Below are 144,179 nucleotides of genomic sequence, written 5' to 3' on the forward strand. Positions count from 1 at the left end.
GCATTAATAAGGCCTCTTGGGTAAACCCACAAGTTAATTCAGTTTAAAAAAAAGTGTGTAAAACCAAGTAGTACTTAGAGAAGAGCGAGCACTGTGTAACACATAGTTACTGAGATACAATTTATATATTTAATGTGTGAAAAATAAAGTGCTTTTTATCAGGTCTCAATGCAGGGACACTATAAAACTTTTCAACAACTGTAAAACAAATGGATACATAGAATACTGAATCAAACATACATTAAAACATTGAACATCCTATCTGATTGATGCCCCAAGACATTCCTTCATATACATGGTATATACATATATATTCCTCTTTACTCAATATATTATAACAATATATATAAATTTTGTTAGAGTCTAAAAAAAGAATCGTACAAATATGCAACAAGGATCAAGCACAGAAGTCCAAGACTGACAAAGAATTTGCTATCCCTGCCCACACCATCATCTCCACTCCTGGGAAAGATATGCCAGCGCTCTTTGCTGGGGTGCAGTGCCTCCACATCCTGCAAGGCACTGTGAGCAGCAGCTGTGAAGTTGTCATCGCCAGTGGTGAGTAGATCAAATACACACGAATAAAAATAGATGTCCTTCACAAGCATCTTCTCATGGCATTTGGTGGTGGCTGTTTCCAGTGTATACCCTGACTGGGGATGAGATGCAGCACCCCAAGGAAGCAGCTTTCCCATCACAGGCAATGGCAAGTGGCCACTCGGATCAATACGTTCAGTGGAAGGGCAGCCGTTCACACACAGCTGCAGATCCTGGTTCTCCTCAAAGGCCATGACCAACTCTTGGGGCATGCGAATGGCCAGGGTCAGGTAGTGCCCAAGCTGACGGATATACACTGTGGTTCCGATGTACCTTGCGTGCATCTCAATATATTTGCCATTGACTTTCTCCACAATGTGCAAGCTCCTGGTGTTCTCATCTCCTCCACTTGTTGTGCCATCAACAAAAGCTGCAGGCAAGTCATCAGTCATTGCTTGATATACTTTCTGATCTGTGCAGTCTTGGTATGATTTAAAGATAATAGTTATCTGTGGGGGAGGGAGGAAAAAAGGCAAAGTTAGTGGAAAGAAATCATCATCTCAATCCCTTTTCCATTTTGTAACTGAGTATGTCTGGAACTGCCCACTATCTTAAAACCCGACAGTTGTCCACAATTCATGCCTAAGGAAAACAGCCTATACACATGCTTAAAGCAGTATTTTACTGGATGGCAAATGTTAAATTTGTTTTTTTGTTGGTGTGGAAGTAAGACTATTAGCATGTGGCAACAGCCTTAAGGTCAGGAAAGGAAAAGACTATATTTAATTAAGCGTAACAACTACTGCCTCACAGTTTCTTAACACTTTGGAATGCATCCTGCAATGACAGAGAAGCATAAGGACCGAGTAATTACCGCAATTGTGGCAACTATGGCAAAACCAGAATGAGACAACGCAAAATCAGGGAAAGGTATAATCAGAACCAAGAACAACAACTAGACAAATAACAGCTTAGGGATTCTGGATACATTACTCCTAGGAACTAGGAGCTTTGACACTCTGAGTTCACTGTGCTAGAAAATGTGCCCACAAAAGAAACAATTCAAGACTGAAAGACACTGAAAGATGTGCCTCTGTGATGTTGACTTTCAACATCAAAATCATTAGCATAAAACATATTTTTTTTTTAAGATTAGAACTAGCCTTTTAAACCTTTCTACTTGTTGTAGGTCACAACAAAAGAAAAAACAGGTCTTCCAGTCTTACTTGAAGGGAATAACTAGGCTATATGGCAGACCAAGTTTGGAGTGTCTAGCAGCTTTCCTAAAAAAAAAAATTAGCATGAGAATTCACATCCAGGTATTACAAACAGATATGCTACTTCCTTTAGAGGAAGAATGACTAGAGGGGAATAACTTCTTGAAAAGGTCAAAAGACATTTTGCATCAAGAATAGATATTTTAATAGTTATTTTAATCATTGATTGATTATATTAAATTATTTACAGTCTATGATTTAAGTAGTCTGCTATGAGACTCACATTACTTCAAAACATATCAGAAGGGATTTTTAAACTAAGGTTAAACTTAAAATCTGTTCCACAGCAACCTCACATTTTAGTTTCAATTAACCACCACACTTCTGCACAACTTTCATTTCTGCCTCTCTGTTTTAAAGAGCAAGTGGTTAAATCAAGAGCCAGTTACAAACAATTTGAATAAAAACTCTGCCCTCATTAGCCTCACATCTCTACACCACTTGTGTAAGACATAAGTCTTCCCACCTCTCTCCTTCCATTGCAACAATTTCTTCTTCGGAGTATGCAGACATATCCTAAACAGTATTACATTTATTTTCAATATTTGGTTTATCTCAGGTGGTTGATGCTTTGTCAGTGTTTGTCTCACAACGTGGACACTACTTACTATTTTGACTTCATATGTTCTCACCAGTGCTGACTGGATTTTTCCAATGGTTCTTCCTTGCAATAATCAGTTATACAGCATGAGATGTATCAGCTCTATACCTTGAGACCATCTGTAGTCAAGTAATTTGGTCAGGTGATGATTGTGAACCACAGCCGAGCTGGAATGCTTATGCCCAAAATCCAGAAAAGGCACAAGTCCCCCTGTTGCTGTACAGATGACCTCACAGCTTTGTTCTTAGCAAAGTAAGCTCAGCAACCAGCAGAGAAGAAACTTGAGGACTCCCAAATGATTAGTATTTCTGCATATAATCCAGGCCATAATGCAGTAAAAGACCTTTTATTTTGTGTAACACAGTTTGGATGAAACAGACTTCTATCTCAGCCTGCTCAGACAAAGAAGCATTGCTATTTCCTTAAGCACATTTGCATTGTACTGCCAGGAAAGAATGATTTACACACCTACAGAAGTAAAGTCTCCTTACCACTTGAACAAGCCTGGAGCCAAAAAGAAGTCTCATACTTTTAATGAGGCACTGAACTGGCTGCTTGTATAAATATTTAAGCAAGGCACCTGGCAAAATTTATCAGGAAGCAGTTACCAAATTGCTCTCTCCAGAACTCCCTCATTTACTAGAATGAAATGCACACAATTTCAGAACACAGAGAAGAAATAAGAAGCCTTCACCCTAATTTAAGATTAGCAATAACAATGGATGCTGAATGAGAGCTGAAAGACTATTAGATGAATAAAGGCCTCCATATACATTGCAAGAACACTCTAAACAGAGACCATTAAGATTTTCCAAGGACATACTTGTATTTAAACATTGCAGCTCAACACACTGATTTTTAATATACTATTGTCTGTTGGGTGACATCCATCTAATCCACGCCAAATCAGTAAAACCAGAGTGCTGCATGGGCTTTGCCTTATCACACATTCCTTTATCAGTATCATGCCCTGGTACTAATAGAACCTGTTGCAAAGGGAGATGAAGCAAAATGTCATTGCAGAGCTTTCTAACTTTAAATTCCCAAGGTATCAGAGAGTATTAAAAAGTGAAAATGGTTATTTCTAACAAACTCAACATGTGTTACATATGTTTATGTACCTACAGTATTTTTCACATTCTGTCTGGTTCCCAAGAACTCCTTCACAAAGCAGCTTTTGCAGTACTGTTTACAGACTAGAGATTAGCTACCCTTTCTAAACTTAGGATGGAAAAATCCAAATGCCAAAATCTTCACATAAAGAAAGATCTTTGAAAACTATCAGTGTATCAGCCTTGTTCTTTGGACATATACAGAGGTCTTCTGCAGTGAGGCACCCTGAAAGGTGAAAAGAAAGGTTTCCAGAGGCTTATCTGAGGATACAATAAACAAACATCAGGTATAGTAAGATTACTAAACCAAAGAAATCCCACATATAAAATTTACACATTTCATTCTGGACTTCATCCTCTCACTCCTACTGATGCCAGTACTGATGAGTACACTGCTCAAAAAGCTTTCTTAAATTCCACTGCACATACAAAAACTTTAAAAGATGGTGCTACTGAGCTGTAAAACTATCATTTCTAGAGAAGACCCTAATGTGTTCTTAGAAGGTTTAAGGCTTGTGTGCCTTAAACAAAAACACTTTCAACTCTTGAGTTCTTGTACTTATCTTCCTGTGGGAATCAGACACATAAGGGTTTGATCTGCAGCTGTAGAAGCTTAGCTTGATGAAAAAATACAATACACACAAACTAAGCAGAAAAATCATAAACTTGTATTTCTATAGTTGTAGGTGAGAATATGCCTTAAGTAAGTGAAAAACTGTACTGGTAAGATGGTGAAGGGTTTATAATGTAGGGGTGTGGTTTTATGGAATAAGCTAAGAATTTAAAAGTTATAATAGAAGCATGTGTGTGCCTGTGAGTTAGAAGCCCATTCGATAAAAGTATGCATAGTGCAGTAAAAGTAAGTAAAGGTGACAGGTTAGAAAAGTAGAATAAATCCTCTGGCAACTGTCTATTGGTTTAATAAGTCATATATTGCCTTGTAAGAAAGAAACTTGTGACTACTTTGTGTTACAGCTGACTGCCTGCTCCTCTACATTCTCACAGCCTCTGAGACTTATGTTTATCTGAGCAATAAATTGTTCTTAGCCTGATGGTAGTCCCATCCCTACATTTCTAGCAGCGACAATGGTATCTTCCCCAGTGCCACACTGCAATTACAATGATGAAGGTATCACTATGTTGTTATTTTACTATGCATTTCACAGAATTCTAGAATTGTCTGGGTAGAAAAAGACCTCTAACATCATTAACTTCAACCTTTATTATAACACTGCCAAGCCTGGGGAGGAGTGAGTGAAAAAGTGCCCAGTGGAAAAGGACCTAGGGATGCTAGTTGTTCAGCCGGCTGAACATGAGTCAGAGTGGGCCTAGGGGGCCAAGGAGACCAAGGACATCTTGCCTTGGGTCAGACAAAGTGCAGCCATATGGACCAGGGCAGGACTGTACCTGATACTCAGCACTGCTGAGGTGACACCTCAAATCCTGTGTTGACCCACCAGAAAGACACTGAGGTGCTGGAGCAAGTATGGTATGCTGGGGAAGATCTGAAGCACAGGCCTGATGAATAGAGGCTGAGGGAGCTGGAGGCATTCAGCCTGGAGAAAAGGAAGATCAAGGGAGACCTCACTGCTCTCTACAAGTTTCTAAAAGGAGGTTGAAGCCAGGTGGGAGTCAGTCTCTCCTCTCAAACAGCAAGTGACAGGATGAGAAGAAATGGCCTTAAGCTATGCTGTAAAGATTTAGATGTAATATTAGAGAAAATTTCTTCACTGAAAGAGTTGTCAAGCACTGGAGCAGGCTTCCCAGCCTCTTGAGTCATCATCCTCAAAAATGTTTTAAAGGCATGCAGACACAGCACTTACAGATCACCTTTAGTGGTGGATAGTTCTCAACTGGACTCAATGATCTTAAAGGTCTTTTCAAACCTGAATGATTTTTTGCAGCCTCCAATGAAACTGTAGTATAAAGCTACTTCTAGGTAATAAGACAAATTAATCTCTACATTAAGCAAAATGTCCATAAAGATGAAAAGAATAATAACATGTGACAAGTTACCTGATCCTTCTACTTCTTAAAACATTTAGAACATTTACCTTCCTATTACTTTTTAATTATTTTTCTATTACAGTGTGCTCTCTGTGCAATAATTTTCTGCAAAAATGAAACCGTGCTACAAAAGAGAGATTTAAAGTGTTTTGGCTCTGGGTAAAAGAACATTTATCCCCCAAATTCCTTTACCCTGCTGACAGCACCAGTTCCCAGGTTCTAAGGTTTATACCAAATAAATCACTACAGTAAAAAGCTCTGTAGTTTTTTTCCTTCTCTGTGTCATTAAATTCACTCTCTCACCCTCAAGCTATCTATTATAAAACACCTGGAAATGGAAAACTCCCATTTCTAATTAATGCAAACAAGAAGACACCTCCAAACAAGAAGGAAAGCTTTCCATTGGCAAGCCTAAGCATCTCTACCTCAGTTCCTATTCAGGGGCAATTGTGATATCCAGGGCAGTAATATCCAGAATACCTGTCACAGGCACAAAAGGCTATAAAGACTTTGTACTCCTCCAAATAAAGCCCACAATAAATAAAAATTTAAAAACCTCAATGTTCTATTTAATGCACTATACAATACCCTTCCTACCTGCTCCCTGTAATAGACATTTATTGTCAGGGAATTGCAAAACTCCCTCCAAGACACGGAAGCTCTTTATCTTTATCTACAGCTGCAGAAATCTAACATGAATAATGCCAGTGACCTACTCAAAACACACGCAGGAAGTCTGTCAAAAAGAAAAAAAGAGCTTAAACTTTAACTCAGTTTCCCAGTTACTTGCTGATGATCTCCCTTTTCCATCTGAAAGGCCCTACAATCTTATGCCATAAGCACATCAGGCAAGCTCAAAAAACTGGAGTTTCGAAGTTTCAGCTAGACCACAGAATGTAAAATAGCTCTGCTCATGGTGAAAAACATATGTTATTATGAGTAACACAAATGTGCAAAACACCTACAAACAAACTGTCAAGAGCATTTTTGTAAGTACATAACTCTCACAAGATGTGCTCTTCCAATTAAGGGCTTTAAGGGAACTTTTTCCTGCTTTTCATACTTTCATGCCAGATGGAAGGTGAGGGGTAGGGAGAAACAACATGCATTTATTCCTCACATTCTTACTTGAAGTGTCCTCCTGGCATTCTCTTGTCCTTTACGAACTTACTGGATAGTCCTCAGCCTGCTAGGGTTCCCATAGTCTCTTACATTTTGGAGAGAGAAGAAAACTTCACACATAAGGTTGCCTTAATTATCAACTCCCTTAAAGACTGGTACAGCAGAAAGCTGGGATCAAAGTGAAAAGTACTAACTCCCTACTAGGGCAAGGGAAGGTTTGCATCTTTCAAAAGGACAATGGGCTGATGATTAACCATCCTGTTTCTATGGCTTCTTAACCCACTTCCCCGAAAAATGCCTTCAGGAAAAACCAAATCTTCTACTCGTGTTGTCCTTCCTTTCATTAGGCCTGCTTTAGACAGGACTAATTAGGTTAGTATTTGCTTGGGCTTCTGTACAATTTAAGTTCAGCATATACCTTTGTTTTTATTTCCCATTAAACACCTATTTCAAATATGCGCAATGAAAGAACAGCTAGACTAACAAAAAGGAACAGTCTGAAAACTTTTCATATGATGAAGGTAGAAGACCTGTTGGCATGCTCTCAGCTAGGGATTACTCTATGTAGATAACTGTTACTGAAGTGTAGCTCTTTAGAAGTCATTTAAGCTACCTGGTGGCCAAAACAATTAAAGTACATCCAACAGCAGTCAACCACAGTTAAAATCGAATACTTGCAGAGGAAAATGTTACTGGAGTGAATAAGCTACACAGAAGTAGCATAGCTTAACAGGTCTTTTCTATTTCATTATAGTAGTTTGAGAAATAAGAGTCAAGGGCATGCATTAGACATATTGCATATCTTCTAAGTCACTTGAATATTCAAACAACCTTCCTTGCCTACAACAGGTGTGCTAAATTCTGTTATCTATCAAAAAAAAGAAAAAAATTCAAGGACTGTGGAACTGTTGTGTGGTTTTCAGCTTTATTGTTTTTAGTTCTGTGCTTCAACTTGTTAGTAACGTCCTGTTCTATGTACCCCTACATTATTCCCTAGTTGGTTTCACCTACGTTGTACCAACCCCCTCTTTCTATCCATCACCTTGCTCCTGCCTCTTCTTCCTGACACTTTGATGTCAATCCCTATAATCCTGCTGCTACAGCCTGTCAATCTTGGTAATCTTTGTCCCTTCGTCTAGATTCTTCCATGTCAGTTATCTACTTTCCCTCCTCTTATTAGTTACATCTGTTCTCCTCCCCTCTCCTATTCCATTGGCTATATGATAATTTAGTCCCTCCTTATGCCCCTCCCCAGTTGTTAACCACTGGTTGTTAGGCTGACTCTTCCCCAGAGTCAGCCCCCCCTTTACAAGTTAATGTATCTGTGGTCTCCTTGCTCCTCTGTGCCAGTTCCCTCCCAGTTTCCTTCTTTGTTATCATCTGTGGTCTCCTTCCTCAGGGAAGGAATATAAGCAACTTAGAAACTGCAGCAAGAGCGTCCCTCTCTCCTAAACCACTTCTGCTCCACGAGGATCCCTTTGGTCGCCTGCTCGGCCAGGTCACCAAAGGGGTTCCTACTAGCGGCTGAATTGTCACCCCTGGCCCTAGCCTGTGTCTCAGGCGGGGAGCGGCCACTCGGGGGCGCTCGCCGAGGAAGGGGGTCGGAGCTAGCCGGCAACCAGCACCAGCATCACCCCCTCTCCCGAGATTGGTGCCGCAGCGTCATGCAACATCTAAGTTATATCAGCATTAGAAATATTACTAGTATCATAAACCATAGATCTTGTTTTATTTAATTGCTTCTGCACACTTAGCTGCACTTGGGCAGGGATTACCAGAAGAGAAGAAAAAAATATTTTACCCAAATCACAGGAAAAAAAACCCCAAACCTACTTGAGAATAAATAAAGGCAGAAGGCACACTTTTTTAAATAATGCTTTCCTTCAGTATATACATATATTTACTCCTGGTGTTCTCCTCTTTATCTCTTTGAAAAGACATATACCAGCACCATGTGCTACTATAGTCAATAATTTTTCGAATGTGGCTAAAGTCAAGATCACCTATCAACTACAACCACACCCTAGCCATCCGAACAATTTGTATACAAGAATCTCAACTTTTTCCTCTACTACTATCTGGAACAAGGAAAATAAAGAAAAAATCAGCAGGAGTTTAGCAAAACTGAGCATAAAAGCTTACTGCAGATTATGAAATGGAGTTTTTTTCTTCCACTTTAGAAAAAGCCACTGGAGGAGATTGCAGGAGATAGAAGTCTGTTTTAAAAAGCATACTCACATTAAGTCTCATTCCCTTATTTTATACACCTTTAGAACTCGTTCAAAATGAACTGTTTCTGACACTGGCATAAGTTAAGAAAATGTAATTCTGAACTTTAGTCCAATCTCTGTTCATTCATCCAAGCACTGCCATTACTTCAATACTTCAGAACCCAGCAAACTTAATAGTAAAACTGATTTTCCTATATTAATACTACTGCCCAGCCGACTCCACAGAAGATGTGTAGCCTGTACTCTACTGTGACAGACAACTCCTGCTTCTGACTCCAGTAATTAAGAAAACATACGTCCAGGCTTAACAATACAGTGAAAATTCTCTGGTGGAAATGTCTTGAAGCCGTGTAAACATAGCCTGACGTAGCTTGACAATACAAGAGCTACCCTACTACAATTTTTAAAAAAGCCCTTTTACTCCAGAAGAGATATGTGACAATATCAGCTTCAAATGCATGACTAAGTAATTGATGGGCACACTTGCTACCTGCATTCAGCAGGAAGAGACAAGGACTTTTCTAAAGTTAAAGAAATAGCATCAGTTATTAAATACTAGTGGATATATTCCTATTCAAGACTCCTCAAAGTATCTGAGAGGCGTGCAATTTAAAGTTTTGCCCTCAACAAGGGTTTAATATTCTTGGCACAACTTTAAGGCCACTCCTTGTTTAGTAAAGCTGAGGTACTAAGTCCTTGTCACAAACATTTATCTTGCTACCTCCTCTCAGTTCTCTGCAGTTCACCCTCTTGTTTTGGCTCTGAATCATCAGTGTTTTGGTAACCAGTTTTTTGAGCCAGTCTCAGTATTGTCTGTTTTCTACTGTTTTAGCTGTGAAGTTTAGAAAATTAATAAAAAGCAGACACATACATTCTTTCCATCTTTAAATTCCCTTCCAACACAAAGCATTGTATGATTTTTTAAACTTCTAATTAGTGCAGAGGCAGTCACAGATGTACAATAATTAATAACTATTTTAAAGTGTTACATCAGTATCATTACAGGCTTGCATGGAGATACGCACAGGTTTTCTTGTCTTAAGTAGGAACAGAGGGAAGAAAAGAACCTATTTTGTTTGCTCATTAAGATGCTAAGAGTTTTACTTTTTTATACTACTGCATAGAAGATTTTCAAGCTAATATACTTCTTCACTGTTAAGGGCTAAATGACTTAACTGTTTTGGTCTTTTATTTCTGCATGCATGCACAGTGCACAAAAATAATCTGTACCTTATTTGTAGCAGTAGCGCTGGATCCTGGGACCACAGGCACATTGGTCACTTGCACTGATAAGTATTTATTGTCTATGAGGGGCCAAGCGCCTTCCACTTTGCATGTCTGGAAGCGGTCTTTAAAAGTCCTCAGATGAGGATCCCCAAACAAGCCACAAAACAAGTACGTAGGAGGAGGTGTCTTCTCTCCCCTTTGATGTTCTCTTGCTTCTGTGTGGCCACTGTAATTGCAAGGATCATGGGTCATTTCAGAGTTGGTGGAGGATGTGGGTCCAGTTTTGGTACAGTTTCTCTGGGTCATGAGATCACTGATCCCAAGCACTGCAGAATGGTAGACTAGGTTTCCACGGCATACTTTGGAATTGCGATAGGTACACACAGAGTATGCCCGCAGGGCCTTGCAGAATTCCAAATCAAAGTCCTCAAGAGCTGTGTTTAGATGTGAAGTAAAGGACACAAAATCAGTGGTGCACTTCTGGATTCCACAAGATGTGTGCAGCTTACAGTCACCTAAGCATGAAATAAACAGCAGAAAGACATGAAGCAAACCTCCTGGGTGGCAAAACCCCTTTCCACTCCCACAAGTACCATAGAAAACAAAAGAAACGAAAAAGTGCTCACCCATTAGGGAAACACTGCATTTTAGAAAAAAAGAGGTTGAAAGATAGCAAGATAACAATGGAGACTATTTCAGAGGCTGACAGGACTCATGATGTCTTAATCCATTACCTCATATTGTCTAGATGAAAATTAAGAGCACTAAGTCCTGTCAAGTACAAGCCAAACATTTCTTTCTAGATACCAAGGTGATGATGCAATTCTGTGTTTAAATTAATCACTTAGTCAGTAAGGAAGTCTCCATTTAGTTTTTAAGTGCTTTACACAATTTACTGAATTTTTATATAGAATTCTGTCCCTCCAAAGGCAACAATGCAATGTTGTTTAGACATTGTATAGATGTTAGACATGTCGAATGTCTAAAAATGTTTAGACAAAAACTAGACTGAATAAAGCAAAAACCAAGTTCTCTTCTTGAACCAGGGCGGGGAAGAATGGGTAGGTAAGTGGACAAGCAGTTTGCTTTATTTCCCTGGCACTGCCATAGCTAAAGCTTCACTGCTCATTTTTGCAACTAAAGCACAAAAAAACCCAGTTGTCTGAAGTGCAAGTTTTCAGCTAACGCACCTGTACATTGCAGTAGCTGTACCTTTCAGAGCACAATTCAGTAATAAGACAGGGGGGAGAGAAACTCTCTCCCACAAAAGCAAACCAGACAGATTTTATCTGATTACCTGATTTTCATAAAAAAGCAGTTAACATCCTTGCAAGCAAACCGAAGTTTTAGTTTTCTCCTCCACAGTTCTCACACATATGATCTGAAATCCTTCCAGATTCTCATGGCAGTTAGCAGCTTTCTGAAGGTACCTTTTACCAAAGAACTTACAAGGGGCAAAAATTAAATGAACAAGACAAACTAAGGGCAACAGAACCACTTTTCACACAGGTTAGAACCAGGAGGACCCCAATCGAGGAGAGATCACATTTCCTGCCATCCAAAGAGAAAATGGACCTTCATAAAGAATAGGTGCACAACTTCATGTAACAGCTGTCCAAGCCTGCAAAACTATCTATGAAAATTATCTGTGGGAACATTTATCTGTCATAAAGCAGGTTTTGAATACCACAAAGATGCATGGAAGAATTTTAAAAAAAGGGAAAAAACATATGAGAAACTCCTGAGCCATGAGAAGTGGAAAATAGGTTGAATAACAATATTTTTCATTTTTAAATAGCTGTTTTTGGCAATGCACCCAGTGATAAGAGGATATCAGCAATTTTTTTTTCTGCCCCTTAGCTGACCTTCCTGAGTCAGTATTTACGTGACTTACTCTGAATACCCAAACCATGAATTTATAAGAGCAATATGTTTTGCCAGTGATGTGTAGCTAACACAAATCTGTCAAAATCCCAAGACAACATAGGAATGAGGAATTCCTCACCTACAGCTGAAAATTTCTTTTTGCAAGCCATACACACCTTTGCAGAATACAGAAAAAAAACCCTGACAACAATCAACTTCTGTATTTTCAGATATACAAAAAAGACCCATGCCAAGCAAAATGACAGAGGGAATACTGGGTTTAGAGCCAGACTTTCAAAGCATCAAAACTTTTATTTCCCTTCAGTTGTATTCATAATATTATTTTAATAAAAAATAAATCAGACTAGCTGAGCAAATCTGTCAAGTTATCAAACAGTCCAATAAATCACAGAATCACAGAATTTTTAGGGCTGGAAGGGACCTCTGGGGAACATCTAGTCCAACCCCTCCTGCCAAGGCAGGATCTCTCGGACCAGGTGACACAGGAACGTGTCCAGGTAGGATTTGAATGTCTCGAGAGAGGGAAACCCCATGACTTCTCTGCCAGCCTGTTCCAGTGCTCTGCTACTCCTAATGCAAAGAAGTTCTTCCTAATGTTGAGGTGAAGCTTTTTGTGTTTCAGTTTATAGCCATTGTTCCTCTTCCTGTCGCTCGGTACCAGTGAAGAAATCTGGCACCATGCTCTCGGATGGAGATATTTATACGCATTAACAAGATCCCCTCTCAGTCCTCTCTCCTCTGGACTACACAGGCCCAGCTCGCGAATCCCTCCTCATGAAAGGCTCTACCGGTCAGTAAAGGACCCGCCAGCATCTCGCGTCTGCGCGCACACGGCTGCGCTCCTGTCCCTCCCAGCCCCACACTTCCAGTACCTGCGCGAAGCAGCAGGAGCCCCAGTGCGGCGAGCAGCCGCCGAAAAGCGGCGAGGGGCGCCTCAGCCCTGGGGGCGCGGGAGGGTACAGCGCTCCCCATGCCCGGCCATGCAGGTCGCCGGGCCGGCGGCAGGACGACGCCACGGCATGAGGCGGCGGCGGCGCGGGCGGGCGGACGACGTTTTCCACGATGCCTCCCCCCTCCTCTTCCAGCTCCCGCGGTGCTACCGCAGCTACGGCAGCGGGGCGTGACGCGACGGGCACAAAGGAACGGACCCCCGATGGGCGGGGGGGGTGGACACTGGCGGCGGCGCCTGCGGCGCCGCTCCCGCTGCGCCGCCTCCTATTGGCTACCTGAGCTATCCGTCACGGCTGGCGCCGGCGCCCGACGCCCCCTGACGGCAACGACCCGCCCACTGCGGGCCCCGCCCCCGCCGCGTCACTGACGGCTGAGTGCGCCCGCCCAAAGAGCTGCGTCCCTGAGACGGGACGGGTCGGGAGAGGTCATCAGGGGGCATTTCCGGGACAGGGCAGGGAACAGCGCCGGGATAGGAATGGAAACCCCCCGGAACTGGGTGGGGAACACCGCCAAGAGAAGAGAGGGAGCCCAGCCGGGATAGGTCAGGAACACCAAAGGGATAAGAAAGGGGGCACCGCCAGGAGAGGGCAGGCGATGGCTAAGACCTCCGGCGCAGACAGGGGACACGGCCGGAGAGGGCAAATGGCAACACCGGTGGACTCTACTGGGAACAGGGCAGATGGTGGGTGACAGAGCACCGAGACAGAGCAGGGGACATCACCGGGGTGAGAATTAGGAAAAGAATCTGCAGGAAAAGATAAATGCCATCATGTCAGGATATTTTTTGAGCATCCAAACGTAAATTTGAATATGTCATTAAGAAAGTAACAGGAGGAACTACAGCACATCTCAGATGTAAGTAAAAATACTGCTTTCAGTATTTTTACTTACATGTTTGTTTTTTCAATCTATTTGATTGAAAAATACTTGTTTACTTACATCTGTTTGTTTTTTCAATCTATTTCTCCTTTTTAGCAAACATATTTCATACTGCTAAGACTAGACTGGCTGGGGTTCAGTAGGGCCAGGTGCTGGGTCCTGCCATTGGGTCACAATGCCTGCTGTGCTGCTGGCTGGGGAAGTGGCTGGAAGGCTACATGGGGAAAAGTGCCTGGGCATTCTGGCTGGCAGAGCTGAACATGAGCCAGCATAGACCCAGGAGGCCAAGAAGGCCAATGGCATCCTGGCTTGGGTCAGCAGTAGTGTGGCAAGCAGGACGTCCCCCTGTACTCACGACTGGTGATGTCACACTTCAAATCCTTTGTTTAGTTTTGGTCTGCTCACATCCAGAAAGACATTGAGGTACTGGAGAGAATCCAGAGGAGAGAAACAAACCCTGGTGAAGGGCCTGAAGCACAAGCCCTCTGAGAAGCAGCTGAGGGAGCTGGGGGCATTCAGCCTGCGGGAAAGGAGGATGACTTTCTTGCTCTTTACAACTCCTTGAGAGGAGGTTGTTGCCAAGTGGGGATGGGTCTCCTGCTATGTCTCAAATGAAAGGACAACTGAAAATGGTGTTAAGTTGCACCAAGGAACCAGCATTGGTGATTCTGTGATATGGTTCTTCGGGAAAAGCATGGACAATGTACAAAATACTGTACACAAATAAGAAAACCATAAATAGAAAACAGACAAACTGATTCCCTTGGTTTTCTCTTTATTAGAAAGTTTCTGGAAAATAAATACCCCATAAACTGTTCATTTTATCAACCACATCAGAAAAAACCCCAACCAACCAACCAAAACCCCCAAACCCCAGCAAAAATCTGAGCTTAAATAGCCATTAAAACTAATGTAAATTGCCACAACCTAGAAAGCCCTTTAGTTTTCTCCTGTAGGTCACATAGTATTCATTAATCTAGCTGGAGCTCTGAGAACTATCATCTTTGGTTTCCTTTTTCTTCAGTGCTTTTAGAGAAATATTTCTGCTGTTCACTTCTAAGAGACAACACTCTTCCTTTTAATTTCATATTGCTCTAATTTAATTTTTATAATGTAGTAACAGCTACTTGCATTCCTTGGAGCTGTCTTTGACTGTGACATTGTCACAGCACGGGTACATGTACATGCTTCTTTTGGAGGCTCATAGAACCTCACCCTGTCTGTTCTCCCTCTGTTCCAGAAGTTGAGTAGCTGTATTAGTGCAGATGATTTCCTGTCTATCTTCTGTCTCAAAGGGGTTTATCCTCACAAGATCCATGCCACAGCAACACGCCTGGCCACAGGCTTTGTTTGGGTTCTGGCTGAACTGTGGCTATATCTGAGCAGAGGCAGAATTTTCTCATGCTGAACTACATAGTATACAAAGTTCTACAGCCTTAGATGTTCATGATCTTGTTCTTACCATTTAGCTCTATAAATAGCTTACCTAAGAAGATACTTCATTACAGGTCATACAGCATATTTCTTTTCTCTTAGGATCTAATATTGTTACCTACTATGGACTTTTTTTGCTGGAGCAAAAAGTACAAAGAAAACAATAGAACTGACAGGGTGATATATATATAATTATGTTCCCTTAACTAGTGCTGATTCATTCTACAAGCATAGCTACTGATTTATGTAACCAGATTATGTTCTCCTATATCGTGCTGCTTTATGTAAATCAGAACTAAAACTGAGTGCTTTTACCTGTATCAAGAAATTTTTGTCATGATCTATAATATTCCTGAAGATTTTTAAAGCATTCAAATACCCAGCTAATGCAGTAAAAATTCCCTGGGAGTAGGAGAATGGAGAGCTTGTAAGGGGTTTTAGAAGCTGAGGCAAATCTCTGTATTCTTTGTCTGAAACTGTCTGAAAAGTGCTCAGGGCCATATTTTAAAAATAATTTCTCAGAGAGTACACAAATCTACAAATACATTGTGGACCGCACAAAGAATCTCTTGGACTCCAAAGTAGTAACAGGTGTAAATATACCTGAAGAGTTAATACACAGGATGTGGGGTTGATTTATGTTCATCTGCTTATTGTGTGAGAAAATAGTGGTGGCCTGAAAGAAATAAGATGTCCTCTTGGATTGGGGGTTTCTTTCCCTTTCTCAAAGTTACACTTGGAATTGTAGCTTTCCTTAGCAGGCCCTTGCAGTGAGTTTTCCCTGAATGTGTGGCTCCACTACCTATCCAAACCCTACAGTTTCTTTCCCTGCCTTTTTGGAACTGCGGGATCTGTGGGGCATGCCTGCCTATTTTCCCCCAGCCCCTATTGCCAAAATCCTCCTGGATCCTAAGGTGCACATCTGCTAATTGCTTCAAATACCACAATTCAATACCCCATTCAGTTTAAAAATTTCTTTGATTATACAATGCTTGCAACCGTGGTGCAGCCAGTTTCATTTAAGAGCTTACTACAGATTGGTACAAATGCTCTGACCATATATAAAGATACAAATATCACTTTCAGTTCATACAATCAAATGTATTGCAGGTTACAAAGTAATGCCTACATATGTATATATACAAAGAGACAAAAATCAACTGAACTATCTAAACATCCACAAAGCAATAACTAAACTATCACAATGAATCATGTGAGACTCTGTAGTGGTTTGAATTTTTTTTTTTTTTTGATTCCTTGTTAAGTTGTTTGTCTTGTTTTACCTCCATGTTCTCCCCGAGTTGGTTTACTCTTGGGTTTACCCTCCCTCAAAGCTGTCCCTCATGCCATTCCCTGCCTCTTGTTCCAGCTCTTTCCCTGCCTGTCAAGGAAACCCAGCCCTTGATTCCCAAACCTTCTCTGCCACCTTAACCTCAGGCCAATCCCTGTCTGCAACACCCATTTGGAATTCCCCTACTCCTTGAAGCCCCATTGGCCCATGTGACCCATCTTCTCCATCCTCCTACCCCAGTTGGCCCCAGACACTTGTAATCCCCTCATTCCTCCCCTGAGGATTCCCTATTGGTTAGCTGTTTGTATCCACCCCCTGAATTGTATCTGTACAAAACCCCTTGGACAATACAGCGAGGGGCTTTTTGTCCTGCTCCCTTCACCTGGAATAAACCTTGCTCCTTGTGGAATCTCAAAACAGAGAGCCTCTTCCTTTTCTCCTCTGCCTGGTCCCTGTTGTGGCTTGTGTCTTGCACCTTAGAGCAAGTGGCTCTAAAGGTTCTGCCTCTGGTAAATCCTCACACTGAGGCAGTTCCCCATTCCTGGTGTGGTGCTGGAGTTCTGAGGGCTAGTCTGGGTTCCAGCAGCCACCTCAAGATTCCATTTTTTTAATGCAGGAAAAAAGCCCATTCTTCATTCACTCAACACATTTTTACACAGTTTTTACAGACCTTGTGTGCAATTTTAATTGGTTAATAGCTTTCTTGATAATTACTCTGCTGGTTAGTAAAAGGTATTTTACTTGTCCATCAAATCTCTCTATTTTTAAATTGTTTATATATCTTCTTTGCTAAGTCTCTGGAATAGATTTAATGTTTATGCAGGTGCTAGTTGTTTTTTCACCCAGGAATAGATTATTATGTTAATGAACTATTCATACCAAGATTGTTTTTGCAAGGGAACTTGAAGTACTAGGTGCACTTACAAGAAATGACTGGCTAGCCGTCGATCTAGTAGAGCAGGCCTGATTTTATGAGGCTTTTCTTCCATAATTTTTCTACCTGACTTCACACTAAATTGTACAACTCTACACAGCTTTACATGGAACTCCATACATATATAAGCATAACAATCTATGGTATATAAATATATTGACATCTGTGTAAATATAACAATTTACATGGTGAGCTTGTGCATAAATATGTAGATACTAAAGTACCTACCTAAATCTCTGTATACTGTAACTAAGTAAGTATAATGGTATATAATTTGAAAAACAACTCTTGACATATAGAAACATAGGTATAGAAACATAGAAACATAGCTGAGTATAGATATAGAGAGAACACAATATAGACAGAACCCAGCTGGCACATTTCCCCATGATTTCCCTCAGTCGCTTCCTCCTGTGCAGAACAGTCCTTCTGGAAACAGAGCAGACAGAGATTTAGGAAGCAAAGGAAATAATGAGTCATCTCCACAACGCCCTTAGCCTTGCCAAAGTCTCAGCACACGTGCAGCTCCCCCAATCCCTTCAGATCCTCCAAGCCCATCAACCCCCACAGTGCTGCCATCCCCCTCAGTGTCCCCAGTGCCCCGAGCCCCACCACCCTTCTCAGCCCATGCCATTTCTCTGTCCCCTCAGTCCCTGCCATCACTATCAGCACCCCAGACCCCTCAGTTTCACTGCTTCCTCTCACCCCCCACAGCCTTACCGTACTCTCAGTGCCATCACCACAGCAGCACCATGCCTTCAGTGGTGCTGTCCCCTGTTGCAACCTTGTTACTCTCAGCTGTATTGGCCCTTCAGTGGCTCCCTGGTGGCTTGAGCCCAGATACTCCCCAGGGGGTCGGTGCCTGGTGCCTCTGGTGGTTCCTTCCACTCTTGTCAGGTGTGGGCAGCAGGGACCTGGGGCTGAAACTGCTTCTCAGCCTGGCCTGCCAGCCCAGACCCCAGTATGACAAGAGGGGACAGAGGCAGTAGACTGGGGAAAGAGATAAAAAAGCTGCATATAACTCTACAAATATCAGTAGATTGCCTAAATATCTGTAGACATAGAACTCTGGAAATACAGGCCTCTAGAATTATAATCTCACTTTTCAGGAGTGCTGATGTGATGCGTACATCAGATGGGGCTGTACTCTGCCACAGATGGCTACATAGCATGTAGCTCACATGCTGTCAACTCTCTGGAAAGTAGCTTCTGTTGTGGGTCTTTGCTGGTGCAGGACAGCCAGCAGCTCCTGCAGCAGACACAGGATGCAGGGACTTGTCTGAGGAGCTGCATTCAAACAGCAATGACCCACAAGTGTCTCTGAGTCCTCTGAGAATTCCCTTCCACAATGTGCAGAAACATCCAGGTTCTCATGCCTCCAGTTGGAGGGGGGAGAAATGCATGGTTTTAGTGGTAGTACAAAATTGGGGACTATCACAGCTAAACCATGAAAGTCAGAAGAGAAATAGATGAATGTATGCACTGAAAAGACTCTGATATTCTTTTACTGTAGAAAGAAAAGCTACTCATAGTCTAAGTGTACATCTTATGCACACAATTAGTAAGGAGAAGAATTTCAGAGTTGTATTGTGTTACACAAATCTGTTGTGCTGTTTGGCAGCCCCACGGTGTCTCAATGACTCACCTACCTCGAAAATTCTCCTGCTTCCAGGCACACAAACAGGACTACCTCTATCCAGGGTCTGAAATCATGTTATTTACCTGCTGCCTTCTCCTCTCACCTGTGACACTGGCATCAGTTTGTTCTTTTCAGTAGCACTTTATTTTGACATCTAGAATTTAATAGCAGAGGAAAATTCCATACAAAACTGCACTTTCTACCAACAGTGCTTCCCTTTTTTGCTCCTTGCAAATGTCCACTGTAAAAATTGAAGTTGTGACTCAGTGAGAATTAGTTATCTCAGAAATTTACTCACCTTCTGTGGGCTGGATTCCAGAGTCCAGCAAATAATTTTAAAATGTGCCTCTGGTGCTTTTAAATCTCTGCCCCGTCCATGATGGATCTGTGCTGCTGTCCAGCACATATCCATCATGGATGGGACAGAGATTTAAAAGCAATGTCTGCTGAGGGATCTGATGCTGCAGATTCCCACCAGCCAAAGGGAATTTTCTTTTTGCAAAGGCACCAGGAGTCCAATGCTGGGTAGGTGTTGGGGAAGATGAAACAGAAAAGCCTTATAAATATGATTGCCTGGCAAAAGATTCTGAGAATATGGACACTATAGTGGGACACCAAGCCTTAATTGCTGAACAACTGGAAAACAACAGTAACCCCTTGAAAGTAATCCCCTTTTGAATAAATAATACCCTCTGCTTGCAGACAGGTCTAAGGGTCAGAGCAGACCCTAGTAGCTTGGCAGAAGGGGTTCAAAGAGTAGTTTTTAGGGTTTAAAATGTAACACAGTATGGTAATGTAATGATTCTTGTAGATGCTACAGGATTTGTATCTTGTACTAGATTGGTTAGTGAAAATTGGAATATTCAGTACAGAAGATTTATTGTATTGTAATGGGAACTTCGCTCTTTTGCTCTCTTTTGTCCACTCTTGTTCCTCTCTTTCGTTCTCTCTTTTCCTCTTGCTCTCTCTCTCTCTTTCGGGCTCCTCTTTGGGGCTACTCTTTTGGGCCTGCTCCGAACTGTGGCTGGCAGCTCCAAGCACGGCCCCTGCGCCCATGCCCTTTGCAATAAAACGCAAGTTCCAAGACCTGGCTTCAGACATCTCTTGTCTCTGTCTGTCCCAACCATCCTACCCACCCTTGCTCCTACAGACAGGGAACTTTTTTTTGAGAAGGTCTGACTTTTGAGGCTGTAGGAAAGATGGTCAAAGTGGGGAAAATGGGCAGATACACCTAAGGGTGAATCCACATTCTGATGGCTGCTTCAAAGACACCCCCTGCCGTGCTCAGGGCAGGTGCAGGAGCCTCAGTTGTGAGGGTACTTGTGATGTTATATGTGGCACAGTTCCTCATAGTAAATACTATACTGTCTTGCCTGTAATAGTGATTAGCAGCCAACTACTTAATTCTAAAAATATCACCATCAGGACAAGCCTAGTCTGAGTTATCCCCAAACTACACCTCAACTGTATGCCTGCTCCACTCTTCCCTTGAGCTGGAATGCCTCTTGAGTTTAGAAACACTTTACCTGAGATAGAGAGGTTGTTCTTTATCCAAGGCAGAAAGATTCTTTACCCATGACAAATCCTCAATAAGTGACTGATCAGATAACTACAATGAAAATTACTAATCCATTTAGCTACTCAAAACTATAATAAACTTTGTATGGATAATTTCATCAGGCATAAATCATTGTCCAAATCTGAGACTGATTGCACCTAACTGCACCAAGGTTTCTTAAGGAGTTTAAAAAGCAAGAGGATTCATCATGAGCAAGAAGATCCCTTGTGACTCAATGGGAATTTACTCCTTACTCTTTCTGTCTGTGGTCTCTATGTGAATCATTCTAACTCAATTCTAGTGACTGGTTTTGAAGTTCCATACATTCTCATTTATTTAGCTAAACAACTTCAAAATCAGGTGCTTTGTCAACCCTTACTGAATTCCCCCACTTTACTCTAATTCATTATTTTTCATTCTGCTCACTTCAAGATTTTTAAAACTTCATCTCTACGTTCTCTCAAGGTGTTCCTCTCTGCTTCTGTACTATGATCCCATTTTGGGATAACCATCTTTGGCTATGCTCCTGGATAGCATAGCCCATCTGCAGACAACCTTTGATTATGCTCCTGGATTCATTCACACATCCAGAGCAAGCACTCATTCAAGCAATTGATGGAAATCTGCCCAAGTTGGATCATATGGTCTGAGAATACCCCAGAATGTCTAGCCCAGAAAGGACTATCTTTTTGCAGTCATTTTTGAGCCAAGGATTTGTTGTTGCCATAAAAATAAACCATTATGGCTAAAAGGTACAGAAACAGTTCTGAAAGTCAGATGTGGGAGCAAACAAGGTCTTGACACTGTGTGCTTATTGTTCAGCTATAGCTCAAACAGTGTTGTGCTAGTGACACTTGTTTGGTCACAAATCCAAAACTTGGGTTGTAACCCAAAGGGAGGTCCTACACTTCATCGTAATTGAACCTCATATGATTTACCTCAGCCCATCAATCCAGATCTCTCTGGAGACCCTTGATCCCCTCCAGCAAATCAACACTCCCACCCTTGATGGCATCTGCTTATTTACTAAGGGTGCATGCAATCCTCTCATCCAGGTTGCTGATAAAGTTATTAAAAACAATACTGTCACACCCTACTGGCCAGAGTGCTGGGGAACATCACTAGTGACTGGCCACTAGCCGTATGCTGCCTCCATTCACCACTACTCTCTAGGATCAGCCATCCAGAGGCAGTGTTTTAATCAGGGAAGAGTGCAGCTACCTGCCATGAGCAGCCAGTCTGTCCGGGAGAATGCTGTGGGAAACTGTCAAAAAATCTTGATTAAATTCCAGGTAGAAACATCCACATTTACATTTCCCTTATCCAGTAGGCAGGTCACCTTGTCACAGAAAATCATGACCTGCCTTTTCTAAACCCCTGCTGGCTGGAACTGGTAGTCCTGTAGGTGCCTTGTGATCACACTCAGGATGATCAGCTCCATAACCTTACCCAGCACTGAGGTCAGGCTGACAGGCCTGTAGTTCCCCAGATTCTCCTTCCAGCCCTCTTGTAGATGGGCAACACATTTACCAACCTTTGGTCAACTGGGACTTCCCTGGGTAGCTCCAGACAGTAAATGATGAAAAGGTCCTCACAGAGCACTTCTGTCATCTCCTTCAGTACCTGATTCCATCAGGTCCTATAGACTTGTATGTCTGGTACCACATCACTGACCATTTCCCCTTGGTTTATAGGGGCTTCATTCTGCTCCCCATCCCTGTCTTCCAGCTCAGGGTGAAATAGAGATTTTTGGAATTCACTTGAGTTAGCAAAATGAATTAAGCATTTAAAGTTTAGCCTTGTCATGGTTTGAGCTTGGCACAATGCCAGTGCTCCTATGAAAATGCCTTTTTTCTGGTGTCTGCTGTGAGATGTGATCAGAAATAGAGCAAAGCAGGCTCCAGCTTAGGAATAAAAAGGAAAAAAAAATATTAACCTAACCTACAACTATAAAAGAAAACACACAGAACTCGGGATGAAAACTTTCTAAAAACATTCTTCCTCCCCCCCCACTAAATTTCCAATACATTCACCCCTTAGATCACCAACTCTCAGTCCAGCACCACCCTTCAGATAATCAATTCTCAGTTCATCGAGAAGGGAGGAGCCCCTCTTATACCATAGGCTTCCCCAGGAAACACAGTTGAAACCTCTTGTGTTTCCATGTCACACATGGCGATGCCCGGAGAACATTTGCCATGGTGACATCTTCCTTCCAAGCACAGTGCTCTCACCACTGCACATGGACCAGAGCTGATTCTAGGGCTCCTCTTTTAAGAATGCTATGCCCAGTTCCAAAAAAAAAGCACAGTCTCTCACTTTCGGGACACCTGTCCCCCCCTGTTTCACCCTCTGGGGCCGAGGGGTCTCGAGAACAGAGATCTTCTTCTCCACTGAAGATTGAGGGCACCACCACCCTCCTCACCCATCGTCTCTGTTCACGCACTCCTTCACATAACATCACTGCACTCTCTTGGCTCCAAGCCATTGCCTCCCCCTAAATGCAGTCTCTGTGTCACAGGAAAAATGGTTCTGTCCATGGCAATACACGAAAAGTCCAGCCAAAGGCCACTCCATCATCTCCTCCCACCTAGAATTCTTCTCAACTTCTCTTGTGGCCCATTTCCTCTTACCTAAGAAAAGGGTTAAAAGTCTCAGGCTCTGCCCATCCAGAACTCCCAGGGCTGCCCAGCCAGGCACTTCACCACAACCTGCCCCCCGCCCCCCCTCCCCCCTCCTGGAAGGGGGGGTGGGGGGAGCTGCCTGAAGCCTCTCAGGGTTCCTCCACCTTTCCATCTTGCAGGGGCCTTCACCTCCCTTCTCTGTCCCAGGCCCGGCCTACCTCAGTCAGGCCTTGTGGCCTCCCCTCCCCCATCCAGCTCGGAGCCGGGCAGGGGAGCTCTGATCTCTCCTTCATGGACAGAACCTAAAAAAGAGAGCTTCTCCCTGGGGGTTCTCAGCTTTTAACTCCCCTGTGTTCTCAGAGACGTATCCATGTCCTCAGTGGCCACACCAGGTGCCAATATTCAAATCTGAGCACCTATTGGTTTGACCACAGCATCCCAAAAAACTCACTTCCTCTCAAACCATGGCACGCCTGTAGAACTATATGCTGAATTTTAACCCTTTTAATTAAGAAACTTCTGCCATGGTACAAAGGGCATAGGAAAATGTAAATTTCTGAAGCTTCTTGCATAAAGAACAATACCAGAGGAGACCAAGGGATGCAAAGAACCCAGATAAAGGAGCTCCTCAGTCTCCAAGCTGATCAAGGGACAGACACAATCAGATAAGCACCAAGGGACCAAAAGTGCATGTGCAAAGGAGAAAAGTTCAAAAGTTCAGTCATGAGGAAGACCATGGCCTTCAGCCTCAGAGACCACCAAGAGATCCCCGTGCGACCACCACAGCAAACAATGCATGCCCAGAAGGGCATGGATCTGATTACTGTGGGAGGCGAGGATAGGCGGGGCCAGGGGTTGAACATGCATGAAAAAGTTGTGCAAGGTATTGCATATGGAACACCTTTGTGAATAAAAATGTGGGTCAGACTGAGGCCCAGGGCACAAGTTTTCACGAGAACTATCTTGCTTGTGCCAGGTGCTGATGTACATACCCACTTCATAACTATCTCTGGTTGTGGAGTTTATTTATTCCATGTATCGCTATAAGGGGGCTAGGTATCTGCAGAACAGCTGTCTTATTGAGCATATATCTTAGTGAGCATATATTTGTGTGACTCTCTGTTGCCAGCTGGGGTTAAACCTCAACAGTCCTCTTTTCCTCTTTGTAGTCATCAGAGGATTTATAAGTTTGAGATACTGACAGATCTGTCTAGCCTGTCTTAAAACGAATTAGTTATAAGCATTCATTGTATTAATTTAATAATCTCTTTTCATTATGGTGATTGATTTACTTCCAGGTTGTTGCCCTTTTTCTCAGAGTTGTGTTATACAAGACCTTAGTTGTAATGTGTGTTTCCTCTTGTTGGGATTTTTTCTGTTCTTTCCTTATTGCTTGTGGAATTTCTTACCATTGAGTTGCTAAGAAGCACTGATAGCTGGGTCCTTGAGAGAGGTGGCAGGGGGAACTCCTTTGGTTTTTGGGAGTTTCTTTAGGGGGTGGGAGAACAGGTGGGAGTGGGGCAAAGATACAGCAACAATGGGGGCAGTGAAAAGACATGGGGTTGGGGGCAGCCACTCCCCTGCTGCTGGGCTGTGTAGGAAGATGGTTGGACCTGTGGCTTGTGGAAAGTGAAATGGAGGTTTTGGGGGTTTGCTTAAGTTATCAATATGAATTAAGCATTTAAATTTTAGTTTGCAGAATTACATGTTAATTTTAACCTTCTACTTAAGAAACCTCTGCCATGGTAGAAAGGGCATAGGAAATTGCAATATTGGGAGAAGAGCAAGGAATGCAAGAAACCCAGATAAAGGGGCTCCTCGGTCTCCAAGCTGATCAAAATCGACACTTACTCAGATAAGCACCAAGGGACCATAGCGCATGTGCAAAGAACAAAAGTTCAAAAGTTCAACCACGAGGAACATGGGGGCGGGGAGGGGGAGGTGTGAATATGCGTGAAAAGGTTGTGCAATCCAATGCAATCCTTTGTGAATATGTGGGGCACAAGTTTTCATGAGAGCTATCTCACTTGCACCAGGCGCTGACAATACATACCCACTTCATAACTGCATCAGGTTGTAGAGTCTATTTATTCTGGGCATCACTTCAAAAGGATTTGGTGCCACCACCATAACCCAGCGGGGAACTTTTCTTCTGCTGCTGGACCCCACATCCTCCTGCCCTACCAGGACATCCTGTAGATTCCAGCTATTGTTGTGGAGTTTTGCTACATTCTCCTCCACCACCCCAGGATTTCTGCTCATCTCTGCTGTTCCACCCTCCTGCTTCCAAGAGAACTGCTGGAGCACTGGGATTAGCAGCCCCAGGAGTTTCTGAGGCAAAACCTCTCTTCCATCCCCCCCGTCTTGGCCAAGCCGCCATTACCCCTTCTTCCCCAAGCTCGCGCCAGAGCGCCCCCTGCAGCCCTGGGGGAATCACCGCACCTCCCTGCTCACCGGGAGCCACCAGTGCCCCTGCTGGATGTGACTGGAACTGCACCAAAGGGGAAAGTGCCACAGCTGAAAAGGCTGGGACTGGGTTCCTGGTTGTTTGGTGTTAATGCTGTGAGAAACAACGGCTCGCTTTGAAAATTTAAAAAGGTTTATTAAACCTTGACAAAAATACAACAAAAGGATTATATAAGGAAAAAGTTGCAGTGCTACGGACACCATGTGGCTGGATTGTCTTCAAGGTGAATGTTCTGTCTTTTATACCACTGGGGGTTGCATCAGCTAACCCTGGCCTGTCCCAAAGTCTGTCAGTCAGCTCTTCTTTGCCATTTATTGGTGGAGACTGCTTACTTGTAACTTGATTGGAGGTCAGGTGTTGCCATGCCACACCCCCTAAGCAACAAGCTTTTCCATTCCCAACTGCCCCGGGTAAGGGACATTTGTGCATGCCTTCTTTTTTACCTGTCTTAGACAACCCAGGCTGTCTGATGGCAATAATACAGAGGGGGGAAAATGAACTATGGGGACAACAGAGGACATCTGAACTATAATAACATAACTATACATCACTAAAGCTTTTCTTAATATTCACACAATAGTCATCCTTTATTGCGAGAGCCAGTTATCTCATTATCCATCTGTAACAATGCCAGAATTGTTGTTTGTTTGCTTGCTTTATTATACACACTTGTAAAGAACTGATATTGCTGTTCACTTGCCCAGTCTCCTTCTCCTTCCCCATAGCAATATGGATTACTGCTAGCATAGTCCAGGGTAAAGAAGCAAAAAGGACCTTTGCATAATATCCACAGATGTTTTATTCAGCTGTGTGGTGAGGTGATCAGGTACCCACATCCAGAGGGTCTCGCTTTTTCTCCCCAGTGGCCTGGGGGCTGACCCTGGTCTCGGGGCAGTACAAAGATGAGGGCCAGGGAATGTGTGGCTCAGGAAGATAGGAACAGACATAGGAAGAGGGGAAGGAGCCAATGGGGTCTAACAGCTTTTTTGAGGGAAGCTTCTTGAGTCTCCCTAGACCGGGAAATGCTCCCCCCGCTCAGGTCTCCACACTCCCCCTTCCTGCTTCCCTTCCCTTCCCTTCCTCTTGCAGACAAGAGGTAGACATTTCTATATTAAAGGTTGTTGAAGTCTTTCATTTTTGAAAATGTGGGGTTTTTTCTTCATAATTGAATGTTTTAGTCCCCTTGCTTAAATTTTAAGTCTATTTTCTTTTTATTCTTTCTTTCCCATTACCCAGGGAAAAAAAAATTATAGTGTTGCGGTGTGTGTTTTTGATTGTAGTGCGGTTCTATTAGTCAGTTTTATAGTCCTTTCTATTGTATTGTTATAGCATATTTTATTACTAATGGCTTGTTCCTTTCCTCCTGGGTTGTTGCTTTTGCCCTAGTTGTCTATCTTCCCAAAGACCTGCCCTTTTGTTCCCTGTTCCTCCTCCCACTGAATGTCAATCCCTTCCCATGCCTGCCCCTTTCTCTAGAAACTTCCCTATCAATTTTGTACCCTTCAAAGCCCCATAGGTTTGTTTAAGTTGTTCTCCTCCCCTGTAAACTCCTACTGGTTTAAACATTGTGTTCCCCACCTTGTGTTCCACCCCCAGTTTCTCCCAACTGGTTAAAGATTGTATCCTCCCCTGAGACTTCCCCATTCATAAACTGATGAATACCTTTAATTTGGGGTCTTTCCGTCCCTGACCTTCTAGAGAATAAACACCTTTGGAAAATGTACAAAAGACCTTTCCCTGTTCCTTGTCCCTATCCTCAGTGCAACACAGTCCACCTGTGCTGTAGCAGAGCTGTACCCTGCAGATGCACCTGATTCGACAGCTTTCTGGGGGTGGCCCACTCTTGCTATCAGGAGCTAGTTGGGCTGAAGAAATGCAGCACCACAGCACGTAAGAAAAAGAGACATGGGAAAAATCTAATAATTTCAGTAGTTTATTATAATGATTGTTGTAAGTGGGGTTGAAGTCTGTTACATTATCTTTCTTTGCAGTGTTCAAGTCCAAGAAATTGCCTGATAAGATGCTCCTAGACACTTTACATCATCTTATATATTTATTTATATTTTTGATTTTTTAAAAACTAATTTCTTATATTCTGTGCTCTTCCTTTTGGTTTTCTTAGACCAGTGGAGCCTTGACATTTTTTCTTTTACCAGAGGGGTAAGAAAAACAGAGTGTTTCATTATAACAGATTAAAAAACCTGCAGATTTAGTAAGTCATAATAAGTATTGTTTCAAGTCTGAACCTGTCCGCATGGAAACCTTCCAATTTCCAATGTACTCCTTACAATTTATCTATTAGAAAAGTCTCTAACTGAAATAATTATTTCAGTTTTTGCTTTTAAGTCAAGATCACTGCTGGTTAGAAAGCAACACCAGACTTTAATTCTTTTACAATTGTATCTTGATCTGTCAAAAGATGTTTTTTAAGATCTTACCCTGTACTGAATCACCATCCATTCAGCTGACCAATATTTTGGCAGACCTGGAGTAAACTTACCTATCACCGTTATTCCAAAAATTTGTTCTATATGGCACTTAAAATAGGTTATGGGACTTACTTACTTTTAGTAAATAAATAGATGACATTTATGCTGACATTTAAACTATAGGACATTGGTTTCTATCCAGAGAATGACCATGATTTAAAACCAATTTATCTCTGTGTGTTGGCAATCTTCTGTTGCTTCTCACTTCAGAGGTATTAGTTTTCACTTTTTTCTGCCTGTCTGGACTTTGGAGAACAGGATAAATCCTTTGCCTCATCATTAATTAAATGTCTCGAAGTCAATACCTATATCCCTAAAATTATCAAGAGTGATTCATTAACTACCAGTGAAAAAACTGCCTCTAAAATCAAATCATTATATCGAATTCAAAGAAATTTTAGTGGAATGACCCATGACACTTTCCCAAATAATACAAATGGCAAATTAGAGACAAAATCTACCTTTGATATTTTATTTTAAAAACTATAATCTCTTGTGGAGTGTCAATTTGAGTTTTGGGGTAAGATGGCGAGTACTTACTTTCTTCTGAAAATACAATAAGATGTTATGCTTGCCAACAACCATTTCTTTTATTGCTTTTGTTTCAGATGTTTCTAGAAGACATTTCAAAAAGAAGTGAGGAGGTGTGTGCTTAATTATACTTTGTGCTTAATTAATTAATTTGTGCCTAATTTTGTGTTAAAAAAACCTGTTCAAATAAAGAGACTTGCATTTTAGAAAAATTCTGCATTGTAAACATGAAAGCATGATGGTGCACTATTGTAGAGGTCTTTTTTCATCTGCTACTTCAAATCTTTGCCATTTTTATGAAATATTTTAGAATTGTCTTTGTAGCTCAAAAAGACATAACTTAAGAATGAATGTTTCTGCTAACCTAACACAAAAGGACCTAAACCCGAGGTACAGTATATATTTATGAGATGCTTAAATTCTTGTTTTTGAAACATCAGGCTATTAGGGGAAATTAGAGGGATTAAACAGTATGAGAGACTTATTTGTAGAGGGCTTTTTCTTTCTGCTGTTGCAACTGCTGGTGCTGGCATTTACACTTTTCCAGTTCAGCTGTTTTCTAGTACCCCCCCAGTATAGTTAACAAGAGGAATGTTTTAAAGGGTTGCAATGCAGATTAAGATTGAGAATTAGTCACTCAAGCTAAAGAGAAATTTGGTAGGATATATTGCGTGTTTCAATCTCAGAAAAAAGTGGATTGTAGTACTAACATGAAACTAAAATAGGACTTTAAGACTGAGAGAATTTTACAAACTGAGCCAGAAACAGCTGGGACACAGAGGAAAGTGATTCTTCAATACAGCATACAATACTTCCCTAATGATAAGGTTAATTTAATTATCTTAAAGCCTTTTTTTATTTGTAACATTTGGCTCTGCTTTTATTCTTCCTCAGCAGACTTCTTTGCAGACTCAGATGCATCAATGAGTTTTGAACGTACTTTCTGACATTAAATCCTTTCAGAATGACAAATTTACATTTCCAAGTAGAAGAATAAGGTATGTGTAGCACTTATTAACCATTGCAGCATTGTCTATACCAGAAACATCAGAAACCATTAAAAAAATAAAAAAATGAAAAGTAACTGAAAGGCCAGACCCACCTAGAACAAGAGCTGACATTCAGATGAGTGAGATATGGCAGATCTCATCTTGTTCTGCTGCTGTTCTAGAAACTAAAGGAAAACTACAGACATAAATTAATTTCCTGGAATCTCCTACTCTTACTGGGTACTTTCACAGTAAATATAAAGTCAGCAGCTGTCACACTTTTAATGTCGATGTGGAATAAAGAGATTTGTTTTACGTTATTTCTAAGCAGAAGTCTGTTGGCTCTTCACCTCCATTTTCTTCCCGCGTGAAATTTTTCTGTCCTTTTTTCCTATCTTTTAGTCCCTACTAGAAGGCAGATATAAAGAAGCCATCTACCCATCTGTTACCTCGTTCTCAGGGGTCTCAGGATGAGGGAAGAGACGAGAAAGTTGACTCCATGTATCAGAAGGCTTGATTTATTATTATATGATAGATAATATATAAAAACTATACTAAAAGAATAGAGGAAAGGATTTCACTACCAAGCTATGCTAAGAATAGAATAGGAATGTCTTCTCCCAGGCCGAGACTGGCTGGACAGGTGTTCTGTGATAGGCTCTTAATTGGAAACAGTTTGACGGGGCCAATCACAGACCTCCCCGTTGCATTCCACAGCAGCAGATAAGAATTGTTTACAGTTTGTTCCTGAGGCCTCTCAGGAGGGGAAAAATCCGAAGTAAAGGATTTTTCATAAAACATGTCGGTGACACCCATCCCTGTTAAAGGTTTTATCAGGATATTGAGAAAATAATGCTTTGCCTGATCACCTAGGAAAATCTTAGTTCGCTTTTGCATGTCTTACCCATGCCTGATACTTTCAAAATGTACACACAACTTTCTTGCAGTGTTTTCTTGCACACTGGTAAAGCTATTTGAGAAAAGTAACCCAAAAAGGAGCTCTTAGATTTTTTTATTGTGAACATAAAGCAGAAGTCTTCAGAACAAGTGGATTCAAATCTTTAAGGCTGGACAAAAGATATTTTAGCTGAGCTGAAAACTCACATGAGATGAAAACACAAATAGGAATGATAGATCATGTATGTTAGACACACTGTATTATTTGTCATGAATTGTAATACTGTCTACAGACATTAAGTCTGTAGTAAACCTACCATCTCTCAGGACAGGTCTGTTAACTGGAGGATCAGGGTTGAAATGTTTTTCAAACTAGACTTCAGAACTTAAGCTGAAGTTTACATCACTTCCCTTATTGGCAGAAAAAATAAGTATTACCAACCAGGCTTTATTTCTACATTTCAGCCATTAACCTTAGATATTCATCTGTTCAAAAGACTAAGTTCTCAATTTAAATGGATTCCATCCCTATTTTTTCCCTATTGTACACAAGCTGCATTTCTCAGCAGTTAGCCAACTTTTTTAGTTTAACCCTTTCTCTTAGCACATAAACTTTTCCTTATAATGGCACTTCTGATTTTTTTCTGGAAGTTAGTCCCTCATTTTTATTGTTTATTTCTAATATTCTAGTAATCAGCATTGAGCAGAGCGTTCCAGACCAGAAGGTGGCTCAATAAGTGATCTTGTATGGCATGCTCTTTCCTTTATTTTGTGGCCTAAATGACCATAATATTGTATTGGATGTTCTTAATGGCACAATTGTTTTGCCAAGCCTATAGCTTGCATCTATGTGAATATATTAAAAATTACTTGGGCCTCTTCCTTCTGCAGTAAATTATGCCTGCATTGCAGCAATGCTGAATCACATGTTTTAAAGCCTTCTATTCAATGTATGCGACATGAAAAGTGATTTTGGTTATAAGTACTAGGAAATATGATTGGAAATAAATAATTAAGTCTTGGAAAATAATTTCTCACGTGGTGCCTATTAGCTAAAGTCATGTTTTTCAGCTTCACTTCTTCTTACTTTCACGCACATGTTTCAAATTAATCCTAAAATACAGTGGGTATAAGTCCTTTTAGTTGAACCCACCAGTATATAATTTGAGGTTTATGTTCCTTTGAGGTCCTTTTTAGTATTCCTCTTTCTAAAAATCTTCCTGGCTTAATAAAAATTATGCACATTTCCTCAATGTGGTGTTTGTTCCCCTTTCTGGAAACCTAATAAAGTGATTGAATAAGATCATATCTGTTACTAATGACTAATCTCCACAGCTTGCCTATCTGCAGAAATTAGTGTGTTGTGAATAAAGTTGTGAATTAACTTAATTATAATTGTTTTATATCCTTCTCTAAACAGATGTTGTACATGCAAAACAAGGATGTATTATGCTGATTTCTAAGTCAGGGTACAGCTGCTATTCTGTACATAGCCTTCCTTACTTGCTCCACAGTTTGTAGCTAAACACAATGCCTGCAGACTGTTTTTTAGAGGATATTTTTAGAAGAAACAATTGAGAATTGTAGGATTGCTTCAACTTGTTGCCTACCCCTCTATCATGCATAGGAAACAATGGAGACAAAATGGGATGAACATCTGAGAAATGGAGTTACCAACCTGCCTGATGTTCTCTGGTGGTTATGGGTCAGGTTGAACTGCTGTAGGGAACCAATAAGATATTGCTGTAAATTAGGTTCAAAGAGAGAGAAATCAACTTTAAATATGTGTAAATAGACTTAAGAAACAACTTTTAAATTTTAGATTGGAATCTTTACAGTTTGTCTGAACATATTTTGTATGTAAAATGGTGGAAAAGTTAACATAAAAGTTGGATAGCTTGCATCCGGTCACAGCAGGTTCCTGAAAAACACTTGGTGTGCTACCCTGACTACTCACTTCACAGTCTAGGTAATGCTGGCATAGTAAATTCTGTGTCCTAGACTGTGTGAGCAGACTTTGCTAAGAAACTAAAAATAATCTGCTATTGGAGTGGAACTCGAGATTTCTGCAAGAGGAAGGGTTCCAGTGTCAATTCCAGTGGTGGAAGACCTGGCTGTTTGATACCTTTAGGTCAGACCTAACCACAGTCAATGTCTGCATCATTGGAGACTCTGTCCCACAGCAGAATTTTTCATTATCTAACACTGGTCTCTGTGATGCTATGATGGGATCTTCCAAATAAATGAAACTGGCACAATCAGAATCAGACCACTGAAGTAAGTGTCAGCCTGTGGGAGGACACTTTAAAACTTTCCCCAACTTCTGTTAAGAGTATCTTGAAGTAATTTGATTGCTAATGTCTCTTTTGGGGCAATCCTGAGTGCAGAGATGTTCACAGTAAATGTGGGACTGTGAGTAGGGCTTCAACAAAAGTTTCATCTCATTATACAGATGGCATTTCTCAACTATTTGAGTGAGACCCATTGATCTCGGTCCTTCAGTCTCAGAACTGCTCATTCATCTTATGACTAGCATTGAATCTTTCTGTGGCCTGAGGTTTGGAGAAATTTTGAACAATAGAAGTGCGCACTGTGACTAAAGATGTTCTGTAATTTTGATCCAAATATGTCAGTATTTTCCATCAGCCTGAACCAACAAACTGTACAGAGCATTGAAAGACCAGTAGTGGAAAAAAAAATACAGCTTTTTTGTCAAGCCACAGCTCTTCTGAACTAAAAAGACAAGTAAGTATACCTTGCTGGTACACGGCAGTATAATTTTTCCAATTTATTAGGCTGACAGCAGCCACAGTCTGACAGTAGGTTACTTTTGTCAAATTAAATAAAAAAATTCAGTAGTGAAAGCCTTTGGAGACTATACACTAGGAAAGGTCATGACACAATACAATGCACACTTCCACAGTGCAGAAATACAGAATCTTTCCCCTAGAAATAAACTTCAACAGGAAACACAGAGGACTTTTACTGCATTTTGGGTAGCAATATCACACCAGTAGCTTGAAGAAATCAAATAATTACCTTTATTACTGTCTGTTGAATGAAAATTCTATCAAACCTAATGCATAATTTTTGATTCTTTTTAGACTGCTAACTGTTGTCACTAAAGACTTTTTTCCAGTTGAAAAGAAGGTAAAGTATTAGCAGAGCAAAATATTAACAGCATCTATTGAAGCAAACACAACAAGCTCGTATAAAAGCATTCTTAAACGCAAATAGAAAGTCTTCCATGGGTGTGGTTAACCAGTTGCTTTGGCTGTCATGCAGGAACCCATTTAAGCAGAGAAGATAAAAACAAGAGCTGCATGCATCTAGAGATGACTCTTGCTGGAGTTTTATTGACTGTGTACTGGAGAATGACATTCAGATATTTGTTATGTACATATAAAATACCCTTCATTTGATATAATTGTGGGTTGTTTATTTTTCTGCAGTATAATTTTGATTGATTTATTATGTCCACTTAGGACTTGTACAAATTTCAGCATAAAGGTAGTATTTAAATAGATCACCAACATAGAAATAAAATCCATAAATCTTTGTGTTATTTGCCAGAGACATTGTTCCCATCATTACTTCTCCAAAAAGCCCTTTGTATTTTCATCACATCCAAACAAAACACCAGAACTTAAAATACTGGGCATAAATGTCTTCAGTATCTTTATTGTTCCTTTCATATCAATGAATTTCCTCTTCATGCGAGAAACATAATTGAGGACCACAAATGGCATTCCTTTTCAGACAAAAACGATAGATCATGTTTATTTTGAAGACAGCCAATGATGGTTGTAGAGTTTTCAGTCCAGACACACAAACAAGTTGAGGATCTTTTGCAGAGGAGTTTTTGCAGGACAATGGCCATATTCAGCTGATGCACAATCCAGCCTGCTTGGGATAATGGATAATGGACACGTTCACAAACAATAACGGACATAATCAGAAAATGGGGTCGGTATATCCTTGAAAAAGATACAAGAAGAAGAGTCAACTGGACTCAGCAAGTTTGTCAGTGAGCTTGAGAAAGTAAGGAAAAAGACAGTTCATGGGTGGGACAGAAAATTACAGCCAGAGGCGTGAAAAATCAGATGATCCAATCAGCATCCTATCTTAGACGCGTGAACAGCTAGGCCTAACCAATCATGGACTAGCTAGAGACGCTTGGACAGTAGAGAATTATTATAAATACAGTCTTTTTAGGGATAATAAATTTGGCTTCACTGGATCATATTGGCTGTGGTGTGATGTCCCTGAACCTCTGCATCCCGCAATTTTTCCCCCCCACACAAACAAAATGAAAATTGGTTATCCTAAAAAGGATACATTCAAGTCCTATGAAAGGACCATTAAAAAATAAGTAGAATAAACACTCCTTGGGGAACTAAAATCTGGCCTTTGAGAGCTGCAGAAATCTGTGTGCTAATGTAAAGTCTGAATACCCGTGAAATGACAAATCAAAACCCAAACAGGGAGTTAAATCCCAGTAAAGAAAGGGCAGTCTGCTACCATTATTTCTATAGAGAATATTTAAAGGAAAGGGAGTTCAAATATCAGTATATTGAAACAGAGAGCTTTTGCTTCTGGGTGGTTTAGATAGAGCCTAAGTGAGATCATTAGTCAGTGTAATTATCAGACCTTTTTTTCTGAAATAAGTATATTATTTGAAGGAGGGATATAAAATTTTGATTGGTAATGTGTGTAACCCTTCAAGTTAATAGAGCAATGACATAAAATTGCTGTCCATTCAAACTTACGAGCTATTTCTAATTTAAATTGTATAATTCATCATTCTGTGACATTCTATTCCCTTCATGGATGCTCATTTGAACATTTAAATAGGGAGAAAAAATAAAGAAATTCTTTAGGGAGAAAAAAATAAAGAAATTGTTATTCCAGGCACATTTCCAACAACCACAGCCTATAAATAAACAATTAAAGGTGTATCAAGGTTCCACCACAAGCATCCTAACAAATTAAATCCTTTTTATAAAATGGCTAGCTGGGAACTAAAACACACTAACTGCAATAATTTTTGAACCTTAATACCAGGGCAGTTGTGCCAACTCGTTATATAAGTCCTAGACCACCTGCCTTCTCAAATAGAAGACTGCAAATTGTAATTGCACCTGCTGTCCTTCTCATTGAATAACATGTGTGCAGCACGTGGATTACAGTTAGTGATAGAATGCACCAAGCCAGGCATATCAGGTTTGTATTCTTCTAGATATGACCACTGTGAATAGATAAATTCCCAAAGCAACCTCCAACAATATGTTCTGAGACAAAACTAACTGAGCCAAAAATATTGCATAACCACACAAGAGATTATGCATTATTTAAAAGAATTAAACAGAGTACAACACTGACTTTTTCTACCAAGGATATACAAGATGCTTCTCTGTAATTATTTCCACTTTTAATAAGGTCACAGATAATAAGGAATGTCACTGGGAACGAAGAAGATGGCTGTAGGCTGGCTTTAACACTGCTCCACTCAGAATGTTAATGAGGATAACAGAACAGCTCCATTTGGAGGGGACCTCAAGAGACCACCTGGTCTAACCTTTCATGGAAAAGGATGAGATTGTCTAGCACCCTTTCTACATCTGGAACACCTCTTGTGATGGAGACTCTTTAGTCTTATCTCCTTCTCCAACCCTTTGACACATCATGGCTTAGCTCATATGGACCAAGCAGCACAGCAAAGGCAAGCTTAGTGTATGTCACCATGGTGGCTGAAGGCAAGACAGTCCTGTTAGTGACACAGATGTCATCCTTTGATTGCAAGCCTGGGCATTTAGGTGGTTGATAGAACATCACAGATGTACTATCAACTGAGATTCATATATTTGAAAATTAAATATAAGTAAACTGCTACCTTTTATGGCTCTAGAGTTGTTACCCCATGGCTCTAGGTATTCTGTTCCGTGTATGGATGTCCACAGGTTGCAAACACTCAGCACAAATTTTTTGAGCAGTAACTTTTGTAAGTGAAAGCATGTCCTACCTATCACCTGGTTGAGGCTTCAGAACAGGACAAGGGAAAACACAGGAATACATTTCAGAGCTATGTGCAGAAGATAAAATATTCACATCCTGATTTTTATGAAATTTGTTGGATTATGCCCTTTATTGACTTAAAGAGGGGGTAACTGAGAGGTGTTTTAAAAAAACACCTATATTTTCAGTCTCCTATGAAGAGTGAGACAATACAAGTGTTATAATTTACACTATTAGAATTAGAAGCTATTTTCTTATTACAACACATTATAAGCATTTCTTATCAGCTTTTATTACACTACACTGTAAATGTCTTAAAGCTAGTAATCTAAAATTATCCCTCATAAGCCTTACTACAATGTATCTTTCATAGTTTTACTTTTCTAAAGTATTTGGTCTTACTTATAAAACCATCCTTTAAAACTTGTTTCTAGTTCCGTTTCTCTTGCAATAATATCTATCTTATTCCATAACATTTCTAAATTAACATTTCTTATCCCAAAGTTTATATACAAATACATACTTTATAAGCCTTCTATCAAACTTTAAAAATTCTCCATAAATCAATTTCCCACAGAATGAAGCAGATATTTATGTATTCTTTGCAGATTACTTTGGTAACTCAGCTCTTATCATGTGGGTGCATTCAATACTTACACTAGCATTGCTATATTCATATAATTGCTACGTTCTGAAAGCAAGTCCTACTGCACAGTTCAACTGTAATATTCAATATAGCATCAGAAACCACATTATTTCCTCTTCTTACATAAATACCTAAACAGAAAGAACTCCTTTTATTTTTTTTAAACTTTTTTTATGTCTTGTGAGGGAATTCAAATGTTTCCAAAAGAACTCAAGAGTTGTCTATACTGAATTCAGACTTTAATTCTTCCTCCCTCTTAAAAGCAGCTTTGTAAATTGGAAAAAATGAGATCTTTCTCACCACATATGAAACACAATAAACCAAAAAATATGTCTCAATTATTGCAACTTGTAGCATCAGGAACTGAGGTTGTGATTATATACATGTACATATGAATGTATCTAACTTGAAAATTCCACTTCATTTGCAGTTTACTAATAAAGCAAACTGCAGTGTACAGCAACCAGCTGTACTGGGATAACAAGCATGCATATAAAATGTTGTAATAATCTTTCATAGATGATAGATTTGTCAGTTCTCAGGTAAATAAAAAGCAGTTATAACTTTTGTTCACTTTAAGGCCACATTGATTCCTTCTCAGGGTCAGTAATGAATAGAACAATAAAAAAAGAAAAATCTTTATTTTTTTTTTCCTGAGGTTTTGACTGGGTTCCAGATAAAATTAAAAAAGGATGAAAAATACTACAAATTTAAAATATCCAGGTCCTTCAAGCAAGGAAAACTATAGGTTGGGCATTTCAGATTTATCAGTTGAATGAATAGTAATTAAAAGTATCTGCTGTTTGAATAGAAATATTCTGTGATAATTTGTTCAGCTTATTTCCACATTATTTCCTTTTCCTGACTTGAAAATAAATTCAGCATTTGTATTCACATGGATTTTTCCCACTTTAGACAACAGATAATTTTGTATTTTTTTATGACAGTGCTAGTTTATAAAATGTACACTTGTACATTGGGGGTTTGAAGTGGCTTTCAGGTCTTAGAATTAGATTTTTTCTAATTTTCCACTGCCTTCAACTCTGTTCTTCAAATTTCTGACATTCAGCACTGAAAGACATCTTTCATTGAGAAGCCATAATACTGCTAGATGGAAAAACTTAAAGTATGAAAAAAACTTAAGTATGTATAAAGTCTGATAAAGCTGCATCAGACTTTCAGAAAATCAGATGAATTTTCATGAAAGTTTAAAGTTTTAAGTTATGAATTGTCCTTAGGTTAGCAATCAGGATGTTTTTGTAATATCCCTCAACTCTGACATCAGCACTTGTGGATCTTGCATAAAATTTAAATTGGATTACAATATAAAGCTATGATTTAACTTTACACTGAATAAGTTACATCTTATCCCAAACATTTTCCCTCTGTGCTGTTTCATATAGTTCTTGGGATGTATTTTTGTTTAGTTTTGAGGGATTTTGTGTGTGTTTTTTCTTTAAAATAATACATTGCTTCTAGCTCACCTTTGAGTAAGAAAACTAATTTTACAAGCATCATCTTGCACAAGTAATGAACTTGCTTTGCAATTTATCCCTCCTCACTATTAAGAAAATTACTTTGTTTCAGAAGAAATAAAGATTTGCTGAAATCTTGCACAAAAAGATATTATTTGCAGTTGCCCCACACAATGTGGATGGAATATTTTTTCATTATTTAAGAAAAATTAAATGGCACATCACTAAAAAAGAAATTGTAGGGTTCTACATAGTTTCCTCTTCTCTCCTATAGTAAGTGATTTTTCATTATTACTGATTGGACTGGCTAGGAGGGAGATCATTATCTTCACAGCAACCCATAAAGTCGTGCTTTGGATTTCAGGCTAAAGGAGCTTTGATAACAGATCAGTGTCAACAGTGCTCACAGTGCACTCATGTTTTCTCTGTTTAGTCCTCTGCCCCACAGCAAGCAAGCTGGGATGGGACACAGCCAGCACAGCTGACCCAATGTGACCAAAGTGATACCTCCCCACCATATGACATCATAACAGCATTAAAAATGCTTTAGCTCAGGCAAGAGAGAATGCTTTCTGAGATGACTGCATGTCTGAAAACATGACTGATCCCAATGATGAGTTAGTCCTACTGATCCCCTTCAACCAAACACTTTGTAGAAAAGTGGAGGGTAGACACTTGAGTCTACCAATTAATTACTGCACTGATTTGTTTTGCCAAATATTACCATGACTATACTAAATAAATGAATATAAAGGTAGGAAGATAAAGACAGGCAGAGCTCTTACACTAAAAAATGTTAAGATGTGGAAAGTAATGCCCTTTAGAAGAATAAGATCATGTTAATCACAAGAATTCAGAATTTTAGGTGGTGACTTTGATAGCTTCAGGAATACTTTCAGAGGCATCTGTAGAGGACAAATGTTGCATCAGCAAAATCACTACAAGAGGCAGATATTTTTTTGAGGTTAATAAATAAATAGTGGAAGCCAAAGCCTGAGAAGAAATGATTACTGAAATATCAGGAAAGCAAGGGATGCCTAAAGAAAGTCAACTTAATCTCAATAACTGCTAAATAACACCTCAGAGTGAAGAAAATGCCCAAAAGGTCAAGCACCATCTGATAAACTTGTGGATTTTTTTTCCTACTTGATTACAGAAAATGGTTCCAGAGAAACTCATTTGAAGGGGGGGAGAGGTCCAATGAATCTCTAACTTGTTTTGTCAGAGTTGCATGCAGACAGGGTATTTGAATGCCAAGGTGTTGCTTCCTGCCAGTCTTGTAAAAAACCAGTATTGTAAATCAATATCAGTGTGAACATACAGTCACATGAATGTCTGCTACATTCCAACTTAAGGCTTGATATCTTGTTTTGAAAGCAGAACCCAAAAACCAGAATTGTAAGGAGCAATGACAGCTGAAACATCTTGCAGCCAGTCCCAGAAGCACTGCTATAGTAAGCCCAACAGGGTTTACTTGCCATACTAAAAAAAAAACCGAAACAAAACAAACCCAAACCAACAACTATCCCACAGTCCTTATCCAAATAAATCTCTTATGTAACTCAGAGTTTGGTTGACAAGTGGTAAAGTATCGATAAACCAAATTTACAATAAGAATAGCATCACAGAGAAGAAAGAAGTCTTTTGGTTATTGGTTCAGGGTTTTTTTAACTGTGTTCTATTAGAGCTAGTCTAAAAATATTATTGGTTCTTCTACAGAAAAAAAAAATAACACAAGGTCTACAGGACTAGCAGATAGTTATCTTCAGATATTTTTTTACCAAAAGAATCTAATAATATATTATTGCATTGCTCCAGTATCTCCTGATTTACTTATAATTTTTTCTTTTTAATTCATAAGTGATAGATGTGTGGATCACAACAAGCTCATACTTACAACTGCTGCTGTTCACAGACAATCTCTCTGAGCGCTAATGCCGTTATGAATAGGAAAAAGCAAAAAAAAGAAATTAGTGCATCATTTTGCAAAACCCAAAAAGGCATAAATAAAAGGAGACTGCCAGCATATGTGGTCTCCCAGAAATGCCTTGGAAGGCAGGTGAGGACAGAGATCATCCTTCAGTTACTACAGTCTGAAATGGCTGTGGTATGGGAAATCAGAAGCTGAACGGGATGCCAGCTTGAAGTCTGCATTAAACTGACAGGGGGTAGGTTTACATTAAATATTAGGAAAAAGTTCTTCCCTGTGAGGGTGGTAAGGCCCTGGCACAGGTTGCCAAGAAAAGCTGTGTGTTTCCCATCCTTTGAAGGGTTGAAGACCAGGTTGGACAGGGCTTAGAGCAACATGGTCTAGTGGAAGGTGTCCTGTGGCAGGTGGGTGAATTGGATGATCTGTAAGGACCCTTCCAACCCAAATCAGTCCATGATTTTGTGTATACAAAACACTGAAATAGGAGCTCTGACATGAGTCAGATAAAGAACTGCACTACTGAAAGATGTTAACAGAGATTGCAAGATTCAAACAAAAGGACTTCCCTTTGAGGTCTGTTAGATATGGTTGTGCTCAAAGATATATCATAATAGATGTACATATACTTCTATGCATGCACACACACACACACACACACACACGAAGGGGGACTAATTTTATTTAGTTGTAGCTATTTATGACAGGGCATGGACATCTTCCAGTAGACCTGGTTGCTCCAAACCTCATCCAAATGGTCTTGAACATGTCCAGAATAACTCAATGTACCACTGATGCAAAATACTATGTCTGTAAAATGGGAAAAGTCAAAACACCAGTTATTGTTCTTTTTTCACACAATCTCTGGATATATCTAAGGGCTTTAATGTTTTTTAACTATGCACTCAATACACACAAACAGTAGCCCAGGACATGCTAATGATTACTGCTGTCATGTATTTATAAAAGCTTAAAGGCTTGTTAGTAAAATATTTTTGTTTCCTATGACATAGGTGAAGTGAAACTCCATATGAGCTGAGAGTAGTTAGAGCTTAAGCTATCTGATGGAAACTGGCAGCTGTCCAGGTCACTAGGATTTAAATAAAAGCAGCTAAACTTTCTTTCATCTGGAACAAAGGAAAAAAATACCGTCACTGAAGTATATGAGAGAAAAAGTGGGGAGGGGTGCCACACACAGCCCTGGAATAACAAAATACAAAAAAAAAAAGCAGTACTTCAAGAACATTTCATACAAAGAGAAAGGGTCTTCATTTCAGCACAAGTGGCAAGAAGAAATTATTTCTTTGTTCTGTCATCTCTTTTCTGTTTCAGTAAACCCTAAATAAACTGAGAACAAATTATTCAGGCTTTAAGCTCTAATTCATTAACTGTAACAAAAAAAATCTAAAAAAGATAATTAAAAATAGATGTATAAATAGGACCAGGTGCACGATAGTCTTAGAGATCTTGACCTGACAGTGGCAGTAAGGAGAACAGTTAGAAATAATTTTTTAGTTTGTGTTTTATATTTGGTCCCATTATTAAAGCAGATTCATAGGAAAGCCTAAATATGAGTGTCATATTTTCATTTATAAAAAAATCCCAGACTTCTCAGTGTACCACACACAGAGATTTGGTATTTAGTAAAATATGAAACTAATATTCCTTCAGCTCAAAAAAAAAAAAAAAGAAAAACGGGAAAAAAAGAAAAAAGAAAAGGAAAAAAAGGAAAAAAATAGAAAAAAGAAGAAAAAAGAAAAGCATTCTAATAATTTCAGGAAGTTATTACTAAGATTATTTTTACTCAATACAGTCAAATTCTATGTAAGTTGGGTTTTTTCTTCTCTCTGAATGCCGTTAATAAGAGTTTGAAATATGTTTTCATTGTACAGCAGCTGTATCAGATCTTTGTGCTTTTTCTTTTGGTGTACTGTTGCTACATTTGAGGATTGCGAATAAAAGCACAAATGAAGTAAACAGAGTGCAATGTGTCCCATTATGCTTCACAAGAAATGAACAGCTGTATTTAACTCTTTGGGATTGTTCCTGGAATTTGTTTTGAGGAACATAGACCTCTGGAAATTGCTTCCACAGATTTTCAGCAGAGGTACTATGTCTAAGTTTAGTTGCTTGTGTTAAGCATAAAGTACTGTCTGTGGAGAATCATTTACTTACAGAGATCTAACATGTTTGTTTCACAGTGGAATTACCCTTTCATTCTTTGATACACTGCACCACCTTCTGCTGGCTTCAGAAGTCTATTACATTTCCAGATCTTGACTCAATTTTCTAGGTTCAGCTACAGTTTACCTGTCCTGAATCGGTCTTAAAATGAGTGCATGGTCACAGGATATGGCAGAGAGGCAGAGAGTCTATACTTATACGTCTTATAACTTAAGGCTAAAAAATTTAAGGTAATAGTGTAACTATTGGGGAGCTATGCCTTCAAAAATATTCTCTTGCAATGTTATCTTGCACAGAAAATATGGCAATATAATTATAATTAAACAAAGTGAAATAACAGAAAGGAAACAACTTTAACACCTGTTGACTGGTAGATGAGTAAATGTTTAAGTAAAACATGAGATAAGGATCAGATCTTAAGCAGCTGTGTTAGGTAAGAAAGTGCTGAAGAAGAAGTTACATGCATAAATGGAAGGTAGGGCAGGAAGTAATATAGAGAGAGAATTCAAAGGCTGCACTACTTGTTTGTTTAATTGTTTTGGGCCTTTGATATAAAAAAGACAGCAAAGACACTGAACACATGATAGGAGAAGGAAGAGAATGGTTACTGGAGGAAATTAAAAGCAGTTTAGTACTACTAAGTCACATGTAATTTCTTGTTTCTATTATTATTATTAATGTTATTGTTATTATTATTATTGATTATTATATAGTTAATAATAATGATGATGAGATGATGCTGCTGATAGTGATGATGATTATGTTGCCAGTAGTAAAGAAGTTTAACTAGTAGTGCTAATTAAATCTATTTAAAATTAAATTATGATAGTTGATTTGCTCAGTAGGTTTCTTGGATTATTTAAGATGACCTTTACTCTTGTTGTAGAGAACAGCCTCCTCCTTACAAATCATTGGTGAGAAAGCCAGATAATAATACTGGGGGGGTGGAGGTGGAGGAGAAGAGAACAAATATCTACAATAATTCATAATATGTTATATTGAATTTGGTCACGTCCTGAATATTATGTTCACTTCTGATCTCCAGAGTACAAGAAAGACAAAGAATTACTGGAGAGGGTCCAGATAGGCCACCACAAAAGATGATGAGGGGTCTGGAGTATGTCTCATGGGGAGAGACTGTAGCACCTGAGCCTATTTAGTCTAAAGAAGAGAATACTGAGAGGCAATCTTGTTAATGCAAGACATAAATATCCTGAAGTCAGGTGCCAAGAGGAAAGTTCCAGAGTCTTTTCAGCGGTGCCCAGTGATGGGATGAGGAATAATGGCCATAAAATAAAACACAAGAAGGCTCATCTCAACACAAGGAAGAACTTCTTTACAATGCGGGCGGCAGACCACCAGGACACGCTGTCCGATAAAGATGTAGACTCTCTGAAGATACTAAAAACCCACCACTGCCTCGCCTTGGCAAAGGGGTTGGATCTGCAGAGATCACTTCCAACCCTAAGTATTCTGTGATTTTACAGTATTTTGTTTCAAAGTATTATCTACTTTTTTCCTCTAGAGATGATAAGGGCATGACTATAAAACTGAAGAAAAGCTGGTGTAGATAATTCACATGTTAGGCAAACCACCAAAAACATGGTGGAAATAGCACTCTGAGACAGACCCTTAATGACTCAGATATTCTGAATTACTTTTAAAAAGGAAGTGGTTATTTTTGTATTGGGGGAAAAGATATCAACTGTTGCATGACACTTCACCATACTTGTACTCAGGGCTCTAATGAAATCACCTATGGTTGCCTAAATATAAGCACAAAGTACTTAACACACTTCTCAATATTGCCATTACAGGAATGGGAGAAAAACCCTTTAAATTAGTTCTCCTGTAACAAAGACATTATATCTTCCATTGTTTGGCACTGGCCCTCAAAGTCAGAAAGGTCTAGCTTTAAAAAAGAAGTGCCAAACTTCTAATGAGAGATAATTCTTCCCCCTAACCACTTGCTTAGGGAAAACCAGGAGCAATGGATACAGCAATGGAACAGAGTTTACCTTGTCCAGTTGAATCTCCAGCCTGGTGCGTTTCAAATGTTTAAGCTTACAGTTTCGAATTATATGCGGGACTTGCTGAGTTGTCTTTTGCATTTAGACTTGGAGAAGAAAAGTCAGGCTTTCACTCTCTATCATTGGACTGTGAAGGAAGACCATAGAAAGGTGACATTATTATACAATTTTGTACATCAGACATTTGTAAAATATTTTACTATTCGTAAAACTTGTAAAATTTGTACATCAACAATTTTATACACAAACACCTTGTCAAACCAGCCATTTGTTGTTATTATTATTATATTACTGTATTTTTATGCCTGACCTCTCATAAAAACAGGTAGCAACTCATGTATTCAGTGCTTTCTTACCCTCAAATCACATGACATGAGTTAAAATATTTGCAAACTGGTTTGTGGTGGAAAAGTGCACCCTCAATTTGCTGCTGATATGGCAATGTGAGGACAGGCAGATAAATAGGAGGAGTGGGTGATTTGCCAGAGGGTTGTGCTGTCATCCAAAGGAATGGAGACATGGGTTGACATAGATTGTGTAGTTCAAGAAATGCAAACTCCTGAAGCTGGGAACAACAAGCCCAGGCATCAGTATATATGTATACTGGGACCATCCAGCTGGAAAGCAGCTCTGCTAGAAATCCCATTGGACTAGAAGGTAACTGTCAGTGAGGTTGCTAAAGTAAGTACCCAAGAGTAATAAAATGATTAGATGGCAGAATTTGGAGTAATGGTCCAAAGTTTTAAATTTTCCTGGGGCAGAGGGTGTGTATGCGGTATGAGGTTGGTATTATTAAATACATTACAGAGTTTCTTCCCTACCCATTCTGGCATTTTATATGTTGTTATAAATTATCAAATCAGCAGCCAAATTTATAACAAAAAATTTAACAAAGATTTATTAGATCAACAACAAAAACAGAATTAAAAAAAAAAACCACCACAGCCAAGGCAGCGTCAACCCCGGGTGTCGGCGCTGGGTGAACCTGGATCCTACTGACAGAGTGTCAGCGTCTCCTCAGTGGTTCACCCTGACTGCTTCATGCCTTAGCTTATATCCTGTTTATTCTGCCTGAGGCAGAAATGACAGAAAGTTCTTTTGTGTCCCTTCGCGTGTTTAACTGGGACCATACAGATGCAGAAGTGTACAAAAGCCAGTCCAGATGGCTGTCTGGACTTCTTCAGAATAGCCTTCTTTCACATGTAACAGAGTGGTGCCCGTGCTTGAGTTGGTAGATGCAATCTCCCCAGGTGCAAGTTCTTGTGAATGGCTCAGACATTCCTGGGAAATTGGCACTCATGGCCGGGGAAGGTTTCATTCTTACGTTAACGGACTTAATATTATCTTAATGATGTCCGGGAACTAACTGAATAGAAATAAGACTCTGCTCCCAGACAGGGTGGTCAAGGACATAAGTTGGATCTCACAGTATTTTATATACATATAGAGCATGAATTATCTCTACTATATACTACAACGTGAAAACTACATTGTGGCATTTTGCTCAGATTTGTAAAATCTGCTGCTAACATTTGAAATAAAGAAAAGCTTTAATGATTACTTATAAATACACAGCTCTAAATACAAGAAATTGTTGGATTGGTCTTACAAACAGAATAAATATAACCTCCTTTAATGCTACAGTACATGTGCATTTTTAATTCTCTTGACAGCTCTTTTCTTTTCATGGTAATCCCAAACCAGTCAGACAACTGGGTTCTCTCTGTATTTCACTAGAAGCATTAGGTTTTCCCTTGCATTTGTTAAAAGCTGGATATATTTCACTCAGAATGAATAGATTTGCTATTTGTAGGAACTGATATTGAAACATGTACTTAGGAAAGTAAATGTTATCCACATAATAATTTCAAGAGGGGAGAGAGGACCTCCATTTCTGCTTTTTTGCTTTTCCTTTAAAATGTAATGCTATAGATCAAACCAAACCCATGAAACACAAAAAATTGAAAGAAAAATCCCTATATTGTTAGATTAGCAATCAGTTATATTCAGAGGTTTATTCCTGAACACATCTCTCCCTTTTCTATAGTACTAGATTTTATTGAACAAAAAAAAATGCTTAAGTAACGACCCAGTACTATAGTAAATGTAAAAAGTAGACACATATAAAAGCTGTGGTCTTTCATAGGAAAATGTTAAACCTTTACAGTTGTTTTTAGAACTACATGGGAGAGAACTTTGAATACAAAACCCACTAATTCTCTCATCAGTAAGACACAGTGGCATTTTCTGGAAGATAAGCATAACAAAAAAAAAAAGTTACTGAAGTTTTCAGTGAAACATAATGCCTTTGTTCAATGGCATAATAGCTGATAAATGACAGTTTTGTAGAACATCAAGACTACTTTGTATTTTTACTGAGAATTACAAAGCTGATTTAAGAGTACTCCCAAATAAGGGAATGAGCTCATACATTAACTTTAGTGATGGTTTCCTCTACTGATAGACAGTGTGGGATATGGTTCTGTCAGACAAATGCTGGAGGGGCAGCAGAAGAAAGTCTTAAACACTTTTTTATCAGTCTATTTTTCAGTCCACTCACTTTCTACATAAGAAAACTTCATATGCCTCCCCATTTTAACTTCAATGGAGTAGTTATATTGAAGTATAGCCAAGTATAAGTAGATATATGAAGTGTGTATATATGTATAGACATACAAACATGAAGTATGAATAGCCAAGAGCTAAAGAGAACAGATACAATCTTTCCTTGGTGTAATGTAATTTTTTCTGAGTGAGAATGCTTAAAACCCAATTCTATGTATCTGTTATCATCTATATTAAGTAATTGCAATTACACTTTTTAATTTAAAAAATTATTCCCACCTTTCAATGATTAAACATGAAGTATTGCTCCTTTTATGCAATGCGAATTAAGTATTAAACTGCCAACATCAGAAAATTAACTTGATAGTCATTCAAGATATATAATTTTGCTGTTGTTCTTCTTCTAATAGGAGGACATATATTTAAACCACTTTATCCATTCTCTTCTTTGTCCTCCTCAGTTACCTCTTTTTTATGTTCATCTCACAGCTATTCAAATAACCATTGTTTTACATACTGGTTTTAGAGAATCTAGCCTGCTCTTATAGGAACATTTCAATAGACTCTACTGCCATGTTTCACTGCACAGGATTTGAATTTTTTCACATAAATTAGCTGGAGTTTTTGTTTGTTTTTTTAAAAAAGTACTTGCACTTAAATAATTCAGTTTTTTAAAGGAAAGACTGCAATATGGTAGTTCAGATGGAGCATTTGTAAATTTTTTCTTCCAGGCAGTATTTAGGATTATTTCAATCTCTGCTTTTACAACTATCTCTTCCTTTGTTTCTAAGTAAATGCCAGTTGATATGACATGTGGGGAGACATGTTCATGGCACACTACTAAGCAGTTTGCATACTCTGAATAAGAGACACACTGATCTTCATTGAAAAAAAAAAAAGCAACCAAAACCAAAAAGCATAATTATACATTCAGGGGGCATTAGCAATTGTGCAACACATCCTCTCTGTTGAGTCAAATTTCATGTGGTTTTCACTACAGAGAGCCTGCAGTAAATCAGATCCTATTTGAAAACAAAGTTGTGAAAGCAGCTTATATCAGGGTGAGACTATAATGCCATTTATACATATATTGAGTGGAAATCTGAAAAGGTTGAAATGTTTCTTAAAATACATAGAGGCTTTGGCATTTGGCTTTGCTCTGTGTTACCTTCTCAAAATATCTGAAAAGAAAATTCAAGGGACTGAATTAACCTTTTTAATTATGACAACATATTGTACTTACTATACAACACGAAAATCAGAACAGAACTAAACTATTTCAAATTAAAACAAACAGTTCTTTCCCAAAGCAAGAGAATCTTAAGCAATCAAAACAAGGGTGAGTTGATATTCCTCCATCGTTCCTGATCTTGAAAATGTAATGTTCCCACAAGCTTTTAAAATAGTTCAGTATTGACTTTTTTGCATTACTCTGATGTTCCAGTGAAATGACTCTTCTAAACTGAGCAGGTCTAGACAGGAACACTGTTAGAGGCTTTGTTCCTTATCTTACCAAAATAGGTTTTAAGGAATGGCATATTCCATCTGGATTTCTTAGGTTTCTTTCATCTTTCATCCTCCATTTTTATGAGCAGAGGGAATCAGTTCTTGAAAAATGAGATTATTTAGAATAGGTAAAAAAATTTATTTCCCCCTCTGCTCTGCTCTGGTGAGACCCTGCCTGTAGTGCTGTGTTCAGCTCTAGGGTCCTTATTATAAAAAGGATGTGGATCTGTTGGAGCAAGTCCAGAGGAGGCACAAAGAGGGTCAGAGAGCTAGAGAACCTCTGCTATGGAAATGGGCTGAGAGAGCTGAGGATGTTCAGCCTGGAAAAGAGGAGGCTCTGGGGAAACCTTAGAGCCCCTTACAGCACCTAAAGGGGCTCCCAAGAGCTCAAGAAGAACTGCTGGCAGGGGCATGGAGCGACAGGAAAAAGGGGAATGGCTTTCAATTGCCAGAAGGCAGAGTTAGATTAAATACTAAGAAAATATTCTTCAGTGCAAGGATGGTGAGGCCCTGGCACAGCTTGCCTAGGGAAGCTGTGGTTGCCCCATCCCTGGCAATGTTCAAGGCCAGGTTGAACAGGCCTTGGAGCAGCCTGGGATAGTGGAAAATGTCCTTGCCCATGGCAGAGGGGTGGAATTAGATGATCTTTGAGTTCCCTTTTAACCCAAACCGTTTTGTGGTTGTATGATTACATGAACTGCTGAGGTAATTTTCCATCTTCTTATCAATTTTCAGAATTTCTGTTAGCCTTTTCTTTCATGCTGTGGCTTCTTTAAAACAAAATTAAGCAGTCAACTGCAGTTAACATCAGCGACTTTCTGGATTTGGAGAACAGTCTGCAATATTAAATTTCCATAACACTAAAGACTCTGGAGAATGTTAGTACAACTTCTATCTTCCCAGAAGCCCATTTGTGTTGTTCAGTTCTTTGGTTTGTTTTTAAATATTTGAGGTATATCCCTTTCCACCTCTACTTTAAAACATGCTGTGGAACCATCTATCTCAGAAATACCTCCATTGGCAGAGTACAACCTATTGGATATACTTGATTATAGATTAGCTGTTCTTCATTTAAAATAAGGATACAGAAAGATAACATAGGTCTCTTAGTGCTATCTTTCAATTAAAAAATAATCACAGCATGGTATTAAGAAAGTTTTCCTTTTGAGACTTGTTTAATTCATCATTATACATGATTCTTAATTTCAAAAGATATTTTGCTAATTTGTGCAACAAAACAGCAAAGGAAAATATAACTTTATGAAGGCAGAGGAAGACATGACAAAAAATACAACTAAAGGTACAAAATATACAAGCAAAGGTACAAAAAACTAGAGAACAATGTTTCTCATCTCCCTTCTTCCCCTTCCATTGGAAGAAAGTGTGATAATGGGTTTCATGACACATCTGAGCAACCCTCCTTCCAGGTGTGGGCGTGTCTTGGCCCTTCATATGAATTGCTATGACCTTGGAAGGTATTTGAGAAAGCAAGATGAAGATAGGCAGTTCCTACTGCTTTATTATAGCAGTTTTTACATCTGAAACATGGTATTTTGTACTCTGTGGCTGGATTAAAGTCTGTGTTTTTCAATGAGTCTCAGCAATTTAAGACCTTAAGCAGCTGGCAATGTGTAAAATTCTTGATGTGACACTGATAATAAAGTTTTCATATTGCTGCTCATGGAATTGTTGGTACGGTACTCTCACTGTAGCACTGCAGAGCAATTAAGCTGAGAACTTGCTTCTCCACTGACATGGTACTACTCTCAAACTGCCGTATTTTCTGTACCTGACAGGTAGGATTGACTTTAATTTCTTCTTACCGTCTGGTATCTATGATCTTAAGTTAGGTGATGAGGCACGGTAAAGCTCTAACAAAAACAGTGCACATTCTTGCTATGCTGGCATCCAAACTAAGGGATAGAAAAAGGCAGAATATGACCAAACACTGGTATTCACACAAGGAGGTAATGTCAGGCATTCCTGTTGTCCAGGTACTCTATTCCCTGGGAAAGAGAGGTGATGCCAATACGTGGATTGGCTGGTTGGGACAGTAGAGTGCAAGGGTGAGAAAGCAAAGGAAGAAGGCAAGTGCAGAATTACTAGATAGTTTGGTACAGATGTAACTAAACAGATTTATGTCGATGCAAATTTTCATTCCCACAAGAATACATTATCCAGAGGAAATCTGAGTTACAGGTATGTGAGTTCAGTTGTAGACTGGAACAGTATCATGTACACTGCTGTAAATCACATACACAGGCTCATAACTTTTTCAATTATTATCTGCTTTAACTGAGGCATGGAATAGCTAGGCTTTCAGAGGCAAGCCAAATTAAGAGTAGTACCATAGGAGGTGATCTGTCAGTCCTCCACTCCCCTGCTAATACACAAAATCTCAGAAGCACCAATACTAAGAAGCATCCATTCTGAGTGAGAAGGGACACTGTCTTCTCTTGCGCAGATGTAACATGAGCTAATCTTCTCCTACAGAGAGATCTCTCCCTAGAGTGAAAACCAGATTTAAAAGATGGAGCAGTAGGCTCAAATACCTACTTAGTGAAGACCAGTGAAGACCACTGCCAGCTCTAAATCCATTAGAAAGGGACTGTAACCTTGTCTGAAATCTGCCAGCCTGATTTTGTTCCTCTGGGAATTGCTGACCACCATCTGGCATGAATTTAAGCAGAAGCCAGAACCCTTTATTCCCATCACAGTGCCCCTATGCCCACCTCCTGCAGGAACTAGATGTGCCTATTCCTTGTGTATGCCAAGGCAGCTCCTTTTTTCCCTTCTACCATGTACACTGCAATTTCTCATTAGTTAGAAGGATACTAGTATTTAGCAGTTCCTAATTTTCTATTCACTGCTACTGTTGTAAGCACAGAGACTGCTGTTTACACAGTACAATTTCCAAAATACAGCCAAAGCCTTGTGTATTCATATTATATACTCTGTGATTGATATACTTCTCCAAACAGGTCCTCTTTCACAGTTTTAAATGCCAAATGGAACTAGTATTATTTGTAGCTAACTGCTGCTACAATAATTGCCCCCATACAGCAGGTGCCATACATCAGATGCAATGTATGAACTTCCCCTTTTTCCTAATCATCACAAATATCATATTGAAGCATATATATAAGACCTCTATACCTTTCAATACTTTTCAAAGTATTATCACCATTGTATCTTTAGGTAGCTCTGATTTAAATAGAACAGTGAAATGACAGCTAGTTTAATTGTTCAATACCTTTTAGAATTCAATCCACAGTAAGTTAAAATTGCATAAAGACTGTGTAAGTATGTTTAGGTTATTCTAGAATGAGTTACAGCACTCCTTAGAACTATAGACTACGTATGTTCCTACTCCAAGTAGTTTCATGCTCCGGAACTGATTTCAAAGTCAACAGAAATACAACTAGCTTAAACAAATTGTTTCATACAAGTAAGTTCTATCACAAGCAGTAAACACAACAGTAGTGGAAAAAGTGACACATAGACTATGTGAGAAGTAAATGTTTAGATTAACATATTATAAGGTCAAGAAGTTAAGGTGTCTGGGCAGTTACATAATACAAATCACAGCATTTTACCTATTAAATCTTGCAGCTAGATTAATTTAGTGTCTTAAGTCATAGAATCCTAAAACAAAAATAGCTAAGAATTGGAGTTACCATATTGGATTTTAATAATCAGTTTCTTCTAAACATATCTTAATGGAAAACTCACCCCATGATGGAAGACATATAGAAATTCAACTGTAAGTAGAACAATAGGACACCTAAACTATCCCAGTGTAACATATGAGGGAACTTGTTCCAAGTGAGTACAGACATAAGGAAATAGGAATCTTCATATACAGAATGGAGAGTTTAGATGTGTAAATATGACCTTAGAAAGTTACTAATTTTGCAAATACTTTTATAAGTCTCACATGCAAATACTAGTTTCTGTACAGTCTGTAAGTGCACAAAGTGCACACAGAAGATTTGATGGCACCACATGAGCAGACATTTTAAAACTTAATTGGTTTCATATAGATCTGATGTCCAGGAAATTAGATCTGGCTACATCTTAGATAAAGAAACATCTGTTGTATGAATCAGCATTTTCTCTCCTTACTTTTCAGTTTTCAATGACACAATTCATGGAAACAATAATTTAAAATGTAGGTCAAAAATATTTTTCTTTCCTGGTAACTTACATAATATTGTTTAAAATTGAAAAAGAACTCAGTTTTTCATTTCTTCTTACGAAAAAAAACTCAATAACTAACAAATCAGCTTCCAAAGGTTTGAGAATAATTTTTAGTGTTTCTTAAAACATAACATAATTGTTAAGTGTATCTATATTTGGAGTCAGTATATACAGGCTCATGGGAGAATGCAAGCATACTTTTTATGAAGGCATAAATTATAAATACAGGTAAGTATAAATAGTAAGGTTTCGCTGGCATTTGAATACAGACAATAATATGGAATTTTAATAAAAGGATCACAGCCACTAAGAAAGACTGATAGAGCAATCATGTAGCACTTTTTTGTATGCTATTACAGTTAAAGAGGTGTCATGGTTTAAAAGCCCAGCCAGAAGCTAAGCCTTGGGTAGCTGCTTCCTTACTACCCCACCAGTAGGACTGGGGAGGGGATTGAAATGGTAAAGGTCAGAAAACTCATGGGCTGAGATACAGACAGTTTAAGAGAGAAAGCAAAACCCATGCCCACAGGCAAAACAAGGAATCAATCCCCTATTTCCAAGGGACTGCAGTTGTTCTGCCATCTCCAGGAGAGAGGGCCCCATCACATGTAATGGTGACTTGGGAAAAAAAATGTCATCACTCCGAATGTTCTCACTCCTCCTCTTTCTTACCTCTACTTTATATATTGAGCATGATGCCACATGGTCTGAAATACCCTTCCTAGACAGCTGGGGTCACCTGTCCTGGTTGTGTCTCCTCCCAGCCCACATGCACCCACAACTTCCTTGCTGGCATGGGAAGTGTATGAAAAGCGGAAAAGCATGACAGCTTTGCAGGTAGGGAGAAGTTACCCTCTGTAACTGTTTATTTTATACCTGTGGGAGTACAAGGGGAAGAACTGGAATAGGTGGAGCATTCCAGGTTCTTCACTACAGGAAAGCTGCTTTCTTATCACTCCCTCCTATGACAAAAAGACTGAAAATTCCTCTGCTGCTATTAATTTCTGAAATGGGGCAAAACTTTAGAAAGGCAGAAACTGTGCTCAGGCAAAAGAGAGAGGCAGGAAATAAGGAGTGAAAGGGAATGTTTTGTGGTATTTGTATCTATTACAAAAATAACACCTTCACTTTTAATAACTGAAAGCCACTTTATGTGGCTTTTCACCCAAATAATTAGGGTGTTTACCAGCTTTCAAATTCTGTAAAAAACCCTAATTGATTCTCTGACATATCTGTGAAATAGCTTCTTACTTTACTGATGGAGAAAGAATAACCTTGCTCAAATTACTTGCCCAATGCCATAAAAATCAGTGACAAACCCAGCCTGAATACCTGAGCTCCTAATCAGGCCTGGAACATCTGCCTGGAACACCTTCCCCCTTGCCACTGTTCTCACAATATGTACTATTATATTAGCTCAAACTAGGGAACATGCAAATGTTTTCAGGGAATCTAGCCTGACACCATTCTGACACAGCAGGGATGAAGGACTGACTATCCTAATGTAAATTATACCAGGGATTTCAGAATAGAAATATTTGCAGAAGCTTAAGAAGTATAAAAAAAAATATTATCACACTTGCCCCTTCATCCAAAAACATCCATTTATAAAAAAGTTCCACGGAGGCTTGTGGCTGTAGTTTTGAGTAGTCCTGAAGGGAGCAAGGACCTGCACTCAATGATCCTTACAGAAAACTTCCAATCCGAGATATTTCATTATTTTAAAGAGGCAGACAACTTCCAAGGCTTAAAAAAATGACACAAGTTGATGTGTAGAACCTCCAGCACCAAGTAACTCAGGATGGCAACTTTGCTTACCAAGCGAAAAGAAAAGGTGTGTTGGGTGCACACAGAGGTAACAGATCAGCTGATATTACTAGGAGCTCTTTCTCTGCAGAATCCTTTTCAAATTTAAAACTGTTCTCACCAAAATAAACCTCCTGAAAGAGTGCTGTAGACACATTACCCCCTCCCGAGTGAAATTATTAGCAAAGCTGTCCGTCCAATCCCCATGCCCCCACACACATGCTGCTGCACTGGAAGGCACTTAGAAAAGCTTGCCTCATAAAGGGAATCTTTAAAATATTTACACTGCATTTCTATATTTAGGCTTATTGCTACTGCTACAGTGATAAGGTTAAAATTATTTTGTTCAGAAATCTGTGAGGAAAGCAAGAAGCAGTAAAGGGAAAGCCACAGAGAGAGCAACCTACAATATTCCTTGAAACTACAATTTCTTAAAGCAGAAAAACAGTAGTAAATGGGTATATTGCAATGGTATAGACTGAGGGCTAGAGCCAGCTTCTTCTTTCACTGGGACCCTGGGCACAAAACCAGCATAATTCCACATGTCTTAGCAGTGTAAGCTGGAAGCAGAGTTTGCCCTCAGAAGGAAAGATACGAAACAATTTCAGCAGATAAAAAGAGCTTGAGAGCTGTGAAAGTGGGAGCAGTAGTTTGTTTTAGTTGCCTCAGGAAAAATTCACTTTATACTTTTGGGTAATGCAAAGCTTTGAAAACCTGAATGTTTAGATGCTTTTTGAGAACTGTAGAGAAACATGCAAGTGCAAACGTGCTGCTATTTGTAAACTCTTTTAACACGGGGAGGAAAAAATAAAATCTAAAGATATCCACATACTGTACTGCCTGCTAATTGCAATCACATGATGTCTTCTTGATCCCAGAGGTATTTAGGTGTGAATTGAAGCTGATGTACCAAATAAACCCACTTATGAGAGAAAAATGGTTGATGGTGAAGGTAGGTACAGGTTTGCATAAGGTGGGATTTAGAGCTTGCAAGCTTGAGTAACATGACAAGAAATAGAGTTTCAGGGAAGTACAGAGTAAAGTAGACATGGAGTCTCAGTTCTTACAAGGTAAACAGTACCACCAGGATGTATTTTTAAAACTTATTGTTAGAATTGAATCAGAATCATTAAGGTTGGAAAATACCACCAAGATCATCGAGTCTAACCATTAACCTAACACCGACAGGTCCACCATGAAATCATGTCCTCATGCACCATATCCACATGGTTTTTGAATGCTTTCAAAGATGGCAAGTCCACTGTTGCCCCGTGACCCTGTTCCAGTGCTTGACCACCGTTTCAGTTAATTTTTTTCCTAGTTTCCAGTCTAATGCTCCCTTGACAAAAACGTTTCCGCTTGTTCTATCAATACTTGAAGGGAGGGCGTAGTGAGGTGGAGACTAGGGAGATAATGAAGTCATTGTCCGTGGAGGTGTTCAAAAGGCATCTAGATCTGGCGGCTGGATCATACGGATTCAGAATTACGGTGCTCATCTTGGGTTGAACTAGTGAATCTTACCCTACTCCCGCACGTTCGCAGCCCCTCAGCCGTGGAACGAACCCTGTCTCCCTGGCCCGCACAGCCGGCTCCCTCCGCGGCCGCCGTCCCGTACAACCCAGCCGGCGCCGTGCAGCTCGCGCAGGCGCAGAGGTGCCGCGCAAGCGCGGAGCTCCCCGGACGGGCGGCGCTTCCCTGGGGCGGCCGCGGGCCGAGGCAGTCGCGCGGGGCCCTGTGGAGCGGTCCAGCCCCCGCCCAGCCGGGCATTGTTCCCGGCCCATCTCCGCCGGGAAGTTTCAGCCGCGTCCCGGTCCACTGCCTGCCGGGTTGGGGGGGGGCGCGGTGGGGGCAGGGGCCCGGAGCCCCTTTGTCGCCTCCTCCCCGGCGTGAAGCCGCCGGTGAGGCTCAACATGATGGCGGCCGAGGCCACGGGTGAGGAGGGCGGCTCGGGCGCTGTGGCCGGGACGGCGGGAGCCTCCGCGGCCGGGGAGCTGGGGCACTGCTCCGCCTTGTGCCGTAGTCAGGCACCGGAGCCGCAAGGCCCCTTCCTGGTCGGCGGCGGCCCCCCAGGCGGGCCGGATTTGTGCTCAGTTCTGGGGCTGCTGGAGATGGGCGCGGAGCCAGCCCCTTCAGCGTCCGCTGGGGCGGCCGATCCCGGCTTCCCCCCGCTGCCGCCGCCCCCCGCCTTGGCCGGGGTGCTGGGGACAGTGGACGAGGGAGACTCACTGGACGGGCCGGAGTACGAGGAAGAGGAGGTGGCCATTCCGCTCAACGCGCCCCCCACCAATCAGTGAGTACCCACCGACCCCGCCTCAGTCCTTGTGGGGAGTGGGTACTGCGCCGCTGGGAAGACCCCACCGTTAGCCGGGAAGAGTGTGTGTCAAGCTCGGCTGAAAGTCTCGCAGGAGTTTTGCGTCCCACCCTTTCACCTTCCCTCCCTCCTCCGGTTCCGTTCCACCAGGAAGTTTGTTTTACGGGAACACTGCCCGGGGTCTGTGGAGCGCAGCCCACCCGCAAGTCGGGAGAGTGAGTGGCGGCAGCAGGGAGGTCGGACTCCTTCCCCTTCACGGGGAGCTGGTCCTCCGGTACTCAGTGGTATCAGCTTACGGGAAAAAGGCGGCTGAGTTAGTTTTTTGCAAGTTTTAATAGCAGTACTGCAGAGGCTGCCAGGAAGAGTGAGCTATTCTGTTTGTCGTTTAAACTACCTGTTGGGGAGACTTTTCCAGTCACTGGTAGCCCCTTCACGGTAGAGTCATAAACTTAATTTCTGTAAATAGGGTAAAAAAACTTATCCATGGCATTAAAGGCTTTATTTACCATGTCATCATTTTGTTTTGCATTGCTTTCTGCTGGGAAAAAAAAAAAAGAAGAAGGTAACTTTTTTCCATTTCATATAGAAACAGCCAAAGTAATGCCCACTTGTTGGATCTTTTTAAAAATTCAGGCAGTCTTGAATCATGGATTAAAAAGGAATTGAAATAATTTCCAATTTTAAAAGTGTTAACAGAGGGGTATTTTTATATATGTTTTAACTGTCTTGCTGCTCAGCCAGTTTAAACTTATTCGAGAGAGGAGACATTTGGATTAATCTGTAAACTTATAGTTAGGTTTTACTGTAATTATCTGTACATCAGGTTAATTTGGATTCCTTCTGTGCTGGTACTAGAAAGAATCTTCCACTAGAGGCAGACTAGTTCTTTGTTTAAGTTGTGTGAAATATAAGATCAGATAATATTATATGGAGTCCATGTAATTAGTGAGTTCTCTTTATACAACCTTTGGATTTCACTGTAGAAAATCTGCAGGTTTACTCAAAGCACTTCCAAGATGTGTGTTAGACTAGAAAATAAACCTTTTCTTTCATATCCTTATCATATTCTCCCCAAAATGAAATGGCTTCAGAGGCTTGTATTTTTTCATTAGTATAATTTCTATAAATATGTTGTTCTTGTCGTTCTTGCATATAGTAGATAATTTAGGGAGTAACATACAGTTGTATTTAAAGAGATATATATATATATATATAGATAGGTCAGAAAGTTAACTAAAATTTGTGTGAAATTTTGTGTTCGTTCTTTATAGTCTGTCATAACTTGACTGACAGAGATAACTTTGGCATTATGTTACATACTCTTACCATTTCAGAAGCCATTGTCATTTTAAGTAGGACATAAAATTATAATTGCCTCTATAGCAAGCTTCTCTGAACTTGTTTCCAGATTAAAAAAACAAGCCCAAAGCAAACAAAAAAGCTCAGACACAAACCAGATACAATATGAGTTCCTAGTCTTCCAATTTTTAGGCCATAAAATATTACAAATGCATTTTTAAACATGAGTATGCTTTTAAATAGTGTAAAGTTGGCATTCTGGCTTTCATAGTAACTAATACAAAGAGATGTGAAATGAACTGCCTGCAGGTTCTGCACTTCCCGTAAGGGTGTTGTAAATATAGTTTGCTCAGGGAGATCGGGGGAATGTTTCTTCTTTTAGTGTGTATTATTTAATTTTCAAGCAGTGGGAGGATACTAGCATATAAGACCTTCTCTTTATTCACAAACTCAGAATCCCCCAGTAGGGTTGATTTTTAATCTTTGATCTGGCGTGAAGCTAACTTGAGGCTTGTCTATTCAGTGTGTGTGTGTGTGTGCATTTTCATTTTTATGGAGCACAGCAGTGGTATGTTTATGTTGCAACTAAATGCTATGTGGGATGCACAGGATACTAGGGAATAAAGTGGGCAACTCTGTGGTTGTTTAGGTCATTTTTTCCCTTGCTTTCTACCCCATTTGCAGACCTCAGTGACAGAGGCTCAAAGAGTATAAGGAAGTGCCTTTGGATTTAATGAATGAATGAATGAATGCTGATTATTTAATGTATTTGATTTAAAATCTTAGTTGACAAAATTATTTTATATTCTATTAATGTGGCATGGGCTGTTTCAGTATTGCAGCAAAACTGGCATTTTCATGACGTGTTTTTTGAGCAGTGCTTATCAGTTTGAAATGGAAATCAGTTGAAATCTGAAAGTGATCAACCACACAAAATGAAATCGGCTGTCAAAATACTGTCTGGTCAAAACAAGTCTTGCCCAAAGCAGATATATTCTTACAGTCACTCTTGGAGTTTGTTCAGGCAACATAATAAGAAAAAGCACTGAAAATGAAGACAGGTAGAGAAATACTAAATAAGAATGGATTCCATTAAAGTAGATAATTTCCCTGATCACAGAGTGAGGTTCTAGTGTCTTCACATGAATATTCAAGGTGGCAAGCTGAGAGTTCTGCATTTGTTTCAGTAAATCAGGAATTTTTTTTTCTGAATAATTGGAGAAGGCTTATTTCCAGACTAATGAATTTATCTGTTGCACTGTAAATTCTGAGGAAATAATGTCGATGTGTTCAGTTAGGTACTGTATAAAGAAAATGAAATGTGATGTCAATAGATTTTAATGTATGAGGTTTCTTTGTTTGGTAGTTAATGTAGTTAGCATAGAATATTGTCCTTTTTAGATAATGATTATCTTCATTAGTTCCTGTTTTGCATGGAAGACAACACCTTATTTTTCAAAAGTTGGTGGGTAGTGTACTCTGGGCTGCTTCTGGTTGGATGTGTGGTGTTAGAAGTACTGTCTTAAATGAGTGGTTAAACACAGTGAAACAACATTGTACCTAACCTGCTACAGGAAATGAAGCAATTATAAACGGAGTGTTTTAGTTCATATGTAAGTGAAAAATTCAGATTAGTAAAACTAGAAGTCGGACAGCATTTGAAGCCAGAAGCTTGAGGATAATTTTTCAGTAGTTTAATCAATATTTCTAGTTAACATTAGATAATGTAATTTTGTTTAAACGCTAACTAGAGTCTCTTGACCTGCTCTTTATTTAGTTTTTTTTTTTGTGTCATTGATTGAGTCCCATAATACCAGTGTGGGACTTTGGCAGTTCATTTTCTAGCCTACCCCATTAAGAAGTGTAATACTGTATTGTGGTTTTTCAAGCTTTTTTGTCTATATGTTCTGTGGTTGTGAAGGGAAGACAAACACATTTTCTAGTGAGGGCTTAGGTCTCTTCAGAATAGGACTCCATATTTTGGTTCAAGCATAAATTTGTAAAATTCCCATAGTAGTTTTCCAGTTTCTTTCATATCTTTTTCCCCAAAAAATAAGTGTCTTGTAGTATGTCTTGCTGGTGGGCTGCCGTGCTGCTGCGTCGAGTGCACTTCATTCCCCCGAGAGCTGGGGGGGGGGGGGCGGCCGCGGCTAGCTTGGAGCACAGCAGCACCTAGCAGCTGGGGGCACTACCCGGATTTGTCAGGGACGTCTGGGCAGCGCCTTCGACAGAAGCAACAGTATCGAGAGGAGCAGCAAGGCGGAGAAGCCAGAGAGAAAAGAGGGTCTTAACTCGCCTGGTGCAGTCCAGAGTTTTAATGTATCATTGTCTCCAGGGAATCCAGGCGGGAAAAGGCAAGGACAATGGGCAACGGCAGTATATAAAGGGGTGTACAAGAACCAATGGGGGAAACTGAGGAGGAGAATTGAACATAACTGACACGGGTGGCAACAAGTGATACACGAACCAGGGAGGGGCTCGGGGCACCTGCCCAATCACTCCCTAGGGAAGGGAGAAGTTTCTGGAAGGATGGGGGGGGGGGGGCCGGGAGATGGACAGGGCCTGAGAGGAGGGGAAAATGTAACGAAAGGGGCAGTTGCTAGCGGAACGGGGGTAGAGACAAGGGCTTGGCAGCGTACCCAGACAGGGAGGATACCATTTGAGGGAAAGGGGGAACCAGGACTGAACCATCAACATAAGTATGGGGTTGTAACTGGGGGAAACATTACAAAAGGGGAGAACAATACAAAACAGGGGAGATAACTCAATTGGGAACCGAACACGCACCACAACACTGGTGGGCATAGTAGAAGGGTGGAGAAGTCATCTTGTTTTAACACAGTCAGTCTTGTGTGCTGCACATAAGTATTGCAGGGTTGATGCCTCAGTGTCCCTACAGAGTATGGTCAGTACTAGTACTAAGATGTTCAGTGCTTGACAGAGTTTATACACTTGACCTGCTTTATATACTTTTATGCATTATCTAAAGACTGAAGGTGGTCTTATATAAAATACCTGTTCTGTCAGTCTTGTTAGTGATAGAGCAGAAAAAGATTTCTGTTATTAAATTTATATTTATTCTGTTATATTTATAATATATATAAAATATAAAACAGAATATATATTCTGTTATTTAACTTAAATTTATGTTATATTTACAATAAATAAATATGTAATATATATAATATATTTAAATGTTATTATCTTTTAATAATATTTAGTGCTGAAGGTGGTGAGGAGTAATCAGCATGGATTTATAATAGGAAAACTGTGCTTAACCAACATAAGAGCCTTCTTTGATGTAGCCATTGACTTGGGGGAGAAGGGGAGAGTAGTAAGCCTTTGGTAAGCCGTTAGTAAGGCTTTTGACACTGTCTTCCATAGTCTTCTTACAGAGAGTTGCTTAGGTAAAAGGACATGAGGTGCATTGAAGACCGGTGGAATGACTGGGAAGATAACAGGATGATCTGCAGCTCAGAGTCCAGTTAGAGGCAAATTACTGGGGGTATTCCCTAGGGTGCCTTCAGGGACCAGTACTGTGTCCTGCTTGGACAGAGTGCATGCACCCTTAGCAAGTTCACAGATAATGCAAAACTGAAAGAGGAGCAGCTGAAACACCAGGTAGTTGTGCTGACATCTAGAGTGATGTGAACAGGCTGGAGAATTGGGCTGCGGGAGATCTTGTGTAGTTAGACAAAGGAAACACAGAGCTCTGGCACTAGGGATTAGTAAGCCTAAGCATGTGGTGGGGCAAAACAGCTGGAAAGCAGCTCTGCAGAGAAGCATGTGGGTGTGAGGATGTGAACAAAGCCAGCAGCGTGCCTGTGTGGCAAAACTTCACACTTGCTTTTCCCATATGTGAAAAGGAAATACATAAATAAAGATTTGGTTGTACAGTGTGACATGCTTCCACATGTAATAGCAGCTGCCTCCTTCCATATAGTAAATTCACCATCTACTACCTTTCTGTGAATGGCTTGTTTCTTGCCCAGGTCTTGTGGTGTTTGGGCCGTGCTGGGGGCCAGAAGCTGTATAGCTCTACTGTGAACTTGCTAAATGCATCCCTTCTGACAGTAGAAAGGGCTAGCTGGGCCTAATAGAGCTGGTGTGACTACCCATCATCTTCCGTGGAGCATGGGAAAATATAGGAATCTCTTGTTTGTGTGTGGACCAGAGGTCGCAGCTCTATCTGCAGTGCAGCTCATTCCATGCAGTTCATGACTTGACATATAGTTGTCAGCCACTCAGCGTAGTGGTGGTTATAGGCACCATTATTCTGTGTTCCTGTGTGTTGCTTGTGTGGATATAGAGGCTCTTTATGATGTTGTGTCTTTGTTTTGTCTACATGCTGTAATTAAATTGTGATAGAGTTTTGAAAATGCTGCTTTTGAAATAAACTGGCAGATGGGAGTGTTTTCCTGCAGAGTTTTGACAGTTTTCTGAAACATGGAAGCCTTTTACTGGTATTCTCTTAGAAGCAAAATAAAGAACAATAACACAAGTTTCTTAAAGCAGGCAAGTTAAACAGGTAGTCACAGAAAAAAGCACCTGAATTGCAATCTATAACTGATATAACATTTTATAGTTAAATCGTTTTATAACATGTGCTTGCAAGGCTACTCTCTTTCAATGGATGTAGTAACGGCAACTGCATTGTTAGAGTACGAGCTGTAATTCAAAATGTCATTGAATTATATTTGCTCAAAACACAATGAAAGGAGTGGATTGTCAGCATTTAAAAAATGCTAAGGTCATTTTAGAAATACAGTAGTGTTCCTAGGTAGAATCAGGCAAACAAGCAGAGATGACTGATGAGAAATTCGAGGGACCTTGTCTTTGGCAACGATGGAAGATGTACATCTAAGTAGTAGTGAGTTAGAGTTTTGAGTGTAAGCATTTGTAAGTCACAATCATTTGGCAACTTATTTATGATAATCTAAACAGGTTTTTAATGTGATACCTTCCCATCCAAACTTTTATTCCTTTTATGAGACTTAAGTACACCATACATAGTAATTCCTTTTGCATCCATTAAGAATCTCTATGCTTGGCGTTGCTTTGGACTGAAAACAAGAAACTTGAAACTGTTTTGATTGCAAAATATTTAAGTTGTAAATCTTGACGTAGAAGCTCAGAGGGAGAGGTGGTTGCCTGTGATGTATTTTTGCAGAAATACTCTGGCTTCATTCAGCTATCTGATTGGAGCTTAAAACCAAAGGATCTAGGGGTTATTTTATTTCATTTCAGAAGTGATGGTAGCCTGTTAATATCCTTCCAGAGTGTTCTGCATTCTATTCTCTGATGAAATTAGGAGTACGGCTAGTTCTGTAGTTTACTCATTTCTGTTGTACTTTCTTTGGATAGCACTGACTGTTGGATGGATCTTCCTTTGTAATGCAGCATAAGAGATTCTAAAATCTTTCATTAGTACTGCAGTTTTGTAAAACAGTGTTTACTGTCAAAGTCCTTGAAGATTATGATGGGAAGTTGCAGCATGTATCTTTCTATAATACTGAAAACTGGTGATAGCAGGATGGGTTAAAAGTCATTGATTCTGATGGCGATGTTTTTCAGTGCTACTAGATTGTATATGATGAGAATAAGTGTTTTTATATATTGAAACTGCTCTTTGAAAAAATGCAGTTATTTCTTGACAACCATTTTGCATACTCTAAAGATATTATACAAGTTGGCACTTAAGTGTGTATCCTATCTTTTTTAAGATGTGTAAAAACTACAGAGGTTTCCTGAGGATATCACTTGAGCTGTTTTCTCATATCATTGCTCAATATTGACTGCTTTACTGTCATGTGTATTAAATTTAGTGTTAATATTTATTTCCGTGGCTAGTACTATAGAGTAATTTGGTACATTACACTAGTGCAGAATGAACTGTAAAATACAGTGGGGTTTTTTTGCCATCAGAAGTTAACATTTTATATGTGGGCTCAGTGACACTGAATTTAATTGCAGAAGCTAACTTAATATTTTTATTTCAGAAAACAAACATTTCCTTAAATGCTTTACCAGGTAATAAATGTCAAGTGTCTTCTGGTACACTTGATATAAAAGTGTTGAATGGAACAAAATATATAGCCTGTTCAATGTTAGGGGATGTGATCTCCAATATGTGGCATATACCAATATACATATACATATACATACATACATACATACATACATACATACATACATACATATATATTCATATATATATATATATATATTGCCATCACCAGCAAGGAGGGTGTCTTTTTTGTTGGAGGCTTCTGGACTGGGAATTGGGGCACCTAAATTTGTGCCATTGTTGTTAGAAATCCTGGTCCCTTGCAGAAAAATCCTTTTATTTGCATATGATCCTGCCTTTCTGTTTATTCTGTAAAATTATTTTTTTTTTTGTAATTTGCATTCTTATTGAGACTCCCACTTCTTCATTTTGAAATTGTGCCTTTCTTTAAATTTGGCATTTTAATGCAGTGTATCTCTCAATAGAACTAAGATTATTTTCCTCAAGTGGGTAATAAATAGGAACAAATAAAAGCTCAATGAACCTGTTATCAGTCTAAAATAGATTCCATGAAATGGTATGTTGGTTTCTTCATCAGGGAAGTTTCTTGGGTCTCAGAGGAGTTATATACTTTATTAAAGTCAGTCTATCCAGGAAAGCAATGCCCAGTTGTGATGTGTTGGGAGCAAACTCACTCAGGTGTCAGCTGTGCTGTGCATACTGACACATAAAATATTTAATTCCACTTACTTGATAATCAACTGTCTTCGTTTTGATTCATTTCCTAGAAGACCTTCCTCATCGGGAAGGCATGTGACTGTCTTTGAACAACAGATTTCTGTTCATGAATGAAGCTGCTTTGCTCTGGAATGGAATGACACTGGTTCTTGCTAATATAACTAGGTCTGCAGCAGTTGCAAGTTTTAAATGTTGTACAGACACAACAGTGCTTCTGCTGATTTAGCTTGTTTTGATCAGGGTGAGGAAGAGAAGCAAAGGGGAGCAATACTAGCAAACAGCCAGTTTTGTCAGGTTGAACAGTATTTATGCTTGTGCTGCTCCTACTGGTGAAATGATGTTTTTTGGTTTGATTTACCAAGGTTTTGTTCGGATAAAAGCTCTCAAAGCTTTTGTTTCCATTTTGTAGAAAAACAATTGCTTTTGTTCAGATTTTATCAACAGGTCAGCTTTTGATTTTTTTTATGGAAGCTGTATGCTGTGAAATATTTGATATTTTTGCATATATTAGTTCAAGAGATCATTTACATAGCTTCTAAATTGCATGTTTGTGAATCTTACAAAACTGTCTGAACTGTTAGAACTAAATGGTATGTGATCTGAAGTGGTGAAAGATGTTAATTGTCTAAAACACTGGCTGTTTTGAAGCTGACAATTTCTGAGTGTAGAAATTAAAGGTTTAATCAGGCAAAATTAGGTGGAGGAGCTAATGAATTATTGCAATATATAGCTGTGGAACATGCTGTGGCTTGGTGAAGGTAATGAGAGCAATAGCTGTCTTTGAAAACTGCTCTCTATCACTACTTTTTTAAAAAGAAAAAGTTATTCTTAATCATTTGAAGTAGAACAAGAGTTCTGACAAAGGTTGTACAAATAAACTGAGAAAGGTGATTGAATGCTTGAATAGCAGCAGTAGATTAAAGATTTCCTTTGTCATATTTTGCAGTCTGGTATTTTGCCATGTATCAGCACTCACTTTTGATTGAGAGACTGCACATTGTGATTAGAAAAGGTGATTTTGGGGCTGGATGGTGGCCTGGTGACTGCTGTCCAGTTCTTTACTGGCTTTGCTGTAGCAACATCACTGTCAGCTGAGGAACAGTCTGATAGAATTCACTTCTCTGTTTGTGCTTTTGAAATACTGAGCCTGAACTGACATCTTTGTAGTTTTAAAATACAATAGTCCTCCAAGTCTGGTCAGTCACCTCAGTTTCTAGTTTTTTAAAGTAAGCAAATTAGGGAGGAGATAAAAACTATGGTATGTGTAGAGTCTCTGCCTCTTAGGGTTATACCTTAGGAAAAGTAGGTTGTCTGAAAAACTCTGCTGTGTTAAAAATACTGTTTATTGGAAATGAGTCAACTGGGAGATTGAACTTGTAACAAGTTCATGGACAAAGTTTTGGAGTTATATGGGTTTTGACTCAAAGATTTTCTTCCTTTCTTGGGTCTATTTTCTGAAAGTAAACAAAACCCTTAAGTTCTTAGGATGCCCATTGTTACTCTTTTTTCAGGTGGTATCATGGAAAACTTGACAGAACAATTGCAGAAGAACGTCTTCGACAAGCAGGAAAACCTGGAAGTTATCTTATTCGAGAGAGTGATCGGAGACCAGGTTCATTTGTGCTTTCATTCCTTAGTAAAACAAATGTCAATCATTTTAGGTGAGAATTAAGTGTTTTATTTTGAATACTATGATCTATCTACTTTTTGTTTCAGAACACAATAAAGTGAACAATGATTGCATTCTAATGCAATATTTTTGACTCTTAGTGCTTTCATTGTACAGCTTTTTTCTTGTATTTGATTGTTTTAAATTATGCTACTTTAAAATTACTTTGTAGGGTGAAGAACCGAAGTGTGAGGAAACCAAAAATATCTGGATAGAGAAGCTTGCCTAAGTGGTTTGAATAGACTTAAAGCACCATGCAGGTTTCATTAGTCAGTGAAGGAGATTGGTTTGTGTCTGTTCCATAGTAATCATTGTAGTTATCACAGTTAAAGTGCTAGCACATCTGGTTGCTTCCTTTATTTTGAGGGCAAAAAACCCACCCAAAACAAACACCTCCCCACAACAAACAAAAAAAATCCAGGCAAACAAAAAAAAGCCGGAAAAAAATTCCAAAGCAAAAAACACCAATAGATTATATGTTTGGTAATTGAAAGATTTGTTGGAAACAGCTTTCAGCATATGTCCTGAGCATTATTTTCTGACTTCTGTTGCAGTGCTATATGCTTATGAGCTTGGACTTAATATCTAAAGATTCATCTTTGTATGCATTTTAAACATTACTTCTTGAGAGAAACAACTTAATTCAAATTATGCATTAACTACTGAAATGGTTATGTGAGCTTTTTACCATTAGATATAAAATTTTTTAATTGAGTTTCAGGAGATAGTTTAATTCCAAAGTATTTTTGTAATATGGATGCTAAACTAACTGTAACAAAATTACTAATTTTTGATGGTGTTTGTTTTCTGCATTGTATAGTTTTGAAGTGTAGTAATTTTTTGTTAAATTACTTTGCTAATTAGTTCATGTTATGTCTATTGTAAAAGATGTATGTTGTGCATGATACAAGTAATAATACTGTTGTGTAGTCGTGCATTATTTCAGTTTTCCAGGATGTTCACACTTTTTTTTAAATTTCCTTTAGTTCTGACAAATGTACTGTCTTTTTCTGTGAATCAGCACTTTCTTTAGATATAAAACTGGTGGTTCATAAAATATATGTATGAATATTTTTGATAAGATATTCATTAGGTTTATTTACATGTTTACAAACAGTCTAATACTGCATTTTGCTGAATATAGGCACTGTTTTAAGAATTAAACATGATGCTAATCTTCTTTTCTTCAAAAAAAAATTGGTGGCAATATTTTTTCTAATGTCAAGCTTCTGGTTTTTTATTAATAGGATTATTGCCATGTGTGGAGATTATTACATTGGTGGGCGTCGCTTTGCTTCACTCTCAGACCTGATCGGTTATTACAGTCATGTGTCCTGCCTGCTGAAAGGGGAAAAGCTCTTATTTCCAGTAGCACCTCCAGAGGCAAGTAAAAAAAAATTTCTGAAGACTAACTTACTGAAATGTTTGTAACTTTAATCACTATTCAAAATTTTCTTCGGGAAAAAAATTCTAGAAAGTTTCCTGTTGTTTTTAATAGGCATACGTGGAATTATAGGCAGTATAAAAATGCATTTTTACTGATACAAAGAAATGATGAAAAAAATTTGCTATGTAATAAAAATACATAATGAAGAAGATAGAGTTTGAGGAAGATATTGCAGTTATTGCACGATGTAGTAACATCATTTTAAGTAGACAGAGAAAGACAAGACAATACTGAGTTCTTGTAATAAAGAGCACTGTTACAGTGTAACCTTCACTGTTTTGTCACATTTTGGATATCTAACAATAGTTTCAAAATGCATCCTGTAGAAAACCAAGGTTTCTTTCACATGCCCATCCTTAAAACAACAAAAGTAGTTAAAATGAAAAAAAAAACACTGCAAAATATTCGGTGTACCAAAACCTGAATAAAGATGTTTTTGAATGTTAAAATTTGGGATGTTATTTCACTTATTATAAGTAAAAAAAATTACTAAATTTAAAGTAAGTGCTCTTAGTCAACAAGTTACACATTTCTAGCTGACAGTAGTTTTGAGCTTTGAAAATAAAAAAATAGCCAGGCAGATATAAGTGGTGTTCTTTGCCTCAGAATAGCATAAGACTGGGGAGAAAGATTCTACAGTATAGAATATACAGTACAGTGTATAGAGAAAAAAACATTGCTCTTTTTTAAACTGTAGCCTGTGGAAGACAGAAGGAGAGTTCGAGCAATTCTACCTTACACCAAAGTGCCAGAAACTGATGAAATAAGGTATGTTTGAGTAACAGTAGTAGCTGTGAAATTCTCAAGAGTATTCATAAATAGTAGTAATTTAGGTAGGTGTTCACATGCAAGTATTTTCCAGTTGCATCTTCAACTTGCCACAATTAAATTAACAGATGATATCTCTCTGTTCTTTGGTTGGAAATAAGAATAAGACATTTTGTTCTTGGTATATTTGTTTGTATTAATTGAATGGAAGGTACATAACAGTACATAGAATTAAAATGTTTCAATTTTGAAATATGTTTTCTAAAGCCCTAGATTTTTTACTAAAGGATAAATTTATGTGTCAAAGAATTCTGTATGGAAGTGCCTTACCTGAGCACGTGAAAGAAATGAGCTAGGCTTTTTTCTGAACTGCCAAAGAACTATTACAGGTGTAGCTGAGGGAGACAATTCGGATCACTAGAAAGAGAAAGTAGGCCTTAACTACTTACAAATTTAAGAATGGAAGAAATGAGTCTTTCAATAGAAGACCATTTTCTAGCTAGTTGGGATTGATACTGCTTTCTTGAGATAATTTTTTCCAGATGAAAAAATAGGAAGATTTGAAATTGATTTGTGGTAATTTCTAATCTCTCTAATGATTCAGATTTCATAAGCTGATGTAATACACCAGTTGAATTGGGAATTTTCTTAGGTTTAAGATTATTATCTTAAAATGTAGAGAAAAGTATGAGAGGTTTTTATCCTCATTTGGATGGAAATTTATTCCAGGACTCACAGTGCAATCTGATCCTTTAAAGGGTGATATGAGGATGTTTATTTTTGTTATTATGTGATTTACTAAGGTGATAGACTGCAAAGGGGCTCTCTAGTGGCACATTGCAACTAAGGCTTCCTACTCTGTGTGAAAACAGCAAACAAAAAGACTCCTTTACATGTCTTATTGCACCTATCAGCTTAAGAGGAAATAGCATTTTATTGCTTGCTATCATAACAAAAATTATGGGCAATTAAACCTTTTCTTCCTCTTTTAGGATAGGAAAAAAAGTTGAGTTGTTGTTTGCTGAAATGCAAAGTTGGTATTTCTGTTTGATGTCTATATGGCTAAAATAGTTCTGTTCATGGCATAGCTGAGACCAGAGTTCTCAGATTTGTTCTAGATTGAATTAATATGCTCTTGAAGAAATTATGTATTTCAGAGAATATTGACTTAGAATTTTAATATCATAGTAAATATTTCTTAAGTTTGAAGTATTACTGAGTTAATTTCAACATGTCTTCCATGCAGTAACTATGCAGTGACTGACGGTGCTTTTGTTGTTTATCACCTGTTAAAGCTGAATAGCAGATGAATTTATTCTCTGTTTTCAACAGTGGTTTGTTGTGTTTTAGTTTTTCTGTTAGCCTACTTAAATGAGAGGCGTGCCATAGATATTTGCTGTGAAATTTTGAAATGGTGGTTAATGAGCTTCTCTCTTTATTGTTTTTCTTGTACCTTTATGCATCGTGAAACATGGTCAGAAATTCTGTGCTGCAGTGAAAGGTTTTCATGTGACCTGAGTGTGTGTTCTTAACATTTAAGGAGTAACTTACACTAGTCTTTCAGAAATTAAAACTCCTTAGACCAGGTGCTAGGTCCTGCACTTTGGCCCCAATAAACCCTCTGCAGAGCTAGAAAGCTGCCCAGCGGTAATGGACCTGGGGGTGCTGGCCAGCAGCTGGCTGAAGATGAACCAGCTGTGCCCCGGTGGCCAAGAGAGTCAATGGCATCCTGGCTTGGATCAGCAGTGGTGTAGCCAGTAGGACTAAGAAAGTGATTCTTTCCCTTTGCTTAACACCGGTGAGGCCAAACCTTGAGTACTATGTCCAGTTCTGGGCCATTCAAATCAGGAAAGACATGGAGGTCCTGGAGTGTGTCCAGTGAAGGGTAATGGAACTTGGTAAAGTGTCTGGAGTACGAGTCCTGTTAGAATGGCTCAGGGCCTCAGTCTGGAGAAAAGGAGTCTCAAGGAAGATCTCATTGCTCTCTACAACTCCCTGAAAGAAGCATGTAGCCAAGTAGGGTTCAGTCTCTTCTGCCAGGCAACCAGTGGTAGGATAAGAGGACATAATCTTAAATTCCCCTTTAGTCTACAGGGTGGCTTTAGGTTGCATATTAGGGGAAAATTTTTCACAGAAGGGCTGATTAGACATTGAAATGCTGCAAATGGATGTGGTGGAATAACTGTCTTGGAAGGTGTTTATGGAAAGACTAGATCTTGCAGTTAGTGCCCCTGTCTGGTTGATATGTGGTATTTGGTAGTAGGTTGGACTCAATAATATCAGAAGTAATTTCCAAGCTGTTTGATTCTGTGATTCTCTGATTCTGCATGTTAATGCTTCTTATGCTTGTAGCTAATTGCATGGCATCTCTGGTAACTGCTCTGTATTCTCTTTGCATCACTTGTCTTCATATGTGAGAACATAATGAATAGGTATTCCACAGCTTACATTATGCAAAGTAATTTTTCAATGAAAGGAATATTATTTTCTTATGGACTGCTAAGGGTTATTTTACTTGTTGCGTATTTGATCTCTCTTGATAAAAGAACAGTATTACTGTATTTTAATATTGATGTGTTATTTTTGTTTTATACATTAGCACACTTTGAAGTTGACAGAACTAAAGTATATATTAGATACTAAACATAAATCAAAAGATGAAAACCTGTATATAGTAGCCACTTAAACGTGAGGAAAAATACATGTGTTTGGAATATCAGTTCCCACATTTTTTACAAATAGGTTTTTCCCAAATATTTTATAGAAATTATACTCAAGAATTCATTGTGTTCATTAAACGTTATATTATGATTGTATCTCTGATTTAAATCTTGCTGTAACCCTCTTCAGTTTCCTTAAAGGAGACATGTTTATTGTCCATAATGAATTGGAAGATGGCTGGATGTGGGTTACAAACCTACGGACAGATGAACAAGGTCTTATTGTGGAAGACCTGGTAGAAGAAGTGGTAAGTAATTTTTGTATTCAAATTTCTTGAATGAATGGGATTTTTTTATAAAATAATACTGAACAAAAACTAGTGACATTTAATTGCCTGTTTTCTAATTCTGTACTTTTCTGAACCTTATAAATTCATCTAGTAGTACTAAAAAACGAAATCCTGTCACCATAGTTTATTATCAAAAAATGTTGATTCATGTGTTGTCCAAAGATAATGAAATGGTACTGTAAATTTACTAGGCAATTTCCCTAAAATCTTCTGTCCTGGTGAAGAATCATTCAGTTGCATTTCTTTCTTGCAATTGCCATCAAATGTTCACTAACTCAACAGAATGTAATTTTGCATTGTGGTAGGTCTTTCTCTTTATTCTAGGATGAAATTTGGATTAAAAATTTATTGGTGAGAAGAAAAAAAAGAAAAAAAAACATTCTTTTATAATATCTTTTTGCACAGTATGTATGTTTGGCCAGTAGCAGTGTTACTTGAGATGCTTCTCATAGATGACCTGTGTCAGGATGTGAATAGCTAAGCTGAAGTGACAACACTAGACTGTTGAACTGTAGACTGGTAGGTCAGTTGTAATTTAACTTTAGGAAGACTGAGAAGGTTGAAACTTTCTAAAAAGTTACCACCTCTAAAGGACTTGGATCATGAATGAAGTAATCATCAGAAATAACATTTCTTGCTGAATTTTCACCTAATGAATGAAGAGGTAACCTTTTCATAGAGCTGCAGTAAGTCTTTTAGGTAAAAAATGCCTCAGATGTCTAAATGTAATTTTTTTTCTACAGAAGATCTAAACTTATGACTTTTTTTTTTTTTTAAATTGAGTTGTACTGTTGTCATTCACTTAATATGTTAATTTTCTCATAGGGAAGAGAAGAAGATCCCCATGAAGGCAAAATGTAAGGGTTTTTGTTTTGTTTTTGAAAGCAATCCTATCTGGCAAGTTCCACTGTGAGATTTCTAAGTTTTTGAGAAAGTGACCAAAGAGATGTATTTTTTAATCTCAAGACTTCTTTATGTACTAGCTGTTGCAGATGCAGGGATAATTAATGTGAAAAAGTCCTGTATTGGACTTTTGGTAGAATTACCATCTCTGGAGGGATTTAGAAGTTGTGAAGATGTGGCACTTGGGGACATTGGTTTAGTGATGGCCTTGGCAGCGCTATGTTAAGGATTGGACATGATGATCTTAATGGTATTTTCCAATGCAAAGGATTCTTGTTTGTACAATTCTGTGATTCTTATAATGCTTAAAGTTTGAAGAAAAAGTCACAAGACTGTAAGTTTCCTACTTGCTTAGATACTTAATTTTTTTTTTAAATTCAGCTTAGAATCAGCAGTGTTGATATGTCAGTCTGTTAGTAGATTACATTCACAAGTGAGGATGAGTGGCACATAGTTGTGAAAAATGTCTAGTGCTTTGATGACTTATCTGATGTACTCATTTGTTTGTGATATTTGTGCTTCCTGTTTTTTGGCTGTTTCCCACTTTTCAAGAGGCTCGTGTCAGAAGGAGGCATTTTAGTGGTCTGTTTGGTTTACTGTGTTCTGCTAGTCAATTTGGCAGTATGGATGTCTTCAAATGTGGAAATTTCATATTTGGAAAGTAGCTTGTAGGGGATATGTGGAGCTTTGATTGTGTCTTTCAGCTGTTGTTTACCTTTCAAAGGAATCCATATTAGTATCTGAAGGTATATATAAAGAAAGCCAGAAATTGGGGTCTTTTTTAATGAAAGCACTGTATCTTTAGCATTCCTTTAAATAAAAACTATTAAGTTGCAGCATGTCAAGCTTTTCTTAATAGTGGTAATTATCATGCCAAAAGTAGGCAGAGGCTGTGAACTTTTGTGGGGTACTACTCTGAGACAAGACTCTGGGAAAGTACAAGGTGTGAGATCAAAGCAGTTTATATTCATTAATCTAAAAGCTAGATTTTATTTCCACGGTTCTGGCAATTTGAGTTTGAGGTTTTCTGTGCATAACTTCTTGTTTGAGCTTCAGATTTCATTGTTCTAGTACATTGCTGTATGATTTCAAATAATGCCTATCAAATTATCTACTTTTTGGACAATTCATATCAATCTCTGAACTCACTTGTATTTGAACATCAGCTCAAAGTGTTTTATTGAAGTAATTTATTTATATACCTATTAGTGTTAGTGTTTTCATGTTGTTGGGAGGAGGGAATCATTAAGTAGTGTGGACATTGATTGTCTCATCTATATATATTGGCTCTTTTAAAATAAAGATTAATTCATCAGTGCCAGAGCCTTGGATGTCAGCATAACCAAGAGAGCTGGTAGTCTTGTTTTCTAATTTTTGTCTTCATCTTTGTTAAGATGGTTCCATGGGAAGATCTCCAAACAAGAAGCTTACAATTTGCTGATGACAGGTGTGTGTATTTCTGATGTGAAATACAGTGATAGTGAAATGGCACAAAGTGATCCTGTTAGTATTAAACTATGGCAAAACTTCCTTTTATGTCTGAACCTAAATGAGTGTTTTAGATTCTCCAATCCCTCTGAGTGCTTCCTCAGTAGAATACTACATTGGATGAAAACTTTCATGGCTATCAGTACTGAGTATGATCTCAAGTAAAGTTAATCTAATAATTTTTGATTTAATTAATTTTTAAATTGTTATGTTTGTAATCAATCATTTCGCTTTCATAAAGCAAGTATTTCTTTAAATGAAAACAGTACTTCTGACCCATATTGTTTAATACTCCACTTTAAATACTGGCACAGAGATTTGAAAATGTCAAACTTTTTTTTATGGTGTTTTAAAGAGGAGGCAAAGATGTGGCTAGGTTGCAGGCTGCAGCTGAACCATTTTTCATTAATTTTGGTGGTTTAGCACTAGTTCTTTTAGTTTGAGATCGCTACTGGAATTTACCTTTATAGGTTTTGTATCTCTTCAAGTGTACAGTTCTTCTTCTCTTATGTAGAAATAGATTTTTTAAGGGTTTACGTATATCACTAAGAAAAATAACACTGTTATGATATCTTTTCAGTTGGTCAGGTGTGCAGTTTTCTTGTGAGGCCTTCAGATAATACTCCTGGTGATTATTCACTTTATTTCCGGACCAGTGAAAATATTCAGCGTTTTAAAATATGTCCAACATCAAACAATCAGTTTATGATGGGAGGCAGATACTATAATAGGTGAGTACTTGTGGTAGAAGGAATTATGCATATTTTGTGCTTGCATAACTTGCTTCTGATAATTATTTATTAGTATGATTTTAAGACTGTTGTTTCCTTTATGCTAAATATTTTCTCTAATTTCCATAGTAGTTACTTCTAACTGAGCAGATTCTTACAGCTTAAAACCTAAGTGTAACTTGTTTCTCTTGAAACAAGTTGTTCTGCAAACCAGTTGCTTCACTCTGTAAATTGTGGTTTGAATGGATCATGTGGACCCATAAATTGAGTATCTGTAATTAGGAGATTACTCTATTTGAAGCAGCTTGGAAGCTTCTACATGTGTTCTTGTCTGTTTGAAAAGGGGAAAATAAAAATGCTAATTTTATCTGAGACAATCAATAGAGTTTTCAAATTATGGGTATTTACAGGAAAGGGGTTAAAAATGCCTTTGTTGTTGAAAAAATTACTAAATTACATTGAAATATGTGCATGGTACTTGGAGCAGAAATATTGATCAGTTCATTTAGAGTGAACAAACTTAAGATGCATTTCTTTTGTCATTGGTGCAAAAAAATAGTTATTTGTACAAAACAGAAAAAGATAAAATGAGGTCTTTCCCCTTTTATGGGAGAAACTATCAGTACACCTCCATCTTTGATAGTATTTCTTTAGAGTTGCTGGATCTGGAAGAATTTTCAGTAGTGAAAACTCACCTTCCCCCTTAAACAGAGATCATTGCCTGCCTTAAAAAAGTCAGCATTTTTCCAGTCCTGCTCACCTAGAACATGGGCATTCTTACCCTAATAGAGAACTTCTGTCACTTCTGAGTGAGTAGAGATTTAGCAGCTATGTCTGAGAAAATGTCATGGTCTTCTTAACTAAGTTCAGTGGACTTTTTCATATGACTTCACTCACATGATGCTGTGAGGCTAAATAATTGGATCCTTTTGAACCTATGCCCATTTCACACCCAGGCTGCTTGAATACCTTCTTCATTAATCAGTCTGGCCTCCAGCCATCATTACTGAAAACTAGGCTAGCTGCAGGGATCAGCCTTTCATGAAGGTAAATGCCAATTTCTAGTTGCATGGCTTAGTAGGAGGATCATAGACCAGGAGCCCCCCACCCTTGGTAATGTCAAATTAATTATCAAGTTAGGGGAATTCTTATTAGTCTCAAATGGGTTTGTAGCATTAAACAGTACACTTTCAGAAAGATACTAGCTTGTTATTGCTTGAGATTACTTTATAATACAATGCTGGATTCGCTTTGTGTGTAGATTACATTTGTCTGAAAGAGATTCTATGCAGCCAAACAGAAAACAAGATTTTAAAGTTAAGAAACAAAAAATTATGACAAAGTGCTCTAAGAATTTCTTTTAGTGTTTTGGTACGTAGTTTTCCAGAGACCTTCCGTAGTGTCAAAGAAAATCTTTGGTTTTGTTGTATGTTTGGGAGAGTTACCACTGTACTCTTAAGGTGATATTCAGTTCAAATTTCTATGTGTATAAGGTTAGGAAATTTGCTGGAAATTCAAACATATAATGAACACAGCCCTTAGGTACTCCATCGAGGCTTGGAGTTCTAGTCTAAAAGTTACTCTTAACTACAGAAGGAGTTTTTAAATGCAACTGACCTTATTCTTCGGCCCATGTTACAAAATTGCAGAAATTTTGCAGGCGCCTGCTCCTTACATTGAGGAACTCCTAATGGCATTTTTAACAAGAAAGCAGATGCTGCATTGAAGGTCAAGGTATTCCTGATTTGATGAGTGAGAAAATTCATATGATGCTGTTTGATTGATTAGAAAATGTTGGTAGTAGGTATTCAAACTGTGAAATGTAATGACTGAGTCACTGTTTTTTGTCACGTGACACAGTTGAAATTCTTAGGTAGAAAACAGCATATGCAGACAGCATCTCAGTAAAAATTGAAATTAATTACTTGATTTCATTAAAACTGAAAGAAACATTAATCTCATTTTACATACGTAAAAAATAAAAACACTCGTGGGAAGGTAATTTTATCAAGTTTGCCTAGTTTATACCTTCTGAATGAAATAGAAAAGCCAACCAAGATACCTTGATATAGCTTTATTTAGAAGTTTTTGAGATATTTTACAGTATCAGCTATTGTTCCTGTGTTGCACACATGCCTTATTTGTATCTTTGCACACACAGCTGAGTATACATGAACTGAGAAGGCACACTGAGTATATTTAATCTATTTTATTACTTAGCTCTTTTTCTAGATGGATATTTGCATGTAAATGATTCATTTCTGTCAATGTCTCTGTTGCTGTTCTTTATTACAGTGTAAATTTCAGTAGTGCAAAAATAAATTAGAGCAACTTTAATGTCTTGAATTTCAGCTTGTATCTGTCACTACTTCTCTTCTGAGTCTTCCAAGTGCACTTGCAGTCTGAATCTGATGACTAGAATGACTGCATCCCTGTAGAGGAGTGCTACTGACATGAGTATTTAAAAGGATAGCTCAGTGACGTCCAGTCGTAATCTGTATAAGCCCTGCTACCAACCTTTTCTGGTTTTTATTCCTGTCCTCCTAGAACGGGATTGAACTTGACTCAGAGTATGTCCCATTCCACTTAGCTAATTACTCTAGCACTTGGAAAATTATTGCCAAGAAATACCAATTTTGCAGCCTAGTTGGAAAGCGGGTAATGCGCATGTACTACCTGAATGTTGAAAGTGCAGTGTCCTTGTTTGACATTTTAAACAAGTCATTAAAATATTTTGCAGAGTTTAGGATTAATACATTCTGAATACAGTTTTGTGAACTTTCTTGACTTCAGAATATTAGTAAATCCTCATTCCTTTCAAATAAGATTGATGATTAACACTTGATTTTTTTAAAACTTTGAGGGAATGTTTTCTGTGGATTTAGGGAAAAGCAGATTCTCAAACGGTGGAAAAATTAATGTGTTTAACATTTCAGTATTCTTTTTCTTATTGGAACAGTATTGCTGACATCATTGAGCACTACAGAAAAGAGCAGATCGTTGAAGGATATTACTTAAAAGATCCTGTTCCAATGCAGGTAGGATTTAATCTCTGAGCCTTTGATTTTGAAGTCACAGACTGAATCACTATCAAATCAATTTATTAAGTAAATTATAGCAGAGATACCAGTGGTAGTTAAACAGCATCATCTCCAGTAGTCAGTCATCAACAACTTCAATGTTTTCATCTCATCTGTTTCTTTTGTTTTATCTTCAAATACATACGCTTACTGAAGAATGGCTTGTAGGCAGCAGAAAGTATGGGAAGTTCTGTCTGTGCCTTGAGGTGTTGGACCTCAACTCTGCGCCCCTAGTTCCTGGGTTCATGCTTTGATTTAGAGCCATATTAAGGGGAACCAGTCTGCCCTTCTCTCTTCTGTGTCTGGGGTTTTTCTCCTGTCACAGGGAACCTATACGCCCCAAAAAGCTTCAGGAGTGATTGCAGGGCTGGGACTGCAGCACTTGTTCTGAAGCTCACTTGCCCCATAGCAGAAATTGATTCCAAGAGATCACCAGTAGTAACCATACCACATCATTTAGCTTTTCTTGAGCTTATAGATAGTTATAAAATTTACGTACCTATTCTTTTATTTTTCTGTGCCCAAGCTGTGCTCAAGCTTTCCTGTTTCAGTGGAAATCAGAAATTTACTCTTCTTGTCCTCCCTAAAGAGAGTTGCAGTCAGTTCATACCCCTTTATAGCATCTGTTTTATTAATATGGGAGCATTTCTTCTCTTCACCAAGCTAAGCACACAGAAGCTGACCCTGTCACTGTGATGTTTTCATAGTTGTCTTGCTGTTATTAGTTTTGGTGTGAACTCACCTTTCTTGAACATGTACCAGAACAATTTAGAATAGAACCATGTTATGCATAATTCCCTTTCCCAATGAAAAGCACTTAACAAATATACATGTAATTTTCTGTAGTGGGTTGACTCAGGTGAGCTGCTAAGGACCTGCACCTTTGTTTGCTCATTCCCTATTCTTGTGGAATGGGACAAAAGCAAAAAAATTCCTGGGTTGAGATAAATACTGTTTTATAAGCAAAGGAAGGGGTGATTCAAAGGCAAACACTCATCACCTCCCACAAGTAGATTAATGCCCAGATGCTCTCTGAGACCTCCCTGTGCCCACATGCTTATTGCTAATCCTGATGTAACATGACAGAGAATATCCCTCAGATAAATTGGCGTCATCTGTCCTGGCTATCTCTGCTCCCAGCATATTGTCCAGAAAGCCACCTCACTAAGGAAGGGGGCAGAGTGGGAAATGGAGAGTCTTGAGGCCATGCAGGTACTGGTCACCAAAAGCCAGAACACTGGTATGTTACCAGTACCGGTACAGTTACAAAACCAAAACTCAGCACCTTAGGGGCTGCCATGACAGAAGTTAAGTCCATCCTTGTGAGACCAGTATGTTAGCACAGCCAACAGTTCGCAGCCCAGTCCTCCAATGAGTGACTCAGCTGTTTGCATCTCATTTTCTGCAAGTATCAACAGGTGAAAATGCTGTGTTTCACCTGAAACATTCCTTGTTATTGCAATCTTTCCTATACTGCTACTTTTGTTGTGTCCTTGATTCTTCCCCATTGTTTCCTCCTATAAACTTGTGCTCAGTAATGTTCTTGAGTCATAAAGGAGTTCTGAGACTGCTGCTTGGAAAACTTAATTACTAACATTCTTTATTATTCTTCTTTAATAATGGCAATAACTCTTCATTTTAGCCTTTCACATATGTGAAAGTTACAGTTCCTCTATTAATGAACTCTTTATTAACTCATTTTCCATGTCAGAGTACTTCAGATTCTTTAAACCTAGCCAGATACACTTGTGACTTTATTTGAAAATTTGGTGCTCAGTGGTGCAGTTAATGTTCAGCTTCACTTCCTTCCCATGTGGCACCATGCTTTGTGTTTTTGAGGGGGAAAAATAATTCAAAAGTTTTGCATCATTTTAGAATCAATCTGATGGAATTCCTGTCTCTGATAAGCTATTTACTATTTAAAAGTATTTGTCACTAGATGCCTTCTTTTGTGCACTACTCCTTGTGTACTTATGTCAAAGACATTTTCTTGATAGATAATCATGTTGTGTCACGGTATCATTTCCTAACATATGGATTTAGCTTCCATTGCAGGTCCTGTAATTCCTATTAGTATTACCAAATTATTTTTCATCTTGCTGTTGTTTTGATCAAAATCATAATTCTTGCAGATACATGCATAGGAAGAAAAGTAGAATATTATGTAAGAACCAGTTCATATGTCTCTTTTCATCTCAGCGATGTCCTTACTACTTTGTAGTTTTGCTTTTCTTGTTTTTTCATATGGCTAAAGAACTTTTGTTCATCAGCTTACTTAGTAAGATCAGACCTTGCTTGGATTTTGGTCATATTTATTACTTGCATTTCTAGATACTACCATTTTTTGTGTGAATTTATCTTTTTTCTCTTTCCTGTTTCTTCCTTTCTTCTCTTGTCCTGAATTCTGCTCAGTTACAATATGTGACTTCTAATGAGATGTATGAGGGACTGTGCCACTTTGAGTCAGTTTTAATTATGATCTACTCTATTTTTGTTGCTTCAGCATTTATCCATGATATCTCAGGCCTGTGAGCTTTGGTAGAAGACAGTTAGAAGCTAGATAAATCTTAAAGACTGGCATAAATTTTAACACAGTGAAATCACAGTGAAACATCATGTTTTTTGTTTTTACATGGAAAAGACTTACTTTATAGGAGATGGTCTGTATTGAAACCTATTTTCTTTCAGTTTGGGAAATATGGAAAGAGTTATAGTACATTTCTAGCATGTGTATTGTGTGAAAAATGAATGCTTTAGTAAAGTGCATGAGAGAACAATAGTAATGAGTTAGGTAGCATTCAGTAAGATGATCCTGATTGCAGCTTCATAGGATACATTCTTAATGGCAATTTCTGAGCTTAAAGTATGTTTTTCTGACATGTTTTCTAGCACCAAGAACAAGTGCTTAATGATACAGTGGATGGAAAAGAAATCTACAATACGATTCGTCGGAAAACAAAGGATGCTTTTTATAAAAATATTGTCAAAAAAGGTTATCTTCTGAAAAAAAGTGAGTTATGTTTGTCTCAGTTATTTTTTTAGAGGAAGAGAAAAAGCCGATAAGGATCATAGAATCATACAGTATCTTAAATTGGACGGGAGTCTTAAAGATCATGCGCAGGTCCACTGAAAACTGAACCACATGACTAAGAGCATTACCTACACACTCCTTAAACCCTGACAGGCTGTGAGCATTTCCTGCATACCGTGTTCTAAGGACCAGCCACCTCCTCAGTGAAGAACTTTTTCCTAAGGTCTAATCTGAAATTTCCCTGCATCAATTTTGTTCCATTTCCTTGTGCCCTTTTGTTGGTCACTAGAGAGCAGAGATCAGCACCTCCTAGCTGAATTTAGTGGTACTAGAAAGAGCAAAATTGAAGTGGGCAAAAGGTTCTAGAAAGCATGTAAGGAGTGTGAAAGATCTCTTTCCTTAAGTAGTAGATTAATAGAACAGTGTGATACATGAAATTACATGCAGCATAAAAATTTAGGTTGGCAGTTCTGAAAAAATCAGCACAGCACAAAAAGTAGGCATCCTTGTCAAAGGTAGTGTTCAAAATCATGAAATAAAATGTATTTTCATAAAGTGCTTGTACTTAATATTGAACTCACTAAGTTCTAGCTGATAGAGGTTTTAGAGAGCTAGAATAGTGTAAATCTGTACATTCACTGCAGAGAACAGCTGGTTTAATTTTGTTATTCCAAGTCAGGTTGTATGTTTTCAATCGTAAATTTAAAATGCACAGTCTGCCGTACAAAGGATATAGTGACTTTTTAGGGTTCTAACGCTGACACAGCATAACATACAATAAGCACATTAAAAGCTGACAGCTTGACTTATTTCAGTGTAACCTTCAGTATTACCCTGAAGAATTTCCATTGAACAAGTCTTTGAAGTTTTGAGGAAGCTGGTCCCTTGCCGAGTGTTATATTTCTACTTTTTGGAAAAATCAGCATTAATGGACGCAGAAAAACGGTATCAATAACAAGATTTCTGCAAATGACAAGAAGGATAAGTTACAGGTGGTAATCTGGATAGTGACCAAATGCAAGAAAGAAGGTATGAGTTTACATATAGACTAATACAAGAGACATTAAAAAACCCCAAACCACCCCAAACTATACCTTCTGAACAGAATAAGGGAAGCATCTAATTTGTTGAGAAGTTTTATTCTGAGACGTGTAGAGAGATGTCATGGAGTAAGGATTGAAATGGGAATGACTTGGAAAAATTAGGTTAAAAGAGGCAAATTGGAATACTCTCTCGTAGAGAAATGCACATAGTGTATATGGACTAAATGCAATAAAATCACTCTTCCATGTAGGAGTCATAGTGTAATAAATGAGTGTTACATTTGTATTTTGAAAACAATTTTGCTGCTAGTTTATTGAGGCCCCAGTGGATTTATGATGATTAAAGTGTAAAATAAAGTTTTTTCTAAATGGTACTCTGATTTAAGCATTAATTTGTTGCAGAATGCTCCTAATCCACTGTAATTCAAAGAACCTTTCTCTGCAGCAAGTGGGACCAGCCAAATTCTTACATACAGGTGTGCTTGTGGGTTGATTCTCATTTAAATTTGCATATAAAATATTTCCATTTCTGTTCTTCAGCTATATGTTTTAAGGTATTGTAATGCAGTCAATGGTCAGGGTTTAGGAGTAACTTTAATGTTGAGAGTCCATTTCTTTAAAAATATCTAATGAATGGGGTCCACATTGTTGCTATTTGCAATCTGTTTAGATACAGGCATAAAACTGAGAGGAGCTCATTTTTGGGGCAGCTCATATGCACTTTTATAATGCTGTTGAAAGCATTGAGGATGTTTGAAGACTCTTTTGCAACTCTACCTGCATCTGTGAAGAGGATTTGGTTTTAGTCACATATTGTATAAAATTGAATGTGTATACTGATGATATAACTCAAGTGTGATATCTCTACATTGTTCTTCTCTTTGGAATTTAACATAAGCTTTACTGCCCTCTTCTGTTTTTTAATTTACGAAATTTACATGTTGTTTTAGACAGTATTGTAACCATTTGCTTGATTCTTGTGCAGGTAAAGGAAAGAGATGGAAAAACTTGTACTTTATATTAGAGGGAAATGATGCCCAGCTTATTTATTTTGAAAGTGAAAAACGAGCCACAAAACCCAAAGGACTAATAGACCTTAGTGTGTGTTCTGTCTATGGAGTACATGACAGTTTATTTGGCAGGTAGGACATTGGGTTTTTTTAATCCTATTGCACCAAGGGTTAATAAGATAAATAATTTTTGTAAATTCTAAAAGTTCTACATAATTTTGGTAGGTATTTAAAAGCTAACTTGGTTAGAAGTCTGTAGGTGCTTTTCTATTTAAAAACAAGTATTTGTTTGTAGTATACTAGTTCATATAAGTAAATATCCTCAAAGATTGTTTTTGCACAATTACTATACTCAGCGTTACTTACACATCAAGTCTTACTGTAATATTTTGATATTCAAAATATGTTGACCACAGGGGATGTGATTATCAGCAAGAAAGTTGAGAATCAGAAGTATTTTAGATATCACTAGAAATTAAGAAGACAGTTTGTGTTTTTTCATTGGTAGTTAGGACTCCACTGGCCTGTGTTTTATAGAATTTTATAGAAGAAATCACTGTATTTACTTATATAATAAGTGAAAGAAGTTAGAAATTCTGGCTATCCTACAGATCTTAATAGTAATTGAAAAATTATATATAGACAACTTCTAGTTACTTTGTGAAAAAAATAGAGACAAACGTTTAACATTAGTGGCATTTCTTGATCTACAAAGACTGATGCTTTGCTCTGTCTGTTTTTAAATCTGCTCTGTGGGTTTTTAAATCTTCATATTAGTTTGGAAAAAACTCCAACTACTGGAATGAGGAGCACAGATATAGATAAAGACTATTTTTTAAAAATGCTGAAATGTTCCTATGTAATTGACAATTAGGCATGAAGCTTTGGTATAAATTGTAATCAATAAACATTCTGATTCTTTCTCTTAAACCACTTTTAAGAAACCCTGTGTTGTGGGTTGGAACAAAGTTGGGTACTTGGTGGTACTTGAGAGGTGTGTAGGAGGACATGCGTAGTTGCAGCAGCTTAGGAAGCTGTTAATGAGGAACTGCAGTTGAGACAGAGTTCCTCCTGCACTGCAAGTAGCAGATAAAAAAACTGTCTCTGCCCTTTTCTCAGAGGTAAAGTGAATGTTGTACTTCTGCAGCATTTAAGGTTGTAGAGGTTTGTGTCACATACACTCAAATGTTTCCTGTATGATCTAGTACACATCTTTCTGGTCATGACACGTTCCTATAGGGGATTCCTTAGGGTAATACTGTTTCCTGAAAGAAAAATCCTTAATGTATGATTAACTGGTTGTGAAAAAATGCTGAACTTCCACTGCTTTTAAACTCTCTAGGAATAGTCCTTGTTGACAAGTGTTTTGAGATGGCTGTTTTTTGCCTTAACTCTAAGCCAGCATACATGCTGGTTTCTACACACCATTCTGAAGCAGGCTGCATGTACTGTAGTTTTCTTAAAATGACACAATACATTCAAAACCAAAATGCAGTTTTTGAAGATCTGATAAATCTTGTTAGAAGTTTTCCTCTTTCCATTTGTGATGGTAACATGTAGATGAACAAACATTGATGCAATTATTCAATATACCTTACAGACAAAAGGAGAAATCTGTTAGTTCAGTGTAAACTTTATTTGACACAGATCAAGTGAAGGTGTCGTTTAATATGTGAAAATTAATTAAACTTAATTTTTGTCGGTTTTTTTTTATTATTTTTAAGGCCAAACTGTTTTCAGATAGTAGTTCAGCACTTTAGTGAAGAGCATTACATCTTTTACTTTGCTGGGGAAACTCCAGAACAAGCACAGGTGAGAGCTTTTATTTGCTAAGTGTAAAAAAATGTAACTTTTAATCTTGTGTTGTTCAGTGATGTTGCCCTTCTGAAACAGGAAGCAAATGTATCACAAATATTTAGTGGTTATATAGCAGGTGTTAAAATGAACTGGTAGCAGATCTCTGAGGGGGAAGGTTGGTGCTGAAAAAACACCTGTATTACCTGTACTTCAGGGTTTTAGTTTTTACAAATTCCAGGCAGACCCCATGCGGAGAACTTCCATTACTTTCTGTTACCTGTTTCTAGAGAGCATACATGTGTTTTGACATAGTTAATTCAGAAGAAAAAATTTAGTCTCCAGATCTTTTCCATGCTATAAGGCACAGTAAGGTAGAGTTTTGCTTCAGAGTGGAATAAATAAAATACTGATGCATGTATGTGTGCCCAGTGACCAAAGCGCATTGAACTGCCTTTTCCAGTTATTTGCTGTTTATATAAACTGGTATTCATACATAGTCTTTGGCCCTGATGGTGCACAGTGTAAGTTTTTCTGGGTTTATGTCGTAGCTTTAGTTACTAGCTCTCTTAACAGTTATTTTCACTGATTAGGAATTGTGGCATAGAAGCCTACTTCTGAGAAATTACTTCACCAGTAGATTGTATCTAAAATGATACAGTGTTCTTGTTTAAGTTTTAAGCTCTGATGTATTCGTTGCATTAGAAGTTAAGCTTTGCATTTGATGTTGTTTGAATGGCATGAAAGCCATTTAGAGCATTCATAACAGGCTGTATTCATCAGAGCATGAAGTCTATATAAATATAGTAATTTTAGTGTTCTGTATATAAAGGTAAGCACAGATTTTCTTTTTAAATTAAAGCCAGTTGTTAAAAATTGTTAATGCAAATTGTTAAATTTGGAGAGAAGACATAAGAATTATGTAGTGGAATTTGTCAAACAACTGTCAGTATTGTCTTTGAGAAACAGTATGCTGTATCATAATTGAGAATATATAAATTAAATTCCATGCTTCTTAATTTTTGTCATATCTGTAAAATATTTTGTTTTCTAAAAAGTAAAATAATTGAGAATGTGTAGAAGATAGAATGTCCTGTTTTGTTGCCTGAACATATGGTTTAAAAACATTGGTTTTGAAACTGCTTAACAAGCTGTTCACTGCGTTTATACAGAACACAGTTGTTTCAGATTTCTTTGTAATATGGCTTTGGTCAGAAAAGTTTACAAGTATTTACCTTCTGAGAAAGCTCAGCTTTCTTTACTTTCTAACATTTCATAGAAAAATAGAAACTTGGTGGGGTGTAGCTGAAAGCTTTTCCTTGGAAGGATTTGAAAGCTGAAGCCTAACTCACAAAGCTGAGAATAGATGCAGTAGATATTCCTGTATTTTTAAGATGTGGAAGATGCTGTGAAGAATGATTGAAGCAGTGTTGTGGGGGTTTTAATGACATTGTTAAATTGTACTTTGAGAGGAGATGGCAGATCTTTGAGATACTGACTGAAGAGAAGACTGTTGGTCAAAACCTAAATTTTTTGCTTTGCAAGAAATGTACAGGATTTAATGGCTGGGAGATCATTAACAAGTAACTAGTGAATGAGGCTATAATACATCTTCCACTTTCCAAAGACAAACTGGAAAATGTCAGATATATGCTTTATATTTCTCTGTTAATTGTTCAGTTTTTGCTTGAAGTATACAGTGTTATGACTGCCATATGGGACTACTGGAGAGAATAATCAGACCAGTTTGGCTTGTTAAATGCAATTTTCTCAGAAGCAAACAACTTTTTCTTAATTTTATATACAATTTGCAATTTCTTGTAGTGTCACTACGCTGGAAAATTGGCAAAGGTCACACTGTATATCCATTAGTAATGTTTGATAATTCAGAAAGAGAAAATGGTTTAGATTTGCAAATTCTTTGAGAGTTTTGCTTAGTAACGATAATAAATTTGCTTTAATATTCAGACTTTCATACTATGGAATTATAGAAAACTTAGGTTTTGCCAGGCTAAAGTGAAAATTCAGATACTTTTTGCAGATATGTCTGTTCCACTGCAAGAAGCTGTATCTGTCTTAGTTTCATTACATTCTTCTGCATCCTTCTCTCTTAGGACTGGATGAAAGCTCTGCAGGTGTTTTGCAGTTTAAGAAAAACCAGTCCAGGAACATCAAATAAACGTCTGCGTCAGGTGAAGCTGATATTGTGGGGTTGGAGGTGCATGTGGAGGAATATTTTGCCTCCTCTGTGCAAAATGATATTAATAAGTCTCAGAATTTTTCCTTTCAACATAGCAAATTCTGAATAAAAGTCTAAAGAAGTCAGTGGCTTTTTACACCGGAAATGTAAAACATGTCCACAAAAAATATTTTAAAAAAAATTATATTACATATACTTAAATCCCCATTATTTACATTTTAGTTACATGTAAATACATGTTATTTAACTAATGATACTCATTTTATGTAACAAATACATGCTGAGCCAAGCTTGTGTATAAATTTCTCTTGGCCTCTTGCAAGTTCCATACATGCCAGAATTTCTTCACAGAGAGGGGGCAATCAGTCTTAAATATCTATGTCTGTAATGTTTGGAGAATAACAGGGAAATACTTTAAAAATTTCTGATATTATTTAATCTTAGGAACACTCCAGGTAGTTACTTGTTACAGGCAGTAGAGAGTGGAATAAAATGGTGAATAAAAAGTAATAAACCACAACTATTTGGTTGTCAACATTAAAGAAGTTTGGATATTTCTGAGTAAGTGAACTAAATTAGATGAATTTAGAGATAAAGTGACAGCTGCATTTGGGAGCTTCAGGGTCCAAAAGCCAAACAAAAAGGGAATTCTTTTCTTCAAAAAGCAAAGATCGTCTTTATCTGCATAGAAGAATACAATGTAATGTGTTGCACAAGAGAATTTTACATAATCTGTTAGGAAAGCACAAAACAATAAACCACTGTATTTGGAATAGTTCATGGCTCTTACTCAAAGTGCCAGTCTTCCTTTCAGTAAAATTTTCTGTGTCTGGAAAAGTTATTATTTGCAAATACTAAAGCCTCAGAAATTATTTTAAAATAAAACTCCAAGATGCCTTAAAAGCATGGGTCTGGATATTTGTTTTCAGTAGTTTTTTGAGTTACTTTTTGTTCCTTGTGCTTCTTAAAATGTTCCAATTCTTTTGGTCTTTACTCTTCTAATAAGGAGTTTGGTATTCAGTATTCACATATTAACATTAAGCTTCTGCATTGAGGAATAAAATAATTCATTCATGTGCTTTGTATTTTAGCAACAAAAAAAATAAATAGGTTTTTTTTTTTCAGGTCAGCAGTCTCATTTTGCATGTAGAAGAAGCTCATACACTCCCAGTAAAGCATTTTACAAATCCATATTGTAACATCTACCTGAACAGTGTTCAGGTAGCAAAAACACACATCAGAGAAGGACAGAACCCTGTGTGGTCTGAAGAATTTGTCTTTGAGTAAGTTTTAATTATCTTAAATTAGTGAATTTCACTTTCAGGTTGTGTTTGATTTAAGATTCTTAACACTTATTTATAGTTTTACAGTATTTTAAAAAACACCGTATATGTGCTTATACAGCAGCAACCTTTCAGACAAATTCTGCAAGGGCAGAATTTTCTGTAGGCATCTATCTTTGCTAATACAAGTGGCTGATAATGATAACGGGATTGAAATGATATTAGGAAAAGCTTAAATGCCAGCCGTGTATAGTATTAATTGAGGCTCTCTGTCTTTTCTCCTAGTGATCTTTCATCTGATATTAATAGATTTGAGATAAGTCTTAGTAACAAAACAAAGAAAAGTAAAGATCCAGATATATGTAAGTATTTTTATATAAAAGATGCTTATACATTACAGCAATGGATACTTTGTGTGGTTATCATTGCTTTTGTCAAGGGTTGTCACAAGAGAATTAAGTAAGTTTTTATGTTCATCATACTGCCTGTGTATGTTTTTGATGTTTGGTACTGACTTTCTATTAATGTTCTTATAATGAGAACTTTTGCTGATTTTAGTCATTAAATGCACTGTACTCTAGTCTGACATAGCTCTGCTCTACGGTAACTTCTGCTAGATAATGACTGTGCTTATCAAAAAGCAAGAGCAAAGAGAAATTTTCTTTATTAGTCTGCTCCCTAAAATGTTCAGTGGAAGCTGACTACATGGAATTTCTTTTCAGGTTTTTGATTGCTTCCCGTGAGACAGGGAAAGGCAGAATTCTTTATTAAAAAAAATAATCTTGGCAGTCTCTGAAGAAACCTTCCCTTCTTTTCTTTTCATTTTTCCTTATCTGTCTTCTTACCTTATTACCACACTTTGGCTTAAATCTGAAGTTATCTCAATATCACTTTGAATGGGAAAGGATCTGTATTTTCTTCTCATGTTAGCAAGATAGGTGCTTCTTTAATGTGGTTTTCTGTTCCAGCAAATCAACAGCAAGGTGGTAGAATCTGTCAGCTTCCTAGAAAAGAAAGAATTTGAAGAGCATTAATTTGAAGCAGTTAGGTAGAAATTAATTTTTTTAAGGTCATGTCTCTTCCCACACAATACTTTTAGGTTCCTTTTTTTTTTTTTTTTTTTTTTTTTTTTTTTTTTTTTTTTTTTTTTTCCCCTTTCCCCCTGTTCTTCAATGTATCTTGTTTCCCAATATACTTGTTCTGGAGCAGCTTCAGCCCTGTGTCCCTCCCTCTTTGCTCCTTTACAGGATGGCTCTCCCTGTCCTCTTCAAATTCGTTCCAAGATTTTTTTTTCCAATTATGTTCCGAGCTGTCTGTTCCAAGGCAGTCAGAGTATATATAATCTAGTGCAATTGTTTTTGCATATATTGTGATACTGGTCTGTAATTTACACCAGTGCTAATTTACTGTTTTTTGGTTTTCTGAGGTTTATTAAGATCTGTAGGGAAACCTTAGCCAAAGTAGGTATTTACAATTCATTTTGCATGGTCTTGCAGAACCTGATTCAATTTCAGATCTCTTTCTCCTTCTCTCACTAGAAAAGTTTCTGCATAAAGGAATAATGAAACATTCCGATAGATTAAGGGACTATAAATGCAGTTGTGAACTTGGTCTTGAATTCATTTGAGCTGGAAAACTGATTATCTGTCTACACCAAAGCCTTGGTTAGGAAAAGAATCTTAAAAGGGGGATTCTTGAGAGGGATACTTCAGTAGTTTCTTTGAAAGTATTTCTGTAGTTTCCTCCTCTCTGTCCAAATTAAGGAGATGCTATTAGTTTTATGCATTCATGTGATGGAAGGCTTCCTGTTCTAGGTCAGAAGCAGGTTTGGCTGAATTTCTTTACTGCAGTTATCTACTCTCTTACAGCAGACACATAATCCAGCATAACTCTTTCATTTTGAGATAAAAATTACACTAACTCAACTTGAATGAACATATACCTCTACTTACATCCTGAGCCCTATGAAGTATGTGAAGTTCATTGGGTAAAATGAGTTAAACTACATTTTCTCTGACACACATTGTGTTGCACTGCCGGAATAAACCTGTAACTCTTCAAAAGCAAGATAACTGGTTCCTTTCCTTAACCAACCATCTTACCTTTCCTTTTCAGTCACAGATGTTACCTGTGGAATGCTATGAAGTGGCAGTTCTGTACAGCTGATGCTGTTCATCTTGCCAATTTTTAATTGGGTTAATTCACCTTTTCTGCTTGCTTTTCCTTCCATGTAATGCAGATTAAAGGTCCAAAATGTAATTGTTGGATTCACTGCTTTGTTCTTTCGTTGTAACACACAAAACCTAAGTACTAAAGTAATACATGAATGAAGGCTACCTTTTCAGTATTTTAAAATATGTCCTGAGTTTTCAGGTCTTTACATTTACGTTTGTCTATTATGAATGAATGCTCCATAGTTTAGAGTTTTTTAAGCATTCCAGATAGTCAGAAATTATACCAAACAGTTCAGCATCAATTGCATCAATTATAGTAACTTTTTGTTGTTGTTGTTTCTCTCACTGTAAATTGCTTAAGGACTTACTCAAATAAATATATAAAATATGGCTTGAAAAATCCAAAGTTCTGGAATTTATTAGTAGACTTCCGTCTGCTACTACTGATAGTTGAATTACTAGTTCTCAAAGGAGAACACCATAAGGTTGAACTGGAGTGGAGAGACTGGTTTGGTTTTGCACTGCGGTGGTTAATTTCAAATTAATTCGTGTTGAGTAGAAGTCTCGTACTGAAAGGAGCCTTCCAATTCACTGTGTACCATTATAAAGAGGAAAAAAGTCCTACTTCTTTAAATTTAATATAAATTATGATAACTATTCTGCAGTCTTTGTACAGACATTTGGTATGATTTTTTTTAAAAATCAAAGTTAAATCATATTATTTATATTATAGCTATGAAGTACTACAGTAACCACAGGGAAAAACTAAATCATCAGTTTATTCTAGTCGTTCATTCACCATTCCTCTCACTGTGGTACATGTGCCTTATATATACAAGGAAATCAGAAGAGCATGTTGCTTAGTTGTGGATACTGAGCTTTTATGCCAGGGAGAAGTATGCAAAAAAGTAAATTTATTACGTAGTCTAATGACATTCCATCCACACTGGTGATACATAGCAAGTAGTGATGGATTGTTTTCTTGCTGACTGATATGTATGCATTAACTTTTATCAATTCATCAGCTCCAAAGAATATGAAGTAGGCAGCAGGATTGTCCTGAATGAGGCATTATAAATACGATCTTCTGTTCCAGTATTAAATTACATCCTGCTGTATATTGCAACACTTGGACAGTGAAAAATCTGCTGGAACCGTTGACAATTTCTGCAAGGCAGATTGGTGTACTGGCTTTGCAGAAATGGAAAAAAAAAGAGGAAGTTCTTGGTTTTATGGATTTTTTTTTTTCCATGTGCAGAAAGTAAAAGCAAATATCTTTATAATGGAAAGAGAAAGTGTTTGAGAGAGGCAGACTGATATGCTAAATGTAAAACTAATAGCGGACTTCTCTTGGAGCGTGGTGGGTGTTTCAGAGGCACTTTGTTGCCTCTGAAAGTGTCTGGGCCTTTCTTTGTGGAAAAACTCCCTCCACTCAGGAGCACATGTTCCTGCTCTGGATGAGCCTGTATTCCCTCCCAGCTGCTGTAGCTGGCTAGCCAGCTGCTGCACTAGATTTCAGCTGCAGTGCAGGTCATTGCTTGGCAATTTTAGCGTACCATCATCACCAGTTAATGATTTGGCTGTTCTTGAGCTGACTTTCATGATCTAGTCAGCAAGTGCTTGGGAACACTTTTTAGCCTAATACACATAAACTGTTACTTAGACTGGAGTTATAGAAGTAATACATATGTCAGTGTTTGGGAATTCTACAGGAGCACTCTTAATCATAAATAGGAGCAGACCCTGATAGTGGTGTCAGTGCAAGGCTGGAAAGGGAGTAGTGAACTCTAAAAATTTAATCTGTATTTTAGATTCTGCTACCTGGATTTGCATCCTACTTACTTGGGTGTTACAAGGAAAGCCATGTCATTATTCATGTGGCATTTTTGAATTCATATGTATACTTTCTTTACAGATTGCCATATATTTTTTCTTTAGTTTACAGGTTACTGTTAAGCCATTGAAAAGAGAATGATCCATTCATATATTGATAAAAACCTTTTTGTTTACTCTTGCTGGTATTTTTTCCTGAAATAAGATGATATGTTGAAAATAAAACTATATTTTTATTTAATTGTAGCATTGTTTTGGTGGAGATAATGTACCTGAACAACACTTTTTTTCCTTTAAGTGTTCATGCGTTGCCAATTAAGCCGATTACAAAAAGGACATGCAACAGATGAGTGGTTTCAACTCAGTTCCTATGTACCATTAAAGGGTATTGAGCCAGGATCTTTGCGTGTTCGAGCACGATATTCCATGGAGAAGATTATGCCAGAAGAAGAGTACAGTGAGTTTAAAGAGGTATGAACTTAAATTAAACCATTTATGGTTTACCTGTCAAAACTAATACTTTTCAGTAGTTGAGAGGGATCTCAGTAACAATGGTTGCTGTAAATCAAACAATATTTTTAAGTGACAGGTGTATATATATTTGTGTGTGTGTATATATATATATAGATATAGATATATAATATTTTTCCAAAACTGTTATATGTAAGGAGAAACTTCTGAATATTTTAAATTTGTTTATCTTTCAGCTTATACTCCAGAAAGAACTTCATGTAGTCTATGCCTTATCACATGTTTGTGGACAGGATAGAACACTGTTGGCTGGCATTTTACTGAAGATTTTTCTTCATGAAAAGCTTGAGTCCTTGTTGTTACGAACGCTGAATGACCGGGAGATAAGCATGGAAGGTACTGCACTAAATCCCACAAAAGTTTACTGGAATTCTGGACAGGTGGGGAGGAAAGGGTTTGAGTGCTGTCTTTTTTTTTCTCCTCCTTTAGTTTTAGCTTATGTCAAAGAGTAACCATGTTCTTCCTCTCTTTTTGATGATTCCTTTTTTCAGTTTTTCTCTTTCCAATTTCTTTTTTCAGATGAAGCTACTACCTTGTTCCGTGCCACCACTTTAGCAAGCACACTTATGGAACAGTATATGAAAGCCACTGCAACAAGTTTTGTTCATCATGCGCTGAAAGACTCCATACTAAAGATCATGGAGAGCAAGCAGTCTTGTGAGGTGATACCTTAAACTGTGTTTTTAAACATTTTGGTTCATTGACATAATAATCCATTGGTTATTAACTGTTGTGTTTGCCTTAAATATTAGTTGTAGAGACATTTAATAATTTTTTAGAACAGGACATTTTTTACATTCAGAAATACAGGAACTGAGTTAAGAGATGTTTTTACATTTTTTTCCTGGATTTTGGCTTCAAACATTATTCATAGTAGAACTTAATAAGTTTTATAATCAAAATTTCTTTTAATTATTTAGCAGGCATTCTGCAGCTGTTACTGAATGTCCTAATCTAGGGAACTCTTGTTGAACTCAAGATACTGTAGAAATCAAGATCTGAACTAATGTTTTAATTGTAAAATTCCATATTAAATGTTTGTTAATGATTCTGAAACTCTTTTTAAAATGACCCTCCTAACTCCTGTGTTTCACTTTAACTTCATTGTGGAAAATATGGGAAATTTGGATTGAGAGAGACAATAAGTCACTCAGATGAAAAAATGGTGAATATCCAAGCTGATAAAAGTCTCATACGTTGATTAGAACTTAAAACTGTTGCTTTGCATTCCCTGACAAGTTACTGAAACATGATTGAGTTCTCTAAGAGACTTGTACGGCAGCAGAATATTTCATTTGCTTTGAAACAGTACTCAATGTGTAATATTCAGAAACCATATATATATATATATATATATATATATATATATATATATGTAGTTCTAGATACAAGAATAAACATATTCTTTTTCTGTTTTAGTTAAATCCCTCGAAGTTAGAAAAAAATGAAGATGTAAACACGAATTTGGCACATCTCCTCAGTATACTTTCAGAATTGGTGGAGAAGATATTCATGGCTGCAGAGATACTGCCCCCGTAAGTTTGCACTTTTCTGTTCAGATTTATATTTAAAAATTTGTGCTTCCAGTAATAACATTGCACATTAAAATGATGTTCTTACTGATTTATCTTAGTGTTGCTGTATAGAAACAGAGAAAATTGATAGGGGAAAAGTAACGCTTCTGGCAATAATAGTGTTTTACAAAAGGCACATTTGGTTTTCTTTTAAAGGAGAAGCTACTAGACTCAAGATCAGGGACAAAATATTTTTACAAAAAGATAGAAGACAGTGGTAGTAACAGACAGTGATGTGTATTTGTCAGTCTTTCTTCTCTGAGAAAGAGATGGAATTATTAACAGCGTATTAGAAATACAGCTAGGTAGTAATAGTGATACTCTATGTCTGTTTTTGTCTGCTAGGGAAATGCAGAGGCTCTTTTTCCCCCGCTTCTTTTAATTGATAAAGTAACTTGTTTTCATATCACAGATTTGAATAATCTAATATAAAGTGGATAATATAGAATGTCATTAGCTTTTAAAGTATATGAAACCCTCAATTTTCAGTCATTGGAGTAGCATGGAATTTTCTTTTGTGTTAGCCTTGCTGGCAAGGTTAGCATTGAAAATTGCAGTCCTTTTAAGTATATGATGCAGTGATCAACATTTTCTGAAATACACCTCAAATGTCCTTTAATTTTTTTTTTTTTTTTAATGGGAGGGAACTATTGCTATGGTGCTTAACTTTCTTTTTTCACTGTATGTCATGTATGTAAAGAAAAGCTTTTGTTTAGTTAAGAGAGAAATGAAAAGAAAAATCAACCATCGGAGTGGTCTTTTTTCAAAAAGGGAATGCTACTTAAGTAAACAGTTACAAAACATGTAATGCGCATCTGAATGATCACAGAATAGTTTTTGTCATTTATGAATTTACTTTTTAAAACAACTTTAAAAATAGAATTCTTATAAATTTGTGAACTTTAACTAAGAGTTAATTTATAATTTAAAGATTTGTCTAAGTTATTAATATAAAGTTGATAATAGTTCTGCATCAAGTAGGAGGTTGGTCTGGGTACTTTCTGACCAGCTTTTTTGATTCTGTAAGTCTAATAGAATGAGTAATTGGCTACTATTTCTGCAGGACATTGAGGTATATCTATGGGTGCCTACAGAAGTCTGTTCAAAACAAATGGCCAGCTAATACTACCATGAGAACCAGGGTTGTTAGGTAAGTTACTTGTCAACCTTATTCTGGAAATATTTCTTGGAAGCCTTGTTGGAGACGTACTTCAGGGTGCTTATCTATGTTTCTTTCAGTGACAAAACTGTATGAACTGACACAGGTTACTGCAGTGTTTAAGATATTTATGATGATGAAGCACAATGTCCCAGTTCAAGATTGAGCTTGCTGAATTCTTGGTCTTGTTCTTAGAGCCTTGCCAAAATAAAATTATGTAGTATAGAGGTTAGTATATAGCTTTACTTAATGGTTTTAACTTCAAATTTACAGTACTACAGCCCAATCATGTTGAAATATTCTGGAGCTCCTCTGAAAATGCTGCTGGAGGTTACAGACCCTGGCTCTTCTGAACTTACACCAGCCACCGAAACTCCAATCTATATTATTAAACCAGCACAATACAAGACTAACTCTAACTCTGTTCGTTGCCGGGGCACGTCAAATAAAAACCTTCGACAAAGCTGTGGTCTTGACACTTTTTCTAAATGTGGCAGGGATTTTTAGGATATCAAAGCCTCAGCTTTTCTTTTTGTGGTGTCAGGTAGTTGTGTAGTTAGCAGAGGTTAATCTCCCATGGAGGGATCTTTCAGAGTATTTCTCTTTGGCTTGTATTTATCATTTTGACACCAGAAGCCTTATGTGTTTCCTACTGTAAAAGTGGCATTGCCTTCAAATGGAGACTGCTCCTACTTGAGAGCTTTTTTTACTCAGAGGGGCTAAGCTGCTGGAAGGCTGTAAAAGTCAGTAGTGAATTCCATATCTCTGCCTGTTCCTCTCCAGCTCCAATCTCTGCCTGTTCCTCCCGTGCTCCAAAGAGGACCATGTAGCTTTCTTTAGTGAACACACAGCTCACTTTCAGGGTTTTCCCAGTGGTCTCCACTGGATGCTAAAAATATTTTATCATTTGCTTTTGTGGTGTTCCATTTTCACAAGTGGATACTAGAGATTTCTCTTTGAAGTGCAATTTCACAGCTTCTAGTGATGTTTATTACCTTCCATTGCACTATTTTTGGTTTAAGAATGATTCAATATTCAGAGCCAGATGGACAGTTTTTGATATCTAGGTGTCTTCTCTGTTGTATCAGTTGTAATGTGCTACCATTTCTCTCTGGTTTAAAACTCCATTATAGGTATTTGCTCATTCCTAATTTAGGCAGGTTGACAAAGGTACGGAATATCAGATCTTCTCTATCTGCAGGGTCTCTGCTATATGTTTACCTTGTTGGCCTTCAAATTTGGGCACTTTTAAAAGAGTAACTGGTGAATGTGACAGGACTTGAAAATTATTTACTGACTTGTAGCTTTGAATTCTTACCACAAAAAGTATTTTAGCTTAACCTCTGGCCAAGAACTGTTTTCTTACCAGCCCATAACTTAAAGATACCAAGCATGTTCTGTTATAGATATATCTTGGACTTAGAGAAGGTGCATCAACCTCTCTACTCTTTGTCGCTTTAAAGAAATGTGGACTAACTGTGTACTTTACAACAGGCAAGGTTCCCTTCCTCCTTTTATTACAAGTCAGGCTCTGGTATTGCTGTGGTGAAATCCACCCTGCTGGTGGAGTCCCAGGATAAAATTACAGATATTTTAGATTGATTTAATTGGTCTGTATGTCACTTCATTATACAGCAATTAGCTGGAGTTGAGGTTAACGTTAGTGATGATTTTTACCTCTTGTATTAACAGGAAAATAGATTTTTCTCATGCTGCTGAAGCCTATTCTGGGTTCCTGTTGAATGAATTCCTAGTTCTGCAGTTAGAACAGAGCACTCTTTTTCCAGCTTTTAAAAATGGCAGCAATTCTTTCATAGTGGAAAGCAGCAGATCCCTCATTTTTCTACTGAAAATCCTGATCATCAGGATAATGGATCAGCTGAAGCTGACCTAAAGGTGTGTTCTGCCAAGAGAGATCTTTTTGCTCATCAACTCCTGTGCTCCAGCTTACAGTGACTTGGGGAAGTGGCTGGCTGTGAGATGAATGACTTGCAGTAGCAGACAGTGGAGAAATTTTTGGGAGGTCAGAGACCAAGGCTGGCTCCTTTTTGAGACAAGCATGGTCTGGGACTGGCTTCGTTATTACTTGGCAATTAATTTTTTCCTACATGATTTAACAGTTTGTTCAGCTTTATTGGGAAATCCATGTGCCTCTTCTTTCAGATTTCATTGCAGTTCATAGAATCATAGAATGATGATCTTGATTTATATTTTTACACATCACAGGCTAGTTTATTGGTGTCTCAACAAGATCCCACATTATCTTTATTCCTGAAAGACTACACAATTTTACTTGCATTTTCTAATGGTTTTGAACAAAATACAATTTTATTTCATTTCAGTGGCTTTGTTTTTCTTCGTCTGATTTGTCCTGCTATCCTGAACCCAAGGATGTTTAATATCATCTCAGGTGACTATGTGTTTCAGATCGAATCTATACTTTATGCAGCAGGAGACATGAAATCACTGTAGTATCTAATGTAGCAAAATAGGAAGTTTTTTTGAATGCTGTGCTGTTTTTTTGAATGTTTCAAGTCAAGTTATCCACATCATTTGGCTAAGTTTTTCTTAGGGTATTGGCTTTTCACCCTCAAAGCCTTGATTGTGGATATCCCCAGGTTAATTCTAAAGTCCAAAAAAACATCCATTGTGATATTTAATAATAAAATTTTAAGTCAAGTTCTAGCATTGCTTAATGTATTTTAGCACTGTAAAAAATGTAATTATGGGAACTTTAGATGTCACTCTCAATACAGTGCAATGCCAGAGTTAATAGATGAATGCAGTGATATTTCTGAAATGTACAAGATTTATAAAGTTGGTATGTGTGTCTACAGAGCTTGGAATACTTTGTGCACCTAGAAAATTTTTCTTGAACAGTTTGTTGGAATGTCCTGCTTAGATGGCTTCCAGCATTAGAGTGGTGTTTTGACTCATTAAATACAGTAGATGTTAGATATAGAATCTTAAAGATGAGAGAGGTATGACCTTCAGAAAGGCTGAAAAATAGGAAGTATAGGAGAAAATTTAAAAATCTGGTTCAGAAGAGCTTTTTTCGTTATTCAAAGACAGTTTTTAAGACAATGTGGCTTGTTTTCTTATCATCAGTCTTTAAACTAAATGAGAAGGACTGTGTCAAACAAAGTTCCTTTCTCTCACACAGTAATAATTTCTGTCCATGCTTTGGAGAAAGCATTAGACGCATGGCCTGGAACAAGTGATAATTTCTTTGTCATTTTATTATCTTTGGGTAGTTTGCACGTTAGGTTCCCTCCTGACTTGGGTTGCACTGTGACTGCAGGTGTAAAGAACTACTTAAAAATTTGAGTAATGCCTTTTGCGCTTGTCCATTACAATCCTGCTGAGTTACCTCCAGCTAGTATTCTCGACAACTGTTAAGGGAAACTTACAGACCATATAACCTTAAAACCCTGTCAGTGGAATGTTTTCAACCAGGCCATTTACCTTAACTGGAGAGAAAAGTAATTTTCTGGGTAACATCACTTGTTGGAAAAGAAGTTCTAACTGACTTCAGTGGTTAATGTGAAGTGTTCATAGTCACAGTCATGACAGACTGGAGTTTCATGGAAATACAGGCTGTGATTGCATGTAACATGCATTTTATCTTCCTGCTGCCAGTAACTTAAATAACTTGTCCATGCCCACTTATGTGAGTTTAAGCAGATAAGAAACATGTAAACTTTCTTTTTTTTTTTTTTAATTTATTTCAAAGGTATATATTTTAACAAGTAGTCTTCATTTCAAGAAAACTCAAGTTTTGAGCAAATGGTTATCATTTCACCTAAATCTTAGTTAGACTTATTTATTTTGCTTCTTCGTCTGTGTGCTACTATTACAGAAAATAAGGTGATCATATTAATATGGCTTTTGGACATTACAAAAGCAATATGTTTTCCTTTACCAAGTGACATCTTTCACATGCAGTTGTTTTATATTTAAAACATCAATAAAAATATGAATAAGAATTTATTTTCATGTGACTGCTGTTAATTTTAAATGTAACAGCCAGTGACTCTCTACTTTGCATTCCTGCCAGATTCTCCTTCCCCCACTGCTGCAAGAACATTGACGCTGGTCGCCAAGTCTGTGCAGAATTTAGCAAATCTGGTTGAATTTGGAGCTAAGGTGGATATAATTTTACATATAGAGAACAACCTACAGAGAACTGTGCTTCCAGTACACCTTTCATATGTTCCTGTTCAATGCTTGCAAAAAATTTGTTGCTATTTTCTCATGCACAACCTACGACTTTCTCTTCCTCCACTTTGACCTTGTATTTATCACTTGTTTGTTTGGTGTTTTCTGTGATAGAGCACTTCAAAGCTCTCCTGTTTATACTATCATACTGCTAGACATAATTAAGTCTGTAAGTCAAGCATACTTACTGCACTAAGAAGTCCAAGCTTTCAATTGAAATTTCTATTAAAACACTAAGGGAATGCCAGCAGTGACTGGTCTTAGTTTCCAGGCTGAAACATTGCTAAAAGTACATCTGTTGACTTAAGCATAATTAACATGACCTCAGGCTGGTGTGAGAAGGCTGTTTCTCTGACACACAGAACTTGGAATGTAAGAGTTAATGACAAAACATGAAAGAAAGCACTTGTTCATGATGACACCTCTGAACACAGAGCATCTATTCACTGCAAGCAGGTATTTAGAGACACTCATCTTGAAGCAAATTTCTATCTGTAAGGAATTCTGAATCACAGGTTGTCTATCTTGAATACGAGAAAGCCAAATTTCTGTAGTCTTTGACTGCCAGCACACCAGATATTAAAAATACACATGAAAAAAAAAAAAATTTATTTCCATTTACATACTCATTTTGCAGTGTCATTTGCCTGACTGCACTGTGTTCATCTCAGATGGGACAATTATCTTGGCAATCATTCGTTAATGAATACTTTTTAAAATTATTAGGAGCCATATATGGAAGGGGTAAATCCATTCATCAAGAGCAACAAACATCGCATGATCATGTTCTTGGATGAGCTTGGGGTAAGTGGTTAAATAAATATTTGCTGAAGCTACATAGCAGAATTGTAAATTCGAATATTTTATACCTCGTATTAACTAGCTCAGCAATGCATCAGCTGCCACATAATTTTGAATGCTTTTATCTGAGTACATATTTTAATACTTATTTAAAAATTGCTGGTCTGTCATATGGAATTAAAACCATCAATTATCTTCTTAAGATTTTATTAATTTAGTGCCTCTGTAAATGTGAGAAGCTGAAATAGATTCTGTAGCCATGAGATAAGAAGTACTGGGCAAAAATACAAACCTTTCACAAACAGTTTTATATATAACTTGTCATATGGTTTTGACCACAGACTGAAAGTAAATTAAGTAATTTCTCCTTAAAAAATATTAGGTTCAATTTCAGTTAGCACTGGCAAAAGCTTCACTGCATGCATTCTACATATAGTAGTTTGAAAGTGAAATGCTGTCACTCCATCTTTATAAAATGTGACTATTTTGTGGTTGTGATTGCTGTAACAGGAGTTAGGTCATTGTGGGTTTTATATATGTATTTTAAATGCAGTAATTTATTTTAAGAAGTGAGATAAAAAAATATGCTAAGCATCCTGAATTAATCCTTTTGAAGTGACCTAGAAGCTATCTCAGAATACTTAAAAAGTGTGGCATTTAGGTAGGTTCCAGATGTCATCCTTCTCTGATTAAATCACAACTTCTGTATATACATCAGTTTTCTTTAAATGACAAGATTTTACATGAGGTCTCTAATAACTGTTGGTTTGAAAATACCTGTTGGATTATTCTGCTGTTTTAATTGCAGCATTATTGGTTTGTCATCAGTTTAATGAGTTACTTGATAGGTAACAACAGATTTTGCTGAATTTTGTTGTTTTTCTCTCATTTAGATTAAAAAAGCTCCCAATGGATGGATTTTTCCCTTCATTTAGAGAGTGTATGAGTCTCAAAATGCTGTAGGTTTCTGGTGAGCTCAAAAGTAGAGCAATACCAAATCTTGTAGTAAGAATTGTCCTAGCACTACAAATTGCAGTATTCTCACAAAACACATGCCTCTGAAGGGAATATAAACAGATAATTATTAATAGAAAGGTGGACTGGAGGTTTAGCTGAAAGACCAGAGTTGGTCTTGGCATCCTAAATCTGCTGTCTTCTACTTTGTTGAAGAATGTTCCTGAGCTTCCAGACACTGCAGAGCACTCTCGAACTGACCTCTCCCGTGACCTAGCAGCTTTGCATGAGATCTGTGTGGCACACTCGGATGAGCTCCGGACGCTCAGCAATGAGCGAGGCGTGATGCAGGTGAGTTAACACAAATCACAGGTGCTGTGTCCTGAATTACTTCTCAATACTGAGGAATTCTTTTGTGGTATTTCTTTTGTGGTATTTATTTAGATGTTTTGTTTCACCAGGGGGTTATTAGCTGTGAAGGAAATAGTTAATCCATAGTTTTGTCCCCCCATGCAACAAAACCAACTAGTTTTGGGTGTTTTATTAAGTTTCTAGAGGAAGCCTTAAACCCACAAAATTACTGCCTCCTGACAGACTCTCTCTGTCTTAGTTTTCAGATCTGGATTTTTTTCAGTTAAGAACCAAATTCACTTTCGTTAGCTTTCTCTTAATACCTCATTTCTGCTTCCAATGTACTTGTATGCTTGGAAAACTCTGTTGGCAAATTTTAATTGTGTGTTAGCTCTACACTTCCTCTGCTTTCCTGTTAACCACAAAAAGCAGGAAGATCCATGGGAGGACAGGCAAAGTCCATAACATCATTTTAAGACTATCCTTATTGGCAAGGGAATCAGACATTTACTCTTTTCAATAATATATTTAAACTTCAAGTTGCGGGTCTGATAGGCTGATGCTGAAAATGCTGCTCAGAGAGGCCTTTTCTGTCTTCAGTAGCTAACATGTAGTTTTACTGACTCATTGTCTTACAGCACGTTCTTAAGAAACTTTTGGCCATTACTGAACTGCTACAACAAAAACAAAACCAGTATTCAGTGTCTAACAATATCAGGTAGCAGCTCTCTATGTGAATTTTGCATGGATCCAGCACGCCCAACATGGCAACTCTCACCAGTATCACTTCCTTCTTGCTCTTGCCAAAAATAGCACACCCTGTCACATTCCCAGTGATGTGTGAACTATGCAAAAAAGAAAACAAAGATCCTGTTGGTGAATGATTGTACCAGCAGCTTTTTTTTAAGCTATCTGTGCAGGACATTTGCACTTTTTTTTTCCACTTGGAAACAATGAAATTTCACAACCTCTGAGCCTTGGTGTACAGTTGACCTTCCATGGAGAAAATGCTGTGACTGTGTCTAGGACTTTCAGCACCTCTGATTGCCAAAGTTTTTGCTGTCTGATTGGAAAAGAATTATCAACTGACATGAGAAGAAAGGCGCTGTTCTGACAACCACCTAAAAATAACTGGATAACATTTCTTACTGTAATTTCTGACTGGTTACAATAATTATGACTTTTGACTGTTTCAACCACTTTTAACTTGTATTTACAGTTTCCAGAATTTGATGTTATGGTAGGAACAACCTTTACTGTACACGTTTTATAGAATGCTGTTTCTCTTGCTAAAATGATGTTGAAAGAGAATATGCATAATGGGTCTTGTCAGCTTTATTTTTTTGATATGCCACTGATTCAGTCTGAATAGTTCTTCCATCAAGAACTGTATAGCCAGATAAATCACAATGCTTTTGTAAAACGTTTACAACAGTAAATAATTTGAATTCAGTAAATTTATTGATCATTATATCAGACATGCATGCATTCATTAAACCATTTTATAAAATAGGTATTGTTTGGTCTTTCTTGTACTGTAAGCCTAGCATAAATATTTTTATAAGTGAAAATAAAATAAATCAAGCTGCGTATTTCTAACTCTTTGGAAACTGGCTGCATGGCTGCTGCAGAAATTTTTTAGTGTCTGCACTGGTGGCATACTTTGCAGTGTTTAATATGTGTCATTTTTTAAGCATGAGTCCTCAGTCAGCATGGCCTTGTCCTAATGTCTTAATTTGTACATCTTTGGGTGAGAACGTAGATGTTAAAACTCCTTGCATAGGTTGAGATTTAATAAATTGTTCCCTGTGAGTGGGGTGAGGGACTGGCAGAGTGCCAGAGAAGGCAGGGATGCCCCAATCCCAAGAAGTGTTGAAGGTGACGTTGGATGAGGCTTGGAGCAACCTTGTCTAGTGGAAGGTGTTCCTGCCCATTGCACTCCCACAAAGTGTTAAAAAAGATGAGAAGTAAGATGTGCTATTGATTTAAAGGGTATTTCATCATCACGGTTTGTTAGAATAAAAGGATTCACTGACAAAACTAATGAAATAACCACTAAAATAATTTTATCATACAAATACTGTTGCAAACCTTTACAACACTTAAGAATGTTTTTCCTGTCTATGGGAACTGCCAAATCACTGTCACATAAATCAGAGACTTTGCTTTTGCAACTTTACTGTAATATTTAAGTGGCTCTTGCTGTGTTGCCCTGGTCTCCAGCTGGAACAGCTTTTTGAAGGTGAAAGCTCCCAAATAACATATGTATGACACTAGACAGACACATGTGATGCTCTGCCATAGTGACAATACATGTGTTTGCAACACCTTGTTACTACAGAAGTCTTTTCTTAGATTGTCCCATAACCATGTCAAGTCTATGTTATATTACATTTTAGACAAATAAGTAATTTATCTTTCAGTGTGTCCTACTTAGATCTTTAACAGAGTGTGTAAAAGGGATTATTTTGTGGATTTGGTTGCTTTGGTACAGGCAATATAACATGGTAAAAATACAAACTGAAAGACAGAGCTGCCTACCTAATTTGTTACACACAAAATGCAAAAAGAGTGAAGCTGGGGAACACCTAAAGCTGCATGTAATGTGTTTGTATTGCAGAACTCTTAACTGGGTTTATAAAAAAGTAAAAAAATCAGCTGGTGTTCTTAACACTACACTGCAGCCACATCAAACTCTTTCTGAACCAAAAACAAGGGCCAGATTTCTTGAAGCTAATCTTGCCAGTGCTGGACCTGTAATGGAAGAGGGTTTAATGGAACCACAATTTTTTCTTTTAGGAAAGTAAAAGGCTTTACCGCCAAGGTAAGAACTAACAGCATGAAGACCTTATGACACATAATAAGGAACCTGTGGCAGGCAGTCACACCTGACACCAGAGGGTAGTTCCTGTAGTGGTAGGAGTCTGTCTTCCTTCAAAGTAATGCTGAATCCATGAGATCATCATCAGTCCACTCTTCCTAATAAAAGGAAAAAACACAGCAGCTTGAACAAGATCTGTGTGTGGTGGTGTGCTCCTTATGGTCTGGATTTAAGAACTTAAAGAGAAATTCCATGAACAGAAGACTAAAAAAATATTTTAACTTGGGGCAAGTCAGGCATTTAACCTTAGAACTAGTTATCCATACCTATGCTTACAGTCATGGACAGAGTCATGTTAGCTGCCTCTTTTCAGCACCTGAGATAAAGAAGTGTGAACTTTATGTTGGATAGCTATGTAGAGATTTCCAAAACAGCTCATATTGCACCTTCTACTGTCCTGTGCTTTTCAGGGCTTTGTAGATTACAAGTCTGATATCAGCTAACTACAGAATTAATGAAGCCATTGATAAGATAGGAGCAGTTTGCACACTCTGTAAGCTTTCAAAAAGTAAAGCACATTTTCTCCCTAATGTCCTGGCCACCTGAGGTCTGCTCTTTCATGTGGTTATTACTCAGAAAAAATTACACAAGTAGAAACCCAGTTCAGTTTCATCAGTAATGAAAAATCATGAATTTCAGGACCTTTGGAACTGTAAAAAAATTAATCATGAAGTGCTGTAGGCTATGTGAATATCCTATCAGGTTACTCCTTTAGGAAATAATTACAGATGTGAATTAAAAAGAAGCTCCAAAATCAAAACTGCCTCAGACTATAGCAGAATAACTAAAACAAATTAAACTGGGGCAGGGAACAAGTGAAACCTCCAAAGCTCATATGGAACTGTTAGTTCTAAGTAATTCTGTCATAAAGTGAAAAGTTTTCCAAGTCCCTGTTTTATGGAGTTGCCAGTTTTAGTATACTTTTGAAGACTGGCATTTGGAATGAAAACTTGTTAAAAGTTTTTGTAGCAATAAAATTATAAAATAAGTTCAAGGCCCCACATGTTGTTAGCATATACCTTCAATGCCAATTTTATTATAATCTTGCTTTAATAATGTTTCAGAGTCTAATTTGACACTATAGCATCAACCTGCTATGATAATCTCTAATAGCAAGACACAAATCTTGTCTTTTATCTTCAGATTTTGGTAGGTGATCCTCTTTCAATGTTAGACTATCAGTATCCAGCATCTTTAGTATCAAAATGAGTCCAGTTAAAAAGGGTTCTACACCTCTGCCAGCATGGACTCTCTCCTGCCCATTGTCCAAACAAAAGCTCTGGAAGGTGTTCATCTCAGATGTGAAGGACAACCTTAATACTATTGTATTTGTTGAGTCACTCTTGTCAGTTTGTCTCCACCTTATACCTGTTTAGACCTGGTCTTATAATGCAGTGTAGCAACCCATCTGTAATTCACACAGCCTTGTTAACAAATTGCCTGACATAAATTTAGTCCAACACTCTAAACTGCTTTGAGCAAGAAACCAAATAAAGTACATAAAAACTTTCAAAGAACAATAAACAGCAGGAAGCATGGTCTGCGTGTTCATTCCCCTTTCCACAAAAGACAGGGGTGTTGAAGAACACTTCCAAGCAGTCAGGTATGAAAGAAATCCAGTTCATTTAAAGTGGAAAAAAAAAAAGTTGAAAAAGGTTCAGTCTGAACAACAAATAAAATTATATTTCAGATGCATAAATTTATCTCAGTAGCTGTGTCACCTTTGTCTTGGTGTTAAGAGTGAAAAAAACCCAGGAAAAACTTATACAATCGGTTTACTAACCTCATCCATTTTACATCTTTTTGTGACATATTCATCATCTTCATAACCTTTCCTCTTCTTCCTAACCCAGAAGAAAAGTGAAATGCTTAGGTATTTTTATAAGTTAAGACTCTCATTATTTGACCCCAGGATTACAATACAGACATACCTGTTTCAGAAAAAAAAAAACAAACTACCAAAGCCTCAGCATGCAGCTTGCTGGAAGTTCAGGGTGCAGTCCTTTGCCATCCACATAATTTTTAGGAAAACTTTAAGCCTTTACAAGATTCTTGTTTTAATCACCTGATTTTAAAGCCCTTAGTTCTTATCATACAACATCAAGTGGTCACACCTTAGAAACCACCCAGTATTCCAGTTTTGTGTTACAAAATTATCAGCTTGCTGTGCAGATCCGCACAAAAGAACCTGTTTATGTGTTACTGAAAGCACTACTTTGAGTCTTTCATCTCAGCTTCCAGTAGATATAGCAAGCACACAAACGCTGTGTGCACATTTAAGGGTTTTCATTTTCCATCACTCACACATGTTAAGAAAATATTAATGTTTCTATGCCAATAAAAAAGGCCAAAGTTTAACACATCCAAGATATACTTACGGGTTTGTATTAAATAAGAGGTCCAAGCTGTGACACTTCTCTAACTTCTGTTTTAGAGCAGCAACCTCTTCAGGCCTCGGCAGTTCATATTTTTTTATGAGATTTTTCATGCCTAAAATGGTAACAACACAGCTGAAAGCACACAGATAATTTCTGCTCTGCCTTGTGTTGGGCCTGCATGGCAAGATGTTAGTAGTGGGGGGCCTGTAGGGGTGGCTTCTGTAAGACACTGCTAGAGGCTCCCCCCATGCACAGCAGAGGCAATGCCAGATGGCTCCAAGATGTATTCAGCGCTGGCCAAGGCCAAGCCTAGATGTACATCCACTGTCCAGTGACAGTGGATGTACATCTGTGAAAACAGATTTAAAGGGCAAAATCCAAATGCCAATGCAACACTAATGGCTGCTGGAAAGAGGAATGAGAATGTATGAGAACATCTGCACCTTACATCTACCAGGGTCAGGGAGAAACAGGAAGTGCTCCAGGCATAGAAACAGCTTCCCTTGCAGCTCCTGGTGCAGACCATGGTGAAGCAGCTGTGCCCCTGCACGGAGGTCAGCAAGAGTGTGGAGTATGCAGCTGGACCTGCAGCCTGTAGAGGAGGTGACTTTGGAGCAGGTAGATGTGCCCGAAGGAGGCTGTGACCCCTTGGGAATACCGTATTATGTACCATACCATGTAGGGAAGAGAAACCTACACTACAGAATGTTTGCTGGCAAGACTTGTGAACCCATGGGAGACTGGGACTGAAGGAGCCTATTCCTGAGGAGCTGCATCCCGTGTAATGGACCCACATTAGAGCAGTTAATGAAGAACTGTAGCATGTGGGAAGGACTCATGTTGTAAAAATTTGTAGATGACGTCTCTGTCGGAGAGACTCCACACTGTGGCAGGGGAAGAATGTAAGGAGGAAGGAGCAACAGAAACGTATGGTACGCTGACTAGCCCCCTGCACTGGAGGGTGAGAATTCAGGAGTGAAATTGAATCCAGGACAAAGGGAGGGGTGGGGGAAAGTTCTTTTGAAGATTCAGTTTTCATTACCCTACTCTGATTTAATTGGTGATTAATTAATTTCCCCCACTTGTGTCTGTTTTGCCCATGACAGTAACTGGTAAGTGACCTCTCCCTGCTTAGCCCATGAACTTGCTATTTTCTTTTCCCTGCCCAGCGAGGAAGGTCAGTGATATGGTCTTTGGTGGTCACTTTGCAACTTTGGTCGTCACCTGGCATCAAACTGAGGTCAATCCACTGTACTTGTGAATCAGACAACCCTATCCAGTCTCCAGTGTGGCTGAGTATTGCTTATGTCAGAGTCAGGCATGAGCAAACAGTTCATCCTTCCTTTCCTCATTGTAACTACACTGAAATAAGTCTCCACCATCATCGACTTCACACTGCTCAGCTAACAAGCTTTGAAATACACAGGTATTTCTTGCAATCAACACTGTACCTGCTGTCCCAAAAAAATACCAGTTCCAGTCTTTCTAATAATGCACATTAAATTTACAAGTTTTTTTTCTCTACCACCAGTACTCTGTAGAAGTAATTTACAAATATTTGAAAAATTTCCTTCCAACCATCTTATGTTTACGGAAGTGCTGCCTTTGGGCTAAAGCATCCACAATAACTGAAGTGAAGAGTAAGTGATCCCAGCATTCCTTTCCTTCTCAGCAATGGAAGTCTGAAGACCCAATTTGTTAGAAAACCAGAAAGTAAAGGACATCCTAAATTTTATAAATTAAAGGTAAATTGAATTTGTAGACCCTGCTTACTTGTATGGTGCATTCACTGCTCATGTCAGCCAGCCTAGTTTCACTGCCACCACTCTCCCATTTGAAGTGCATGCATTAACTTAATGCATTCAGTAATTAATTACTTAGTAATTACTGATTACTTACTGGGAATTTCATATAACAGCCTTTTCATTTAAATACAAAAAGGTAATAATCAGTGTACTACACTTCCTTTTCGCTTAGCTAAACCATGGTAGTATTCTTAATATTTGTAAAATATACACACACACAAAGATATTCTCACAGTAGTAAAACTAAGCATCTTCTGAAACATCTTACAGCTGCAAAACAGATGTGCAGTATAAATACTGGCACATCACATTAGTCATTTACCTGGTAGTAGTAGTTATTACATGCAGGCTTTGCCTGAAGCTGTAATTTTTAAGACATGGTGATTTAAAAAGCAATTTAGTTCTGTCCTACAGATACCATTACCTAGTTTTCAAAATAGATTTCTCACTTTTGAATCAGCTGCTAGCACTTAACTGACTCTAGCACTTATGTTCTGAAAGCATCAGGCAGGTCCTCTGCCTGCTTATTTTGTTAATATTATTTTTTTAAATTTATTTGTTCATTTTGTCTTTTTTCCTCTTCCATCCACACGCTGGGTAGTTCGTTCTACTGTCTGCAGTTTACTTAGGCATGCCTTAAGGTGAAGAGAACCCTTTGAAGCAGACCTATCTAAAGCTTTTGTAATTTTGAAAAGATGGTTTTTCCTCGTTTTGAGATATTCTTTAATATACTTTTCCAGTGTTTACTTACATTTCATTTCATCTAGTAATCTGGATAAGGTTGATCTGTCCTCTTTCAGCCTAAGACTTTCTGATAAATAGCTGCAAAGAGACATTAAAGAATAAATTTTTTAAGTGTCATAATAATTTATGGCAATCATTTGTGAGTTAATACACTTTTTACTATTTATAATTAACTTCTCCCAGAGCTTTATAATTAGATAAGTAAGAACGCTTTGTTTACTTCAGTGCTATAAACTGATAAAAAAGCTAATCTGTCACTAAGAATGCTGTGACGGTGTTCACAGGGGTCCCAGGATGAGGGAAGAGACGAGAATGTTGACTCCATGTTTCAGAAGGCTTGGTTTATTATTTTATGACATATATTATATTAAAACTATACTAAAAGAATAGAAGAAAGGATTTCATCAGAAGGCTAGCTAGGAATAGAAAACAATGATAACAATGGCTTGTGGCTGAGACAGTCCAGACAGGTGGACTGTGATTGATCATTAATTAGAAACAACCACATGAGACCAATCACAGATCCACCTGTTGCATTTCACAGCAGCAGATAATTATTGTTTACATTGTTCCTGAGGCCTCTCAGCTTTTTCAGGAGAAAAAAATCCTAAGAAAAGGATTTTTCAGAAAATATCATGGCTACAGAAGTTAACAAAAATATTCCACCAGTCATGTAGAAATAACACTGCCAAATGAAGTATTCTAAGTCTCAGAGAGGTAAGTCAAATTAAGTTTATGACTTTATGACAACGTCATACTATTGCACAATACACCCACAGGACAAGCAACCATTATAGTGGATTTCAGATTGACCAACAGCATTGCATGCAAGAGAGGTCTGCTTCTTTTGGCAGCTGAAAGCTTTTACTAAGCACTGTCTTGCATGAGCCTATGGCTCCCTTCCTCTTTCCAATGAGATCAAACTTCCCTTTAGTAAGAACACTAGTGCACACTGCCTGGATAAAACAGACATGAGCAATCCTCCTCACAAACACCCACAACAATCAAGGAGTTCTATCCCTTCCCCCATGAGAGCAACAGATTTTCCAAAGCCCACACGTTCTGTACCACCTCTAGGAGCTGTACCTGATCACAGGTCCACGGACAATTAGATTCTCTCATGTCTGGCAGCAAAAACTCACATCAAACAGTAAATGACAGGGGTGTAACAACTGTATGGTGTTACAGGTAGACAGACAGGTAACAAACACTTGAATTCTTCCTGAATGTGCCAACAAAGTTCAGACACCTTGAATCACACATTATCTACAAATTACTTTCGTTCTTTTTGCAAGCACAGTTTTTTGAATTTTGGCATGAGCAGTACAGAACATAGATCTAAGAATGAGATCAAGTTTCAAGGTAAAGTAAGCACCTGAATGTTTTTACACAATTCTCAGAAGACAGTGAATCCTTTAAAGAATACTCCAAACACTCTTTATTTTAGAACTAGAGAGATCTGAGATACATTTAGAACAGATGGAAGATTTTTTTTATAAGAACTTTTTCGATTTAGAAAAGGTGTCACACTCCAGATGCAAAATGCTCACAGGTACTGGCATGATATTAAAACATGCCAGGTACAGCTCCTTACAGCAACCACCTCAGCTGTTCATCTGAAGAAAAGCATATGTTTTGTCCATAAGAGAACTAAACCAAACAAACTACATGTTTCAGCAAAGGTATCAAAGTGTTTGATAGCATCTCTGCAAACACCAGTGGCAAGGACACAGAAGGGAAAGAAAAGATTGATTTGAAGCAACACCTTATCCCTGGTGCATATCCATGGGAACTGAACAGTTGCAGCAGCCAAACACAGCACATTACAGCATGCCCATTAGCTGTCACTTCAGTGTAATTTCAGTTGATTCCCAGTTTCTACCACATTTCCACTTTCTTCCCTGTGTAACCCTCAAATTGAGTCTGAAAATCCTATGCTGTTCTAATTAAGGCAAATTCATCAGTTTTTTTTAACTTCTTCTAAAGGAATATGAAATCCAGGCAGCAACTAATTGCTTTGTGAAAATGAACAGTACCACTGCCATTCTAAAACATAAGGAACAGACAAGTGCTAGCAATCAGTAAATACACAAGTCTAGTAATTAAGAATGTCTAGAGCAAAACAATTTTATACAAGAAGCAAACAGATTGTTTAAATCACACATATAAGAAAAAAATACTACCTTTCCATATTAATTCCTGCTCTTGAGCCACTAGATAATATGGCAGCGAGAGCAATCTGTGAGGGAGTAAAGAGCAGATATGCATCTGTCAGAGCCACTCGGTTAAGGAAGTCATCAGCTGTTTTCCTCAAAACTTCAGGATTTTCCAGCACTGGATAGCGAGTCTAAAAAGTAATGATTTAGAAAAAAAGGCAGGTTTTGTCATTCCTGTTCATGAGCTTAGAACTGTATTTTATACAGTAAAAAGTAGCAGACGATATTTTTATTCCAAAAACATCCTAAATAACTTAAAGACCACAAGTAAAACAACTATCTTTCAGGTATCTGTCTATCACTATAGAAATTAGATCATTTAAATCACAGGCACAAAAGGAAAAAAAGCTTTTTAAGACAGTGCATGACAGAGTCAGAGCCACTCGGTGGCATTACTTTACTACACAGAGCATATTGCATATCAGAAAGTATTACCTTAATATCAATTAGAAATCCCTCAAATGGCCTATATGGATTGTGGATGATAAGATGGAAGTTCAGTTGCTGAATAAGCAGAAGTTCATATTCCAGTATTTGTTCAAGAGCTTTTTCCTGTCCAAGAGGACTTTCTCGAAGGTTACCAACAAACTGTGCACTGGATACATTAAATTCATCTACTTTACAGGCCAAAAATATGCATGTTAGCCTTGAGGAGGGAAAAAAACCAAAAAAGCAAACAATTGACATATGCAGCATCCATTCTGTTCATCCATATGTTCTGAATACAGCAAAAAGATAATGAAACTGACCATATTTTGTCTTTACTCCTACTTAAGCTCTCAGATTTTATTTCTTGTTTTTTTCTTTAAGGTCTTTACAAATACAGAGATCATACCTCTAATTTCTATTTAATAGAGTAACTCAGGAAGTGTTGATAACTCACATTATAATCCGAGGATGATGCTCCATCACTGAGTTATTGAGGTAAAAACGTTTGAAATACATGCAAGCTGTTCCCTAAATTGAAAAAAATGGGGAGGGGAAAAAATAAAAATGGATTAAGAAAAAAAGAAATATAAGTATATAAAAAGAAGAAAAAAAAAAACAAAACAAAAACCCCAAAACCAGAAAAGTGTGGATATATACTACAGGCACACAGGATACATTGAGACACTAAGACACACAGAACCATTGAATGTCATTAAGTATTTCTAAGTCCTTATTTTTACCTGCAAGAACCTTACACTACAACTGTAGTACAAAATAATTTTGTTTATTTTTATAGACATGTTTCAGAAGACAATGCTTAAAAAGCCAACAATATCTTTATGAAAAGAATTTGGTATTATAATGAAATTTAAAAATCAAAGGCTGAAAAAAAATCATCCTGAAAGTTGCAAACAATTCAAATCATTTGATTTTTTACATCAGTAAATTTTGCAGCATGTTTATCAGAATGAAAGCCGATGGTTTCCAAACTGAGACTCTGCAGGAGCTGCTTCTCAAACATCAATCTGGCTTCACAGAACATGCCATGGCAGCGACTGCCATCTTTCAAAGACACCCTCAAGCATGGTACCCTTCACCACACCTGCATGGAAAAGGTACGACTAACAGGGGACAACGTAAATCATACATCTTAATGTCTTAGTGAGAGAGAGGCACAACATCACTCCGTTCTTCAGCTCTACATCCCCACTTCTCCCTTCTGAAATACACTCTTCTGCATTCAAGACACATAAGTTCAAGGTAATTTTGCTCTACCTTTGCAGGATAATATTTTGCCAGTACACAATCCACCTTATTTTGTGGTCAGAGGAGAACTAATGCTGGAGAAACATCTGAATGACAACTCCAATTTGGGACCGTCTCCTTTAGCGAATGGGAGATAGCTTCATTATATCATCAAACATTATCATCAACCACTTACGCCTATTTTGTTTCTACTCTTTGCTAAGAGGAAATAAAACAATTCAGTCACCCAAGCAAGTTTAAGAGCAACAAGCAAAAGATGGCGTTGAAAACCATCAGATTTTGAAATGGTCACAAGTGTCAGAAAACGAAACAAAAAAGACAAAAAGCGTCCACAGACTGTAGTGCTATAAGAGAGAAGCGAGATAAAGAGATTTAAAGATATCTGCCCTCTAAAGAACAAGCCAAGCAGCCAGCAAGCGAAGGAATAAAGAGGGCCGAGGCGGCGGCTCCTCCTCGCCTCGCTTACCACAACGGACCGCGGCATGGCGGGCTTGAACGCGGCGCAGAAATCCAGAAGCCTCTTCTCGTAGTACTTGCATAGCGCCAGCTCCTCGTGCGGCTCCAGCAGCACCGGGTCGCCCTGCGGCACCTTGAGAGAAGCAAAGCCGCGCCTGAGTCCGCCGCAGTCTCACCCTACCGCCCCGCGCCCGCAACTCCTGCGTCCCCGCGCACCTTCCCGCTGGCCGCCGCCCTGGCCCGGGCCCGGCGGTTCCCCTCAGCGCGGCGCCGTGCCAGCTCCTCCTCGCCATGGAAGGTCCAGTGCCGGCGCTGCGTGCTGCTGTGGAACATTGCCCCGCAACATGGCCGCACCCGCGCGCGGCACGCCGGGAGCTGCCGTAGAGCGTGGACGCGGCGGGGCGGGCCCAGGACTCTCCCTCCTGGGAGAGGGATGTTTCCGTTTCCTTTTCCAAACGTATCTTTTTTAAGGAGGATCAGTGGCAAAGCAGCATGTCGTATACTTTTGCAGAATGGCAGCACTCTTGTGTTTCTCTTTCGGTTTTATTCATGTATACTTGCAAATTCACATTGCGTTTTTGCAGCCTTACGTCGAGTGCTGGGGACAGTTCTGGGCACCGCAATGTAAGCTATTGTAAAGCATCCACAGGAGGGTTATGAGGATGATGAGGGTCTGGAGCAGAAGCCAAATGAGGAGTAGCTGAGGTCACTTGGACACAATGTTCGGCCTGGAAGAGACTGAGGGGCGACTTCATCATTGCAGCCTACGAGTGCCTTGTGAGGGAGGAGGAGGGGCAGACCCTGATCTCTGTGGTGACCCGTGACAGGACTCGAGTAAATCGCCAGAAGTTAAGTCGGTGGAGATTTAGGCTGGATATCAGGAAAAAGTTTTTGACCCACAGGGTAATTGAGCGTGGAACAGACTCCCCAGGGAAGTGGTGACCAAGTCTGATGGTTCCAGAAGTCTTTGGACAATGCTCTCAGGCGCATGGTGTGATTCTTGGGGTGTCCTGTGCAGGCTCAGGAACTGGACTTTATGATTGTAGTGGTCTCTGCCAAGTCAGTATATTCTGTGATTCTGTTCCCTTAAGTTCCTTCAGTAGTCTCCTGCTTTCTCCAGATAACGACTAGAGATAATATCCAATTATGCTTTTAAGAAAGCAGCATTTCATAGCCTCCACGCTTCAGCCAGAAATTTTAGATATTATAGTATCTAATATTTGTATTTGAAGTATGTGAGGAAAGTATGTAAAACATACTTTTGTGGACAGTCACAGGCCTTGTAGTTAAAAGTGTTACCCAACAAGTTATGTTCTTTTAAAAGGAGTTTATGCCCCGGTGGGGGAAATTGTTTTTAACCTTAGCACAATAGTGTTTAATGCCTATCTAGGATTAATGCTTTGCTTCGTATCATACCGTGCTTACTACAAACACTAGGGATAAATGTGGCTTTAACTCTCTACATCTGTGACTAATAAGCCTTCTGCTAACTAGTGTGGGAAATTACATACCTTGTAATTTTTCTAGTTAATTATTTTCATTATCTCTTCTAATTAATTGTTTTAATTATTTTGAAGCAATGTAATTTTACACTTTGTCATATGCCACTAGAGCCAGCATTTAGCAAGGTTGTGATAAGCTGGTATTGTGGGAACATGGTTTGGGAAAAGTACTGAAACTTTAAGTTTTGCTGAAACAAATGTAATCAACCTTGAAATGTTTCAATGATCTCAGACCAAGAAGGACGTTAACAAAGCCTTGCAGAAACATCTATTGTTTAAAGTGGACAAGTAATGCAAAATTCATGAACCACAACGACATTTTGCCGAAACTCAAGATAAGGAAGAAAATAACCAAGTCAGTTCAACAATTGTACTGGATGTGCTGTTTGCAAAAAAGACAATAAAAAGACTGAAGAAGTGGGCTAATTAGCATGAGAAGTGGGAAAACAAATAGGAGATCGAATACTAACTAATGAAGAGAATTACGGAACTTATAGCCAGTGAACATTAATTTCTTTATTTGTTACCGTGTATAAATAGTGAACATTTTTGAAAGTGCGTATTAGGTAAAACTATCACCATGCACCCAACATATTGAAAAAATATCAGCTTTCTAATATAATAAACTGGTTAGAGTTTCTTTCCTGGTTTTTGGTGACAAAGTGGTTCCTTGCGAGCAGACATGACAAAGGGCCTTTCCCTAAACTACACAAGAAATTGTATTATCTGTATAGTCTGAATCCATCAATACTTTGCCTTAAATTACAGTAATCACCACATCCAACATATATATAGTTTGAAATCTGACAAATCTGAGTTCCAAGAGCCATATGTACAAAAAATGCCAAAAGAATGTTGTTGTGCATCTGATTGTGATAGCTCCATCCCAAAATAGAGACTCATAAATATTGCACATTATTCTAACAATCAGTTTACTGAGTATTATTGTAAATATGTTATTTCACATCATCACTCTAAGAGTAAAATGTAAGAATAGGAATGAAAATTTCTAAAAAGAGCAGTAGAGAGGATAAAGCAGATTTTTTTTCATTTTTTTAAGACTCCATTTCTTTTATACCTTTCACTTTTCAGAATCTGTACTTCAAATGTGTGTGGGTTTAAGGATATCAACAACTACGGACTTCACTGATTATAGTTCTTCCTTAACTTTTAATGGTATGATGAATTATTAGTGATTTTAAAATTCAGTCTGAAAGTGGACAAAGGCAGATTTAGATAAAATATCTGGAAACTTAATCATAAAATACTCAGAAAAACCTTTGTGTGCTTGGTCTGTGACCAAGCTATGAACAGAACCAAGAATTTACTGTGTCTAGTTCTCTATTGTTTTTTCACAATAGTGCTTTTCACAACCTCTTTACCCACAACACAATTTTATATATTATGATACACAATTTTCTATGTTATTATACACAATTGTATAACATTTATATTATATTATCTTGCAGCCAAAGAGGTTAATAAAAAGAAGAAATACTGCAATGTGATTTTTGTGCAAGTAATAAGGTCTACAAAGAATGGTACAGAATGCAGTAATAAAGTGCAGAGTGAGTATAAAATTTTTTACTACATTCAGAAAGATAATTACAAGAACTGAAAGGTTTTTTGGAAAGTAAAGCTGTATGAGTTATTAATCAGTTGCTCAACTCAGTCAAATGTAAATGTTTGAGGTCTGTCATTTATGCTGGTTTTAAACATGTTATATGCAGGGATATTTGTTCAGAATTATGCAAGTAGCAAGGTAACCAAGCAAAACTTACAAGCTAATAAAAGCTCTCCAGTGGCCTAGGCATTTTAGTCTCATTTTTTCTGAGAAATTCAGCAATTTCTCAGAAAAATGCCTGAAGGTTTAAATAAATATCTACCACCTAAATACAGAACACAGCATAATTTTCCTGCTTGTATCAACAAATACCACAGAGGTATTCCTCCTGATGTTTTTATGACAGCCATGGCTGCTGTAAGTGTTCTTTATTTTTCTGTTTGGGGGATATAGTGAATCAGAATCTCTTGGATTAGGCTCTAGTGAGGACCAAAAAGAACCAAGAGGCAGAACACACATCATCTAAAAAGGGAAAGATACCTGAAGCACAGAGACTCAGTCTGCAGAGTTTACTGTTGAAAATAAACATTCATAAAACCATTCAACTTTGATATTGGTAGCGTCTTCTTAGAGTAATATATGAGGAAGGGGATTGTGAACACAAAATTACAGCGAGTTATAATTAATACAACTAAATTAACATAATCAATTTCCTGATCTTTATTACCTTTTATTATCATTATTATTAAGCCTAATTGCAGATACTCAGTAGCCTAAAACATTCAAAGAAAGGGTTAACCTTGCTAATGCTACTGGAGAGGATTAAAAGCTTTAGAGGTGAAAACACATTGATTTATTCTCATATGATGTTAATATTTGCTGTATTTCATGCTGCTGAGAATTTATCAGTAGAACTAAATTTAAAACATAGCTTTAAATACTATGTTTTAGTTCTCACTTTTTGAGTATACTCATATCACAGGGACTTCTTGATTTTGCAGTGTTTGGCTACCAATTGTCCTAGCACAGAAGCTAGTTAAAATCAGATTACCTTTCTTGCTTTTGCTAAGTAGTATTTTGCTTTTATTTGATCTCACTGATATCAGTGAGAGTATTTCAATGAAGGAGCTTTATTCTAAATTCTTAAAGTGTCCTTGTCATTCAAGAGATTACAAAGTATGCATATATAGCTATAACTCCTTATATTGAATATGCAGTTCAGGACATAAACTTTACAATTCTCAGCAGAAACACAGATTTTAAATAAGCAAAAAAGTATGAGAAATACCAGTTTGGAATTCGTGACCTTTGGATTTTAAATACTAAAATTTTTTGCATTTAATAATGTACAACTTCAGAAATACATTAAGTGTACAGTCTCAAAGAAATCACAAATCATACTAGCAAAACTGAAATATGATGAAGTAGAGATGTTTGTTTGTTCTTAAATTTGGACCATTCCATTCATTCAGCAGGGATGGCTGAATTCCTATGGGGCAATCAGAATTGAATATTCCTTTTGAGACTGTGCAAGATATCTGTTGGAGTCAGCACAAGATTTGCCTAAAGCCTAAGAGCCAAAGCTGGCTTTTGTGGAGAATGTGGCTATTTTTGGCATCCTTCACTGATGCAGCTTCAGTCATCCATGGAGAAAGTTCTGTTGCTTCTGTCACTTGTTTCTTATTTTTCCTTTTCTCTTTCTCCCATACTGACTTTACCTTGGTATTCTTGACCTTTGTTTTTAATTTCTTCACAACTGCATTCTTCCCACATAGCCCTACGAGTATGTCATCTTGTAAGAATATAATGTAGTTATTGGTACCGATGCTAAAAAGTCATCACTGGATTTCTGGATGTGTTAAGAAACTGAGAACGTGGACTTCTGAGTCACTCATGCAACTGTATTCATATTCATGAAGTGCAGTTGTGGCATGTTTGCAAAGATTTCTTTGGCACCAAGTGTCCCTGAAATGTAACTTTAAAAGTGAGAGCCATCCCTTTAGAAGCACTCCACACTCTTTCCCTCATTCCCCCATTGCCGCTACTCAAACCTGGCCACACAAACCCAATACATAAGCATGCTTCCAATACAAAGTGTTATAAATAAGAAGCTTGACTAGGCCAATATTCAAGCAGCAATCAATTTATTAATTAAGATGGTAAAGTATGAGCAATACAGCGCGAGGTACAGTGGGGGCAGTTTCTCTCTGACTACACACTGATAATTGGGGCTTACAGGCATTTATAGGGGTACTCATAAGCTTTCTCAGCAGTTTCTATTCCCAATTTGTACTCATCAGCAGTTTCAATTGTTTTCCAAATCTATTCCAAATCTATCTATCTATTCCAAATTTTTCCAATCTATTCCAAATTTTTATATCACAATTCTAAACACTGTTGTGATTTAGTTTTACTCAGGATGTATATCCCGAAAGGAGTATCCGACGTGGTGGTGGTCCAGTTTCCGAAAGAAGGAAGTATTTCATCTGGTGAAGTCCAGCTTCCAGATGTGGGTCCAGCTTTTGATTTCAAGGGCTACAAATCTCAGAACAGTGATGTCCATCTTCCCTTTGTTGAGGCTATTAGTCCTTGAGTTGATGTTCATCTTCCTTTCTCAAGCTGCATGTTTCCTTTTTATATAATCTATAGTTTCAAAAGATCCTTACTACAAGCAATATTGTAAAATTATACTTCAAAGGTTATTATTGCAAAACTAGTTAAGGCTTAACTACAAGCAGAAAGTTTCTATCAAAAAGCAACATCCTTAAAGCTTTAATTCAAATGCTCCTAAATCAACTTAAGGCTTATAAAGGTTAATTGCAAACAAAGGATATGTTCAAAGGCCTTCTTCCATGCTTTATTTTTCTCAGTTATTATTAGAATTCGTCTTTATAACTTCCCATGGTCAGTTTCCACACATTACAATCACAAATACATACGTTGTCTGTATGTGCCTGACACGAAACACAGCTTTGTATTTCACAAAAGTGAGTAAATTAATTAGAATTATCTTCTTCTTGAGCACCTGGATGCAGGGTCTCTCAGCTTAAGGAGAGCACCATGAGAGCAGCTCTTTGAGGTTATGAGTAAAAAAAGTTACCTGTTTTTTTTGTTTAAGAGAAGGAGCTGCAGAGTTTGGAGTTGAGCTGGGAACTGATCACTGGCCAAGAGTTCTTTTGTTAGTTAAATGTTGTAATACATACTCACCTGTTGAGTATCGTTGAGTATCGACATTTAACTCTCTATTGTGGAGAATTCTATTTTTTCAGTACCACCCTTGCCTGCTGCCAGGAGGATGACACCCCCATCCCCTCCCTCCCCCCGGACGGTGGAGAGAGAGGGGAGAATTTGCATCTCAGGAGACATGCAAATTTATCTCAAAACCCAGACTGTACTGGGACAAGAACCCCACCAAATCCTGGAAAATACCCCAAAAGAGACGAGCCAAAGCAGAATTGAGAGGTCAGGGTGGTGTTTGGACAGCAGGGCCGAGGTCCGAAGCCGGCAGAGATGCTTGAGAACGTCGGTCACTCCTCGCCCCAACAACGATGCCAGTCGGACCCAGGACCCCCTGGACTGCCAACCCCAAACAGAGCTCTGGGTACACCTCCACTGCTCTTGTGAGCACCGCACTTCCCGCTCTGCCCCCAGCAGACAGAACTGCACATACCTGCTCTTCCAAGTCGCTGCTGGGAGTGGTGGCAGGAGTCCGCGTTTCTCCCTACCCCCCTACCCCTGGTTGGAGCTGATCACTCTAATAAGGCATTAAAAAGGAGGAATATCTCCTTCCCCTGTTTCATTCACTAGAGGAGTGTAGGCGGCCCGGACAACAGTCGCCTGGCAGAAATTTGATACTTAAAAAAAAAAAAAAAATTTTTTTTAACTAAGTCAGTCGTTCCTCGTGGTTCGTTGAGCGGAGCGGCTCGGGACCGGCCTGACCCGCAGCAGAGGGGCAGATCTCGGGTCTCGGGGGCTTCTCTTGCGGCAGGGCAGCTCCAGGACAAGGGAGCCCGCGGGGATCCGGCAGCTCTAGGGAAGCCCCTGAGGAAGAATCAGGTCTGCTACAAAAATCTTGGTGACAGCAGAGGCAGAGAGGCTCCGGAGCCTCCCGACCCGTAAGGAGCGGTCCCTGCCCGGCCAGGACGGGAGGAGCTTGCGGTGCCTGCGGATAGCAAGTGCAGTGTGGCTGAAGCAGTCGCCGTCTCGCCGTCCGTCTGCCTGCTCTGGGCAGTGACTCTGTGCTGGCTTCCCTACTAGAAAAGCTTCCGTGACACAGAAACTTAAGTCATGCTGCAACACACTGAATGTGTTACACTTGTGTGCTTTGTTCTAGAACACAGTTTCCTCAGAAACAGGTGTCATCTGTAAGAAAGCGTAGTGGGTGCTAAAACCTCTCACACCTAGTGGTGCAACATGACACCGAGTGTTCCCGAGGGATTAATTTAAAGAAAAATTTAATAGTGAGAAAAGATATGTGCTCTGAACTTACTGACACAGTACATATTCTTCCATTATTTCAGGGCATGGTCTTATAACATTTACATTCCCTCTAAATGAGGTATTCTAGAAAAGGACATTCCATGTAATCCAGAGATAGACACTTATTTTCTAGGTTTATCCAGTTCATGTTCTACATTCTCATACTGAGGCAGAATTCATGATCTGAGACTGAGAAAACTTTTATGAAAAATTCTCTCTAAGTATTTCAAATGACAGAGGTTTTCTCTTCATTTTCCCTGGTGTAGGTACATCAGTCAAGTGGAGATGATTTGGGAAGCACTAAAAAATTAAAACCATTATTATTATTTTATTTGGTGAATAATTAATTTATTATTTTCACCTCCAGTAAAGGTCTAGATAAATTTGGATTAAAACAATGGTTTAGGACTACAGAGATCTAAATTTTAGTGCTATCTTTGATGCAGAAATCCTGTTCTGACATATTTTAGTTTTTTCAACTATGAATCTCAATTCCTGCTTGTTTACCTTCAGAAAAATGAAGAATTAGGGTATTAACTGTTATGTTACTATGGAAATGAGTACCACAAAAGACCCTGTAATAAATATTGGAAAAATATGCAGCCATTATCTTATCATCTCAATAAATCCAACCTCTCCCACCCCCATACAATTTGGCATTAGTATGTTAAGGAAAGATATACACACTTCAAATGTTGAAGCTCATATAAGGCAATCCCATCATACATAAACACAAGCTAATAAGAACATAAAGAATTTGTACATTCTATAGAATATTGTCAGTATACCTTACTCTGATACAAACAGCAATATGTAAGCATACTTATTATCCATATATAGCCTTTTTTTTCCTGGGGAAGACAAATAAATCCTTATTTTCAAAATTTACCTCAAGTTTTGCTAATTCTTGTGCATTCAAACAGATTGTTCAAGCTACATAAATTCCCTGTTTTTCTTAGATTATCTCACATGGCTCTGTGCACTGAGGTTCATTTCAATGAGGAAATACCCATGTGTGATTTTCAGTTTCTGTATGGAAACAGTAGCCAATGGTTGTAGTAAAACATGTCTGAAGTCAAGGCCTGGACATGGTATTAGCAAGCAGCTGTTCTTACTCCTAACCTTCTTCAATAAATTCACAGACCTCCTGCCACGTGTACTAACATATATGGGCTTTTCAATTAGAACTGTGCTTTAGAGATTAATATGAAATTAATACTACTGCATGTTTAAATGAAGACAGTGGCTAAATTCTATAAGTTGCTGTTGATATATATATATAGCTGCTTAGGTAATCAGGATGAATTAAGCTACAGCCATCTCAGGTAAAATGTTAATGGACACAGTGGGTAGCCACAGCATAGCAGCTCAGCTTTTTAAACAACACAAAACATTCAGTTGGTCTCAAGTGTTAAAGGTATATCCTAATGTCAGAGCAATATTAATTTGATCTAGTTGAATACTGTAATTATTTAATATTAATTATTAGGTTTATTATAATATTAATTATAATTTAATATTAATAATTAATTATTAATTTAATATATAATTATTTAATTATGTCAGTGTTTCCACTAATATGTAACTAAATATACATTTATATAACCATAAGATAGGAGACTAATTGACTGACAAAAACTTCTCCAAAAACTTGGAGAAGAGTTACAAGTACTCTAAAGTGCAATGTTTACCAAAAGCTTTATACACTTGAGTAATAACAGAGGCTGGTTTCATTATGGAAAAAAAGCTAAGAATACTTCAATTTCCCTCTAGGTCCTGTAGTATTAATAAATGTAAAAAAAAAAAAAAATTAATGCTGGACATTTCCCCATCATGTCCTTCTGCTTGGTCCAGACCTGGTAAAAATTTGGAGGAACAATTAAAAGTGCATCTACAACTTCTCTGGGGTTAGATTGATGCTTAGTATTTGGAGAGCTGCAGTCCGTTTAATACTTTATCCAAAAAAGTCTAGATTTACATAAATCACTAGTACAAATATTTTTTAGTTCATAATAAAAAAAAAAAAGAAAAAGTCTTTTTGGGTCTGAATTCACACTGAATTCACACATGAGGAGGGAAAAGCCACCAAACCCTTGCCTCTGAAACAAGATCTCTGAACAACCTAAACATCAAATACTTCAGATTAGAGAACAAGTTTCCCTGAATATCAGTGAAGTTTGAAACTGTCTTCTGTCAAATCAGAAGTGTATTAAGGAGAAACTCTAATTTTCAATCTCCAACAACAATGAAAGTAAGTGTTCCCAGACTTGCAAGAGGCCTTGTGAACTCCTGCCAGGTGTGCGTGTAGGGTCTGGATGACTGATCCATGATATTCCTTGATGCTGGGTTGTTGGGGAAGATGAAACAGGAAAGCCTTACAAATATGATTGCCTGGCAAAAGATTTTGAGAATATAGAAACTATAAGCGAGATTGAAATGAAAGCAAGCTTTGACATCCCTTAGTTACTGAACAACGGGAAAACAATGGTGTGGCCGGATGAAGGTAATCCCCTCTTGATGAAACAATACCCTCTGCAAGCAGGCAGGTCCAAGGGTCAGAGCAGACCCTGCCAGCTTGGCAGAAGGGGTCCGAAGAGTAGATTTAGGGTTTAAAATGTACCACAATATGGTAATGTAGTGATTCTTATAGGCTGTATGTAAATGCTATAAGATTTGTATGCTCTACTAGATTGGTTAGCAAGAATCAGAATATTCAACACAGAAGATGATTTATTGTATTGTAACGAGAACTTCGCTCTCTTGCTCTCTTGCTTTTGCTCTTGCTCTTACTTTTCTATGCTCTTAGCTCTTGCCTTTTACGTTCTTACCCTCTCATCCTCTCTCTTCTCTCGGGCCTGCTCTGAGCTGCAGCTGACAGCTCCCAGCAGGGCCCTGTACCCACGCCCTTTGCAATAAACCGCTAGTTCCACGACTTGGCTTCAGAGATCTCTCGTCTCCGTCCGTCCCGGCCGTGCAACCCCCAGTCTCACCTACACTGGGTGGTGCATTTAAGGTTGCCATCAGCTACCAGTGCCCATCCAGGAGCCCTTGTCTCTGTTTCCCCATTAATGTTTTCCCCTGTACAGGTAGACAGGTACCACAGAATGCTTGTAACAGTGCAGGTGAGCTGTGCAAGGAAATGCTTCCTTGGGGCTGGTCTTGGGGTAAGTTTGAGGCTTGGGGAACCAGGAGGATGTCATTACTAAGGGTCTGGACATTTCTTGAATTTTTTCCATTCCCAGGACAGTAGGTGACCATGCGTAAGACCATGACTCTTCAGCAATGTGTGACACCAGAGAAGTATAGCAGCTCTTCATTCTCTGCTCTCTACAATCTGTCACAGCAAACAAGGCAAGGGATGAGTGCCATAATGCTCCAGATCATGAAGCACTTCTGAGAAAGCACAGGGGTGATACTTGCAGAGGAGCCATGAGCAGAAGAGAAAACCAGGCAGGTCAGTATTGTTGGAGAGCCAGGCTTTGGAGGGTCTCAGTCTGTCACTCTGTGATGACAGCCTCCACAGTTTAGTGATGCACAAGGGATGTCGTTCCCAATGTTCCATGGCACTTCTGCACGTCTGGGGCTACTGCAGCTCCACTTTCTACTTCTCTTCTTCTCACCCATGTCTTCTGCACACCATAGGTATTTCATGCTGGTCAGCAAAGGCTCTGCTGTCTTTTCTTCCCCTCCTCAGATGCCCTTGCACTTCACTTTCTCCAGTCCTGCCTCTACTGACATAAACAAGTCCACCCCAATGACCCTTTTCCCCATTGCTTCCAACATGGATTGATCTGGTCCCAGACTTGGGATTTGGTACAGCATTATTTAGGCAGTGTCAAATTTACATGATATTGCAGATATAGCTGCACTGATGCTTTTCTCTTGCAAGGCTCTCCTTCCCAACATGTCTCTCTAGTTCTCCTCTCCAGGTTATCTGTGCATTTTGGCCATCTCTCCAGAAACACTCCTTCATGGACTGTGAAATCCAGCCATTCCTCTTAGTGCCATCTGAAACTTTTCCTAGTTTCCTGAACCCCCCGTGCTGAATTTCTGATGATCTGTGATAGACCAAACTTTAACCTTGCTGTTTTTCCACAGCCATGGTCAATTAACTCAGATCTCATTGTTTGGTGATGCCCTCCTTTCCAGGGTGCAGCAGAGGCTGAGGGCAGCCTCCAACTAGCAGTGTATTTCCAAGAGCCACAGGGGCAGACATCACATTGTAACAGTATTGGGTGGTAGATGTGATAATAATCCTAATAATAATCCTAGGAATAATCATAATCCTGGTGGTAGTTTATGACTGTGACCTCACATCCGTTGCTCTGTAAATTCAGATGCTGTCAGAGCCTGGGCCAATCTGTGGGAACAAGCACACATGGCCACGGGGAAGGAGTGGAGCTGCCCCATCTGCTGCGATGCACCAGATGACGTCGCTTACGCGATGCCCTGCGGCCACCGATTCTGCCTTGGCTGCATCCTGCGTTGGGCAGAAAGAAATCCTGCCTGCCCACTCTGCAGAAGATCCATCTTGACAGTGAAGTTTTCTGACCATGGTGGAGATGACTACCTACACTGTGTTATCACACCTCCCAGAGAGTTGCCAGAGACGAGCAGCCAGGCAGCAGAAGCTCCTGGACGCCTGGCTGAAAACAGACCCCCTGGCCCTGCAGATTCCCTTGCTTTCTCTCCACAAGGAATAACAGCCCCTGCTCAGCAGCAGGCTGTAGGAGCAGAGGCCGTGGGTGGCATCCTGCCTGAGCTTTGGGCAGAACTTTTCCGAAGACGACGGAACCTCCTGGACCCTGTGAGGCCCTGGCTGCGCCAGGGGCTGGAGATGATATATGGGGGCGAGTGGTATCAGGTGAAGAGTGCAGAGAGCGGCATCGTGCTCGCACTCTGTGTCTATGGTCCAGACAGAGAAGTCTTGGTCCAGAGATTGCAGCCCCGTCTCCAGCAATACACTGCATCACTGGTCCATGGCATCCTCAATATCATTGAGACCCAGTGCAGTGAGGAGGTTCAGAGGCTGCGGCACTCTCACACTGCCAGGGAGGAGGATGAGATCCCTGCTGCCAGCTCTGATCCCCCTGCCTCCCAGGAGGGTGCTCCCACCCTCAGCCAGGCCCCATCCAATGGCATCGCAAATTTCAACACAGAGGAGGAAGGCAGCACATTGGAGACTGCCCTTCATGGACATTCCAGACACTCCCCATCTGTGTCCATCCCTGCAGAGCAGGAGCAGCCCCAGGAAGAGCTGGGGGAGACAAGAGTGCCTGCAGGTTCCTCTGCTCCTAGCCAGGGCAGTGACCCCTCACTTGCAACATCCCAGCGCCGCCGAAAGAGAAGGACCCCTGGGTCCCTAGATGCCTCCCATTCCAGCAAGAGGCAGCGCCGTGATCAGCTCTAGAAAGGCCACAGCAAGCCTTTACTCAAGAAAAAAAAAAAAATAAATGGCTATTTCCTTAATGCAGTCTCAGGTTGCTTTTTCCTTCCTCTTCTCCTGAAGCAGTTTTCCTTTACCCTTATACCTAAATGTCAGCCAAAAGCTTCTGGAGCCCTAGGGCCATGTTGGCAGAGCCACCTCTGGCAAGAAATGCTGCTGCAGCCACACTGATGGAAGAGCTCATGAGAAAACACTGGGGTGGATGCTTAGAGCAGAGACAAAAGGGAAAGACTGATCAGGCCTTCCTCAAGCAAGCAATGGAAAGCCATGGAAATGCCTTGCAGCATTTCTGCTCAGTGCCTTAGGGAGAAATGTACAGTTCGCTGAGGTAGCTGGGGAGAATCACATTGTCTTGCTGAGCATCCTTTGTTTTATACGGGCAAGGGTACACAATGGCTGCATGAGACTCAGAGGGAGGAAAATCATTTGAATCCTCATTTTTGCAGCTATGTGTCTTGTTTGCTGATGAATGAGAGTTCTTTTGTGTGTGTTTGTTGATTATCCCTCTTAGACTAGGGGTATCCAATACATAGGATGCTGTGTGGTACTATTGTATCCAAAAAATGAGTAAGGATTATAAAAACTCATTGACCATATTTTCAAAACTGTACTTTTTTGCCAAGTAATAGGAGTAACTCTTTATGTGTTATTTGGTCTGGAACTTTAGAGAAGCTCTTATTCTCTTGAATTTGAGAAGCTGAGGAATGAGAAGTTCATAGAATTCCTACCTGTGCTGGAGGCTGGGTGAAGCACAAGCGGCTTTTCCCTCTCAGACATAATTACTGAGGTGGGCCAGCAGAAGAGAACACCAGGAAGCTCAGTATTGTTGAAGAGCCAGGCTTTGGAGTGTCACAATCTGTCCCTCTGTGACACCACCCTCCATCATTCAGTGATGCAGTGTCTTGTTTTGAAAAGACCTGTCTGCTAAGTAAGGTAGGAGCTTCCCTTGAAATGGAAAATGTAAACCCCCTTCCTCTGAATTATTATAATTTTGAAATTAAGGCTTTCAGATAAAGATATGGGAATAGGAATAACAGTTCTTTACTAGGAAAATTAAAATACAAATGCAATAGTACAAAAAACCCCAGAAAACTTTGACAGAGTCAGAATATGACCTGACTCTGTTGGTCAGGGTGTTGGTAGCAGTCTTATTAAATGTTGGCTGCAGTCCTCCTGGAGTGATAGATGTGGTTCTGTTGAAGCAGTGATCATGCATAACGGTGTGGTTTTCCTCTGAAAGTTCAGTGGTGGTGTAGATGGGCCTTGTCTTCCTCTGGGAATCCAGTGGAAACGAAAGCTACTCCTCTGGGAATCTAAGTAGAAAAGGCTGACTGTGGTGTTCTAAATCTCAGGTTATATCCAGGTAGGAATTCTTGGCTCCTCCCCCTGGGTGGAGCATCTCACAAGGGGATGATGTAATTTTATCAGTCATGCAGTGAGACTCAATGGCCCATTAACAGAAGATATCTCACCAGAGGGAGGATGGGTTGTGGAAGAGATAAAGAAAACTGCCCCACATGGTTTCAACAGATAGCCCAAATAACTGCCCCACCTCTAACAGATGGCAATAGAATACACACCCCAACCACATCCTTCATTTGCAACCTAAGACAACAAGTTATATCATGTAGCAAAACTTAGTGATTTTTTTTCCCTGTGGAAAGGTATCTGTACAGGTTTCTGGGATACAAGCAGGTTTGTCTTTCACTGGAATTTCATGTATTTTGCAGTCATTCTATTGTTTTGGAAAATCTGGATTTTGCAACATAAATGTGACTCCATGGTTGGATGCATCTGTGGCCTTTGAAGTATTTTATCTTCAGCCCTTGCTGCCAAGTGTTTAGTAAGTTCAGAGAACAGTGAAATAAGATTTTTTTCAAAGAGGGAATTGACTTTCCAAAATGGTTTTGCTGCAGAAATTTCAGCTGTTATAGACCTGAGGAGATATCAGCTGTTGTGTTTTAGTGAAAATTGGTAGAAACAGATCTACCACCTGTAGAATCTGTAGAAACAGGTTATATGACAGTTATATTAACAAATGTGTTGTTAATATTCATGCATATTCAAACAATTTCTCTACATGTTTTCTCATTGAATTAAAATTCTAACATTTTCCACACTTTTTATTCTATTTTCACGAGAAAAAAAGTGAAAAATCGAGTCAGTGTCTTGCATGCAGGTGTTTATCACATGAAGGATTTTTAAAAACTGTGTTTTGCAGTGTTATTATTATAGAATTTGTTTTACTGATACTGTGAATAAAGCATAATTTAGTGGAGTCTAAGTTCTGTATAACACAACTATAAGCCTGATACAAACCTAATTCAAACCAGAAAGGGTGTAATTTCTGCTGTCATATGATTATTCTGAGTTTTTTATATTGCTGATATAAATGCTCTGGTAATTAGGTATGCTAAAAACATTTTTTAGATACAGTGAGCTCAGTTTAGCTGTGCCTGCAGCTTTTTCCAGGAGCATTTCTATGACCTATAAGTGGCAGTATTTATTTGTTGGTGCCAGTAGAATTTATAGCAGGATTGTCTGACGTTTCTGAAGTCTTGTGTGTCACATTGCTTCATTTCCAATTATATTATATGTAAATCAGCTGTACGTTCATGCCAGGTGAAGCAAAATTTGCACAGTAATTGGTGGCATTTTGCAGTAATTACATTTTCACATTACTGCTTAGCATACATTTGAGAGAGATTTTCATAAAGAAATAATCTGTCACCCTCGTGATTTTTAAATCTTTGAATTAGTGTTTAGAAATACTTTTTGATTGATTTAGTATTCATTCAATCAATGACTGCTCAGCAGACATTGCTGTAATGCCACTGCACATATGGTTCGATGTACCTACATCCTCCAGTTTTAAGTTAGCTACACTATCTGGATCTAACACTCCCAAGTCATATATGAAAGGGTTGGAATAGGAGCTGCAGTCTATCCATCAGCTGCTTTCTTGCCAAGTGTTTACTTTCTAAAATGTTAGGTCACGTTATAGTGCAAGATTTGTGCCCTAATTTGGATTACGTTGTGTATAGAAGATCTCAGAGGTATGTGCTGGTAAACCAGCAGGAGAAATTAACTCCCAAGCAATCAGCTTGAGAAAGATTTCAGGTTGGAATTGCAATTATGAGAATGATTGCAATAAATGCAATTACAATAAATGCTACAGAAACACTGGCTTAAACCAACAAAGTCAGAGTACGACCTTATACCCTGTTAGGGTGGTGGTCACAGTCCACTAAAGAAGTGGTTGCAGTCCCAGTGGAGTGATGGTTTTGGTTTTGTTCAAAGCAGTCGTCCTGTGGAAAGGTCTGGTCTTCCTGTGAAAGTCTGGGTCCACCTATGGATGTTCAGTGGTAGTGGTGTCCCAAGTCCTCAAATGTCAAGATTATATGTGGTCAGATTCAGGCAATACCTCTCCCAGGGCAGGGAGTTTCACACTGGAATGATGTAATCCTGTGAGTTGTAGGATATTTTTGGAGTCCTTGATGGTCAATGTAGCCCTGAGTTTTTGATGGTCCATTAAAGGGATGACATCCTCAAAATGGCTGTGACTGTGCATCCTCAGAGTGAACTATCAGGGCTGAGTCATTACCCTGCCTCTTAGGCTTGGTGTGGGAATCCATAAAATCTGAGAGTTTTGGGAAAGCTGCAAAAGGCAGGCCTCAGAGACAGCAGAACTGTGATTAGAGTTAAGCAGTAGCCATGAGATAGGTCAGCAGAAAAATTATTTAAAAAGTAGAAAAGCAAGGACGCGTAGAACAATGGTCCGTGTATTAACGCTTGTCTAGGATAACTTCCTAAGCTGCAGAAAAGTTTATCTAGGAAGATATTAGGAAGTTTGAAGCTTAATAATGGAGCTCTGTGCATTGTGTTTTAAGGCTTACAAGCAGGCATTGTATTCAAAATAAGCAAGCATTGTTTTAACTAAAGATACGTGTGCTTTTAGTGGTTGGATGGAACCACTGTCAATATGCTTTTGCTTTGTGTGATTGGTCAAAAAAGCTTATAAAGTAAGTTGTAACATTTAGTTCTTTGTCTCCTGGTTGGGATGTGAGCTGCTGGCATCTTCCCAATGTCATAGCCATGTAATGAGATTGATGCTGAAAAATAAAACAGCTCAAGGCACGTTCCACAGCAGTCCCGTCCCGTTCATGGTTTGTACATAGCCCCTGGCCCGCGGCAGTTTGGCTCTTCTTTTCTTTATCTCAAGGTTTGATTTCCTTATCAAACACCCAGGTTATAGTCTGAGGGGTGCAGTGTGTGCTGGGCAGCTGTTGCAAATGACAGTTCAGCTGTAGATGGAAGTAGAATACATCGTTTGATTACACCCATAGTGGCACCCTTTTTCCTGTAACCACAAGATGGCAGTCCTTTTTTACTTGAGCTGGCAGGGTCATCAGGAGTTTTAAGTGACAGGTGCCAAGTGCTCTCCCATTGTCTGACATTCATATTTTTATAGTGTCTTGTTTTGCCACCCCATCTGGGCATGTGAAAGCAGTATTGGAGACTCCATAGTTATTCTGTACTGACTCCAAGCATAACTTGGAATTGTCCAAATAAAACCTCCAAGACTAGTACTTCTACAAACATTTTGAAAATGAGGATTGTGGATAGAACATCTGTCCAGGTACTTTTAGATTAAATCACTCACTAGTGAGTATGGAGGTAATTGTATTGGAGAAGTGTTGAGCCCCATACAGCCCCAGTCAGTCTGCCTTTGTACTAATAACCATCCTCTGAGATAACTGCCTCTGAAGGGTATTCATTGAAACTGTACTTACCATAAACTGAAAGAGGATCATTGCATTATAATTGTTAAATTATTTCTGTACTAAATGTCACTATTTAAATGTCTCTGCTTTGTAGTCAACTATTGCAGTCTTCCAAAGCTACAGACTGGATACCAAGGAGACCTTTCTGAAAAACCAGAACTTCTCTTTCTAATTTGACAGGTCATAGTACTTTTCAGTGAGGACATTCAGCATGAGGAAGGGTGTTATGTTTGAAGACGGACAGCTGCCCTTTGGAACCATGATGAGTATGCTAATGTTGCTACTTGAGAGATTATTTTCAGAAACACACAAGAAACACAATCATTACTAAAATGCTTCCAACCACACGTGATGGTCATACAACCGAGATGGAACACATGACAGACCTCTGTTTTTTCATTGTCCAAACAGTGTGTTTTATTGTTTGGGGCTTGCTTTTATAGGCAAATCAAAGCTCCCAGCTCAAAACTGTCATTGGTCTAATACCCATGCCTCCCAGATTCTGAACCATTCAAATGCTTGCATTTTAGGACCGTTGTTATTAGTTGAAACCTCTGTCAGCCAACCCAGAGGCTGGTTTATGGAACTGGGCTGGGTTTCTTATATATAAATTGATTGATGTTCACTACAAGTCAGTTTGTACTGCAACAAGTAAAAAGAACAAAGGCTGAAAAATTTTAGGACATCTGTATTGATTTTATAACTCTCAAGGGTTACACTGGTAATTTTTCTATAAGAAACTTTGCACACTCTAGTCAAAACAAAACTTCTAATGTGTTTCTTTTTCTTAGGTCCCAGCAGGGGATTAAAAATCCAATTTTCTTCTAAAAATGCATAATATAGTTTGATCTCCTAACTTAATAGTTCTTTTTGTAGTCACAATATTATCAGACAGGTGTATATGTTAATCTTCTATGTTATATTATACAGTATATTACACAATATCACATATCTGATGTAGATAGATTTGATATTTCTAGATATCATATGCAGAAAATAACAGGTAGAGTCTGTAGCCAACTATTTTATACTTGAGTATCAGAGATGTTAAATACTGTGTCACTGAATATTGTAAGATGCTTGTATCAAAAAATTGCTGTCTAAGATTTTGAGACTTGTTGTACAACATATTCCTAAGAGACACAAAGTCTTTTCTGAGAGGTCTAAAGACAGCAGGTTCTTCTAGAAGAGTCTTTTGACTGGATCCTGCTTATGACTGGGTTAATAGCAAAAACTAATTACATTGCTCTATTCTCAGGCTTAATGGCATTCAGCATTTCTGACTACAGCCCTGAGACATTAAAATTGATATAGTGGTAGAGCTCCTCCTTCTCTGAGGGTTTTTTTATGCTAATGCACAGATAGCAACCCAAACTTTTACTTATGTGTTTCATTATGGGCATTCTCAAATGATCTCTTTAATACATTTCTAGGAAAATGATGATGGAGACGTACTTAATCTTTAGGTACATGTAGTAAAAAAAGGGTATGGCCTGTGTTTTGGAGGGAGATGTTTGGCATTAGAAGGCAGTTATTCACTGAGTGTTTTTTGGTCATGCAGGATTATGGGTCCAACTGCCTCCCACAGTATCCTCTACATGCTAAAACAAGCTCAACAATAAAGTTTCAGAGATATTGTCACATTATAATCCTGATATTAGCTTTTAAAAATCGGCACTCTGGTAGAGTAGGAAAATGTCTCTCTCAAACCTCTACTTTCCTATCAGTCCCATTGAGCCTAAGTTTATCCTGTTTCTGCCTCTGGTTTGTGTGGAATAACTCATTACTCAAAATGCCCATGATTTTAAAGAAACTCAGATTATTTGAGGTGAAGTTACAAATCTGCAGTATTCTGAAAAGTGGTGGTCTTGTTATAAAACATTAAGGGAAAACTACAATACAGATGAGAAAAACAATTTCCTACTCATGCTAAATGTGTAATTCCATAGTTGTAGTCACTCACTAAGTTATACTCTGAGGTTAGTGTAAGCAATAGTTTTATTTAAAGAATGAAAAGGAGAATGATTCATGTAATGTAACATTTGCTTAATATATATTCATTTATATTACCACAGCATGTCAATTAGATATATATTTTGAAATAATATAATGTAAAATTTAATTTTAGAAGGAAGATACTACATTTTGCATGCAAATTTATGAATACAAGAGCGCCAATGTATTTCTGCCATGTGTGCTACTCATCTGCAGAGTATGTAAAAGCTCCTCCTCATTTTGTTGCTCAAAATGTGTGAATGAAATTAACATTCTAATCCTTGCCTGCATTTGTGTACTGAATGTGATCTTTTCTAAAACTCTTCCTTTCAGAAGATGGGATATGTACTTTGATAATAGCAAGCTAGCAAAATGACGGAAAAAGCAGCTTTTACCTGGAAACGTTCTGGGTTTGATGGAAAAAGCAAATTTAAGATTTTTTTCTATTTTTGTAAATTTGCACATTGCCTTATATATATATATATATATATACATATATAGATATATATATATATATATATATATATATATATATATATATATATATATATATATATCTTCTGTAGAAACAGCACTACCAGACCTTCCCAGTGCCTTTCTGAATGATTGAAAGGCTCACATACTTTTTTTATATTTATATACTTGTTCCCATATAAATTTTGAAAAATATGTCTGGTCCTGGAAGCCAGGAAGTATAGCATGTGTCTGCACTCTTTTAATTAGGAGGCCTAGAAGGGGTATTTATATTACAATATTTTTATATGTACATATACATATATATATACACACACAGACACACATCTCTCTGTCACTCTCCCTCTCTGTATATCTCCCTGCTCATATTTTTTAACATTACTGTTTTACTTCTTATTCTGCTTTAGTATACTCTTCTGCTTTTGATAATTTACATAAAAATGCATAGTATATGAAAAATGTGTAAGACTTATTTTAAAGGCAAAGCTTCTACCTTCTACAATGCAGTAGTTTATGCAACAATATAATTAGCTCTGCTCTGTTTTCATTATGGGTAATTTCTGGGAACACAACAGAGGTTGAAAACGCTGACAAGAATGGACAATACTCATTTTGTGAGAAATATTTGTAGTCTTTTCAAGGCAATTGTGTTGAAAAGTTTTGTGTGAAATTATTGCTTGATTTTGTTTCCCTGGGAAGAATGCATTAAAAGGTCTCTGAACATTCCTTTGTGGATTAGGTCAGATCTGTGGTTTGTTTTACTTGGGGAGTTTTTTTTGAGGATACTGCTGGACTTTTTCTCCATTTGCATAAACATAAGCATGAGCAATAGTAAGTAAAGATCCATCAGATTCTCAGGATTTCTCAGTGAAAGTAACAAAACAATGCTAAAAAACACTTGAAGAAGTTTAAATATATTGACTTTAAAAAGTTAAAATATAGAGAGATTAGTTTTGATTTTAGTTTAGTTTAGAGATTTTAGATTGTTTTGGTTTTTTTCCCCAGGAGAATGAAATGTACATTCATAATTTTCATTCAAGTTGATGCTGTTATAGCATATAGATTATCATTACATTAAGCCTGTATTTTTAACAGAGGAAAAGGACAGTGTTAATTAACCAAATGCACAAAGGTTTTACTTTAATTTAGCTGTATTTTAGTCTATATGCTTATGCAGAAAGAAAATAGGTTTTTTTTCCCTGTTCTTCTTCTTCTCCCAAACAGCTATCATTTATTAACAAGACCAGGGAGAGCTATTGCTATTTGTGAACAATAATTTTCCAAGCTTTTCAGGCAAGTTGATGAAAGTAGTATTTTTCCTGAAATAAAATGAAGGTCAGTGTGCCAGCCTGACTATTCACCCATAAACATCATTATTTTTTCGGTCAGATGCACTAGAAAGGTTTGTTTTAGGAATTTTTGTATCTGTAAATTACTTGACTTATTTTTCTGCTTTCTTTTGGTATTATAGGAGAGTGTCTAAGGTTGCTATAGCAAATAGTTTCACAACATGCTTAATTGTAGCTGTAGATGATTAGGTCATGTACAAGCTCTCACAGTTAGGCTTGATTAATATTTTTAATATCCGAGGATACTGTCATATAACCATCTGCTACTTATATAAATAATTCTGTAAATTTTTAGCTTTATCTGCTGATTGCACATTACATCTAAGCAACCAGAACACAATGCTGAAATGTCTTTTTTTTTTTTTAATCATCATCAGAAGATGTCAAGCATTTAGTATTTCAAGTCCTTGACCGCTTATTTCTGATAGGTTGCTTGTGCAAGACTTTATTTTTCTTACTCCTGTCCTGACAGAGACAAATAAGGGATTAAATGAATAAATAAACACAAATTCTGAGTTCCCCAGAGTGGAAGAGAAGTGATGACTTAAACAACTATGTTTTCTGTATATACTCCTGCACTTTACTATTTATTTATTGTTTTGAAAACTGATTCCAAAATATTGTTAATAAACACTTGGAAATACTTAAAAGGAAGCACTCCTTTATATTCCTCTGCAAAATTCTAGTGCAGGGTTTTGTTTTGATACTGTGATACCATCAGTTCTTTCATAAAAACACACAAATGTCCTTAAAAACTATTTAACCAGCTGCTAAAGCATAAAGCAACTTTCCTACTTCTAATCACTGCAGAAGAGAAGCTTTTCTTCCAGAGACATGCAAATCCCAAGTCAATGAAGCTGCCATATTGCATGGTTTGTAACTAACCAAATATCCAGATAATTTTCTATTCACTAACTCAGACCCTCTTTTAGTAAATCTTGCACTACATCAGATTTTGATGAGATTTTTTTTTTGTGATTGAACTTGTTGGAAAGACAGAAAGTTAAGTTAGTTTGTGGTATTTGTGGGGGGAATGTAGGTTTTGAGGTTTGTTTTGGTTTTGGGTGTTTTTCTGTTGTTGCTAGTTTTAGTTTGGGTAGTTTTTTTTTTTGTTGTGGGTGTTGTTCATTTTTTGGTTTCAGGTTCTTTTTGGTGGTGGTAGTCTTTTAAAATTTTTTTTCCACCTAAGGAGCAAGGGCAGAAAGTTCCTGTGCATTGAATAATTCTAAACCTTAAAAAAAAAGAAAAAAAAGGAGAAAACCTGTTTTGGTTCATTTGGCTCTGGTCTTCCCACAAATACTGTACATTCAATGTTGTGGAATTCTAATGAAGATGTTCTGGGAGATGGTCCTTTGCTTCCATTAAGAAGAATTCTTGAAAGACACTGCTTGAATAATAATTTCTCAGTGCCCATCAAGCCACTGAAAGGCTCTCAAACCTGTTTCTCAATGGGTGCAAGCCAGAAGGGCTCTGCTGGAGCTAGGAGAAATGGCTGAGGCAGTGGCTGTGTTTTCCACAGTTGGAAACCAGCATATTTGTGCACATACACAACTCCAGTCCCCAAAGACATTTTGGATGTGTAGGATTATGAGTTTAACTGGATCCTGTTGACACAATGAACTGCAAGTGGTTGGCCAAATCACTCAACAAATTGAGATTCTAAGGGTGATCAAATCAGCTAATCCAGAATGGTCATGAGATACCTGTCATGGTAATTCATGACGGTGAACTGAGCTGAAACAAACCACTGAGAGGCAGGGACAAATGTTAAACTGCTTGTACACCAAAGATTAGTCGGTGAATGAAAATGCTCATCAAGAAATTATAAATAGGAATTTGTGAACTCTTGGGGCACAAAAAACTCACACATACCACTGTGTCATTAGGTCATGCCCCTGATGTGGAAAGCAGTTATATTAATTTCACAGTGATTGCTGAGAAAAATAATTTAATTTAAACATTATTTTGTCATAAAATATATATTTGAGACAGCAGAGGTAAACAACCTTATTAAGACAGTTTCCTTTAAAACCACTTTTGTTTTTAGCAACTAATATTCAGCAACTTGTGTGCAAAACATGGTTTACGTACTTGGCATCTTACAAAGGAGCTCAGTCTCATCAGAAATGGGTCATAAAATCATTCTCATCATATCTACCTTTTGCATCTCCATCCTGCATCCTGCCAAGATACAATCAATAATGAAACAAAAAACTGAATATCTGAAACTTTTTCTGTAATTGCAAGGATTCTGATTCTTGTGGTCCTCACCTTTCTGAGAAGACTGTTCAGTGGGCGGCATTTCAGTGTCCGTATAGTTATTTCTATTGTTGCATACACACATGCCTTTCCTGCATCTTAAATCAAGTTAAATGGTTGTCTGAATTAGATTCAAGAAAGCCAATGCCCTATCAGTTCTGATCAGATGACATGGTTTTGACACAGATCTACATTATTGTCATGGTTTGACACTGGTCCAATGCCAGGCACCCACAAGAATTGCTCGCTTACCCTCCCCTGCTACAGCTGGGCAGAGGAGAGAAAAAGGGAAGAAAAAAAATTAATGAAGGCTTCATGAGTGAGATAAGGACTGGGAGAAATATTTCTAGGACAAAGCAGGCTCAACTTAGGTTGCAAAGGGAATTTATTACTAACAGAGGAGGATAATGAGAAGTAAAAGAGGAGGATAATGAGAAGTAAAATAGGCCCTTAAAACACCGTTTCCCCCTAGCCCCTCCCCCCTTCCCACGGACAGCACAGGGAGACAGGGCGTGGGAGGTTTTGGTCAGTTCATCACCAAGATTTTCTTCTGCTGCTTTGGAAGGAAATGCTTCCCCTGTGAGGCCCTGGGGTTCCTCCCACGGACAGAGCTCTCCATGAACTTCTCCAGTGTGGGTCCTCTCTCACAAACAACAGCCATACTGCACCTGCTGCAGTGTGAACTCCCCGCATGGGCAGACACTCCTCCCAAAACTGCTGCGGCATGGGTCTCTGTCTTTCCACGGGGTGCAGTCCTCCAAGGACAGGCTGCTTCAGCCTGGAGGCAGGGGCCCCTTCTCTCCCCCGGGTCTTCCACTGGATCACAGCCTCCTCCACATATCCACCTGCTCTGGCATGGGCACTTCCCCCATGGGCTGCAGGTGGATCACTGCATTCCCTGGGCACCCATGGGCTGCAGGGACACAGCTGCTTCACCACGGTCATCACTACAGCCCACAGAGGAATCTCAGCTATGGTGCTTGGAACACCTCTTCCCCTCTCCTTCTCCACTGACCTTAGTGCCTCCACGTTGTTTTCCCTCACATGTTCTCACCTCCTCCTCTTTTCTGACTAGAAGCAAAAATCCCCTGACTTTGTTTTCATTTTCTTCTTAAATATGTAATCACAGAGGCATTACGAACCTCTCTTATTGGCAAAGTTTTGGCCAGCAGCATCTCCATCTTCAGAACCATCAGCCACTGGCTCTGCTGGACACAGTGGGAAGCTACCAGCAGCTTCTCACGGGACCCATCTTTGTGGCCCCCCTGCTGCCAAAAACCAGGCCTTGCCAAACCAGTACAATTATCATTTTGAATTGGGAGCTCAGCTGCTCCAGTACTACCTTGCAGTGTGTGAAATGCCTTCCAAAGTTTAATTTGAATTTATGTCAATATAAGTAGGGTTTTTAAATAGTGTTATTGTTTTATGCCTAGCCTGTTTCACAAAGGAAAATGAATAAACAAGGTAGAACTTGTTCAACTACTAGCAGTGGCACAGTGATTACATGAAAGATGATCGCCTTCAAATCAGTTGAAGAAGACTCAACCATTGGTCATCCAGTTCACATGAGGAGACTTACATTACTTGCTGTGAGCAAGAAAAAGACATGACTGATCCAGAAAGCACTAGCTTCTTTCTTCTGGTATGGAAAAATTGCTTTGCCACTTAGGTCAGCATCATTATGCAAATCTTAAGATTCTGAGATGTCTGAGCAAATCAAGGCATTTGGACACTCTGATGTTTTTTAATCTATCACTCTGACTTCTTTTTCCTTGTAGTTTTAATTTTTGATGTAAGCACTTGGAGGGTAAAACACAATTTATTTATAATGAAGTAGCTACTACAACCAACTTAATCTTTTCCTCTCTTTCAGTTTGGGAAGAACTTATTATTATAATCCTCATCTTGATTATTTTTTGATGATGATGATGATGATAATGATGATGATGTTAATCAGATTCTTGTTTGTACTGGAAGTGGAGAAAAACATTAATATTTGGAAAATTATTACTATCAATTCTAATTTTAGTAATCTGAGTTCTTGTCTTGGTTTAGAGACAAGTTTAGGAGAAAAACACTCCGGGAATGAGTGTTTCCTCTAAAGAAAGGGTTCCAACAATCTCTTTCTGCCAATAAAAAAAAAAAAAGAATATTAGTGGATGAAAGCGAAAAAATCCTCAACTGTTTATTGACAAACAGAATGCCCACATAGCACAAAGAAGAAAAATTATTAAGTGCTAGATACTGAATTGTCTGACCAACACCCCCACCACCCTCACTGGAACAAAAAAAACCCCAAAATGTCAGGCGAAGAGAAAAGAAAAAAAAAACAAACAAAAACCCCAGGATAGCTGCAATATAGTGGGGGAGGGGAATAAAAGGGCCCTGGCATTTTTCCCCAGGAAGGAAAAAAACAAAGGGTTCATGCAGCAGCTCAAGAAAAACAGGTCGGAACCTGTTGAATCTCTGGTGTTGCTCTCCTCTTCACAACAGATGAAGCTGGTGGATTTGGTGTCTTTTCTCTGGTTGGTTTGGCTTTCCTGAGTTCTGGGGCTGGGACAGAGCGGTCCCTTGGCTTCCTTCCAGTCCCCAGTGAATTCTTTTCCTGTTGATTGTCCTGTCTAATCTTGTCCTCTCTAATCCTCACCAAAACCAAACCAAGCAGTTCAAGAGAAAAACAAGGCTGCTGATGGATTGCTGCTGCAATTTGCCCAGTCCACATGGCATGAGGGATGGCTGGGGAGTGAGGCTTTGAAGAAGCCCACAGAAGAGCCCCAAATGCTCCCACCTAACCCACTTTAAAGCTACAGCAATCCTTTCTGGGCATAGAACAGACAATCAGGGGAATAGAAAACCACTTCAAGACAATTCTGAAGCCCTGATGAAACCCTTAGGCACTCAAAACTCTCACTGTAGGCATTTGCCTGATTGAAGAGATTTTCTTGATCTGCACGGATGCCATGCATGGATGGCATGGCAGTAATTTCCAACACTGACTTTTTGAAGAATATATTTAGTGCAGATAGCTGAGTGTGCAGCTATAAGTTGAACTCTGGATGGGGGAAATGTGGAAACCTGAGGCAAGAGGCTGTGGCCTGACACTGGACATTTGCACAGCAAAGGTGTGGGACTTCTGGCATGAACCATGGGATCAGGAGAAGGTGACTCACCAGAAAAACTTCAGACTACCACACACAGGCCATAATGAACTGTGAGGGCATAAAAGCCGAGACGTTCCTTGGTTGGGGGATCCTCCTTTGAGACACCCACTCCAGCTGTTTCCCTGTAACTGTGCTGCTTTAAGAATGTGGACATCTGAGACTCTGCTGTGAGAAACCTGAGGCTGAACCACTGAGGAAACTTTGTCTGACTGTGTGAATGGGATATGTGGGGTTTCAAGAGGGGACCCATCAGGTCGCTGGAGCCACTCTGGGTTGCAGCAGTGACAGTCTGTGGTGGTCCAAATGAGAAGTACAAAGTAGCTCCTGGATGGGCAGAGAGGAAAGATTCTCTAACAGAGAATCTGTTCTCCTATGCTAGAAGAAAAGGTTATTTTCTTTCCTGTTGGGGAGCCACCCACCTTTATATATTGTGGTACAACAAACTTTTCTAGCAGTTTTTCAGAATGCTGGTAGACTAATATGCTACCACATGAATTCATGTGGTAAACCTGACTTTAATGGAACTGTATGTTTTTCACTGTTGCTAATTATCTGCCCTTAGTTTTAGTGCCCTTTATTGAAGAGGTACAAATGTTCTGCTGACTGATGCTTACATTCATCAGGAAATATGTGGCATCCTAGATTTTCCCCATTGTCTTGCTAACCAAAACTTAAGTGGATGAAAAGTTAGGTTTGCATCCAAGAGAAGCTATCCTTACAGGTTTATCTATCCATCATGCAGTTAAAATTTCCAAATTAGTTCAATTAACTTGCAGTTATCTCAGATTTCTTAGTTTTCACCTTTTTATCTTCTTCTTTCCAAGAAGATTTTAATTTTATAAGACTTTGGTTAGTCATCAAAGATACTTTAGTGAAAAAGCTGGAATTTCCTTTGATGTGTCCCTGTGAATAAACTATACTTTGTGAGTCCTTTCAGAACCTTAGAGTAAGAGCCAGAATTTCTTGGTTGGTTTGTTCATCATTGGCATGTGTATGCCTAGTGAAAATGATATATATTCAAATATCAGTTATTTCCTGACACTTTATTCTGCTGCTTTAGGAAGTAATTGTGGATGGATTCTCAAATCCCCAGAACTGTTAATAATAATATAGACTTGCAATATTTCTCTCTTTCATATAATATTTTAAGGTCAGCATTTGAATCTGAAACAGAAAGATGTTTGTGTCATTCAAAAATAGAGATCCAATAGAAGACTGGACTCTGTCCAGTGACACCTGTGCATCAGATTTCCATCTATCATGTCAATAACTATGTGGGAAAATAAATGTAAGGGTTTCATTGTCCCTGTAGTCAGAGGGATGTCTGTGCATGAAGACTGCCTATGCTCTACTATACCTTTTGAGGTGGGTTTTTTAGGTCTGGTTTTTCTTCACTGCAGTATTGAGCTTGTGATGGCCTTGGAATTACATCACAATACAGAGTTTATATCCTCTTGCAGTAGATAAGGAGGGGTTTGCCCCAGCCACCTCCATGTATTTTATCTGTCATTGTGCTAATGCAAAGAGGCGAGAAACACTTTCCTTGGTAGAACCTGACCTTATTGGTATTAATTTGAGAATTATGCAATGCAGCAAAACAAAGCTGAAAACATAACCTGAGCCTGGTTCAGGTATGCTGATTTAAGTTTAAAAAGGGAGTCAAGCATGATAATAGAATCATAACATGGTTTGGGCCATGGTGATGTCCAGGAAAATACTGATCCACAATTCTCAATATCTTATGTTTCAGCTACATTGGTTACAGCCCACCTTAACGCCTTTCTATGACTGCTGTAGTCTAAGCCACAGTCAGCTCTCTATCTGCTGGTTTTGTTCACTGCAGAAACATTTTCTTGATCTGAATATGATTTCTCATAAAGGGATGATGATGAGGGAATTCCTTTTGATATTAAAATTTCTGAATCTACAGAAGATAATTTCCTCATAAACTTGCATATTTTCCCTGAAGCTATGTCTGAGAAACTTCAAGTATCTGCAGAATCCCCAGGCTTGCTGTTTTTTTGACACATATGATGATATTATTTACATTCAGTTTCTGCACAGCTCACAGCACATGGACACAAAGGTGTGTGTTAATGTGTAGTCTTTATGTCCTCCTGTGAAGGCCATACTTACTGTGACCAGGGGTGCAACAGAAAGTTGCAGCCACTTCCCATTATTATTTTTAGTCTGTTGGTTTTTGTGTAGTGCCCCTGTTGGCTGGGACTGCTGTGGGGAAAAAAGGAGAAGCAATTGCAGAATTTACATTAAAAAAAAAAAAAATGCAGCTAGAGTACATAAGAAATAAAGAAATAAAGAGTCTGAAATGAAATTTTACAGTTTCTCTGGGCCATTGGAACTATCAGCAGATAAATCTGATTGTTCAGAGTCTCCAGCCAGAGATTAGCAAAGGGTCTGAAGTGGTATTAAGACATGGAGGTTTGTCACCTCCAGTGTTCCAGCAGGTCATGTCTGGTCTAGTACCAGAACTCTGAATTATAAACAATCTGAGTCCAATCCTGTTTAAAAATGCACTGCAGAAGCTC

The 144,179-nt window shown here is 38.4% G+C and overlaps 4 protein-coding genes and 1 long non-coding RNA gene across 11 annotated transcripts; 2 read left to right on the plus strand and 3 right to left on the minus strand.

Annotated features, from left to right (window-relative positions):
- Window positions 1–298: 298 nt before the first annotated feature.
- RGMB (repulsive guidance molecule BMP co-receptor b) lies at window positions 299–13,186 on the minus strand. The gene is made up of 3 exons (XM_009095767.4): window positions 12,874–13,186; window positions 10,118–10,629; window positions 299–1,046 (listed from the first exon to the last, which is right to left on the minus strand). Exons 1-3 carry the CDS (start codon window positions 12,971–12,973, stop codon window positions 357–359), a joined length of 1,302 nt encoding a protein of 433 aa, XP_009094015.1. The 5' UTR covers window positions 12,974–13,186; the 3' UTR covers window positions 299–356.
- A 20,516-nt stretch (window positions 13,187–33,702) lies between these two features.
- Window positions 33,703–56,708, minus strand: LOC108962869 (uncharacterized). Of its 6 annotated transcripts, none has more exons than XR_001991588.3 (4): window positions 56,560–56,708; window positions 44,950–45,088; window positions 40,718–40,751; window positions 33,703–34,587 (listed from the first exon to the last, which is right to left on the minus strand). It is a non-coding gene; the product is annotated as an uncharacterized LOC108962869 (long non-coding RNA). The 6 variants fall into 6 exon arrangements; XR_001991589.3 differs by having other exon boundaries at window positions 33,703–34,590; XR_001991587.3 differs by having other exon boundaries at window positions 33,703–34,661.
- Window positions 56,709–56,754: 46 nt separating this feature from the next.
- On the plus strand, window positions 56,755–103,959 carry RASA1 (RAS p21 protein activator 1). Its single transcript, XM_030237039.2, has 25 exons — window positions 56,755–57,328; window positions 66,905–67,054; window positions 68,310–68,445; window positions 69,207–69,277; window positions 72,128–72,245; window positions 73,113–73,144; window positions 74,585–74,637; window positions 75,259–75,409; window positions 78,369–78,447; window positions 81,379–81,499; window positions 83,549–83,705; window positions 85,298–85,385; window positions 87,482–87,559; window positions 88,693–88,850; window positions 89,136–89,212; window positions 93,156–93,328; window positions 93,565–93,724; window positions 93,908–94,050; window positions 94,808–94,923; window positions 96,026–96,112; window positions 98,464–98,531; window positions 100,179–100,267; window positions 101,066–101,143; window positions 102,311–102,445; window positions 103,084–103,959. Exons 1-25 carry the CDS (start codon window positions 56,949–56,951, stop codon window positions 103,165–103,167), a joined length of 2,982 nt encoding a protein of 993 aa, XP_030092899.2. The 5' UTR covers window positions 56,755–56,948; the 3' UTR covers window positions 103,168–103,959.
- Window positions 89,283–115,005, minus strand: CCNH (cyclin H). 2 transcript variants are annotated; one of them, XM_030237042.2, is made up of 10 exons: window positions 114,837–115,005; window positions 114,631–114,753; window positions 113,353–113,426; window positions 112,905–113,115; window positions 112,437–112,600; window positions 110,261–110,331; window positions 107,705–107,816; window positions 107,110–107,170; window positions 105,334–105,424; window positions 89,283–89,854 (listed from the first exon to the last, which is right to left on the minus strand). In XM_030237042.2, exons 1-9 carry the CDS (start codon window positions 114,951–114,953, stop codon window positions 105,380–105,382), a joined length of 978 nt encoding a protein of 325 aa, XP_030092902.1. In that variant the 5' UTR covers window positions 114,954–115,005; the 3' UTR covers window positions 89,283–89,854; window positions 105,334–105,379. The 2 variants fall into 2 exon arrangements, with proteins under 2 accessions (XP_030092902.1, XP_030092901.1); XM_030237041.2 differs by lacking the exon at window positions 89,283–89,854 and adding an exon at window positions 103,885–105,199.
- A 10,411-nt stretch (window positions 115,006–125,416) lies between these two features.
- Window positions 125,417–127,575, plus strand: LOC127061028 (E3 ubiquitin-protein ligase Topors-like). The gene is made up of 2 exons (XM_050986903.1): window positions 125,417–125,619; window positions 126,503–127,575. Exons 1-2 carry the CDS (start codon window positions 125,595–125,597, stop codon window positions 127,573–127,575), a joined length of 1,098 nt encoding a protein of 365 aa, XP_050842860.1. The 5' UTR covers window positions 125,417–125,594.
- The last annotated feature ends 16,604 nt before the right edge of the window (window positions 127,576–144,179 follow it).

Source organism: Serinus canaria, chromosome Z (genome assembly GCF_022539315.1).
Source record: "Serinus canaria isolate serCan28SL12 chromosome Z, serCan2020, whole genome shotgun sequence".
Lineage (NCBI taxonomy): Eukaryota > Metazoa > Chordata > Aves > Passeriformes > Fringillidae > Serinus > Serinus canaria.

Coding starts and splice junctions, on each gene's coding strand:
- RGMB (XM_009095767.4), bottom strand. CDS start 12,973: ATGGGGAGCGCTGTACCCTCCCGCGCCCCCAGGGCTGAGGCGCCCCTC. Junction 10,630..12,873: donor GCTCCTGCTGCTTCGCGCAG/GTACTGGAAGTG, acceptor TTTCATGCTTAG/GTGACTGTAAGCTGCACACA. Junction 1,047..10,117: donor GCGCTACTGCTACAAATAAG/GTACAGATTATT, acceptor CCTCCCCCACAG/ATAACTATTATCTTTAAATC.
- RASA1 (XM_030237039.2), top strand. CDS start 56,949: ATGATGGCGGCCGAGGCCACGGGTGAGGAGGGCGGCTCGGGCGCTGTG. Junction 78,448..81,378: donor AAGATCCTGTTCCAATGCAG/GTAGGATTTAAT, acceptor CATGTTTTCTAG/CACCAAGAACAAGTGCTTAA. Junction 81,500..83,548: donor AGGTTATCTTCTGAAAAAAA/GTGAGTTATGTT, acceptor ATTCTTGTGCAG/GTAAAGGAAAGAGATGGAAA.
- CCNH (XM_030237042.2), bottom strand. CDS start 114,953: ATGTTCCACAGCAGCACGCAGCGCCGGCACTGGACCTTCCATGGCGAG. Junction 114,754..114,836: donor GGGCGGCGGCCAGCGGGAAG/GTGCGCGGGGAC, acceptor GCTTCTCTCAAG/GTGCCGCAGGGCGACCCGGT. Junction 112,601..112,904: donor GATTTCTAATTGATATTAAG/GTAATACTTTCT, acceptor ATTACTTTTTAG/ACTCGCTATCCAGTGCTGGA.
- LOC127061028 (XM_050986903.1), top strand. CDS start 125,595: ATGAGCAGAAGAGAAAACCAGGCAG. Junction 125,620..126,502: donor CAGAAGAGAAAACCAGGCAG/GTCAGTATTGTT, acceptor CTGTAAATTCAG/ATGCTGTCAGAGCCTGGGCC.